Here is a 144,179-nt window from a genome sequence, read left to right as displayed (position 1 = left end):
AAGTGCTCTAGTTAGGAAATAACTGTACCTGTGAAAAACAAAATGGCCCTCATATTGCTCATTTTCAGCCAATCCTTAGGTATACCACCCAGCTGAGAAACAACCCTGGGCAGGTCATGGTGGCATCATTTTAAAGCCAAATCAGTCCCCCCATCTGGCCGTCTGTGCAGCTATAACATTTGTTATGGGCACAGGGGTTGCAGAGTGGTCAGCCAGGCTTGGGGGAAAGAGGGAGCCTAGGGAGTGATAAAACACCTAGTAGTCAGACAAGAAACATAGAACCCCAGATCTGGGCTTGCTGCAAGTGCCAGCCACCACCCTGACTCGGTCGAGGAGGCACTGCTCCTCCTGCTTGTCCTTGGCCAAGCAGAAGAGATCTGCTACAACACCTGCCCAGTGTTGTAACAGCACTCACCACCCTATACAGCAAAGGAGGTAATTAAAAGGCAGAGCTTTTTCCACTCATGGTTCAGCAGGGCAGTGAACCAGCGTAACCCTTGCAACCCAAAGAATGCTCCAGCTTGATGCAGTAGCTGGCTTTCTTCGAGCCCTGTGAGGAGGGGAGGTGAGGCTGGCATGCAGCCGTATTGGTAATTCACCTCCCTCCCACTCAGGCTGGCTCAGAAAAAACTTCTCAGGCATCTTTCTCTGTGCATTCGGAAGGCAGTCAGGCTGGCTTTCCCCTGGAGGGGACAGGAGAGGGAGGGAGAGAGTTACAGATTGGCAAAAGGCGTGTTACACCTCCGACAGCCTATAGATGTATGGGAAGCAAGGTTGGCAAAAGGCAGCCTTAAATGTCCCTGCTGCCAGCTAATGGTGTCCAGTCATGTGGGTTAGTCTAACAAAGACAGATAGAAATGGATTAGCTGTGCTAGAGCAAATGTCTTATTGGCAAGTAACCATTTGTAACCTACTGTGCTCTTCCACCCAGAATTTTCCTACTGAATTTCCCGACAAACCACTGTCCTAGCACCACCTAGTGTCCGGACGTAAACTGCAGAATACAGTCAGCAGGGATGGGAAGAAGCAAGAGTTCGGAGGATTTGTTTGTTTGTTTGTTTGTTTGCTTGTTTGTTTTTGTTTTTTTTTTGGTTGGTTGGTTGTTGTAGGTTTTTTTTTTTTAATTTATTTGCTTTTGTTGGGCTTTTTGTTTGTTTGTTTGGGTATAATTTTTTGTTTGGTTGGTTGGTTGGTTTGGTTTGGTTTTTAGGTTACCATAGACTCCTATAGCAGTTCAGAAAAATCTGAAGTTGCAACAGCTAGATTATTACTTTTATTTCCAAATCCTGCCATTTTCTTAGCAAGATAGTCTTCTTTCAGATGTCTGACATCTCTCTGCATAGAAAAAGGCTGTAAGCGGGAACTGCATTTTTCAATGGGGACACTGAAATCCTCACTTTCAGTAGAAGTGTCTCTTGGCCAAATGAATGAGCACACAGAAGTATCATGAAGAGACTTCATGAAACATGCAGGTTCTTAAATGGAGGTGCTTAAAATTCTGCTGCTTATGGGCGCTGGCTCATTTCCAAGTGGATGGAGCAATGGAGAACAGTGTGTGCTGCAAAGAGCTGCAAAATGAGACCATAGTGTGACTGGCAGCATGAGCTGGCATGCAAAGCTACAGAAATTATTGCAAAGTGTCCTATTTCTTGTGAAGTCAGAAGCACAGCAAGAATGCTGGCACTCCCAATGCCAGTCTCCAAGCACTGTGTGTATCATCAGAAGTTATTGCCAAACCCAAGTTTATTCAAGTTACAAAGCCAGGAATGTGCATTTTTAACCCTTCTGTTGTACTGCATGTAAGGGGTTAAGTCTTGCTGTTTGTAACGTAAAACTCTGTGGAGCAGACTAATTATCATACATACAAAATTAGTAAAATCTGACAGTCACATGTCTCCTGGGACAGACAGCCCAAGAGAATAAGATAACAATGAAGAAAAATATATTCTTTAGGGAAAACTTTCCCAAATATTTAATAGTTGTCTACGTTGTGCCTTTCCCTTCATATCTAAAATTAGTCCCAGACAAGAAGAATACTTTTGATCCATGTATCTCAAAGTCCATTGTGTGTATATGGCAACACCACAGCTGTCTGCTTATCCTCTCAGCTGTGGACAGTCCTCACGTGGAGTTGCGTTAAAGCCAGGAAGACCCTCAGTACATCCCTAGTCTGTGCTCTGAGGGTTTCTTCACCTTCTAGAGGTCTTTCCAGCAGTGTTCACCTTCATGTCTCAAGGGAAGCCCTGCTGGCTGCCCAAACCTGTTCATTCTCACCACTTTGCCCAGAGCTCACTTTTCCCCAGTCCCTGTCCTGCAGAGCGGGGGCAATGCGTCACTTAAGAAACAAGCCCAGCTTGCCAAATATTTGAAGGCCACATTTTAAATGATTGCTGCTATAAATTGGAGGAGTGGAATCTGAAGAAGCAGAATTAACTTCTGAAAGTACCCCTCTTTGCTACCTTGGAGAGGAAGAGAAGTAGCCGCATGAATAATATATACGTGCCTTTATGAAGAGATGGGATTTCTGATGTGCAGATACCCTAACCCCAGCAGGCTGACATGAATGCACTCCACCTGAGGTTTGTCACTGTACAAGTGAGATTGTTAAGGTTTTGGGTGAGGATTTTTCATAGCAGATGTTTTTCTTCACTTACCATTTGTTTTAATTATTCCTGATGTTTTGCCTATCAAATTGCAGGCTTCTTCAAAGAAAAAGGAATAAGCAGTTGTCATAACAACAAAGCTCTTCATTACCACAGGAACCTTTGACAGCTTTATTTAAAACATTAAAAAAAAATTAAAAGAAAAATCCAACCAATTATTTTTATCAGTCTGATTCATGTTCTTCTTAAACAGATTACAGTGTGTTCTCTAGCAGCTACACTATGAAGGAAGTGTGGCATGAATATTTATTATAATGTAAACTTCAGGAAAAAAATAAAAATGTGAGTTTGTTGTCTATGAGCTTTCTGTGGCTATAGCTCACCTTGAGTTCTCATTAGAGTGCATGAAGCATAATTTAAAGGTGCATTTTTTCTTTTTTTTTCCTAAGACATGAAGCAAAATGGTTACTGTATGGAATAAAAATACTGAGATAGCCATTTATATGTTCCATTCAATTACATCTTCTCCTTTTCAAGCCAAAAGCACGTTAAGATCCTGAAGATAGAGGAGGAGTGATCTGTTTGCTAAGGGGATGTGGCCCTTTGCAAAGTTTAGAACCCAATCCTGATTCTAATCTTTATCTTTCTGAAGATGAAGGAGAGGGGGAAAAAGATGACAACCTCCTGCTCTGCCATCTTGCATAAGAGAAAGCTGTGGGGAGGTGCCCCTTACTGCTTCCCCAGGCTACCAAGAGGAGAGCAGTCGACTGCAAGGTGCAACCTGCTGGGCAGGAAGAGGGGGCTGCCCTAGGGAGAACAGACTGACTGGCCAAAGGAGAGCAGCAGTGAAAGCATCCTTGTATTTTCTCCACACAAGAGAGGCAAATAGCTCCCACTGCCTCCTGTTTGACTTGCGGACTTGTAGTTGAAAGATACTTTTCTTGATTTCACATTCTAATTTTTAGTATGAAATAAAGGCTAAATGCCTTTCATCTGTTCAAGGCATTTTTAGTATCCTTAGCAAAAGGATTTTTCTACAACAAAGTGAAGGATAATACTGGAATTGTTACTCATATCCCTTAAAATAAGTTACATTTGTCCTCACTTTGAACAGAGGTGTTTCTTGCTGGGCGTAATCAACAACTTAATTCTTTCTCTAAGCCAAGGAAAGAATGAATATCTGCAGAGACCTATCATTCTGTCTTCCATAAAAGAGTTTAAAAAGCAGCTGTTGCATTTATCTTAAGATGATAGCTGCAAATTGCCTTGTCTCACAGGCACTTCTTCTGCAGATGTCCGTAATTCCTCTGTCACGATGATGACCAAGAAAAAGCAGGGAAAATCCCAAACAGGTAAGGCCGGACTCCCTTCCCATAAGAACGGATCACTTAACCCCAGTAATGTGTTGGGATCATCATGTCCAACATTTTTTGGACTGAGATATTTTTACTTAATTTTTAACAAGGACTAGCTATACACAGAAGAATTAATTTTATTCCTGAGAAAAGGTGATGGCAGGTGCTTGGTGTATTAGTTTCCTTGCAGCCTACTTCATCTACCCACAAGTTGGGTTTGACGGCTTCACTCTGATGGGAAATACGTCTGTGACTCTCCTGTTACATGAAATGGTGTAGGGAGTTATTATTTAATTATGACAACTACACACATACAAGACATTGCATTAGGAAACACATATACACCATCTGCTAGATACCATGATTTAGCTGTAGGCGTACAAGAGCAGAGTCTTATGAGCATTAGCTCTATTCTAGGAGACTATAAATGCAGGTCTCCTTGCACAGCACTGCCAAGGGAGGCATTCAGGGAGAGAACATTCCTCGATGATATAGTCATTACTGTTTCAGAAAGATGTTAATTTTTACAATAAATAAGTTTAATCCTTTTATGCAGATCGTTTTAGAAAATAAACAGGCCATTTTTATGAGCTACTTAGAGCTGGGGCTGAGATGGGATTTGCAGTAAGATCCTGCATACACTATAAATTGTAAGCAATTTTTAATTCCTGGGGAACTACTGCGGATCATTAGTTGTTGTTGTTTTTTAAATAACGTATAGATGCAACATTTCTGTGTGTTTCAAAGCATTTAAAAAACAGAAATATTGCCTGGTAGCACTAAACTGCTGATTATGAAGGAAAGAAGATGATGGTAATCTATGCACTCTGTGTTTTTAACACACAATCTTTTTTTGAGTGTTTCTAGAGAACTTGAAAGGAAAATATAGAGTGCTGGAGATAGCAGGGCAGACCCTGACCACTGGCCTTGGAAGCATGAGTTTCCCTTGGGTTTCAGGCTGATCTCTGTGCAAGTCACCTCTCTAACTTCAGCTGAGGCTAGAAAATGGCTGGCCAGCTCTGGTACCTTTAACTGCTGACCCCACTTGTGCAAAGAATGCAATAAGACAGCTTTGGACTCAGAAGAATATTGCTGTCCTGTCTTAAGGGGGCTCTGAATAGTAATGTATCATGAATGCATGATTCTGATATGAACTGGTGATTAATGTTTGCTGGAGAAATAGTGTGCCTGCTATCTTGAGAATAACAGAGATGTCTTTTTGATGAAGTATGAAAGAAATAAACAATATTAGTGGCCATAGAAAGTCCTTTAATGTCTTACGGAGCAAATCTTGAGAGGATACTGCTTTTGCAGTCTGGCCAGCCCTAAGATGAATGCATTTACATGACAGTCTCTGTTTTCACACTAGATATGATATCATTTCCTGGCCAGATAGTTTCACGGGTTTGGTGAGAGTCTATGAAGAAGCTGAATTGCTCCATCCCCAAAGAGTTGGGCTCTCGGGGGAGAAGTGGCCTGCTGTTTGGGCTGCTGCTGCTGAACTTACACCACGTGGGCTGAGCCCACTGATCTGCTGACCTGTGAGCCCCAACAAAGCTGTGTAGCCTGAGCCTCCATTCCTCTGTTGTAAATAAGCACATCTCATTTCCTTAGGAAATCTCATTTTCTCTTTAATGGTGAATACAAGGCTCAGGCACTGTGGAAAAGGGGCTCACACCACCCCTAACAGATGAGCCTGGGCTGCACGTAGCCATGTCATTGTGTCATTCCATCCCAGAAGCATCCTCACTTCAGCAGCTACAAGTTGATGCTTTCACTCCCTGTGGCATACAAGTTTCAGTAAGACTGTGCTCCTCTTCTCACTATCCACTGAGCCAAGCAGCTGTGCCTCACAAGTACAGGAAAAGCAAGAGAGTGTGTGGCTTTATTAGGGGAGCCTCAGGGAAATGCTGTGGCTCTGGCCTCTGCCCTTTCCCTCCAGGGGACGTGGTCCTGTGCTGCATCAGGCATCAGCCCTGGTTTGCCCGACCACTTCCAGATGCAATGATAACTAATGCAAACAGAAGCACCAACCAAGGAGCAGTGCTAACAACCTAAGTCATGAAACCAGTCCTTGAACAAACTGGCATTGAGCTGAAGCACTGTTGGTGCCTGCTGACCCATGAACATACCTGCTACGTGCTGAGTGAACAACGCTCCCTGCTCACCCCTGTGCGGAGTGGCCCAGGGTCCCTTCAAACCCTACAACAGTCCAAAACACTCACTTACTTTAAAACATCATCTTCTAAACTAATCCTACACTATGAAAAAGAACAAGCAGATGAAAATATCATTTGTTTTTGTTTTTGTTTTTGTTTTGTAAAGTAGGTAAAGGGGTTTTGTGGTTTTATTTTTAATGCATATTTTATAATGTAGATATAACCTAGGTGAGGAACAGAAAAAATGTTTTCATCATGAGGGGGACTGTAATTCCCAATTAAACAATGCATAATAAATGTTGGTATTGTTCAGTCGCCATGGAGGCCACCACTAACATCACACCCTGTGTAGGCCCCCAACACTCTTGTTTGTTTCTAAAGCGATCAGGTCACACCACTCAGTTCCCCCCAATTTATTTAAATCTGTTACTTTATTTCAAGTGCTAATTATCTCTCACAACAAACAGAGCCTTGTCAGCTGCAATTACTGGCATTACAATAGATTATCAACAGAAAAGTGTGTCTTGAAGCAAGAAGTGTTGCCTTGGTTACCAACCCAAAATGCTCCTGGATTGCATCTGTAGCCACAATTTCCTGATTATACCTGAAATATTTCATGAGCAAGGCCTCTCTTTTTCTCCTCTATTAGTACAGCATATCATGAGCCAAATTTCACCCTATGGAGTTCAGATTTAAATTAAGGGAAAGTGCAAGCATGGAGCTGGCAGTGGGCTCTTAAAGGCGAAAGAGAGGGTTTACATTTCGGATGAATGGGTGGGATGCATTTTGTGCTCAGTGGTGGCATATAAAGGAATAATTCATCTGTCTTCACAAGTGTTATGCCTGACTTGTAAATGAGAATAGGCTCTTGTCCAGTAAACCAAAGCAGGTGTGTTTATTAAGGCTGTTCTCCTATCTACCAAGCACTTTGATGCGCGTGAAGAGCTGGCACGAGCTAGGGAGCCTTGGACTGGATGTAAATGCAGTTTTCATGATAGCTGCGAGATCAGGATTTGATTTGACTTGGCAGAAGGATAAATGTCAGCTGTGAAGGAAGTGTGAGCTTCAAGTTCAGGCGAGAAGCTTGTAGGTTGGGTATGTCTCTCCTTCTGTGTCACACAGCCAAAAGTTAAAAGCCTTTGATTGCCTAAGAAATGTCTGCTTGTCTTTCATTCCATGTACGGTTGCTTAAAATAGGAGGGAATCAAAGCCAGTGGAGATACAATGCTTGAAACTTAGTGACCTTGTCATCTGAGCAAGACATAAGGACTGTTCAGGGAAGTGCATCAGCCTCTAAAGGGGAAAACAGAAAGACTGGGATACCTCAGTGGTACTTCCATGAAATATAGCCAAGTATAACTTAAACTGCAGTCCTATAAAGCATTATTTATTTGGACCCCAGCTTTTGACTCAACCTTTTATGGGCAGTTTTATCCTTGCGGGCTTTCCAGAAACCTCACACTCCATTTTTGTACACACACAGAAGCATCCTAGTCTTGAAACAAGCTGACCAGATTGTTGCCTAAACCTGATTCTGCCTAAGCCTAATCAAGATCTTCAAACAACATATTCATACATTTGCTCTCCCAGAGGAGTCTGAAAATTTTGCAGATAACAGCCAGATGGGGTAAAAAGTGGTGTAATCCTCTGCTTTCATTTAAGTTCTGTCTTAAATGGGAGCTTTTCTGCTCCTATACAGTGGTTCAGTGTTATAGTGCTTGGCCAGAATGTGGGAGTCCTGAGCTCATTACCTCCCTGCCTGAACCCCTTTCTGCCATTTCCATATGTGTGCCCTCATTGCCCAGTTGCATTTTCCAGCCTTTCTGCAGGAACTGTGCCACTATGCAGAAGAGAATCAGCAATGATTTGGGCTACAGTCAGTCTTGTAGTCAGGGGATTTATTGTGAAAAAGGGTATCCTTAGTTCCAGTCACAGCTTTCTGTATTTTGCCCTTGTAAAATCCACGTAATGTAAATACATCTAGTTCTAGCAGCATGCACTGGGACCAAAGGCTCCCCCTCTCAAAGGAACGCTCCCAATAATGCAAAGAGCCATGGTCCCTTTTGCTTATGCACACTCCTTCTCCTCTCTCTCCATACCAATTAGTACCGAACCTCTTTGGCTTTTCAGAAGAGGACTCTAGTGGAAGGCTGCTCCCCCTCACAACGGGCTGTGCTAGGGCACATGAGCACACCCGTACACACATGGTGTCAGCACTGGGCCATAGCCTGGTGGTTAGGGTAGGACATGTCAATCTGAGCCCCCTGCAGTTGAGAAAAATACTTGCACCTGGATGTGCTGGACCTTAGTTAAGTGCTGTAACACTGCTGATCCCACGGGCATGGAGGTTTTTGCAAGGTGAAATTGCACCCTTCTGGGTGCAGGGTTGGATTCAAAGCCAGTCAGACACAGCTATGAAAACCTGATAATACCTCAACTGGAGAGATAAAGTTCTGCCAGGAATAAAAAATCAGAGTGAAGGAGTGGGGACCAAACAGACCTGCACAGCCAGTATCCAGCATGGACACACCATCAAAAGAACATGACTGTTGGTAGCATTCATGGCATGTGTTTCTTTGGCTTAGTCAGGAAATGAAGGGTACTGCAGTATAGCTATAGCTCCTTCAAAGGTATGTTTTGGCTGCTTCAAAAATTAATTCATTAATTCTAAAAAAACAGAAGTTTAAATAAAAGTAGGCTTTAAGGTAAAGTAACTAGGAGTGAGGTGGAGAGCTCGAGAGACACAGCAGCACAGAGAGATCTGGGTGTAGAGAGAGGGATGGCTTTAAGGTTAGCTCATTATGCTCCTGCTACAATTAGATTCTGCCTGCTTTTTCCTAACTTAGGCTTCTTCAGTGTCGATGATAACACCCCCTCTGATATCCTAAATACACACTAGGGAAGTAATATAGATTAATTTATATCAGCCCTTGATATTTTATGTGCCTTATAGTGCTCCACAGCTCATGGGAGGAGGACAGCTGACCTCTGTGTGTGGTTTTCAGGACTGCTCACAGACGAAGTGGGCATAAGCAAGTTTGTGCCATTGTTTAGATGTGGTATTTGAGTGGCCTCTAATGCATTTTGTCTGCATGGAGCCAGCACTGGAATATGTCTAAAAGGCTCCCCTACTGAAGGGCAACAGGTTTTGACAACCACCAGTGCTCAGAGGAAGAGCAAATGTGTGATTAAGACCATTGTTATGGACATTTTTTCTTTCTTTTTTTTTTTTTTTTTTTTTTAACAAAGAGATTTGTCACATTGCAAAAATGTGAAGCTGCGTACAATAGGATGCTGACTGCAAAATATATTACAGTCATACTCTCATATTATTTAACAGTGTAACTACGGCTATTTACCAATCCTAGATTGCCAAATCATGGAGGAGAGCAAAACTATGTGAAAAACTTAGCACGTCTATAACAACAACAACAAAAAAGCCTTCTAGCTGAGGCTATGTTACTACATTTTGTATTAAGAAATAAAATGGTATTAAGAAATATATTTTGTATTGTTTACATTAGAGGCGAGTGGTTCTGAAACTGCATTTTTGTTCTTGATTTTTCCACATAACAGTGAATTTCAGTGAATTTTGAAGTTTCAACAAGAAATAGGGGTCAGTTTTCTTAGGCAAGCTGAACAAATCATTTCTGACAATTTAGTTAGGAGCAGCAATGTGGTCTTTTTGTAATCACACACCCAGCACCTAGAATAAGGTGTGCAAATAAATCTATTGTGTGCCTTTAAAATAAATGGATAAATAATCCCAGGTATATTGAAAAAACAATAATTCCAGAATAGGTTTTGTCTTCTGTCAACAATGGAAGCTTAAAGGAAAAAGAGAGAATCACCAGCAAAGTAAAAATAAGTGTAGTGTAATTGATAATTTTTCTGTCATAAACTAAAATTAACATAGCTTTGTGCTGGGGCAGAAAAAAAGAGAGCTAACTCTGCCCCAAAAATTTTACAAGAAAAAAAAAATGCAAGTAAAAATGCAGCCAGGTCTTTCTATTCTCTTGTTTTATGACCCTCCTCCGAACATCCTTTAATTCTGATCTTTACATGCAATGTTTGCTTCTGCGTTCCTTGCAAGCCCAGAATTCCTCAGGCCAGCTACAGGATCAGGGGGCACATGAGGACTATAGGACTGGGCCCCTGTTTTTTTCATATCAAATACATTCACTTGTCAGATGGGGAGCTCCTCCAGAATAGAAATAACTAATGATAGTGTGACTATTTGAAAGCCACATGGAGGGAGGGAGGGAAGAGATGCTATTCACTTCAGCAGTACAAATAAAGCAAGAGCTTTCTTTCTACAGGCATGTGTGGGAAGGGCAACAACAGAGCAATTACATGGTGGGTGGGAAAGGGGATTTTGTCACTTTGGCAGCACTGACAGACAGAAATAAACTGCTTCTAGGGGGATAGCAGGGTAAGAACTTGCACATCAAGAGCATAAGCAGAATAAGCAGAATTAAAATGGGCCCTTAAGGGGATTTATTGAGTTTTTTTTTTTTTTTTTTTTTTTTTTTTTAAGTGCCTAAGGCCCCTACTATTTCATTGTGTGCATGCCAAGAATCAGGAGAGGGGAGAGAGAGTGAGCAAATTGCATCCAAACTAGTAAGAAACAGTTTGACTGCAAGAACATGATTGTGGCCAGCTGTTCCAGATTGGGGAATGGCACATTCAGTGTGTAGGGCCTGGGATGTGAGGGAGTGAGTGAGGGAGTCACGGTCAAGAAGGCAGCATGGAAAAAGTCTTCCCCCATTCTCAGTTTTTAATAAAGGAAAATAAATTGAAAACTTCTCAAAGCAATAGTGACGTCCATCTCCTTTTTTTAAAAAAAAATATATATATATAAAACCAAACTGAAATAGCCTGAATGTAAATGCACGGCATCCAAGTTCCCTCTATCTGTGACAGACCTTTGTCAGCAGATATGATTGTAGTAGTCTTACTTTTTCTTGATTTTCCTTTAATTCAGTATTACTCATGAGGGCTGAAGGCAAAACCTGCTCCAGGTGGACTGGAAGAGGGGACCAAAGCATACTTGTTCTGTACCTACATCTGCAGAGCGCTGTTGATCTTCTGTGTGACTTAGTAATATTAACATGGGTTACAGGAACAATGGATGGCTGATATGCACTTTCTGATCACAGAGACGGTTTTGCCTCTTTTTCATTTCTTCTGTTAAAAGAAAACAACTAGGGATGTCTACCAGCATAAGTTGACATGGAGTTGCAGTGCAATCATTCTGAATTGGCAACAGCAGATGTAAACAAAATATAAGAAATATAATGCATAAAAAGCATAGAAATATGTTCACACACAAGTTCATTCCACCCATTTCTATCCCTTATGTTCATCTCAGAGGGAACCCCTGACACAGTGAATCCAGCAACTTTCCTCTCCTTTTCCTCTTGAGAAGAAGGGATGGATGGGATATCAGCCTTCTCTTTAATGTTGAACGCTGTGAAGGGCTGGGTAGTGGAGTTTCCCTTCACATGTAAAACTTGTACTGCTATTTCATGGACACCATATTTCAACCAAGTTTCCAACATCCAAGTTTGAGTGGATCAACATTTGGCAGGGCCGAGACCGGGCAACTCATTACACTCTTTGCTTTTAACAGCAGGCTGTGCTGCCATGGAGCACACCACAGCTGAAAAAGAATCAGCCTGCCTTCAGCAAGACAGCCTAGAGATTTTTTAGATGGCAGATGATTGGTGATGTCACATAAAATTGACAGCTTCTCAGACAAAAGGAAGAAGCTTGACTTAATGAGTGCCATAGGTGGGTGTATAAGCAAAGACTTTTCTAAGAATTATCATTACCTGGGAAAGGCAATTTTGAGCTGAATTGACATTCCAGTAATTAAGGGCCAAAGTAGAAAATCTTGGTCATTATAACTATTTAAATTTCCAAATTGCTTAGTTTAGAATTGCTTATGGTTGAACTGCTACTGACAGCTCCATCACTTTCTATTCTCAGTCAGCTTGATTGGCAAATTGATGAGGTCTGTACCGCGCATCCGCAGTTCCATCCCAGTACCAAAAATCACTACCTGAAGCAAAACAACGAGCACAAACTGGTCAGATCAAGTCACAATTCCAAATTTATATTCACTTCTTGATAGTGTATTTACATGTTGAAAGGGTCATTGGATGCCAGAGTCTTGAAAACAATGGTGCAGGGTGTTGTAGCATTTTGGTTATTTAAATTTACTTTATTGGGGTGTGTTTTATATCTGACTACTTGGAATTCTCACATAATACAATAAATCTTTTCCTCTGTGTAAACATGCTTGGGTGGACAATGCTTTTCAAATGGCTAATGCTATTTTGTGGTGGTAAAAACTTTTTTCAGTGAGATCGGTGGGAGAGACATCTGGAGGAGGTTGCATTATGTCTTGAAGCAACTTTCCTAATTTTGAATGTGAACTGATACTGCCAGTTGTTTTAATTTCCTTGTCATACCAAAGTCAAAAAAAAAAACAGGAGAGAGAAACCATATTTTTATTTTAACAATTTAGAAGACATTGTGCATTATTCTGCAAGGATGAAGGCACTGAATCTCTTAGCTTTAGCATGTTGGATTCTTTCCCCCCTCTGTAAAAACGTATTGACTTACCATGTACTTTGTTCTACCAACTTAGAGGCAGATTTTTTTTTAGTCCCTCTTCCTCTGTACTGTCACTTTTGATTCACAGTTGCTAAGCGTTGCAAAAGCTCACCAGAGGGACACTCTCATAGTGTGATTTGCAAACTTTGAAATAACACCCACCAGCAGAAGCACCATATGCTACGAAGTTGCACAATAAACTGACAGCAGTATTTCATTTATAATTTGAATTTCCAAAAATGTCAGCGTTTTTCACATCAACAAATGCTCTCAGCTTGCAGTGCATGACTCTCTCCTCTGAGTGGACATTAAATTATGTTAATTCTACTAAAATTTCTGCAGACTTTATTAATGACAACCACATTAAAATCAAATCATTTTTACTGTAGTTACATGTGGTTTAGAGACAAAATGGATCCGTGAATTTTCTGAATGTGCAGATAAGTCATTGGGTTTACACACTATACAAACATATATGTAATTTATGGTGCGTGGACTTTATGGCTCTCTGTAACACTGATAATCCAATGTACTCTTTTTGATAATAAAATTAAGTACCAAGGAATATTTTTTTAATCAATCAAATGCAAACTTCACATAAAACACAAGCTGTTCCCTTTGTGGTTAATTTTCATCCAGCTGCACTTAAGTACAACAGAGCCAGCAGAGAAAACTACTTGGCAACACTTCCTAATTAGGGGACGTTAATTACAGCTAAATACTATACAATTTCTATGTTATAAGAGTTCATCTAAATCAATGTTATTATGGTACTAAAGGAATTAATAATGATTTCATACTTAGAGGCTGTTGCCAAACTACCCATTAGTTCAGAGTTTAAAATGACTTTACAATGAAATCTCTAAATCTGCATTACACTGGAACATTCACAGACAATCACACTTGGCACTTCTATTATGTATTAATAACTGTGCCTGATGGCATCCCTTTGTCATGCTGGAGTGTTGATGGGGAGGGTGAGAGAAAGAGAGGAAAAGGCCCCAGGAGACAAGACATATATCCTTACAAACTGTGAAAGTGAGATCTCTCTCCAAGAACGGAGTTCGGTCCATTGGGAGATTTGATGCAGACTTCATGAGAGCACCAGCAGACCAAATACAAACACAAGCAGCTTTGCACACAAGCAGCTCAAATTCCAGATCTGCAATACCAAACTACGGGCACGTAGCGCTGTGCAGTGGGATTGCAGTTCCTAAATTCATTGAGGTATGCGGCTGGCTCCAAGGCCACCATTTCAGATGTGCCCCTCCATTTAGTGTGAAGAACTTATGGTGGTCATGCATGCTCAAATGTCCTTCAGGGGACACAGTCTTGCTTTAAATATAACACAGTGATTAGATCACTCTTTTTGCATCTTCCATTTCTAGCAGCATCTGTCTTGTTGAAATTATGATTTAGCATTTCTAAATCAATGCAAATTAGAAAAAAGATGGAACATAAGGCTACTATGCAGATGGAGAATTTTGCTCAGGTTAGTTCTTATTAAATAGGGATCCACAGGTGCCCACTGCTGTCAGAGCAGCCACTGCTCAGCAGCCCTGTCAGTAAAACTGGAAGAGAGATCAAGAGCAGCCTGTAATCACAGAGCAAACTAACACCTGGTCTGCACAGGGGTGTGGATGCTACTGAGTTACAAGCCTGCAGTGGCTCAGCGCAGACTTTACAGGGAGGAAGCTTGAATGGCTCAAAGACTTCTTTGTGCTCACTCAATTTGCAACAACTCTAGTTCCCTTAGCACAATTTGTACAACTTTGTGCTCTCTCCCTGTGCTGCAAGAGCTCATTGGTCTTCTCCCCATCCAGATTACTGCTACCCTGGAAAACACTGAGCTCTACACTTCATTTCCAGTGCCGTAAGGAACTTCCCTCTTAGTGTCTAGCTCCATTTTATCTCATTCTGCCCCTTTTATTCAGTGTGATGGAAGAGGTACAATGCATTCAAACAGATACCCTCATTCTGGCTTTACAACTTCATTGGTTTATTTCTTAGAAATGGACAGAGAAAGATTAGTGTTGTTGCAGGGAAAAGCTGCTCAATCCATATAGTTTAAAGTAAATCAGGATCAAAGCAGTTTATTGATTCATTAATGATATGTAATTAATTGGCAATCAGTGAACTATATATCCAGGGTCCATATCAGCAACACAACAGAGAAACTACAATGCAAGATTCTTACAAAATTAAACACTAAGAAATTCAAGAAAGGCCTTCTATAGGTAATCCCTCACAGTTTTAACCTCATTCCCTTCCCCTCAAATCCACAGTGATGTGTCCCCGGAGGGTGAGGAGGCACCCCACATCCCCACGTGTTGTGCCCCAAACTTTCAGTCCACTTGTGGCATGTGGCAGGGAGAGGAGGCAGCATAAACCCTGATGGAGGTGGGGATTCAGTGGGACCGACAAGGTTTCAGCTGCTGCTTTATAGCTTGCCTCTCTCACTCACAATGCCACTGCCATTCTTTGCAGCTGAGTACTGTGCATGCAAACAAAATCTTTTGCCTCTCAGTTACAGTTAATTCACTTTTTGTTTAAGACAGTGTATCTGTATTAATACTAAAATGATATTTTAATAAAACTTTTAGTAATGTTTACACTAGGAGTACACTAAGTACTGCATCTTTTGCGTTGACTTGCAAGAGGCTACTATTTTGATAAGAATACCTTTTGCTAAGAACTAGTCTTAAGGTTATTTTTCAAGTGTTATTCTAAATCTATGTTATAAAATGTTTATACGTGCACTTCGGAGCATGGTTATGGTATAGCTGTAAAAGAAGGAAAAAAAAAACAAACAACTGGTGTCTTTTTGCATACTTAAAATGTCAGAACCAATTTGCTGTTCTGTCACCCTCGGGCTGTGCAAAGCTAATCCTCGCAACCAGCCACACACCACTAAGTGCACGTATACGCACCAGCACTCAGTGCATTTCCCTAGTGCTCGCCTCCACACCTCACGCAGTCACAGGCTGTCCCAAGAAACTTGGAGCAAAGCAGAGTGGTTCTGTCACCTTAAGGATGTGAAAGGAGATGTTCCTGTGACAATAAAAGCATTCCTAAGTGCACCTCCAATCATAAATCATTTTCAAAATTGCTCCTGGCTTTTTAATTTCTTTCATTTGTAGGATTTATAGCACACTGACATGCTAGAATGTTTATTCTGTGGTCTGTCCATCACGTGGCACACCATTGGCACAACACCAGGCTTCAGCCTGCATTAATCTAAACCTCTGCAATGATCATTTGCGTTTTTAATAATGACTGATAATTGTATGTGTAACTCCTATAGTGATTAAAACTATCATCAGTGTAGGGTGCAGACTGTTTCAGCCTTTTTTCATGGCTATTTGCCATTCTTTTTAGTATTGCCATCACTGAAACAAAAAGCTTCTTGTTTGAAAATTATTTATGGAGTGATGCAGAGCTTTATAAGATTTTCATACACCACTCTGTGAGCTGGTATCCTTTTGGATTAGAGTGTACTCTCAATTTCAGCTCATGGATAAGAACTACTTGATTTCTTTTCATAGTTCTCAGCTCGAGAAATGTCCATGAATATGTATTGCATCTTTTGACATGCTCCTTCATGCTGGCTTTTGGGGAAAGCTGCGCAGAATCTCAGAAGTTAGAGACAGAGTGGACCCATTAGACCATCCACTCTGCCTGCATCCCTGTACAGGCTTGCACCTTTTCAGCGTAGTTGTCTCCTATTCAGCCAGGTCCCAGCCAAGGGGATTCTGCTGTTTCCTTGGTGGGCTGCCCAACTGCCTTGCCTTTCTATAGAAAGATTCATTGATACTCACTCGAAATTTTCTGTTTGTTATTTTTTCATGGTGCACCTGATATTATGCCAGAGTTTTGTATCCAACCGTTCTTCTCCTCTGTTAGAGTTCACATTTCACTTTTATTACAAATCTCCATCAGCATACTATTTTCTATCTGCAATCCTGTGACATGTAGGGGCACTAGTCACAAACCACAACATTGCAGCAAGTGATTTGCAAAAACAGCAAAAAATCAATCACTGCCTCAATGAGTTAATTGCTCAGATGAATTAGATTTACATAATGCACAACAAGCAACACAGAAAAAATATTAAGTTTTCAAAGACAAAGCATTTCCAAGTTACAAAACACTAGCATGAAGGTTGCCAATGCCATTGTATCTCAACCTCTGTAAATGCCATTTTCAGTGACAACGTTGTTCTTTGGTCTGTCTGTCTGTTGCTCCTGCAGCCATTCCTAAAATGAAATTCACAGACAGGAGATTAGGTCTGTGAATAATTTTCTTTTGGTCTCAGTATTGCTCCTTTCCTGACATGGCACTGTGTCTCTGATGGGCTCACTCTCCATCTTCTTGCCTGGATCACCTCGCTCTTGTTCAGCTGCCACTTCTCATTTCTCATTTTCTGAGGCATTTCCCCCCCCACGTCTTTTTTTCTGCTTTCCCTGCTTACACTTTCTCTCACTGTTTCCTTTATTTCCCATTAGCTCTAACCTACATTGGGCTTACTGTGCCAATGTCTTTCTCTTCCTTTAGTCTAGCTTTTGGCTGCCATTTGAGTTTTGCTGCTTCCACACTGCATTACTCCTGTTAGCACTACATACTCTACAAATGCAGCAGAAGGCAGGTGGTGAAGACAGGGGCCCTTGTCTGCTTTGCCATGGTTCATGTTCTGAAGCATGGGAATTTAACAGTGTTAAATCATCAAAATTTCTAGGTGTGGGCTGCAAACCCCCAACCTACTCCACTTTCTTATTCAGCTATATTTTCTGATTCTTTTTCTTAGAAGAAAGCTCAGCTGAGGAAGATAATCTACCTAGAAAACTGCAGGCCATACAACTAGCTTGCCAATGTCACAACTGGAGCATAATGGAGAAAATAACATTTATGATTCTTAGCGTAGCCTCTGCCTATAATAAATGTAGTTTCTAAGGATTCAAAGCACTACTTGTGTTTTGTTCATGCGCTTCACCACACTTTTCTGAAAACATACCCTATTGACCAATTGTGGCGTGTTCAAACATCCTAGCAGCAATTAACTTACTCATCTGCCTCACCTGTCACATGCGTGTCTAAAAATCTGCCTTAGCATCTCTGAGTTTCTGAATGTTGTCAGCAAAACCCAGAGCACTGAGGTATTCTAAGGAGCTGTACATTTTTGTTCTCTGTGTTGCACTAGTTTTACACCCCATTGAGTTCAGGAGAGCAGTACAACAGGAAATTAGGCCCGAGGTACGTATACAGGTTTAAATCCACTTGTGTTCTAAAGCACTGTAACACACTGCTCTACAGCCCTCTAATGGAGGAAATGACAGAGACGCTCAGGAAAATGAAACAGAATTAATGCTTAACAAAGAAATCTGCCCTGGAGGAGGTAACTTGGAAAACACACATTCATTTAAGAGTGGAGGGATATTTTCTTGTAGGTGAAGTGACTTTTGTTTATTTATTACTTTGAACAGAAGGTAATATGTTTTCAGTGAGTCGCAGGGGTGGGCGATGAATTCCACGAGATCAGCAGAAAGAGCACAGGTGAAACCTCCTGGAGGCTTCAGTGCCATTGTCCAAGGCCTGCCTGGGGGAAGTCACTGCTACTGGGGACATTTCTCCAGGTGTCTCAGAGACAGTCTCACTGAGGCCGTGGGCAGAGGTGACACAGTCACTGTGTCCAGTGAGCAGCCTGAGAAACCTAGCAGTCCTCTCTGAACGCTTTCAGAGCGTTGCAACTCACTTTCAGAGTTGTAACTCACTAATACAATCTGATTTGATGGCAGTCCAACACAAGACATTTAGCAAGCAGAGGACTCTCAAGCATTGCTAACGTACCTGTTAAATCCTGACAGGCTGGGGGGAGTTGTTTCAGGTTAGGTCTCTGTAAGGACAAGTTGCTCCTGCTCATCAGCGTTTCTCATCAGAGGGCTCTGTTTTGGGACCTTCCCTGGCATTTTCAGAACAAGCCCAATAAAAATTTTGGAACTTAGGAAAACAGCTCTGCCTTCAGTCTGCTGGAGATACCTTTTAGGATGCCCTCTACTTCTGTCTCAGCTGCCTCCTCATTAGCTTAAGTATCTGAAAGAAATAGGAGTTGTGGGAATTTGTACAAGATAATAGTAGGGAAAAATAATGATATTTTTCTCAAACACTGTAGGAATTTGCCCTCTCTGGATGCCATTGAATTGTTCAAGTATGTTGGAGACTCATATTGGAATGGTAGCCAAAGATACAAAGATATCTGTCATCAAAGATATCTGTCATTTCTGAATAGTCAAGAGACTCGTCCTGCAAGCTGAGGCATTAGTCATAGCTTGCAGGGCTTCTTTTTTTTTTTTTTTTTTTTTTTCCCTTTTCAAACCTCCATCCCACACTAAGGAATAAAGGAGCAAACTATCTAAAGATTATCCTCATTTCATTAGCAATCTGAACAAGAAAAACTACCCATGCTAGCACGCCAAGAAATATAGTGGCTCCCAGTCCAAGTTCAGCACATCTTCAAGGTGTTTATTGAGCTTCTTGAGCTTTAAACAGGTGTAGGCTGGGTCAATTTTCAGACCACAAACTTTAAGGAGCCCTTACGAAACATGATTAGTAGAGTAGACTTGGTATGGCACTATTTTACAGGGTGGCACTTGTATTTTCATGGATACTTGTCATCTGCAAGGACCAGTGTGGTCTGGCAGCCACATGGGGAAAAACATTTGTGTAGATGATGTTCCCTGCTCCGCTGTCATCAAACAGTGAAACAGCTGTTTAAAAGGGTTGAAGAAACTAGAACAAAGTCCCTGGTGCCTAGATCTATAGTTAGAGGGGCATTACTGGATAATGTGATCCTACCAGATTGTAAGGTTTGTTTTTTCAAAACATTAGAGGACTTCTCAACCCTGAAGGGACTGAAAGGAGGATAAAGAGGAAGAAACTACCTGGATATGCAGCACCACAGATTTAAAGCTCTAAGTCCCAGAGCTCAGCACATGCAGTGCATCTGTGTAACATCCCTGCTGCTTCTGGGCTTCACCCTGAGAATTGCTCAAGCACTGCGTACCACCAAACATCCCCCCTGCGCTCACATTAGGCTTCTCTTTATGTTCAGAGGGAAACAACAAAAGTTCCCCTTTTCCTTGACAGCTCTTTCACTTTCCGCCTAATGAAGGTGGAATATAAAACGTTGAAGGAAAAAGCAGTTTTTCCCCTGCCGTAGAATTTCCTTTTCAGTTATTTTTAATCTGACATCTGTTTTAACATGCACTCATACACTACATTTATTTTAATTTTTTTCCTTCCTTGTGTTTTATTATTTACCTCCTGTACCAAAGAGATCACAAAAGATTACACTTCCTTGAAGCAGTAACAGTGGTAGCGACGATCTCTCTTCTTGTGACTTTTCTTTTCACCCGTTTTCCCTTTGTCTACATCTTGGTGTCACTGCCCTCCCAGAGGCCTTGTTACAGTCGCTACCAGATGGGGCGATGGCATTCATGTTTTTTGGAATTGGACAGATTTGTGCTAACTAGAACACAAAGCCTTTCTTGTTCAGAGCCCAGATAGTCACTCTTTGTTCTAGTTTCACTCAGGCCTTTCAGTACATGAGAGCAAGAAACCCCACTCTGCCTCAGATGATGCCTGTGCTTTGAAGAAAGCCCAAGATTGCTGAACGCTGCAGAGAGCAGCCAATGCTGAGACGTGGCAGCCTTTAGCCAGAGCTGTGATGTGACACTGAATGTTTAATTTCCCTTGGAAATGAAGGTAACATCCTTAATCAACTTATGTGTTATTAAATTAAATGACAAAGAATATACATTCTCTGGCTTATCCTCAGAAACTGGTTGCTCAGCTCTGAACATGGCAAAAAAGTATTCTCAATGGACCAGTAATTGCTACAGACAGATTTAGCACCTCCCAGTCCTGCAGCCAGGCTGGTAACCCTTGGGGCATCTTCTTGGTCAGTAAGACCCTAGGCTGGCTTGTCCAGCCAGCAGGCACAGCCTTGTCAGACACCTCCTGAGGCGCATCTACTCTCTGGGCTACAACAGCAACCGGAAGTTGTGGGATCACCAACCCAGCCTTGGCCATGACCTTTGCTGAGACATGGGAAGTAACCTGGTTTGTTGGTTTGCTCATTTGGTTGATGGTTACAACTAGTAAATAGGTGATAACTCATGTAAGTCTTTGCATACAAATTTCATGCTATTAAGTGAAATGGAAAAATGAGCTTATCAAGCTTTCCCAATTTTCTGGGCAAAGCATCATTCATTTGGGGGTTTGGCTTTATATAACACCGTAATGTAGAGAAATGACACCTCTACTAGCAGAGCATGAAAAACTCCTTTGTCTAGTCCTCCCACAGAGATAGCAAGACTTACAAAAAAAAGTGTAATCAGTTTCAGTATCAGTTCCTTGGTTTGTTAACGTCCATTAAAAGTCCTTTGTTTTCATTTTGTCTAAGGAAGTAGTTCCAAACTGATGCTTTTCAGTTCAGTGTTTTCTAATGTCCCCTATGAACTGGGAGATCTGTTATGCTTCAAGAAAGCTCTGCTTCCAGAACACATTTTCTGCAATTTCCAAGAATTAGCAATCCACAAGATGTCCCTAGTGCTCAAACCAGAGCCACTTAAAATTACTAGACATAATAGGAATGGTTAGAGCATCTTGTGGGCACTCCTTGTATCAATGTTAAATTTTATTAAAGGATATTAAAATAACTGTGTCACACTTTCTGTTGCTATGTTGTTATTGTAGGTCTCACAGAAAGTGAAGGAGCTGTAACCTGTACAGAATATATGAAGGGTCTTCACAATATAGTTGTATGGAACCTGATGGTCACCTATCACTTACTTTCTCTACCCTTTAAGGATGTGCAAGGACTGTAACCTTTTTTGATGTTTCTTTCTTTCTTTCCAAGTCTTACCACCCCTCAACTTACAGTTGAGGCTCTCTAGGATTCTAATAAAAATGGTCAATTGGTAATTTCAGTTATGATGTCTTTGCATATTATAAATACTTTTATCCTTGGTTGCCCTATTAAATAAGAACTGACCAGATGGACATTTCCCTGTCATTTTCTCCTGGGTAGGTTACATCTAATTAAAAGCAATTCCCTCCCTCTACTCCTACTGCACACTTTATATATCATCCAGATGTCAGCACTGGTAATTTCAGCAGAAGCACACCAAGATTTGGATAAAAGTTGCTGTTTCTATTTTTTTCCCCCAGAGGAGGCAGGGAGCCAAAGTTCCAACTGAGCAAAATAAAATTAAAAGTAGATCAGCTTTTTCTGTCTCAGTAGCATGTGCTGAAGTATATAATGTATGTTCTCTGCTTCAGAAAGGAAATGAAAGAATGAACTTATACTACCAATGAAATAAAGATATCAAAGTATTACTTGCCCCAGCTGATATGCATGCTTCACATATAATTACTATTTAATATCTTTGTTTCCTACAAACAAGAAAAAAAGCTTACCCTTTCTCCCAATTCCCTCTTCTTGTAAATAAGTTGATGCAGAATATTCTAGATTTGCAGTTTCTACTTGACTTTCTTCTTGAATTTATTCTCTTCTTTGCAAAGTGAAGTAGTTAACAAAACGAAGCTATTTAAAAACCTAAATGAATAAATGTTATAAAAATAATTAGTACACTAGACTGACTCGCACAAAACATATGTTATACTCTGAAATATATTTAGATGGGAGTGCATAATTGCCCGTTCCTTTTCTAATGGCCTGAAGCAGAGTGCTAAATCTGAACTTTTCTTGAAGTCTATTCAGCCATGGTGAACTGCCCCCGCCCTGGTTACTGATTCAGGTCCCCACCACCTTTCACATGCTTTGTGCAGCAGATACAACCAGCTGCAGTAGTCCAGATAAAGTCTCAATTCTTCTCTGACAAAGGGAAATAAATAGCAGCAAACAGGCAGCCACAATGGGAAAGACGTAAGAGACAGCAGTGGAATTGCTGGTCAGGGCGAAGGGCAGCATTGCAAGTATGAGCCCAGAAGACCACATGGAGAGCATTTCCAGATCCCCGTGGGCGTAGGCATATGTCCTGCTGCCAGCCTCTGACATGAGCATCTCTTTCATGGGGTCAGCACTAGAATGAGCACCAATGATCCTGCATGGCCCTGCCCAGCCTCTCCCCACCTGCACACCCACAGGCTCAGAAGCCAGGCTAAGATCGGCACAGCCATCAGGTACGTTGCAGGAGTGCTGGTCTGCAGCCCTGCCTCTGCCTCCTGGGTAGACTTTGGACCTGTGCTGCTGGACCCTGTAACACTGAGGCATCTGCTTATTCCTCAGGAAAACAAAAACACGAAAAAAAAGACACCCTAAACCCACCCAGAATTGTCTTTATTGGAATATGCTTACAGATTCTGCTACCCCCACCCCAAAAATAAATCACTGGTTTCAACATAAATGATGCTTAAACAACTTTGCTAGGAATCCAGCTTCTTCTAGAATACTCGATGGCTTGAAGCTGCACAGTATTTCAAATTGTTGTGTTTGTAACAAAAAAAGGAAGCAAACATCGGACTTCCAGAAAGCCAAACCTCTCCATGTGCAGAAGGAACCTCTTCCCACTGAAGCAAACCAACAGCAACAGTCCATGTGCACATCAAAACAGAGAGGGAAAGGTAGGTGAAGGGGTGCATCAACAAAAATACAAATTCTCCTATCAATTTTGTTAATCAACTGGTAGGTCCCATGAAAACAGTAAGGATGTCTCCAGAGATACATTAAATAGGAGGCATGGTTGGACCTTCTTCAATTTTAAGAAACATTAGTCCTTCCTCTAGAAACTAAATCATATCTACAGAATAGTTTGTATGTTAACATTAAATGTCTAAAAGACAACCAACTACAAAAAAAGTGAACTTTGCAAGTGAGGTGACTCTTTCTATGACAGAAGCATTGAAGTACAGTCTAAACATTGACATGACTGGAACTAAACAGCAGCAAAAGCCCTGCGACATGGCTGGGAGGGCATGGCAGAGGGCCACTCTGGCAGGCAGCTGATGGGAGGTGACTTCATACAATAGACTCCACATTCCTGGAAGTTCAGCAGTAGAGTTTTACTCTAAACACGCCAACAGGCACTGGAATTTTTCCTTCAAGAAACTTTTGGGGAGATCAGAAGGCAAATCCTGTAGCAAAGGAAGGCAACTTTCCCTGAAAACAAATGTGAGAACAGCCACAGCTCAGTCTACTGAGCCCTCATTTGCTGCGTTGAGACCTAAAGCAGAAAAAAATTGAGAGAGCCTTGGGTGAACTACTTACTGGGAAATGAAGGCCTATTTTTAGTACTAAGCACAGCATATAGGATTATGATTTCTGTATATGTTGCTTCTCTGTTCTTTTTTCCTGCTCAGTTTTCCTATCTGTCCAATGTGTTTTATAGAGCAGTAGCGACTCAGGTGGTTTAACCAGATAAATAACTGAATTATTATCTTTATGAAGTCAAGATCTCTTTGTAATAAATGTACCTCGTAGCTTGATTTACAGCAAAATCCTCCTCCTCTTACTTCCCTGATGAGACCTACTTAAGTCAGTGAGACTAGTCATGATGATAAGATAATTAAGTTTTTAGTACAACTCTGGTTAGTGAGCAGAATGCAGCTCTGAAGTAATGAATCTGCTAGCTCCGGTCTGATATTCAAAAGGTGTTGATAATTTAGATATTACTCTTAATATGCTCTGAGAAAAGTATTCTTTCATTAAAGCTGTAAACCTTGTATAGGCCACAATTCTTTTAAATTAAAGAAATGCTTTCAGAATGGCAAAGTTGAAGTTCAGACAGCATAGCAGTGACACCTGCAAACTGACAGTCAAACCCCCCTACATTAAAATGCAAAGATTTGCATGAATGTGTTTAAAAATGACAGGAGAGAGGAATGGGAGCTTCTAAGCAAGTTAGACTAAATTTTTTAAGAGTGAAATGCCTAAAAATAGGCCCCTGAATGCATAGTTAGGCACCTATATAGAGGCTGCTTGATTTTCAGTTGTTCTGATCACCCAGAGCTCCCATTAACTTCAGGAGCAACTGTGGATACTCAGCTGTTCTAGAAATCAAGCCACCTTTATTCAAGGGTCTAAATATGGATGTCTGTGCCCAGGTTTGGGGGAAAAGAATAAAAAATAAAAGAAAAAGGGTTTTGCTACCAAGATTTTATAGAAGAAAAAAATAACCAAGTTTCATTTTCTCAGGTTACAATGCTTGAAATTGAATCAACATAACAATTAATAGTGCCACATATCTGTGCAGAAGATTTAGTCAGAGGTGAATGGAAAGCTGTTCCAAGATCTGTAGCTCTTAATTAGCAATCTGAAACATTTGTTAGATATTTCATATTCTGAGACTGCAAAGTGTTACCAGGCCACCTAAATCTTTTTCATAGTATTTCAGTGTTGCCATTAATAAGCTTTTCAGGCCTGAGTAAGACTTTGCAAGATTAACTTTGCAAATCTGTAAGTATTAACTATTTAACTGTTTCTGAATTACCATTTTTTCTACTTTTGGATCAAGTACAACCAGCAGACTTAAGCATATTTTTAAATAGTATAAAATATGAAGAAGGGAGAATTAGGCCTTTAATTCTATCAAATGCACTCGCTTGTCAGAAGACTTCTGAATGCTGTTTTTTTAAAGACCTCTTTTAAAAAGTAATCCTGAGTTGATTTTGCATTTAAGCCATTGCCAGGTCATGCTGAAGTGCATAAGAGCCAGTCACATGGTGGAAAATCTGCAAGAAGAAAGAAAATTCATGATGGAATTACATACGACTATAAATTTCCAAGTGCCATGGAAGTAATAAATTAAAGGCATGTCAGATGAAGATGACGGATATTTGTTTGTGTGTGCGTGTGTATGTGTTCATAAAATATGATGTAGTATACCTTCATATACTTGTTTATAGGATCTGAACTAAGGGCTCTTGCTGCCTTGCTTGGAAAAAAAAAAAAAAAAGTAAAAACTCCTGTTTTTAAATAAGCTTTCAAAAACAGACAAGTAGAAGACAATGCTTTACTCTCATTGTAATTTGACTTTGATGATTTTAGTATTATTTTAATATTCAAAGTATTCAAAATTGTTTATGATTTCATATGGTTCATTTCATTCTCTTTACTGTACTGCCTTAGGGCAGGAGGTTTCTCCATTTTCTGTGTTTTGCTTTTGTATATATTTCTTTTAGTGAATATAATGAATGGCACATTTTATGATACATGTTTTTAGATGGCAGAGTATAGCAGAGCTTTGGTCAGGTTTGGGGTCTTCGTGCAATCCCTGGCAGACGAAAGGATGCCACCCTTAAGAAATCAGAACAAGCTGTGTCATGTACACTTGCTGTCTTCTAAGACCCAGCAGCGATGGCAGTGGCAACACAAAAGCTCACGCTGCTTTGTCATAACCAGGGACATGATTTTAGGTCAAGTAAGAGGCAGAGACAGTCTGACAGTGAAGCAAGCCAATATTATCCTCATTGCATGAGGGAACCTGGAGGTTTCAAAAGTCTCACAAATATTCACCCAGCATCCTTCAGCTGTTATACTTTTCTTAAGACATATCAGTATTTCAGTTGCTAGGAAAGATGGGCAGGGGACTTATTTCTCCTTCACCCTCCTTACACAGCTCTGTTCTCCCACCAGCAGCAACAGCACAAGGGCTCCCAAACCATTTTTCTGGTTAGAGCTATTATCACCTCATCTCCTGGGCTTAATAAGCAGGAGAGTGAAGTTCAGCAGCCCTAATGGTTTAGTCATTCCTATGAAGCTATGTCATTTCAATTATGTTGTATTCTTCGGGGTAGATCTCCTACTCCAGTGAGACAGGTCCCAGGGCAGATAGGTCAGAAACTTTCATTCCTACTGGGAACTACACATTGTCAGTGAACTATTGGGAACTACACTATTTGTCTGCCAGGAAACACAGTGATCTGCCTGAACAAAAATAAAAGCAATTACAAAAATGAGGCTTTGTAGGAAACAATTGCTTTTTCTTCCCCAGGAAATATCAATATGTTAAAACTTCTCTATCAGCAGTACCATACGCAGAATGAGACGTGACTTTCTCCACAGCACAGAAATACACTGTGAACAGTTTTGGCAGTGACACAAAGGGTCTGTACAGTATTCTGAGAGCCAGCTGAACTGGCAACAGACAGGAGTGCAGGTGAATGCACTACCATGTATTTGCAAAAGACTCTACATGTGTACAAACTGATCCGCTTTGCCTGCTGCATTGTGAGACTGGCCCAGACAATTGTCAGGGCCTGGAATACCAGATTCCCAGGGGCCAGCAGTGACAGGACAAATTTAAACCAATACTGGGCTGGAAGTGAACTTGTCATTAATAATGCATTAGATATGTGTTCTGTAATCTTCTAAACAGCATCTAAAAGCATATTCCCTAAAAACAGTAAGCTGGCATGTTTAGAAAGATAACACTTTCTCTTCAACAATCTGAAAATTGTTAACAACTAACCTGTTTTTCAATATCTTCCAACAAACTACTAGCACCCAGGCGAAAGAGCTCTGGCTTTAGCCACTCCACTCCTAGTTCGTCCTTCACCAGCATAAGCCAAGTAATAGCTTCTTTTGCCGTCCGAATACCCCCAGCAGGTTTAAATCCAACCTTTATAAAGAAAAAAGAAATGCAATATACATTTTCATTCATCACAGCCCCAGATGAGCAATCAGCATTTGTACACCTGCAGTCTAAATGTGCCTGTGGTGTATATAGCACACACTGTTCAGAAAGTATTTGACTGCAAACAGCGCTAGGTCTGGACTAGTGCTGAGAGCCATCAGGCCTCAGTCCTCACTGTGAAATAATTTTTGGCCTGAGGAGGAGCAAGTGAGGGAGTAATACTTTTGACATCTCTACACTTTCTCAGGAGCTGGGTTTGAGAGAGCTTTGCCCATAACACATACTAGGACAAGGAATGTACGCAGAACCAGGGATATCTGCGTATCACCTACTGCCCGCGTTGCAATCTAATTCCAAATAAATAACACAAAATATACATGCAGTAATGTAACACCAATGATGCTGAAATCAGGCATGTGATGCAGCTGACTTGTGTGGAGAGCAGCGAGAGAGAGCTGTACTTTATAAAAAGCCTGTGTGCCACAGTTATGCATGATCGGGCTGTAAATTCAAACTTATTTGGAGCTTTTTCACTAAAATTTTCCAAATTTCAATTAAATTAGGTCTGTCTTTACCAGAAATTGAAATTGTTTTACAGGAACTGCAAAACTTCTCTCCCACCACACAATGGCTAAGGTTTCAGACACTTGATGAGAGAAGTGTCATACTTGGTCAGGTGAACTGCCATATATGAAAAACCTATCTTTTAGGTTAAGCATGCCTTGAAATCCAATATCCCATGAACCAACGCTGAGCTGATCAGATGTGCACCCCTAACGCCAATTTTTGTTATGTGCTATCTACACACATCTCATTCTAAGACAGAGCTTGTGATGCACAGTTACCAAAAGCCTGGTCAAAAATTTTGTTGCTTGCATTAGCTCAAATGTTGGCAAACAGCAGGTTATTTATTTATTTATTTTATTTTATGAAAAATAAGAATTGGAAAGAAGTGTTTCTTCATTAAGGAAGGAAATCTGAATATATACGGTAGCACATAGTGATGCTTTCTACATTTCCCTCTGCCTCACATCTTTACCTTGGGTAGTCCTTCACTTTAGCTGCCTTCTGTAAGAATTATTGTTCTGATTACTGTATATACATTCCTAAAACCTCACTGCATTGACGACTTCTTTGTACCTTATAGATATGACAGTAGAATTGAAAAGTATCTGTCATTTTAAATATGTTTGGCAATTTTTATAGCAATTTCAGGACAAACAAACATAGAATAAATCCTTCTCTAACACTGAAACATTGTGATAACAGCATATTTCCAATAAGATTATAAAGAACTATAACAGGAAAGGCTTGATAAATCCAAAACACAAAGACTGTGTTTTTGTGGATGGATGGATGCATGCATAAATGTATAAATACATCTGTTAACATTAGATTTCCAAAAGGAATTTAAACCACAGAAACTGGAAAAACATCTTCTAGACAATAAATTAAAATAGCGGGACTGTGTTTTCCCTCAGGAAGAGAAATCCTAATCAAATTCAAATTTAGATTTCTTTCTAGAAATATTACAGCTCTTTGAGGTAATCTGTGGGAAAAACAAGTAAAATACAGTTAATAAGGCAATTAAAGACACCAAGCAAAATTCCTTTCCCTTTTAGCAATTTCTGAAAGCTCTTTTATTTGAAAAAAAAAGAAAAAAAAAAAAGCTGACAAAGAAAAGCCTGTCTTCTCCTCCCATTTACCATCTTTCCAAATGGGGCATCTGACTGCCATAAAAACGCAAAAAGGAAGGGCGGTTATTTAATTCAAGAGTGGTATAAAGTCCAGCTACCACTTCCCTGCTGTTTCACAGTATTTCATTATTTTGCTTAATAAGTTCATCTCCTCAAGAATTTTCTCTTCACCTTATATTATTAAAAGTAATAAGTTTTTCTGGATTGGGGGTTTTCCAAACAGAAAAACCAATTTATGTATGTCCTTCAATAATGACAGGAAAAGATTATTTCCCATTATATTGCACACTTTTCATATCACCACCGCAGCTTATCATTCAATAAATGTTACTCTGCAACTTGTTCCTTTCCTCGAAGAAGTTTAATTTCTGTATTAACCTGTTTTTCCCAGCCAACGCCTTGCTAGAAAGCATCCCTACAGCAGCAAAATTAGTTTGTTAAAGATACCATTTAGAAATCTCTTGTCACTGATAGTATTGTCTTCAGTTAATAAAGCACGTGAAGTCAGTTTACATCTAATTCTCTGACATACACAGACATAAGCACTCATTCTTAATAACTCATTTTATATCATGAATACATCCTTTTAAAGCAAAAGGTGAATTCAATATTTATATCCAATTATTATATGTACAAAACTTTGCAGATGCGGCAGAGCCAACCACAGCTCCTGTAAGCAGCACCTGTGCTGAGGCGAGTCACCTGGCCCAAGGGATCTGCCTCAGGTTGGCAGCAATGATGCTCCTGAAGAAGCAAGACTATCTGAGATGCTGGAGTTGTTGCATGGCAGAGAGAGGTGCAGGCTGGGGAAGGTAGGGGTGAAGACAGCCTAAGGATCCAAGCTGGCCTCATCTAGACAGCTACAGAGAGCAGATGGACACACATCTATCCTGCTGTCACCTGGTTCCTCAAGATCCAACAGCCCCTGAATCTATCTCAGAGCTATCTCTCTATCCCACTGGTCATCCCATGTCCTAACATCACACCTCAAAACGCCATCTGCAGAAGGGGCAGAAGGGTAAGCTGGAGAGGACAGAAAGTGACCCAGAAGTGGGGAGAGGGCCTTAGCTAAAGATACAGTCTCCTTCCCCGAGGCCTCAGGTGATGACAAAGCCTACTGCAGAACATCTGCACCAGATCTAACTGGGGACCTGTTGTGGTTTAACCCGGCTGGCAGCTAAACACCACACAGCCGTTCGCTCACCCTCCCCCCTCCCTCTCTGGGATGGGGGAGAGAAACGGGAAAGTGAAGCCTGTGAGTTGAGATAAAGACAGTTTATTAAGATAGAAAATAATAATGATAATAATAATAATAATATGTACAAACAAGTGATGCACAATGCAATTGCTCACCACCCGCTGACCGATGCCCAGCCCAACCCCGAGCAGCCGGCCCCCCACCCCGGCTAGCCACCCCTATACATTGTTCAGCATGACGCCAGATGGTATGGAATACCCCTTTGGCCAGTTTGGGTCAGCTGTCCTGGGTCTGTCCCCTCCCAGCTCTTGCTGCACCCCCAGCCTGCCCGCTGGCAGGACAGAGTGAGAAGCTGAAAAGTCCTTGGCTTAGTATAAGCACTGCTCTGCAGCAATTAAAACATCAGCATGTTATCAGCACTCTTCTCATCCTAATCCAAAACATAGCACCCTACCAGCTACTAGGAGGGAAAATAACTGTCCTAACTGAAACCAGGACAGGACCTCACTTGTCTGAGGATATGGGAGGCAAGAACTGGCTTAAGCCTTCCTAAAGAACCTCCTCTTTTCTCCCTGCTCCTCACTGCCACTGACCTCCCTTGACAGTGACCTGAGGGATAAATGGTGTAATGCTCTCAGCTGCTGTCCTGCTTTCCCTCCACCTCATACAACAGGATCCAATTGGATCTGCCTTCTTGTTGCTTTGGAAAGCCTCTCTGGCTTCCAAGAAAAGAAAAGATCAGAATTTACTCTTTAGGTTGCCAGAACAAAGTCAGAAAGTAGATCTGCACACATTGGATGGACTCTCAGTGGCTATACATTTGTATAGCTCCAATGAAGTTTACAGGAGCATGCCAATCACTGCCAGCTTGAGATTTATTGAGATGGTCATTTAAATGTCTTAAATGGTGAAACAAAACTCAAAACCAAATGCAACACAGGATATATCAAGACTGCGTGAGCTTTTAGAGAATTAACTGATGGTTAATCAAGGGAGGAAAGGCAAAGGTGTCTTTTTTTTTTTTTTTTTTTTAATTATTAGCAAATGGAAAGAGGAATACAACAGAGAAGTCCCACTGCCCATTACCTACTGCTCTATAGGCACGGAAGATAATATATGCAGATTTATATATTCTGCATTTTGAAGGTGTTCCAGTCTTATTTCCTTCTGAGTAAACCTGTTTGGTCTATCTTTAGAAAGGTCACAAGAATTTACCTTGTTGCCGGTTTGCCAGTAGAATTCTTTAATGGCTCGCATCATGACTACTCCAACTGGAAAGGTTGCATTTTCCACTTCCTTTCCTGTAGATGTCTTTATAAAATCAGAACCTTAAAGGAAGTAAAAAGCTTTGTGATAGTTTTAGAATAAGCCACTGTGCACATATGTAGTTCATGCCCTCCAAGAATGTCCTCATACTTCACTGCAATTATGAAGTATCCCTTTACACGTCCCTTTGGTGTCGATATTAACCTTGCACCAGCTGAGGCTGGAACAGGAAGGTGAGTTACCCATCCAGATTCTGAGCAACTCAGACTTCCCAGGGTCTACATGAACACCTCAGCTTTTAATTCTTTGCTCTAGCTATCGCACTAATAATCTCTTCAGGACAATCCAATATATTATATGTTCCTGTATGCACATTCAATATATACCTGTGTTACATCTGATACACACACAAAAAAGAAAGCTATCAGATTAACCACAATAAAGCAAATGATTTCCTCTACACAAATGTTTTGTATAAATCAACATTTTAATACTTCCACAAGGATCTTTCTGAATAAAAACAATTTTCATCAGATTTTTAAGTTCAGTTTGCATCCATTTAGTCTCATATTTGACAGTCTAGTATCATATCTCCTGCAGCTGTTTAAAGTGGAAGGAAAGAAAGCCCATGTGTGTTTATGAAACCAGCTGTGTAATACTGTAAATAGGGGGAAAAGTCCTTTCTTAACGCATTTTACAATTATAACATTGCAAATTACTATACTTAAAGCCATTGTCTGATATAATACAGTAACAAGGTCAAAAAATCTTATTTAAAGAAGGAGAGTTAGCATTGGCTTATTTTTTTCTCACTTTTATACAATATTCCTCACTGTCTTTCCTGAATACTTGTGTTCTTGTACGTTTTTGCTGTTCTGGTTTGGCTTAAAATGAATCCAGGAGGACAGTATTACGAAAAGCTAAGAAACTAAGAACAACATCAAAAAAATACCTTGCAGTGTCTGCACAGTGTACTGTGGGATCATTAATTATCAAAAGTAATTGGGAGGAGAAGAGGGCTAATTCAAACACAGCGTAGTAGTGCATCATCCACTTAAGTCAATTGGAACTGCATCTGCTTCCACTTCAGATTTGGCTTAGGGTCCATTTTGTCTCTTAATATGAATGATGATGCCTCTGTGACATCCCCTAGAGTAAGCAAGGGAACTTTCACTACTGGTTGAAAGTAAGGAGTTGCCTAGACTACATTTTTGATGGTGTCCTGAGGCATGCTCCAGAGACTTTTCTGTCTGATGAAGGCTGGCACATGGCTAGGTTTCAGCCTGCTGGGAAGTTGAGACAAAGCCAGGCATGCTTCAGTGTCCTGTAGTTTAAACATAATTGAACTGTATCACTAACTTTGTCTCCTCTAAGACCATGGCTCTCTCTGTAGACTTCCTGCCTAGGCATTGGTGTTTAAGTTGTACCACCCTATGAAATTTCCCATTCTAAATAGAAACGACTACTCAGGAAACAAGTTCTAACTCCAGCAAAGTTGCAGTTTGAAAAAGAGACAATTAAGAGTTGATTGAGCTTTGCAAAGAACTGTGCACATATGAGAGATAGTTGAGTTATATATTTCAGAGCTACTCCCTTTCAGAGAGACAGTATGGACATCTGATAGTCATGTTAAAACAAATAATATTGGAAGTGAAACTTTAACAATGCTAAATCATATTTTTAATTTCCCTTTTAAAATGTAGCACTTAAAGTCCTTCAGCGCAATACTTTCAATTTTTTCTAGTATAAGGTAAGTCAAAGCTTTTATAAGTCTTATAATTACAAGTCTCTATGGTACAGTTTCATTAAAAACTTTCATTAAACAACAGCTGCCCTTGTATATGGTCTTCTAATCAATTTGGTCAAACAGAATGACTTCTAATCAGCTGTTGATAAAAATAGAAGATGAAATTTTAATTCTAATAGATTAACCACAAACTCAAGATAGTCTTCAAAATCCATCTAGCTCTATTCTCCAGTGGATTTAACGACTATTCAGCAACTCATTACTAAATAGAACAAGATGAACATTTTCCAGTTCATTAAAGAAATGTACTATGTATTTTTGCATTGTCCTCATGATTCGTTACAGGGAGTCTTAATTACAAGATAATGGATAATGGTTATTAAATGCAGACTCCAGTAATGAAGCTCTATTCATTTGCAAGCCTCAGAGACTGCAAAGAGGGGAAAATAAAATTACTAGCTTCAAAAGATTAACGGATCAAATTATTATTCAATTTTGAAAATCTCATTCAGACTTCATAGAAACAAGAAGAGATTAAAAACTAGTATTAGTACAAAAGTAGTGCATTTATATATTTATTTTTAAATAATATCTTAAGGCTATTACCAGAATAATCAGCTTTAGATGTGATTATTAGACAAACATACAGCCAATTTAGTAGCATCCTCTAACAATGAAAACAATACATTTTTATTTCCCGAACAAATTCTATTTATGATACAAGAGCTTCCTTGCAGGACTCCAGGCAGCCTCTCGTAGAACTTGGAAGATGCACGCTAGCAGAGAGCACCACAATGTAACATATTATTAGCGTGTAGATTTCAGTAATGAAAAGGGGGATTTAAAAATCAACCACTGCCATAAAAAGCAGCTCATTAAGTAGAATTTATGCCAGCCTTGAAATAATAAAAAGTGTTTCATCAATTCCATTTCTTATTAATGTTTTCAAAAACAAGTCTAAGGAATGAAGTTCAGCAGGAGTATCATCTGGAAATTTAGGTGATGATTTAGAAACCAAAATTTATCATGCATCTTCTCACCTTCCTATGAACGTGTACATGCAAATATCGAGGCTGACATTAAAATACATCCTGGGTCGCATTCCCTTTCCTTAGGGTAGGTTACCTCATTCAGCAAAAAATTAAGTCAAACTTACAAAATGAGTCTGTCAGTGTAGACTTGTAGACCAGTGAGCCTGGAAAAGGCCACACTTTTTACTCTTTTCCAGTGTGCAACCACAATAACACATTACCTTTCAAGTCTGTGAGTCAGGCATGACTCATTGAATCACTAAAGAGTTCAGACATCAAAGCCCTTTGAAATACAGCAGCATTAGATGCCTGTTTCAGCTTGGCTTGCTGCAAACCCAGTAACTCACCTGCATGGGATGCTTTACAGCACCAAGGCCCAGCAAGCATTGCCTTCATTTAACTGGAGACAGAAATCTGTATAAACCAGAAGAAATGTGACCACTGCCAGTCTGTACAGAGAAACCAAGTTCTCTGCACAGTTGAGAGCCAGGCCACTTGGGTTGTGATCACATGCCTTGTCACATCAGCTAGAGTATTTTTTTTAAGATATTAAAACGCTCTTCTTTTGCTCTCTCACCCTACACACACACCTCAGCCACTGCACTTGACCAAAGGCCATTTAAAACAAGCCAGCTGAATTTGCACATGCTAAATTAAAAGCTGTGCCTTCATAGCTTGTTGCCTGAATCTACACCTAGAGATTAAGAGATTAAGATGAAGCCCAATAAATCTATCTATCCTAGATACTCATATGGCCCTATTTACTGTGGTACCTGAGTGTAGTGCTGAGGCATACAGAAGAGGAGTGACTTGCCCAAGGCCTCTCAGCAACCATTTGGCAGGGCAGGAATTGAATGTCCTGGTCTCCTGAAGGCCAGAATAGAGCTGGCACAACTGGCCTATCCCACTGCTATTCCCTCTGTCATCTCAAAACACCACAAAGCTTCCCAGTCCACATAAAAATGAAGCACAGCACAAGAACCAGAGAATGTTATTTAGATTAGAGCATCCAGGAAACGAATTATGGTTCCATAATTAAGCAATAAGCAATAATAAGCAGTATAGCAATCACAACCTTTTGGTCGTGAAGTGCTTCAAATGCCCTTGGGGAATGATTATCTCCTGATAACTACAGACTCTGTGTTGTTGCCTTACTCTTAATGAAGAGCAAAGATACGTCTGGCAGTTCTAAACAATAGTTCAGAGACAGGCGCTTGCAGAGGGATAATTATGCCATACTACCTTGTACGTACTTGCAAAGAGCAGAAATGTATCTTGGTTGCTGCAACTCAGATATAACAATATATGGCAGCACAGGGTGAACACATGCCCACAAGACTTCTATGGGGTAGCGGCAGAGAGTCATGCTGTTGAGGGGACCTACGTAAGCCCCTGCTGTTTGTACTGACAAGGTAGCAATAATAAAATAATACATTATCAAACATGCATAAAGTTGCATAAGCAAGCCATCTTTTTATTTGTATGAGTACCTAAAATAAGGGTCTTTAGATTCACACGTGATTAGCCCAACTAAGGGTTACCAGGTTATCAACTCCCTGAAAATAAGAGGCAGGTCAAGATACAAAAGGCTAATGAAGTAGCTAATTCTTGTTAGCTGAGGCATTGTAATAGTCCCCCTACATGTCCTACAACCCCAGCTGCAAGATAAAAGACATTTCCTGCTAGCTTAACTTTGCTATCGAAGAAAAGAGAATACACAGCTGTGACAACTCACTTGAGCAGGAGCTCACTGAGTAGCTTGAACTCCATCACACATGGCGACACTGCCAGACCACTTATTTAGGTACCTATGCATGTTTTCATACACTGGTGTCTACGCTACTATTTTTGAAATTGCTGTCTTATAACTTGGTTTGTTGTGACTTTTTCCGTTTTCCCGTTGTTTTCTGAAAAGTATCTGTATGAGGAAAAAAAAGAATTGCATCATGGGGCTCGATGTTTAATGTCTGCTTATAAATAAGACAACCTTTCTAATGACCCATCCTAGCATCTCAGCTTGGTTTTCAAGACTAGAAATGGATGCTTCCTTTCTCGTACACCATCTCCGGTAATAGGCGATCTGCAGGCCAAATGATGCCCTTAGGAGCACTTACGCATGCACATGAAGGGACAAATTATTAAGTCCATACTTATGCAAAATTCCCTGTAGATGATCTCTGAAAGAATTCAGCATTGCTGAATTATGCATAGCTTGCTAATGCACTATTATAGTGTCTACCACAGGTCTCCATAGGATACTATTACTTAATTAGTATTAGTTTCTTGTGTGTTCATTTAAAATGTGTATCTTGAGAAGGTTCAAAAGAAAGATCCACAGCACCTTCTGTCACTCTGCTATATAGTATTGACTTTTGTTGTTTTTAGAGCATTTTTTCCAATCCAATTCCTATTGTACATGGTGAAAGAGAAAAATAATTAACTGACATGTGACACGCTCCAATCTCAAAGGCCACAGCTAGGATTCTTGTCAATGGTGGCTCTTGGCTTTGGCTTCAAACCACACTAAAACATATGAAAAATATGCTCCCATATTGCCAGGCTGGGAGATGGCATGGGTGCAGGAGCAGTGCAGGCAGTTGTGCACCACTGCATCAGTCATTCCTTGTCCTCTCCAAAGAAGCAGCAGCAGGACATTTTCTCAAGAGCAACTACTGGGACCACATGGAAGCTTAAGGAATCCCTATATTGTTTTCTGCTTGTTAAATTTCATACTCCTTTACTGAGATTTTCATTTATACTTATTCAAAAATGTGTACCGTGCATTACACTCCAGGGCTTTACAGTAATGACCTATATTAACCTTATTTTGTTTTGCAGATGGCAATACTGAAATTGGTTAAGCAGTTTGCCTAATGACACGTGACGAGCTAAAGGTAGAAAGAATAAAGAAATCAATACATCCCAGCACCTAATGGTAACTTTGCAACTATCACTGAGAAAAAATATACATTTCCTCTCAGCTTATCCAGTCAAAATGCTGTTATCCTTTACAGACAACAGTGTGGTTTGCCACTTGCCTCTGGTTTTGAGCAAGACACAAAATACCAAAATACTTGAAGAGACAAAGAACGACAAAAAACCTCCCACCCCCCAAAAAAAATCCCCCAAATAAAATAATTCACAAACTACACTGCACAGCTGGCAACAAGATGTTGTTACTGATGAGGGTAGGCATAGCACTGCATAAAACCCTGTGGAAGTGCACTGCAGCGCAAGAGAACACAGAGCAGCAGACCCGCTCCCTCTCATTGCCACCATCATCTTCACTGTTATGCAGAGGTGACCTACAAAAAAGGCAGTCACATCTTTCAACACCTCATTCCCACTCTTTGCTGCAAGGATAGCAAAGGGTGAGCTGCAGAATTCAGCCAAACATCCAAAAGTCATAAATTGCATAAAAAAGCTAAAGGTTATAAAATAACACTTTGTCTTTGTACGAGGACATTGATGTAGCCAGGGGCTATGAGGGGGAAGGTGACCTTTCCATGCTCTGGCAGAGTGTTAGTATCACACATTCAGCAGCTACAGGTACGATGGGTGTTTGAGAAGGAACCATTGCATTCATTCTCATCACTTTACTCATGACACACTGGTTGCTGCTAAAACAAGTTGCTGTTCCATTACAAAGCCGCATAAAGGTTCGCCTCTCTTTTCAGATGAGATGCAGGTACTCAGGTTTTCAACACCCAGCTATGTGCTTGTACTGAGCTGAGTCGAAAAAAAAATGTTGTGGGAGAAGCTAGATTTGATTTGAAAATCTCACCCATTGAGCTTCCTCTACAAATATTGAATTGTATTGCATCATTTACTTGTTCACACTTAAAATAATCTAAACAACATTAAACTATCCTAAATTGTGATATAATTAAAACAGTAATGTTCTAGGGCAGGCTTTTTCCCTGCTGGCATTCCTGGCTTTGGATCAATACATCTTAGTCTCTCAAAATGTTGTCTAGTACATGACATAATAAAAATTGTGGCTAAAGCCCTGATATATCTACCAGTAATAGCACAATGACTTGGAAGTAAATAATAAATATTCATGACTATTTGGAATCACAGCACTACATGGCATATCGCATACTGTATTTTAGCAGCCAGATTTAGCTTTGTGCTTTTTAATGTTGATAGCAACTCTGAAACAAATATGTTAACATTAAAAGTCAGGTACGCTTACATATTGTCTATTAGCTTGTAACAAAATTACTCAAATTGAAAAAGAGCTGCTTAAAATCCATTTGGAGATACTCCATACTGAACAAAAGCAACTGGAAAATTAGTCTACTTTATCAAGATTAGAAGGTGCTATGAATTTTAAAGATTTTTTTTTTTAAAAAAAAAAACACACACAGAGCCAAAATCATGACACTTCAATGTCATTTTGAGTGTTTTGCAACACTTTCTGATAAAAGCAGTTTAAGATTCTGTTCCGAGTCTAACCCAGAGGAAGGTGCAATTGATTTTTGAGATTTAAAAGTCATGTCTTAATGCCACAGTCAGAATCTGTCCAGCATTCAGTTCTCCAGTTCAGCCACCTCTTTGTCATGCAGAGGACAAACAGCCAGCATCAGGGGCTCATCCATACCGTCTCCTACATATAAGGAGGCAGCTAGCACAGGCAGAGGCTTCTGTAGAGCTTTTTCTGCACTGGGGAGATTTCCAGTATCAAAGGAACTTCCCAAGAGCATTTTGGGGCCAATGTCCTCCCTTTGGATTTGTGTGAAAAACACAAAGTGCTGGGTCTCACCAGTCTCCAGTTTGTAATGTCTTTGTTTCCTCCTGGCTTTAAAAAATGACATAGAATAGGTTACTTACAGGCTTAAATAGCAAGTTGAAACTTTCCCTTTCAGTAATCATGTGATTACTAGGAAAATGTTATGCACTTGGCTTAGTTTTTATGACACTTGAAAGTCTTCAATACCATAAATTTATGAACATGTAGACTCTGCCACCACAGCAGGTGTTGTTCTCCTTCTGATGCAACAAATATCAAAAGAGGAACACGCTGGAAGGACTTAGTTACCAATAATGTAGTGTATTCCAAGGCAGAATTGTTAAAATGGCAAGTGTCACCAGCTATTATTTCTTTCTCAATTACTATTATTTTTATATTACATTTAATATAAGGAAGTTGCTACCCCTCAGAGTGCTTCGTTCTTCTTTTCCCATGTTGATAATTTGATATCCAGCAAAACTGCAAAAACCCAGATGTGTAGGCCACAGCGTGTAGGGGGAGTTTCCAGTTGCTAACGGAATTTTTCACCACTGTGAAGAGGGCTGTCAGTTTTGGTATTCGGGGTGGCCTGAATATCAAAAAGCTTGCCACCCTAAAAAACAACAACAACAAAACTGACTGTGCAGCCACACTCTGAGCAGGAAGCACCTCTCTGTTGGGGAAAAGAAATACAAGCTTCTGTTTTTGTTTTGTTTTGTTTTATAAGAAGTCTTCTTTCCCCTCCCCCACCTCCTCCCTCAGCTGTATTATTAATGATGCTTACATTGCAAAATTACAATTTTATTTCAAAGAGATGCTTTATGAAGGCATGTTGGTGATAAATTGTCAGACTTTTTTGGCATAAGGATCTACTGAGAGCTACTTTAAAAAAAAACTAAGAAAATCCAGAGAACCCGTAAGCACCATCAGAAATGGGCAGCAAGTTATAAAAAGGTATTTAACATGCTGGAGCACTGTTTTTCTCCCTCCCAGTGAGCATCTAAAACCAAAAGTACCAAAAATCTGGTTAAATAACTGACTGGTTTTTGGTTAAAAATAATTGGAACTGATACAGAAATGTGCATTTGGTTAGTCCAATGTCAAAATGAAGATATTTTAACCTTCAAATCCATGTGCTAATGTTTTACTTTTTATTTTCCAAAACCTACACTAAAAATAAGTTATCATTTTGTATATTGTCATTTCATCCCTCTTACTGAAATACTGGGAATTAAAGAAATCATGTATCAAACTCTCTTTGTGCTACATGTACGTATACTCACAGGTATTATTGGAGAGTTATTAAATGTCACTATTAATTGAGACACGAAATTTAATGTCTTTCTTACAGAAAAAAAAAAAAAAAAAAAAAAAACTGCTTAAAGTTTGTATCTTTGCATGGAAATCTTTTAGAGCCTTACTTTGTTACCAATAGCTTCTTCATCCATGCTTACCAAAAATGTACTGTCTCCCCTCCCCATATGAGCTTGGTCCTAAGCACGCTCAGTTTAGATCACACATAAGATAACAGCAAACAAAGCTACCCATGGCTGAACCCCAAAGAAACAGTTATTTGACTTGGTAGACTCTAACCCAGTAAACTCAAAGCCTTGCAGGATCAATGTTTTCAATTATGACTTCTAACGATATCTAAATTGGTATTAATGTTCTTTGCAGTGACTCAAATTATTCTGTCAAGAGTGGGATCATGAGACATGCTACCATGTTTTTTGTTTCCATACCTAAAAGAAAACTACAGAAGTTTAAACATGATCTGTACTTTTTTTAATAGCAGGTGCTTTTAGTTAAGTAAATTTGGACCATGCTATGAAACTAAAATTCAGGATGTCTAACAACCTGCCACTTGGCTCTTCTCTCCATCATCTTTGTAGAGATGTACATAGTTCCATAAAGCAGCTACTTTTCAAAGTTACTGAATGACAACTGAAGTCACAAGGAATAATGTGTGCTCAGAATTTCTCTGCATCAAATCAGATATACGTATATTTATATATTTACATTGAAAAGCACTGGTCTGAAGCTCAGCATAGCAGTGCTGCATGTATCTTGTCCATCAACTAACCACAATATCCTCTTATGCTTTAAGGCACCCAGACATTAACCCAAAGCAGAAATCGATTGTCTCCATTTAACTACATATCTTTTCAAACTTCCTATGACAGAAATGACTGCGTTAAAATAAAAAAAAAAAAGGCTACTAGTAACACAAGGCTCTTGTTAACCAGCAAGTTCAGGTGGGTCCGTGTGTACAGAGATCAGAAGAAGCTGCTGCTGCTGCATGCTGTTTGCTTCTTCAATGTGAATTTATAAAGGAACGTGGAAAGTGCAATATCAAGTAAATTATCAAGAATTAAAAGGATTAAATTCCCAGGAACCAATGAAGTCAAAGAAAAATGGAATATGGATTCAGCCCTAAAAAGATAAAATTATTTAACAACTTATTAAAACAGTTCATCATTGTAATTACAATCCAAGTGCCTACAAGAAAGTTGCACAAGAAAGGTAATTAGTTATGAGGAGACTTTTAAAAGCCATTTATTGTCAATTTGGGAGAGAATCAGTATGAAAGAGTTGGTAGTAAAAAGAAATTGTTTGTTTATTCATAAAACTTATTTTGGTCTAGCAAACCTCTCAGAATCCCTAACATCTGCTCAATGGCAGCTGTAAGTAACATTAGGAACTCTCAGCCAATTTATAACTTTCCTTTTTATTAAAAAATAAACAGGTCTTTTTAAATTATTCACAAGTAAATTAACATAAAAATCAGTGCTGTAGCAACTCACATTTTGTGGAAAGGCGTCTGCAAGCTTTGTATAATCATGATGATCTAAACCTTTCTACGTTTCACTGACTACTTTAGTCTTTATGTGATGTCCCACCTAATTTAGCAAATGAAAATGTAGAAAACCTACAAGCCGTATCAGTCACAGCTATGAATAATACAGAACGCATCACTGATGCCTCAAATGCTGTATTAGCTGCCTCCTTCCAACTTGAACAGATTCTAGTCTTACCTTCCCTTTGCCTTCCACCATTTGAAACCTTCTCTCATGCAGTCTCAGCTCCTCTCTTCCGTTTTTCATGAAACAGACCTTAGACAATAACCTCAACTGGCACAACTGTTTGCTGAATTATTGCCAAGCAGGGAAATGCAGCAGTGTTAGTAATTAATAATTCTTTGTAATGAAAATCCGTAGCATTTCTATACATACATTGCTAAGTGCTCTGCATGTTCCTGTGTTTCACTGCAAAAATGCCCAGGAACCCTGTCATCCCTCAAGATTTCTCTGTACCCAATACACACACACTTTAAAAAAAAATACAAAAAAATACAAAAAAAAAAAGGCTTTCTTGAACATTTCAGCAGAAAAATACATTGCTTCCTTCCTAGGTTTCTCTCATGTATTCAGTTCTTACTTCCTAACAGGAGCAACTCTGCAAATGAACTCATCAAGTAGTTCAAAAGCATGGAGTAGCTATGTTTATTTTACCAGGATTTTTAGGTTTTGCTTTTAAGTAGCAAACCAGCATTTCTGCAGTACACTCTGGAGACAGTTAGTTTACAGCTAAGTGAGATGTAATTCTAACCCAGGCACTGGAAATCACTGGAAATGGCATAGATACAACAGCACAGAGTCCATCCAGCTGAAGGTCCCCAAGGAGTTTGCCTTGAGGCTGCAACTGTGCTACAGCTGTAACTGAGAAAACTGCTCTGAAGCTAAATCTGGTTACAGCCAGAGAAGCTGCAAACAGTATCTGATTACAACAAGAATATAACCAGTTAGCTATCAACAGCTTGTGCACGGTGTCTTGTTACCAGAGCACCACACGAAAATGCTACCCTTCTCCTCTTGTTGGGGACTAGAGGTCACGAGAAACTTGGCACCCCCTTCCATCACACCTCACCAAGCTGCTTTCTCATCATGGGGCTTGGGTTCATTTCAACGCTGCATTTATGTGTAAGGGTTTGCATTTTCTTTGAGCTCTCTACATGTCCATTTTCCAGGACCAGTGGGAAGAAGGCTTTTGAAGATGCATGATTCATAATTTTGTTTTGCATAATTTAAGTCTAATGTGCTGCATGGAATATGGAACATTGCCATTTGTTTCCTTTCTGGTCCTTTAGAGATAAATTAACAAATCTTGATAAATGACAAATTTTTACCTCTGCAATGTTTGGGATAAACTGATAAATTGGACATTGGATTGGCAGTATAGCTGCAAAGGTGACAGAAGGAAGACTTTTTGTTTATAAAAACACCCTGGCATGTTCAAGGAGGAAGTTTTTCTACTTTTCTAATTTCAGTTTTACTGAGAACTCAACTTGAGAAACCAGCTGCAGTTGTACACTCTATAGCACAAATGCTAGAGGGGAGAAACATCAAAGGTGCAACAGACGATCAGATGTCAGATCCCTGTTGACTTGCCATGAAGACTATGGACTTTACTATCATCTTTGTCTTTGAAAATTTCCCTCAAAAGCAAGGCTTTTACAGGAAGATGCTGCAGTTCAGTAACAAAATAGGCATGGTCAAAAACTAGAAACTGACTTATATGAGAGATGATAAAAATTAAAAACTATCATTTCAAAAAAAAAAATAATAAAGGAATACAAAGTAAATAAACAAAACAGAAACGTTTCCCAGAGGTTGAAATTCCAAAGTATCACATCAAAGAAAGTACATGGTTTGCACTCTGGTAACAAGAATTAAAGGAACATAGAAAACACAGGAGACAGACTAAATAATCAAAGTACCTACCAAGAAAGTCCAGGTCCCTTCATAACTCACCAAAAATACTGCAAGCAAACACAGGGGCAAGCTGGGAAAAGCCATGAAGTGCTCTTTCCAAACACCAGTGAAATAAGCACATTCCCGAAGAATATTGTTATATGCTATTGTCATTTTCTGATATAAACATTTTCCTTTGAAAAAAGATTGAGAAACCCTACTAAGATGACCTTTTGAATTCCAGTTAAAAGCTTATAAGGAAGGGAAGCTGTTAAATATAAGCTTAAATATTTGCAATTCAATAATCAATCCTGTTTAGCTCAGCAAGGAACATGTTTGTAGTGACACACAATGCAGCAGTTAGCTTGGGTATTCAGCCTGTTCCTCTGAACTTAATGAAGTAACAGCTGGAAATACAGTGTCAGCACTATTAAAATGTGATCTGTTAAAAGTTAGTTAGTGTCTTTATACTGATCTCAGTATTTTTAAGATCCACTTTATTGGTAAGGAAACTATCCATAATCTCCTTAGGACTAATTTGTTTCATATGACTAATTTTTGTCCCATTTTAATATCTCCGTATGGAACTCACTTGTGTTTTGTGTCCACCTCTTGGTACGCTGCTTTGTTTTTCACTGCATTCCTGTTCCTTATGAGTAAATAGGGTTGTTCAAATGAGTATCTAGAGAGTTTCAAAATGGCCTCTTGATGTTCAAGATCACATATTCCTGGTGTATTTTTCCATTCAACATCTTTCTGTTTAGAAGTCTAATTTCACATTCTGCTATCATGGGCACATGCTTCAAAATAATTTCAGATCAGATAGGCCAGATCACAAGGCCATGCCACCTTAAAAGCAACACAAAAATCCTAGGACCTATAACTGTAAAAGCATGCTGAGTTTATTTCCACATCTATATTAAGTTGCTGTTAAGGGACTGAATATTCTAACTGGTGTTCCTACTTGCAATCTCTTAAAAGATACTTTAATATTTCATAAGACAATTTTGTATAATTGATAGATATGGTAAATTAAATATTTATTTCTATTTTTCACTTGTTTAGTAGAATTTAACACCTGCTCCTAACACAATAAAAAAACAACCTGAAATATCAGAGAAATAAATAGTACCCTGTACATCTATTGATTTTACATAATATTTCCATGTTTTAAAATTACATTCTCTCAAACCATTACCTTCAATACCAGAGCTTCACAGATGCAAAGTTTTTTGCTATGAAGCTGTGTTATTTTGATGGCATGTTTGACTAGAACTATTCACTGTGCAACGATTTCTGAGTCTGGAGCGATATGAAACTTCAAAAGTTTTAACTCAAATTCTAACAAATTATTTAACATAGAAACAAGGTTTCATTCATGGGGAAAATTAACGCAACAGGGGTGCTTTCTCACCTCTCTGCATCAGTTGTTGTAAATTGAAAGTATACCATTTAGATATTCCTTAATTAACATGCTCTGCAAAGATCTCGACTATCAGCAAAAGAAAAACACTGTTCACGCGTTTAGGATAGTTTGTTAATAGAAGGCTGACCCCTCCCAGCAGTATGTCACACTGGCAGTACATGCCTACTCACTGTAATCTATTTCACACCAGTTTCAGAGGTTGAAGCACAAAGAACAGCCAGTTTCTTATAAGTCAAGTAGCAGAAATCTCTGCAGACTAGGGTTCAAACCCTTAAAATACACCACAGGACAGTGGAAGCCCACAGCACCTGTCCATGCTTTGAAGACCTGTGTTGAAGAAAGCATAACTTGTTGTATAATCCTCAGTGATCCCGCTGTCTCTCTTCTCTAAGATCCAGTGACAACTCCTGGGGAGATACCAGACTCCTTCTCCCCTACACTTTCTTGCAGGGGCATGTTGCTCTTTGCTCGTTGCTCGAAGGGAGAGCACCAAAGCATAATAAAACAGACATACAGGAGGCATGGCAACCCTACTCCGTTTAGAAGAATGTTTTGTGTGGAGTGCTGTGAAAACAGCTGAAGGGAGGTGACCTGACCTCCCTGCTGCTACAGACAGTGCCAGTCAGTTGTGCAGTGTACGGTACCATCACCCTCAAGTACCATGGCAAGCTATGCCGGCTCCTGCCTCCACTGTCACTCCCAGGACTGGCTCTGATAGTCAGAAGCTCTCTCCAGAAAATTTCCAAAATTTCTCGTGCTCAAACTTCCCCATTTCAGTTGTGACCAACGGTATTCCATCTTCATGCACAAACAAAGGAAAAATTCTGCCTTCTAATGAGAGGAATATGTTTCTGCTTCTGTCGTAATTTACTAGATGTCACAGAGGTCCTACGAAATGCTCAATGTCAATTTTATGCATGGAAAAAACAGAAAAGTTAACTGAGTTGTCAAAGGTGATGGCAAGCTAGGAATCATTCTGCTATTTCAAACAATCCTACCCATCTTCTGGTTTCCTGACCTAACCGTATTATTCTGTTGAGAGGTGCTTGGAAATAGCACAGTTTCTCTTTGTAAGTGGGGAATGGGTGGCGGGAAAGTAAAGTAGCATTGTGGATAACACAAAATAAAACAAACAGGTATATAAAGAGCATGATGTCAACTGTTTTTGCATCAGTATGTCTTCTTTGACTTGAATAGAGACTTTATATTGCTATTTTTGATTACAAAACACCATTAATAGAATAGGCCTTTCACAAAATTAGCAAACTGAGTCACCAGGCATCCTGGTATGGCAAATAAAAACAACCCCACACAACCATCTCCCCAGGGTATGGCTGTATAGACAAATATGTGTTTCAGTAAGCACGTAAGTAAATGCATAACAAAACATGGCATTGCATGCATATCTCGGTTTCTACCTTAAGCTAGAAACAAATGAGGCTTTACTGTATGTACTTTACTATACCGTATACAACTCTGTTGTCCCCTCAGAGATCCTATGTACTTCAACATTTCTGTTTCTCTTGCATTACTTCTGTCCTTTGCTTACCCATACAGTATTCTGCTGCTCTTTTGACTTTACTGAGAAGATTTTCTATTAGAGCCCACCCAAGTGTTTCTTAACCATTCCTTCATTTCTGATTCCCTATATATACATAATTGAGTTCCAGACAGATTCTTAAGTCTCATTTTGCATTCCTTCCAGATCTGCTTTATTCAAAACCAATACTGTTTTTGTGTTACTACTCTTTGTGTGGACCCTCATCAGTAATCCAGACCTGAGGATATTGTGATTGCATTGTTAGAACTTTTCAACTCCAAGCTTATCTATCACGCCTACATTATTTCTAGTGATTAGCTGCACTATCACTGTTAAGCTTGTAGGCAATTACATCGTTTAAGGGAGCATCCTTGTACTGCCTTTCTGAACATGCAGCTATCTGCATTTTTATACTACCGGCTTTTTTCTTCTCTTTTCTCCAGAATAAATCGAGTCACTTGTTCCTGTACAGATCTTTTTTATACAGATTATATTTAAACACTTTCCATGTTGCCAAGAACATCTTTTGATCTAACTGCTAATCCAAAACCTTTTTTATTCTATAACAACATTCAAACTTTTGAGGCAGACTGTGTTACTCTGCACTGCTCTGTATCTTGTTTTTTTCCACAGCATGTTTTATGCTCGTTCCTTGCACTGAACTTTTGGTGATGTTAACCAGAGCTGTGAACATGCAGAACGACTGCAGACTATGCAGAATGTGAGACATCTGCTTCAGTAAACAGACGGTAAAGTTATCAACAACCTTAGTGTTAATTACTGTCCCAATGAGTCTCTTACAGCAGCCATACTGCGACCATTTCTACATTCCAAGGCAGTAACCAAGGCTGTACTCCTAAATGTACCTGCAACACTGCATCTTCACAACGCAACGTGCTGAAGCAGTTCCAACTCTGCAAGTTCATATTTATCTAAAAATTCTGAAGGAACGGGCAGATCTTTGGACAAACGAGGTACTGTTTGCATATGTTCAGACAGAAGACAGCCAATGCAAACATCATATTATGCACTCAGTAAATTGAAAGAAATTCAGACGTGCCCGTGCCCATGCTAGATCTAATCTGTACCACCAGAAGATCACAGTCAAAGCATATTGGGATTATTCTCTACCATTTGATAACACAGGTGGAAGAACTCTCTCTACACTGTGCTTTGTTCTCTGAAGACAAGCAGTCAATGCAAGAACACATTGCATTTCAACATCTACCTTTTCCTTCCAGCCAAGCCAGAACAGCAAGTAATCCATCTTGCACCTTGGACTCACTCAGAGTCCTGCTTTCTTGGAAGGAGAGAGGAATCACCACCAGACTGTGACAGAGAAAGCCTTAGTCACCAGTCAGGCAATCAGTCCTCTTCCCGTATATTCAGAAGAGTAAGGACTTACTAGTTTCCCCCCGGCCCTACACCAGTAAATCTAAACACCATCAGTCACCCTGGAAAGCACTCAAAGCCAGTTCACTTCTCTAGAAAGGAATTTACAGGGCAAAGTGTGCCTTTTACCAATACACAGCAAACTCAATACAGCTGAGATGAGACACAGACTGAAATCTTGTTTCCTATCTGCTACCCACCCTCCTGCCCTGCTTTGCCTTTCATTTGCTCTAGGCTCTAATAACTACCTTGTTAGTATCAAATTACAGCTGAAGCTGTGGACACATAAGTAAATCAAACTTGTCTTTAAGCATAATGCAGCTCAAATGCTACTGAATAGGACCCTCAACTTTTGGTATGTGCATGGGATTAAAGCTAGGAACTCACAACTGATCACAGCTTGACTTTTGACTTGTCTGTTATGATCTAAGTCTCATAATTTACAGAGCTACTGTGCGATTTATTCTGCTAATGTCTGTGCGTACTTTGAAGATGCAAAGTGCTATCTAAGTGCTAAGTATTATCACTTATTCAGTAGTCTTGTTTCCTACATTAGTAGCATCTGCATGAAGCATGCCTAGCTTATCAATCAATTTTTGTTAGTTTGGTCTCCTCTCTTCTTCTTTACTTCTCACGAAACATTTGCTTGGTAGAACCTTTGCTTTGGACCATGGCAGTCCATGTCCAGCAGTAGGAAATACATTCCTAACACTTAGAAGGCTGCTAGCATGTTTAAAGTCATACCATCTAACCTGGCTCCAAACAAATCTTTGCAAGATAGCATTCAAAATAGCAACAGTTATTGGTACCTCAGAATTTGCATTCACATTACTCATGCTAAAAATGTGTCTGCAGCAATATTAACTACATTATAAATATCTTATTTAGAGCTGGGCTAAAAGCTTTGTGTAGCTAGGCAGTATTCTGCAATGTTCCACACCACTTTTCTTGGACTCTCCCTTTAATCATTAAAGTGTTACAACTTTCCTTAATTCAGGACTAGCCTTTTGTGCAGTGGGATAGTCTTCAGGATTTTTGAGGAAACCTCTTCAAGCAGTACTCCTGTGGCCTGAGTTTTCTTAGGAGAAACCCTTGTGTCACTACTCTCCTTTTAGAGACAAAGATTGAGTTTGACAGTCCTCAGCCAGTCTCTCCCTGGATCTAAGCAAGGCCAGCCTATTTGTGAAACCAATTTATGAAAATGAGTGTGTATTAAGTGGAACCACTGCAATAAGGTAGGTTGAAGCCTGGCAGGACTTATAGTGGGTTCTCCTAAGAACTGCAAAGCACATTGTTTTTTCACCGTTTAGCTTTATTATTTCTGCTCACTTTGGAAATAATAGTATCAAAGAATCTACCATTTTCTGTGGGCAGATTCCATGTGTTTTAATTTTCTTCTTCTAAAAAAGCTTGCCTCAACCATCTTTTGATACTTTTTTACTGGCTTCTTTGTGCTAGAGAATCTAGACATTTAGTTTCTTTTAGCACTAATTCATTCCCTTTCTAAATTCAAATTTTATAAGACTCGATATCTCCACTTATTTGACTAACTGCTTAATGACCTACAAAAAATTATTTCAAACCCGTATGTTTAGTAGAGCTGCAGAAGAGTATACATCACTCCTTCCTGATCTTTACATAGGTACTTGTTTAGTTGTTTATAATAAAAACAAATATTTTTCATATGTCACTGTTGTATTTCCATCAGCTTCCCAAAGAATGAGGTAAAGGGAGATGTACTGTGGAGACCAGCTCTGACAGCTAAAAACAACAGAGGTAGTTTTCACTTTTAGTGCAATGTATATTTACTTAGTTACTTCCTCCACTTCTCCTCCATTTGTGTATCTTAATTAATACAGAGTCTTATATAGAACAATCAATTTTTTGTAATTAGGTAATTTGGTTAAAACATGGTTTTCCAAAATACAAACCTTATATATAACTGAAATATGCAATTAAGTCATCCACATCTTTACTGAACCTTTCCCTTCCCACTGCAAACTTATCATCTTCCCCCTCCTTGTTTGACTTATTTGGCAGTCTGTGTTTGTGTATTTAAAAAAGAAAAGGCCTCTGCAATAATAAAACTGTGTACAAGACCTGTTTTTTCTTTTCTTTTCTCTCTCTTTTTTTTTTTTTTAAAGGCACCAAGGTGAAGAAACATGGTGTAGATCCCACTAGTACTGGGGAGCCAGGCACTCCCATTTGTATTCCTCAGAATTGTTTCTTCCAAGAGGCTCCAAAGATGCAGATTTGAGTGTTTTCTGTAGAAATGGACCTGACTCACACAAGTGTACACAAGACATTTAAAACCACTGATTAGTTTGCTCTGCTCAGTGTCTGGAAACTTTCTGGTAGAATTGAAGTTGCAGTGAGCTACCCTTGGGAAGCTCATGCACTCAGACTCACAATCAACACCTCAAGAAGCTCAAAAAGTGGCAGCGGACATTACACAAAATGACCCAAAAAATCCCTGATTCATTGCTGAGAATTGATCTCAGTCAGCTTTCTGAAAACAACGTGCTCCTTTGGTAGTCACACAGAGCCACGGATGTGCAGTCCTTACCTTCTCCATTACCTCCTCCTTAGCACTGCAAGAATTATTCTTGCCAGCTGACTCACTGTTCTTAGAGGGCTGTCAGCCTCTTCCAGCTCAGCACTTGGGAATAGATACTTAAATATTCCAAAAGAATTTTTAGTATGTCAGTCAAGTTGGTAAAGGGTTGGTTAGAAGAATTTAAGAGAACTGGGTGCCTGTTTCCATTCTGATGTCCTTCTCCCTATGCACTGCGCTAGAGAAGGAAGAAAAAGTAGACATGGTACTTCACAGATATGGTTTCAGACACAGGAGGAGCCTAAGAGAGGCAAATGATTGTATTTGCTTCAAATAGAGGCAGGTTATTATTGCATTCACTGTGAAGCCACACTTTTTTCCCCAAAAGTTCTGCCAGGTGCAAGCATTAGAAACCTGTACACAGACAAAGCATGTTTTCTCCAGCTGAACCCTGCCATCAGTGCACTGTTGGGATCTGCATGTCTCGCTGGGCTCAGGTTCTCACTGAGGTGCGGTGAATGGTTTCCACCAAGTCCTGCAAGGACTGTGCTTTAGAGTACAGCTTCAGATGTGGCCTATGCTATCACTTTTGAATACAGACATGTGCAGGCACACTGTCCCAGACTGAGCATGGCCCTTAGTCTTATCTTAAAATCCCAGCATTATCTTAAAAACCCTAGTGGAGGGGCACACCTTTTACCTTTTGCCATACCTTTTCAAGTCAGTTATAGAATCATCTGTGCAGCTGGCTTCTCCTCCAGTGGCTGAACCCCCACTTGCTAGCTGCATCAGACTAAATATAACATGCTGTTCCTCCCAGCACACTCTCATCATTCCTTAAGCCAGCATAAGGAAGCCTGTATACAAATTTTGAAAAGTTACTCGGGAGAGGAGACATCTGCATTGCATTCCCTGCTCCGTTAATTGCTTTGTGCAAAGCAGAACACCTTTATCAGGAGGGACTGAAAACCTTAATGGCAAATACACTGTAAAATTCACCTTTTGTGTGTGAGAACAACCACGGAGTGCCCAGGTGCCAGACATCCCAGGGAAGCTTTTTAATGATGGAGCTAGTGCTAAATCAGCACTGTGACACTTTCCTGTCCCCAGCCTTCTGAGTCTCACAAATTAGACAGATGGGGAAAAAATATGTATTTTAATACATATTGCAACACAGATCAGTGCTTCAGGACCTAGGTGAGAGTGTGCATGCCCAGCAACAGTAATGTAAATATCAGTACAGCTAGGATTTTGTGCTCCCTACATGATAGACTTATTATGTGCTGCACAGTGAAAATAGCTTAAGGATTACAAGCCATGTCCTCAGCTGCACAGATACAACTGCATGCAAGGCAGGGTAGTAAACCAAATTATTGAGGGGGTGGCAACTGGGAAAACAAACAAACAAAAAACCAAAGCTAGTTACCACTTTCTGAAGTATTTTGTATCAGTATTACTTTGATAACTCAGTTTACTGTGCAGCATGACGAACACTTCTAACACCATAGCTGAAGGAGCAGCAAATTTGGGGGCAAGTACGGGAACAAGTAGCCAGAGGTAGCAAGAACTTCTAAAGTAAGTTCTGCGTTTGAATCCAATATACTACATAACTAATTTCTCCACATAAAATTAATCACTGGCTTCAGGGTTATCAGAGGTGTTCTTTTTCATTCATTCAAATGAAAGTTCCCAGGACCTGCCATAACCACTAGATCAGCTGCATTTTTCCTTTCTTTATTTCCTTCAGATCATAACAGCAGCTATAAAAATATATGGACACTAAAGCTAGAACCTAAACCTACCATGCCAAATTACTTTCTCCACAAAATATTACACATATGCATATCAAACAAACTTAATCTGGAATTTGAGTTTCTCAGCAGTTCTGACAAGTCAGAATCTGAAAATCTGGCCTTCAATACATGTGTGTAGAACAAAAATACATTCTTTTTTTTTTTTTGTACTTACAAAGAAAAAGCAAGAGACTGAAATAAGAAAATTACTGCAAATGCTATACAGATAAGTATCTTATAAAATGAATAACTATGCAAGGAAAATCATTAACAACAGGGCCATCTGCTGTATTTCAAAAAAATTACACCAGCAAAAATTCTGAAAACATTCTAATGCTTTACAACCTGAATTCATCAGTACTGTATGTTACATAAATGTGATGATAATTATTAGCATATCAGTTTAAGTGACAGGAAATGTATTTCTTATATCTCTCCCAATTAAAAGCAGTATTTTCTAGCATAATACTGATACTCTGTACCTAAAGATACTAATTGACATAGCAGTATAAAATGCATGCCATTCCATTTGGAGGAAATAAGCATAATGTTGTGGAAGGAGGCAGTGAGGTCAGCAGCAAGTTGAATATTTATTTAAATACTGGAAAAACACTCAGATGACTTTTCTTGCTCTAAAATAAGAATAAATCCTAGGTCTGAAGAGCTTACAGCAGGAAAAAAAAAAAAAAACAGTGCAAAAAAAGAGGGAAAATTTAGTTAGAAGATGGACTAACCCAGTAGTTCTTAGTACTTCTTTACATTTCTCTCTGTCATTATTCATGAGGTACCCTCTTTCAAATATGGTGGAAGAAGCAGGTGTCCAAAATGGCATCCAAAGAATGTTTTGTATCTTATAGACTGTATTAAACCACAGTCCTGAAATCTTGTTTAAACTAGGGAAAATTGTACCAGCACTGGTCCAAAGTTGCAGAGGAACATACTGCTGTAAATCCAGGCTCAAATGGGTGCTTTGTTACATTCAGAGTCTGCAATGGCTATAGCAATGCAAAATAGTAATGCCTACAACATATAAACTCCAGCCCTATAAACTCCATCCTGCTCATGGGAATGTGTTTCTTAGCTGAAAGGTTCAGGATAAAAGACAGGCATGCTCCTAAACATCAATACAGATGTAATTTAGTTTTCAAAGACAGGTAAGACTGAACACCAATTAATGGTCAGTAGTGAGTGCCCCAATCTTGAGTGGTCCGGTTATAACCTAGCACATTCCCACACGTGCTATAGCACGTGGTGTTCTTTCCCTTGCTGCATTTCCAGCATTGTTGGGTACCAAAATCATACTCACACAGAGGTAGTTAGAAGTGATCACAAAGCGGAAGGGGAGTTTTCAGTGCAATCTTCACAGAGAAATTCCCACTGCATTTAAAATAGGTTCACAAGCCACCTGCCTACCACCCTACATCTGTATGCTCACCAAAACTACCTGGAAAATCTACCTCAAATGTATGTGCCCTTATTAAACATCCCACAGATCAGACATTTGATAACGTTATTTTTCCTACAAATCTTGTCATTTAGCATTTTTAAGTGTGATTTAACATTTCATGCAGTTTTAGTAGGTTATACAAAACAAGTGACACTTCATTACTACACCTGCAACTTCAGTAATTGCTGCATAATAGTTTTTGCCGACTATAGGCAAAACTAAACTTTCACGACTAGAATTTTTTAGGCTTCATGAATAATATAGCAAAGACATTCTTAGCTTAAAAAGAAGAACACACATATATTTACCTGCCATCATAGCTATCATGCTGGCTTTGTAGACATTAGCAAGGGACCCCAGTTCACCTGTCGCTAGGATTGTTTTCATGTGAGCTTCTCCACAGGCCTCACGGCACTGGCGGATCTCCTCATAGAGACCTGTGGATAAAAGCATTTGAAAATGATCAAAGTTGGCTGACAGACATTTTCAAGTATGGCTGCAATTTCCACTTCTGGATTAATTTCCAATCTTATAATTACTCATAGCACTCAAGAACTTAAGTTTTCTAAGTTCAATAAATTATATGACTGGAGGTAATTAACAATGCCACAGTTTCAGACTTAACTTAATAGCTATTAATGTCGTTTCTCTCAAAACTAAGAATGTGCACAGTATGCCAAACACTCATGAATACATCAGGAGAGAAAAAAAAATATGATGATATTCAAGATTGATTTTAAAACAGCTTTTTCAGCAATAAATTTGGTACTAAACTGAATCAGTACTCAGGGACAGTTATGCTTTCCTGTGCACATCATGACACCACGCTCCGTCCCCTTCAGCCATCCATACCAAAGGGCTCAGCCTACAAGACAACAAAGGTGTGACTGAGTTGTCTAATTAGGGACCTTGGTGCCACTTGAGGTGCCTGACCTATCCCCCTGGCTTCCAGCAGCTGCTTCTGGAGGCACCACATCTGCATTAGGTCCTGTTGTACCTCCTAGTACCATGGGGCAGTCTAAGAGTCTGTCAGGGAGCTAGGTGCCTGTGTTTAGGTTTCCAAATCCCACAGAAGCTTCTTGAAAATATGAGTTTCCTGAAAATAGGCAGCCTAATCAACACAGGCTGCTAACACCCCTGGTGAGGAGAGCCTGAGGCCTGAGATAGCACCTTCACGGATCAGTGACTGCACAGCTTGGTGCTCATGAACCAGCTCAGGTCACTGCACTGCCCGGGGGTGACCGAGGACATGGACTTACTGCATTTTTTCAGAAAGGCTAGAACTCACACACCTGGTCAGGAAATGCAATGTGGGGAGACCAGGAAAATCCTACCACCCTTTGTACCAAAATTCAACTGTGCTCCCCACAAAACAGTAAACACAGTAAGATTAAAGGAGCTAGATGTAATTGAAATGTAACTGCTGGAAGCTGATCACTTGGGGATGATTAGTATTAGTGGTGGGGAGAAGCAGCTTTTACAGTGTACAGTCAACACTTCCAGAATCTGAATTAGAAAAAAAAATATATATATATATATATATATATATATATATATATATATATAAAATAAGCAAACAGAAGCAAACAGGATCCTTTGTAAGAGTGTGCTTTACACAAACTGTACTTAATCTTCAAACACTCAAAATCGAAAAGTTAATTTATAGAAGGTAAAAACATGGCTTTTAAAAAATCCGTCTTGCTAAAAAATGTGCAGGACCATTTTTTTTTCAGCAATGCTGGCTTTTCCCCTCAGTCCTCAAGCAAGACCTGTAGACATACAGGAGGATGAGCCAGCCTGCTGCATGGCTGGACCTCCCCTCTACCCGTGATGCTGCTGAATGCTATTGATGCTGCTGGCACACCAGGCAGCCATGGCTGGGATCACTGCGGTGGTCCTCTGAGACACGGTACACACATTAGTAGACAACTGGCTAATGCACTTAGCAAGTCCCTTTATAGACACCAGGTTTCACCTTGTTTCTCACTGTGTACCAAAGGTGTGAATTAATCAGTACTAGCATGCAGTCTAACATGTTTTATTGATCAATTGATGATACTCCAGAAACCTTCTACATCAAATCAAGTCTCAGAAAGGAAATACAAAGAACCTGTGCTATTTTCTTGTGCATTTGATAACACTGCTCATGTTAGATCCAAATGCAGTCTCTTTTTGTGGAATGACTCTTTCCCAAAGCCCTCGGAAAGCCAGAAAAAGCAGCTTTCATGTTCTAGTTACGGTAACAACAAGAAAAGACTCAAGTTTTCTCTACCTTTAAGAAACACTGCCAAAAATGTCAAAATAAAATCAACAAAATGTACATTTAGGTTGTATTCCATGAAAAGGAATTATATCCCCCTAACTGTTTTTCGCTGAAGTTAGTACTGCAGCTACTAAACTCTCCCTATTGTTGGAAGGTACTTTTATATGCAATTAGTGCCAAGATCATTTGAAGAGTCTCACTATCTGACAGCATGCTTCAACCCACAGTCGGGAACAACTAAGGATCTTCAATCATCTGTGTCTATCAGGTTAGATGAGGTGGTGGAACAGTAGGCATGTTTTAATGGAGCAGGTGTGTAGGTAATAAATACTGTTCTTTATTCACAGCCCAATTATTGCAAAAAATATCTGGCACTCATAGGACATTCCCAGCCTTACTGTAAAAGCACAAATAGAAATGCAACTACCTCTGAGAGAAAGAAAATTAAGCAGACTGAGAACCCTAGTCCCAGGTCAAAGAGTGACCACTTTGATATGAAACAAGTGCAAGAACTCCTACTCTTTTCAAAAATATAAAGAAGTTTCAGTACTCAGTCAGATTTAAATCAAAAGACTGATAACTTGATCATCCTGAAATTTCCCATCAAACGTCTGAAGTGCAGTTGGAGTTAGTCACGCTTGAATATGCACTCAGTGTTTTATGAAGTCCTGGGCTGCCTCTAGGAGAAGTCGAGGCTGCCAAAAACAAACCATGTAAGTACTCTGTTCCTTCAAGCTCATCAGTGCCAGGTGAAGCACTGGACACTGGTTCTTGGAATATCTCTGACCTGTGCAGAACACCAGTAGTAGCTGGCACAGCAGATGGAGCTGCTCTGTAGTGTCAGTAGTGTCTGCAGTACCGTCAGAAAGCTTTTAGGATAAATCCCTGTCACAGAAAACCATGCAGGCATATATACTCAACTGTGAGCTAAGACCATCATCAAAAGGTTGCAAATGATTCTTCCTGTGACAGTTAAAAACAGTGAAAAAGAATAATCAAGAGCTCTCAAACCAAATGGTCAATACCGTGTAGTATCTTGAGTATGGTATTAACACCATCCATATTAAATGAAGTCTAAGTCTTAACGAGGAAAAACAAAACAACCAAAAAATAAACAAAAACCAAAACCAAACACACACACACACACACACAAAGAAAGCAAACCAAAACCAAAACAAAAAACCACGCACAAAGGAAGTCAACTTATATGGATAATACTTAGGGTCAGATGATCACTGATGCAGTGTATAATACCTCTGCTGATTTAGCAGTTAAAATACATGACAAGAATATTTCTACTTTGCACCTATTTATTTAACATACCTTACTGTTTTTATGAACTTTAGATCTGCTTTTATTATATTAATTTATACAATTTGGATTAAAAAAAAACAAAACAGACTTGATAGGAAAGAAAAAATAATTTCATAGCTCTGGTTTTAATTCTGCTGTTAGAGAAGACAACAGTTGGAAGTTGCTTTCTTTTTTTGTGTGTGTGTGAGTTTTCCTCTATTTCCAACCATTAAGTAAAAGCATTCTATTGATATTTAGCAGCTATTAAGTACACCAGAGAAAATGTGCCTCTCCATTCATGTCTTTCAAGCAAGCACCCTTACCAATTAATGTTGGCTATAACCTGCCTCAGATTATCTATACGGTCTTTCACTTTGGTCTAATACAGTTGTTCTAAAATCACATAATAAAGGGAATAATCCGTATCTCCAACACAGAACATGAAAATGTTAAAAGGAAGAAAAAAACAGCTTAAATTTTTATGAAACAGCTCTTGTCCAAAAATGTGGTAATAAAAGCACTTATTTTTTTCTTTTTAATTCATCTTATTTGTTGTTTTCAACTAGTCAGTCACGTTGACTGATGTTAAGGGTAGAAACTGAGATAAGATGGGAAGATGTTTCAATTTCTGTTAGACCAAAGATCAAGGTAATCATGTTAGGAAACTGGAAAATGAGCTGGAATCCCTTCTGTCTTGCACATTAATGGCAGGTTTGTTAACAAAATGACAAGCACAAGGCTATCAGCACAACACGACTCTATCAGTTCTGCTCTCAGCCACATATGTGCAACTCCAGGCTCCAGTGATTCACATGAAACTGAAAACAGGATTTGGCTTCAAGAGTCTGAACTGCTGCTGACAATGTAAGAAAGAAATTGCACAAATAGACTTTGAGGTCCCAAATCAGCTTACAAATCTAGAAAATAGTAAATCCAACTATAGTATTTCAGAACAACATGTGCAATCCTTTTCAAGCCTCTGGATCAGGCAGTGCATTTTCTCTGTGCAGTTTATAGAGTATACAGCACAGAATGTGTCCCCAGTTTCTGAACAAAGCCTCTGAACTCATGATTAAATAGTTATTAGCAAGGATTGAAAGGCAACCTTCAGAAAGAGGTTATATCTATCTATTTCATGGATGCAGCCATGCTAAACTTCTTAAAGTACACTTCTTTTGTTCCCTTTTTTGTACAAAACTTTGATTGACAGAGAGCAAATATAAACTACTATCAATGGTTAGCAAGAATTTGGAAGCCACTGACACTTGTGGTATGTCCAGTTGTTAGCCAAAAACTGTGGAACTAGAAGTAACATTGGGGCAACTCAGCTTCAGGAAGTACAGCAACTCCAACATATGTATGGAGTATATATCCAGTTTCTTTCAGTAATTTGTTGGTCAGCTTCATCACACTTAACATACAGCCTCCACATCCTGTGCTTAAAGATACTATCTAAATTCAGATTTTTAATCTTAATTCATACTTTGTCGAGTGATACAAGACAACGGTTGAGTAAACTGTTGTAAAATATTATTGCTCTAAAAGCTAATAGCTTGTAAAATGTATATACATATAAGCTCATAAACTTAAATCTCATTTAAGGTTATTTTCCAACCTAAATTAGCTGCCCAATAAAGCTGTTTTCATGTTCAGCACCATTAAAAACCTCTTAACAACTACCTCATAAAGAACAGACCTAAAAAATATGTCCTGAATGTCATAAAGAGCCCCAATAATAATAATAACTGCTTTAAAATAAGTGATATAATTGAATGTACACTAAAATATTTAATAGCCACACAAGCTTTTGAAACAAATCACAAAGCAGCACTATTCTATCATGGTTACCCCAATTATGGCACAGATTAGAACAGCAAGTAGAAATATATGAACAGTAAAATAAAGCACTCTACCAGGTGAGTATTTTTGTCAATAGTACCTGAATTTTCAAAGAACAACAACATGAGAAAATAACCATAACAATATACTAACTAGTGTTTTAAGGATAAGCAAACATTTTTTCCATTTATCTGCAAGGCAGCTAGAGTTTATGAAGTACCTTGAACCCAATCATAGTTACTGTACTAGACATTCTTTTTCAATTTTACATACTAAATGGATCCAGCTTAAAAGAGATTTCTTCATCCCTTCTTCTAGCTTCCTGAAATGTATTTTATAGCATATCACACCTAACCATTAGACAGAGCTGGAAAGCAGCATGTTCACATAAGTAGTGTGTACCTGCTGAAAATAAATTCTTCACTCAGAGGGTGGTGAGGCATATGAACAGGCTGCCCAGAGAAGCTGTGGCTGCCCCATCCCCAGAAGTGTTCAAGGCCAGGCTGGATGGGGCTTTGGTCAATCTGGTCTGCTGGGAGGTGTCCCACTGTGGCAGGGAGGTTGGAATGAGACCATCTTTAATGTTCCTTCCAACCCAAACCGTTCTGTGACTTTATGAGAGCTAGACAGAAAGAACACTGAATTCCCACCACCACCAAAATCAGAGCTCCAGCTGGAATAATTTTTTGGATGGCTAAGTTAAATATTAGAATTTTTTCCTCTTCTAGCTTCATTATCTGGATGGCAAATACATTCTGTTCCCGAGGTAGCTTTTTCAAGACAATGTAAATAAGTGCCATACACAGATTCATGTTCATAAACAAACTTTCAGAAAACATTTGGAAATAATTTCAGTTTTGCTCTCAGTAAAAGAAAAGTAAACTAACCATTGCAAAAAAATGGATGGCTTTCAAGCTTGTCATGACTTCATCTATGGATAAAAGATGAAACACACCAAATCAAAAGTCAACTCTAATTTACTTATTTACTAAAACTGGTAGCTTTATACTAGGTTCATCATTCTTATGTCTGCGTATTCCTCCCTAGTAATTTATGATTACCGAAAACAATTCATTGTCCATACAGGGAAAAAAAAAAAAACAACAAACAAACAACAAAAAAAAAAAACCTAACAACATATATCTAGTCCATTTCAATCAGTGATACAAACTTTCTGAATCTAGCCTTGTATTTCTCCTCTGAGTTCTTATAATCCTGGACTACGTAATCTACAGCCTGAGTTTGCAACTGACTGCATACACTAACTTTCTTACCTCTGCTCAGTGTAACTTGCACTTAGTAGCAGTTAGTACAACAAAGTCTGAAGCGTGGTGACCACAGTTATGTCAGAAAGACAGTGGCAGACTTTGTCAGTGTGACGGTTTTACTCGAGTGGGCAGCCGAGCTCCACCACAATCTCTCTCTCACTCCTCCCCTCCTCAAAGAGGAAGGGGGAGAAAAGACAACACAAAGAGCTCGAGGTTTGAGATGAGAATGATTTAATTAAAGGGAAGGGGAATAGGGAGAAAAATAAACAAAAGAAACAAAAGAAACAACAAGGCCGCGCGGAAGCACAGAGAGAAAGGAAAAAAAAAAGAGTTATTCTCTACTTCCCATCAACGAGCGATGTTCGGCCACGTCCCGGGAAGCAGGGCCTCAAAACACGTACCGGTTGTTCAGGAGAGACCCTCCCCCATGAGAGGCCCCCTTTTATTGCTGAGCGTGACATCAGGTGTTATGGAATATCCCTTTGGTTGGTTTAGGTCAGCTGCCCTGATGATGTCCCCTCCCCATCAATTGCCCACCCCCAGCCTGCTGGCTCCTGGGGGCTATGAGGGAGTCCTGATGTTGTGCCAGCACTATGCAGCAATAGACACAACACTGGAGTGATACCAGTGCTGTTCCAGCTACGAGTGCAGAGCACAGCACTGTGTGGGCTGCTGCAGGGAAAGGTGACTCCATCCCAGACAGACCCAACACAGTCAGACATAAATTCAAGTTGATGTCCAAGTCCAGTCTTGTAGTCTCTTTTCAGTCTTGGTAAAATATCATTGACTCGAGTCATTTTGTACCTACTCCATAAGCATCCCCACTGGAGGGGCAACATGCTTTGTAACTCCAAGTATGGATCACTACAAGATATAGGCACAGCGCAGGAAGATGAGCATACAACCTTCCTGCTAGCTGACACAGAATTTGAACCATCATTATGTCTTACTTAAAACTGCTCAGTCACCTAGTCTCCATCTTCCAGCAGTTCCTGAGGCTGCATCTGAAATTAAAATAGGTGCTCTGAAAGAAACAAATGACTGTGACAATGCCTCTCCTCAAGAAGCCAAACATTTGTAAAGCTACATGTATTTATGGGAAAAGGGATAGAGATGATAGATGATAAAGGTCAACATGTTAGGGTGAGTGGAAACCAGGATATCAGTCTTGAAGACACAGACAGAGAAACTTGCTTTTTTGTTCAATTCTAACTGCTAGTTGAAAGAAGACCAAAATCAGAAAATACCTGTTACCATGATGACTGCATTTCCTTAACCAAACCCATGTACCACATGTCCTTTATGGAGTCTTCCAATCACACAGGCTATTACAGTAGTGCATTATACAACTAAATGGAAAATTCATTCCAAGACAATGATGTGTTTACCTTCACACTGAGATTAGTTGTAGAAGCATTGTCAGCACTTAAGGCGAACCATTCACAGTACATTAAGGACGCAATGAGAGCAAAAACCATATTCAGCATTATTGTTCTAACTAATTAGTTGTAGTCTACAGAACAGGAATATCAAAAATAATATTAACAGTCAATATGTACCCTCAACTTTCAGGGAAAACAACTAAAATACGTATTTTTGGTCACATATTGAAATATGTATATTTAATAAGATATTTAGACTCTCAGCCCTGGGGGGGGGGTTAACAAAACAGTTCAAGGACTATAGCATTCACTTTTTTTTTTCCATTTCACTTGCTATTTTTTTTTATTCCTACATGCAAAATCCTCAAAGGTGTAGAAGCAATGGACCTGAATTTTCAAAACATGAGGTCATTCTGAATATCCAACCTGACAAAACTTGTAACAGCATTCTTTTCAAAAAATCTGACCATTTGTCATAACTTAGTTATGCTGGTTTTATTCAGCTTGGTGCCCTGGATTATCAGCAACTCTTTGGGGAGGGACCAAATTATTCAAGGACTGATGTGGAAACTGGGAGAAGAGACAAAGAAAGAGCTTGCACACACACACACACATTTATGTTCCTTGCCTAAGGAGACTTACTTTCCCATTGGCCACTCAGCACCAGGCTCCTGCTAATGACGATGTCGATCTCTCTGGCACCATATTGCACAGCTAGCTTTATTTCAGCCAGTTTGGTTTCTAGAGGAGTTTGTCCAGATGGAAACCCAGCAGCCACTAGCAAGGAGGGAGATGCAGGCAGGGAGAAGAAAGTTTCATAAATTTAACATAAAATTTGCACTAAAGAATACAACAAAGAATTTGAAAGCTATTATATATTTAATTTTAAATCCCTATCACAATTCAAAAATCTAAAGGCAGCTCATCTTACTGTCTCCAAACACAATAAGCATTATTTCTTCCCTCAAGGACCAATGTCCATCAAGATACTACAACAACTTCTTGCAAAAAAGGTCTCTTTCACATGCCTTAAATTTTTCCAAAATAACCTACACAAGCACAGTATCTATGACCTCCAGGAGAATTGAAGAAACAAGGAGAGAACTCATACATGAAGCAATACATACTTTTAAAATTCTCTCCAATTTTTATAAGAAGCATTTCAGGTTAACTCCCTGTAATACATTTAACAGCTAAATCACAATATGCTAAAAACTTTTTAACATGGCCTACTTTGAATTTCCTTTATGATATTTAAGTACAAAAGCTAAAGTAACTTTGGAAATGCAAAAAATAATGGCTGTCAAAGAATCTCTGAGACATATAAATACATGTTTTATTTATTTTTCCCTATGCAATGAAAAAATGAAAAGAAAGCATAGAAAACATGGACATAAACACCTGATAAACGTCAAAGTTAACCCCTGCTTTGAGCAGGAGGCTGGACTGGATGACATCCAGAGCTCCCTTCCCACATATGTAATTCTGTGATATTATTTCTTGCTTATTGCAGATTCAGGACTTGTCTCTCATGTAGTGACTGGAGAAGAACTGGTGCTATTGGATTTATGAGTACAAGTCCTGAACCTGCAGGCTGCTCAGCAAGCAATAACCCTTGCCTCTTCACACAGCTTCACTGAACTCAGCTTGTAGGATTACACTTAAAAGACAAAAAAAAATGATGGGGAAAACAAAGCAAATTAGACAACCCAAGACTTGTATTAGAACTCCAAAAAATATTACTGTAGTTCTATTATTATTAGAAGTTACTTATTGTCTACTGATTCTTTGTCCAGCACACCATCTCAATTTCATTTCTTCAGGTGAGGGGAACACTGTTATGGAACAAGCTGCCCAGAGAAGCTGTGGACATGCCATCCCTGGAAGTTCAAGACCAGGTTGGCTGGGGCTTTGAGCAACCTGGTCTAGTGGGAGGTGTCCCTGCCCATGACAGGGGGCTTGGAACCAGGTGATCTTTAAGGTTCCTTCCAAGCCAAACCATTCTGTGATTCTGTGATTCTGTATCTTAAAGACCTCTCTGACAAACTTCCAGCAAAACAGACTTGGCATTCCTGATATGCTTGAAGTTGAAACAAAACAAAAGATAAACAACTACCAGAAGCAAATCCTTCTCTCCGTTCCTTTCCTTCCACCTGCTACCTTTTTACCTTACTCTCTGAAGGAAAAGCAAGTCCAAACTTCCAGATTTTCTACATATTTTATAGCATAGAAAGATTTAATTTTTGATTTTAAAATAAAACTTACCTGAAGCTACTGGTATGTTGCAGCCAGCAGCCTTTAGGGAATTAACAGCATCAGTGACCCTTGCAGGATATACACAAACCGCTGCAACAGTAATACCTGCAAGAGACACAGTTCACTTCTTCGTATGTGCATTTCCACCTTCTCTAGTGCAATCCATATAACAAGCACATGTGTATTGTTTCCACCTCTCACTTTTTTATTTTCACGAGGACCTTAAGCATCTACACTAGGGATGTCTGTTTTATTGTTCAAGCAGTTCAGGTGATTCTGCATATCGTTACCACACTCATGTTTCTTCACCTGACCCTGGGGATAAGTTTGCATTAGCAGGAGTTCAAGCTACAAGATTTTTATTGATAGATTCATTGTTTAATGACATACAGTAACGACATTCTCAGTCAGTAGGATACTGTGAGAGAAACTGCTGCCAGGTTCTGTTCTTACCTGTAGAGCCAGACTGAGCCCAGCAGCAACTGAGCAGTCTTTATGTTAATGCAGCTCTACTGCATTTCTAGTTAAAATGCTATTCTGTCAAAGTCTCAGATAATTGGTCTTGTATTTAATATTTCAGCCATCTGAAGAGTCCATAAATCTAGAAAGAAAGACTACCTTTGATATTTCACATGCACGGCTAGAAACCAGACATCTGATCTCCCCCTTTGGTTTTACATGTCGGTGGACTCCAGTTGGTGGACAAATGCCCACATAAAACAACTGAAATATTTCAATAGTAGAAGCATGCCGTATATGTCACCAAGTTTGTTCTTTTTGTTAGATCATCATAAGGCCAACACAGCAGGACAAAAGTCAAAAGGCATTCGCTGACACACCAGTGAATGTATCTGGAAAAATTCAGAAGCGCTGCTCAGATTTAAAGAGGCTTTATATTGAGTCTTAATTTGTTCTGAATTTGTATTGAGTTCAGTCTTGGATGTAACATTTGAACTTCAGATAGAGCTTGCTTGAGTAATGTCAGTGAAAGTTTTACCTCTACTTTGTAAGGGCTGTCTTCTTTCCTTTCAACTGTGTTGACTTAGCTGGGAACTTTTTAAGTGTGTGTATACATGATACACACACAACCACATACACTCACTAAAGGACTGATTCCTTAAAGCAGACTGGGCTGCAAAGATGTCTCCTATCATAATTACTCAAACAAGTGGGTAACAGATAATACTTTCTGAAGGAGAAATAACATGCTTACAAGTGTGGAATGCATCTTTTGCAACAGGCAGAGTAGCAGACTTGCAGACTTGGTAGTAACACAGAGCAACATCATCTAAGCGTGAAATCCAAAGTCACATGAACATCCCTCCTTCTCCAGTTTAGAAAGGACATCAGCAGATTAATGAAATACTCAATTAGTTACACCTTAATGCATTAAAACACATACACTGAAGTTACACCACTTACAGCTTCAAAATCAAATTTGCTCATTATGTACCATAACTTACAGTGTTTCCCTGACTCCATGCTTTACTGAAAACTGAAAAAATATTGAGGAAACAGAAAATTTTTCTACAAACCAAACAGAACAAAAATTATCATACCTTTATCATGCATATCCATGGCTTTCAGCAGATCTTCTCTGATGGGATGCTTAGCTTTGAAACACATTCTGTGAACATTTGAAGGAGTGTCATCACCTGAAAGAGTGGTAAGGTCTATACATGTGACAGCTTTCAGCAGCCAAGCAGCCTGCAAAGAGAGCGAAGGAAGGAATACAAGTATCTCAGTTTATGCTTTCAACGCCAAACTGACTTAAAGGATCCAGGAATCCAAAGCCTAGCTCTCACTCTAAGAATCAGGAAACGTATGGCATATAATATGGAGGATGTGCAAAGAATGGTTTATGACAGACAGGGATGGCAGAAATTTGCATGTCTTAAGCAATATCTAATAGTGCAGAAAGAATTTGGAATCAAAAGTCAGCTTTTTTGGTGCAAACGCTAACTACCTAATAGGACTCTAAGAATCAGACAACATTTTTAGCTGGACAAAAAACATCTAATTTCAAATTTAATTCTCTAAAACAAGGATAAAACTATCACCTATGTGAACAACCTTACTGTTTCAGTATGTTCCATGCTATGCAGTATGCCTGTATCTTTAAAGCTGGTATGCATGGTAAATTATACATATGCTTAAAAAGGAGCACAGGTTTGAAACACAAATAACCAGATGAGTGTACATGTCAGCAATTTGTACACTTGCACATTTTTATGTCTGTTCTGCTGTGAGACTGAAACATGGAAGCAATGAGAGGTAAGAACTCATGCTTCTTAAAACAGGACCTATACTCCAGATGTTTCCACTTTCTGTTATGTGAATCTGAGATAAAAAAAAATAAAATGTAATTATCTGGTAAAAAAACAACAACAACAACAAAACACAGCATAAGAGCTAAATTACAGGGCTATAGCAGCATTTAGGTGAAAATGCTACAGAACATTAAAAGACTTATTGATCAGAGCACCGAACAAAAGCACAACCAAAAAAATTTCAAGCTTTGTTGTTGAACAAAAATTGAACTTGAAACATTTTGAAGTATTTGTTAAAGGTCTTCCAGTAAATTCTCATTTACAGTAATGGCTTCACTAAAAGTAGACTGGTTGTTGTTCAACAGGGGGAGAGGTTGCAGTAGCAAAATCTATACAGCAGTATCACGGGCAATGCCTCCCTAACCATTCTGTTCTATGACATGATTTGTCAATATCTGCAGCAAAACTTCTTGCTTCTGCATGTAGGTTACTCTGCAAATCTTAAGAGGCAGACCAGCCTACAGACCTGTGCCACTTTGCTAATGGGAATCTCCTTTCTAAACCTGTAGTAAGTATTACGCCAAAAGCTGCTTTGGGACTGAGTAATGAACTGTTACTGGCTTCCGTTACTTGCTTGACTGCTTGTTTCTAACTGATTTCTACTTTCACCCTATAATACTTTAGAAATGTTTTTCACTTTAAATGGTTTAATACATCTCTTACTTGGATGCTTTCATCCTTCATTCAAAGGATTTTTTGTCTCATCTATCATGACATAAATCACAAAGTCATCAAGACAGGTGTAGCAAGGGAGTTCCATGAACAGGTACGAACTTCATTTTTAAAGGGATTTTTAAAATGTGTATTTTAAAACACAGTATCTGAAGATAGCCAAGGTTACACAATACCTTCAGGATCTTCTCACTGACAGTATAATGGTCAAACCCAGAGACACTGAATTGCTAAGGTTAGTATCAAGTAGGAAACTCAGGAAATGCTGAGCTAATCTCCATTTTTTATCAGCTGATATCCATCTTTTTATTTACTCATTACATTCAGACCGCAGACTTCCAGGTTCATCTAACAGGCAGGAAGTTACTTGCTAGCAATTTATAGTAGGATCTTACGTAGTTCCCTCAAATTGTCACTGAACCATGGTCTACAAGAAGATTTGTGCTCATCCTGAAGGTAGCTTTGGCCAACCCAGAATGGCTGCCTGACACACTAAGCTCAGAATGTCAACCATTCTGAGGAATTTTTTGAAAAAAAAAACAAAACGTATAATTGATTCTTGCTTTGTTTTAATGAGTGGCATTATTAATATTTCTCCTTGTTTACCTCCTTCCTCCTGCTCCCAGTTTATCAGTCACTGTCACAAGAAAGCAATGTGTTCAGGGTGCAGAGGAGAGGAATGACACTTCTGCTTGCAGCACAGTTGTTTGGTGAACCTGGAATCAGCTTGTCCTTTGGACACTAGTTACAACCCCATAGCTGAGAGCTTGCTGGGAGCTCTGGGTTTACTCCACAGCATTTCTCAGCCCTTGCCTTTGGCTGAACACTGCCAAAGTGCTTACGGCACTCCTGCATCCAACTCTGCCTGCCAGAGCTGTCGCTGAGGCAGCAGAAGCCAGCATGTGGCCATGCCTTACTTGCTCTACTTGGCAGCATTTGCTTACCTTACTGAACTGACAGCTTTGCATTTTGATTCTCATCTATGAATTGAAGAAGCCAAAACGTGCACCAGGTCAGTATCTGTCATTTCTGCCAGCAGGGCAGCAGAGGTTGATGGTAACTGCCAAGCCCCTCTAAATGTGTGTTCAGTGAATACAAGACAGCCTTGTAGAAAAGTTAATTTGCACCAGTGGCTTTACAAGTTGCTTACGTGCATGAATCTATTTTATAGTAAGATGGACAATAACTGATTGTTTACCGTATCTCAGCGGTTGAGAAGTCAGCCCCTTTAACGTACATGGCATCTTTTCTTCTTTCTCTCCCTGCCTTCCACCCCTCTCCTTCCCCCCCCATCCCCATCCCCATCCCAAGTCCCATAGCCAGTCAGGATTTTTTTTAGGCAAGAAATAGTTAAGCAAAGAAATCACACATGTTGGGCATGTTTAAGTAAACAACAATCATCCAGGTAGGTCAAACTTGACAGGGACCACGACCATATCTTACAGCTTTAAAATTAAAAAATAAGAAGGCTGTGCGCAAAGAAGTCTGTCTGGGAAACAGAATAAATGTGGTGGGATAGTAATATACAATTTAATCCACTCATGAATAAAGATGACTGAAATTCATTTGCAGTTTTGCCACTCGTGAGTTATAAGGTTTTTAACTTGTTTGGATAAACGCGTCACCTTATTCCGTCCCATCATCATCAAATACAAATTATTAAAATAAGACATGGACAAGCACATCTTTTAAGTTTACATGCATCTTGAGCAAAATTCAATATTGTAGCCTAGAGAGGGAGAGTGACTGCTTTAAAAATACAGGAACAGAATGCATAAGAAGAGCACTTACTTGCCAATTACCTTTCACAGTTCTCCATTTCTGAATTTGTTCTGTATGCCTTACAACTGCAGGTTGATTCACATACACTTTTGATATCCAGCCAAGTTCTAGGGTGGGAGGAAAAAAAAAAAAAAGTCTCTCATCTATTTCTGTGTTATTTAATGTACTGTGTGGGAATTTGATGAAAGTTGTATCTTTGTATGGGTCCTCTGAAGAAACACACTTCTCTCACTGTCCAAAATATCATACTACCATTAACTTCTGTCAGGGGATGATCTGCAAACTGGATGTTTCACACAGCATGTTTCGTTTGCCATTAAAACTTAATTAGCTTAAAGCTGGTGAGAGATGCTATATTTCCAGTCCTGAACTGTTAAGTTTATTACACATATAGTAGACAAAAACACACTGAACAGTGTTCTACCGTTGCTTGCTGATTTACTTCTTGGTTCCAGAATACAGTAACATCTATTCAATCCTTTGTTTGTTTGCCTGCAACCAGGATTCAATGTGTGTGTGTGCGTGTGTGCATGCGCACGCGTGTGTACATGTGTGTGTACATGGACCTTCGATTACAGGATCTCTGTCCCACATGGCACCAAAACCTCTGGACAGACTTCTCTGTAATGATGCATTTTGGTTGTTTTTGTCTAGAGCTACTTTTACTGAATTTGCTACGAGGGCCTGGCTAGCTGCAAGTCTCCAAACACACCGAATTCCTGGGCAGCACATCTATCTGCCTGGAAGCTGCTGAGATGTGTGCCTGCCTTAGAAGTGCTCACCTTGCCAAGCACCCCAGGGGACTTGTTTCCCCATCTTCCATCTGTGAATTTCTTCAGATGCCCACTGCAGACAGTCTGGCTCACAATATCAATGAGTTTCAGAATCCATAAATAATAACCAAGTCACAGAAAAGTGGATGCACAACATTTACATAATAATGAAACTGTCCAAAACCAGAAACACTAAAAAATGGTTACCTCTTAATGAAGGGTAACTGATAATGGAGAATTGATAGTTCAGGCCCTTGTATCTTGAAATTTCTGCTTAGTATGATAAACTAGACGTGCAAATTTGAATGTTAATAAACAAACTCAAATCCTGCTCATAGAAGGATACAGGTAAAGGAAAATAGAACATCTTTAAAATCTCTCATATCCCAAAACATAATTAATTCTTCTAAATATTATTCATATAGCAAATCCATGAACATACTTTGAAGACAATATTAACGATCATCAACCACTAATCATCAACAGATCACCCCCATCAGTGACAATCATCAACTACCATCATCAGTTAAGGACTGTATATGGACACTTGTACAGATATTAAGAGATAATAATTCTGAGTAATCGATTAATTATTAAACAATCAATTAATTTATTAAGTGTTTCTCATCTCTGGGAGTATTCTTTCTTGCTGTATTAAAGTTGCATTTTAAAAAAAGCAGATAGTCAAAATCATTAATTTCATACAGAAATATTGTCCCAAGTTTTTTTCTTCCTAGTTTTTAGTTTTAGTAACATATAAAATTGCAGGACTAATACAACAGCTAAAGTATGTTTAAACACAAGCTTGTTTTCCTAATGGGACTTACAGAAAACTTTGAAGAAACCAATTTACGGTAGAGATGACTCAGTGCAAATGCAGGACAAAGGCATGAAACAATTGAACTAAGCCTTGTTCTATAAGCCACCTCACAACTGCTTTTCTATTACCACCTATAAGTAATAATATAAGCCGTACCTGCAGGCAGGGTCAAAATGTTAGCCAAAGCAGAGGAAGTAAACAAAGGAAGGAATTTTAGGATTTCTAGTATCAGAGTCATTGTATGGTGAAAAAAAGAGGAGGTAGCAAAGTTGCAAACCATTGTAACAACAAATCCTCATTAATTCTCTCAATTTGAAAAGCCACCGGCTAATTCATGGTCTCAAATGCAAGCAGCTCATCTGACATGTAGAAAGCAGCTGAGAAGAGCTATAGCTATAATACCTATGGCTAGATCTTTCCTTCTTTTTGAATTTCAATAAATGTAAACCACATAAACACAGACAGCTGAAATATAAGCTACATCTTCTGCAGTTGCTTTAAGGTCAAGTCTCCCGGGTGATCAGCAGAGAACATAAATCTCTTCCCATGGGGCCACCATAGGCAATACTTAACAAAGCCCATTGGAAAATAAATGAATACATAGACAAATAAAGGAAACACAAACTCTGTGTAGTGATTCTCCTACTGTGTGCCAAGTGTTCAGGTGGAATCATTTAATCATAATACAATTTGTCACGCTAACTTTTGAACTCTACTGGGTATACGGTGATCTTTCATTTCCTTTGGAAAATATGACAAAGTCAAAGAAGCCAGTTTACACGAGGAACTCAGCTTCTAACACTAATAAGGACCCAGAAGCTTCAGTTAAACTACTCTAACCCATTCTTTCTACCTTACGGAAGACAGCCAAGAAATCAGACTTAGTCTATAAAAGCTGCCTTCTACAGAAGAGTTTGGAAGAATATGAAGACAGCATCCACGTTGTCAGATACGGAAAATTTTCAACATCTTGGCTACTGGGGCATAAACCTGAATTTAAGTGTTAGAACAGCAATTGCCTCCATGGGGAAGTTAACACTTTGTTACTTATTCTTTGGACAGGATTTAATCTGATACATCTTGTGCTGGACTTCTAGAGACATACTGTTACTATATCTGGCCCTACCTGACCTTTGGGCATAGCTTCTCAGAAGGTCTAAGCCATCAGTGCAGGAAATGGAGCCCTGTACATTAGATTAGGTTAAAGGAAATAATCGAGGGTAATGCTGTTTGGGTGGTGATGGGAGAAGTAATGTTTAAGAAATTCACAATCAATGCGAGAAAATAGGTGGAGGAATAGTGGAAGTGAAATAAGTCACTAATTTGTTAACTCATATTCACCCATTGCTGCTTTTAAAGGAGTGGGTACCTGAAAGATGACATGCTTATCCTTATGGTCCATTAAAACAAAACAAAACAAAAAAACAAACAAAAAAAAATATCTGTTCAGAACCCAAAGGCCCTACATGTAAAATTTAGTTTTACCTGGTCTCCTCAGAGTGGTAAATTACATGAGAAAGTCACCATGTGCCAGCTCATCAGCAATATGCACCCTCTTGGTTCTTTGCAGTACAATGAAAGGCACTGGCTTAAATCCTTTGGTCTCACTATGCAATACAATACATTTTACCTTCTGTTTTTAATATCTCAAGACCAGTCATGAAGGTAGCTGACACAGGGCAACTCCATCTAATTTTTGTGTCTGAGATTTTCGCTTCCTTGAAGGACCACAAAATTTGGATCTCTGAGTCTTTTTTGAATATGGGATATTGAACTGTGCACAGCTTAAAAAAAAATAAATTAAAAAGCTTAAAAAAAGAATATCAGAACTCCATGCAAAGCATTAGGCAACTTACAAAGAGAAATAAAAATGCTGTAATAAAAAGAATGCATGGCAAAGAAGGACAAAGGTTCTGGTAATATGCAGCAGCAGATGGAGACTCCTATCTGACACAGATCTTTTATTCAAGCCCACTTCTCCATTAATTAAAGCAGTGGGCAACTGAAAACAAGTATGTCTCAGTGTAATTGTCTCTAAATAGACTTTCAAAGTTTGCCATGCGAGACCTCACTAGATTTTAAATATAAGTGTCTCTATTCAGAAAAATCACTTACAACGCCAGTTTTTTTTTTTCAATTTTAAAAAATAAATAAATAAATAAAATAAAACCATTATTTGAAATAGAACTGACCGCCTTTGGATTCCGCCCCTCCTCCACTTCCCCAAGCTTTATGATTTAGTATCTGGCTAAGGAAAACTGTATTTAATTAGGCTCATTAACCTTGCAGTGTGAACACGTCTTTTTTTTTTTTTTTTTAAATAAGTCATCTGCTAGTCATCTGCACAGTCATGTGGCTTCAGGGATAAAAGTAATTAAAGCAGTTACACTATAGCTAATTAGCCAATATTCTGTAATCACTCTTCAAGTTTACTTTTTCCTCTGAAGACATTTGAAAAAATCATATTCAACATCTTAACAGGAAATTCATCTCCTCCCTTTGAAGAACATGACTCCAAAAATACCAAGCATTTCCTCAGAAAACAATAAATAAAACCACTTCATTAGTATAATTACATAAATATCTAAGATACCTAACACATTCCTCATGAGAAAAAAAAAAAAAAAAAAAAAAAAAAAAAGAGACGAAGCTTTTCAGAAGCTTTGGAAAATGTGTAGCTGTTACCCCTTCAGATGGCGAAACAGAAAGCTAAAGAATGCCCGAGGCTGTAGTTTCACAAGCATTTCAAAGCAGTACTGTCCCCTAAAGAAGCTGCCCCCCCAACTGTTTATTTCCTTTTCTGTGCCAGAAACAGCATGTGTGCTCCTGCTCTTACCATGAACACATGATAAAATGGGTAAGGGAAGTGATGAAAGCTATTATTTCTGGAGAAGCTAATGTGAAACTGTGTCCTGAACCTTCAGTGGAGAAATGAGGTATTCAGTTGAACATGGGCTGAATCCAGCTGGCCATGCATAGTCTAGGAAAAACACTGAAGAGAGAGAAAAAACTCCAGGATCAGGTTATGCTACACAACAGTTTTGTTACCAAGTAAGCTGTTTAGAGCTTGGGGGTTACTCAGCTTCTTTGACATAGAAGCTGCAATCACTTTCCCATATAAACTCTTGCCAGAGACCTCTTTTATTCTCAGATGGGTCCTTCTTATATGGGAGAAGTTTAGCCTGCAAGTCGTCAGCATTCAGGTACACAAAGGAGGACACCAAGGCATGAGCTCTGAACTAGAATTAAGCTCTACTGGCTCACGACATTGGTAAGATCACATATTCTTGGCTATGGATCAGATGAAATGGCTCACAGCATCCTCCAAAGCACTTTGAAAACTGCTGATGAGCCTTTTCTCAGAAGGCTGGCTGCTCCACGAGCTGCAGAACAGTGGGAGCTTGCTTTCCTGCAAATCTCAGTCTTCTGCTTCCACCCTGCCTATGGAGACCTCTCCTTACCCCAGTAGCCCAGCTGTCCTGTTATGGTCATTATTACTATGGAGTAAGACAGGACATTGTTACTTGGATAAAGTCCTTGGAAAAAGCAAAAAAAAAAAAAAAAAAAAAAAAAGATGTGTAATGAGAAGCCACATAATTGCTGAGCTGTGCCTGCCTTTCCCTCAGAGCAACTACTTTGGCCATTCTGCCCAGTGACTTAGTTACTTAGGAGACATCTATCCTTCTTTCAAATTACTGCTGTCTAGCAGATTCAAAAGTTGTTAGGAAACAGTGAAGGAACCGAACCACGGTACAGGCTAAAACCAGCTATTAATATATTAGAACTGAATTATGCTGTCTTGAAAAGGTATGCAATGCTTCATTATCTAAATGCCACTTATCAACAGGCTAGCTCTCATATGTAAATGGCTCAGAAATACCAACTATAATTAAAAATAACAATCTGAACATAACGGATGTATTTCTGGCTCTTCATCTAGAGGGGCTGAGCAACATGGTTGGATTTTGTTTTTTAAATAGTCCAAGAACATACTTGGCAAAACAAGTGTAATTAATTATTCATTACTCAAAGAATATATAGATATATGTATACATACACACACACACACACACACACAACAAATAATAATCAGAGAATGATTTGGGCTGAGTGGTCTCTATCATCCATTCTTCAATCCAACCTCTTGCTCACAGTAAGGCCAGATCTGAGCTTAGACCATGTTTCTCAGGACTTTATCCAGCTGTGTCTTGAGAGCCCCCAAGGATGGAGACTTCCCGGCCTCTGGGCAACCTGCCCCACTGCTTGGCTGTCCTGCATGAAGTTTTTCTTCATATCCAGTCTGAACTTCTCTGTCTCAGGACAAGTCTGTTGTCTCGCTTCATCTCATCACGCAATGCCAAGAAGAGCCTGGCTCTGCTTTCTTGATGTCCTCCCAGAAGGGATGAGCAGGCTGCTGTTAGTACCCCTGAAGCCACCTCCTCACCAGTCTGACTCAACCCAGCTCCTGCAGCATGTCCTCACAGGGCAGGTGCTCCTGGCCCCAGATGTCTTGGTAGACCTCTGCTGAACTTGTGCCAGCTTGTCAATTTAGTGATGTCTACAAACTCATCTCCTCTAGGTTGCTGAAAAAAGGTTAAACAAGATGGCACCAGGCAAAACCCCTTTATCACTCTACCTGGTACCAGCCTCAAAGTAGGTAATGGTCAATTGGTCATACACTTCTCAACTGAACCATCCAAACAGGTTTTTACCCATTCAGATACCTACCTACCCAAAAGCCCCAACTTGGATACAGTAATTTTGCAAGAGACAGCATCAAAAGCCTTGATAAAGTTGAAATAAATGACATCCACACTGTTATGTTGACAACCCTTGTCAACATAATCAATCATTTTACTACAGAAGGCAATTAGGTTGGTCAACCATGACTCACCCCTTATAATACAATAAATTGTAAAACTAGTTTTTTCAACTGGCAATCAGTTCTGCTGTTGACCTGCCAAGTGACCTTGGGTCATTGTTCAGGTCACTCCCCCATCCAACCTCCCTAATGAGCTGCCTGAAGAAAGATTTCTACCTATGCACAAGTTCAGGATGCACAAGATGCATTATCTGCTGAGCTTTAAACATCCTAGTTGTCATTTTCTGCCTCTACCCAAGGTTATGGGACAGCTGACTTTCTATCTTTCTCTATGACTTCCAAAGCTGCTGCATCAAAATTACATCTGCAGGGAACAAAAAAAAACATGTGGCAAATGCCTGCATCCCTGCAGTTAAACCAAAGGAGTACTCTACTTAGCTTACACTACAAAGCAAATGCTCATTTACGTTTCTATTTTGTTCTGAAGTGGCATTAAAAAGTTGCATCTGATGCTTTTCTGAAAAGTGATAAAGTACAAAGCACCTGGTCCATTATATTCAAGTGCCCTTAAGAGAAGAACAGGAGAGGCAGATTCCTTTCAGCCCTTGTAGTTATCACGATGTACCTGAATAAAAAAGAATGGTTCTGCAGAAAGTCCCTGTGGAATGACAAACTTGTAAAATTTCTTATCCACCTTCTTTATATGATTGTCTCACTGAAAATATATCAAAAGTGCCAGTACATTAGACTAGTGACCTTCTGACTAGTTCATTCAAATCTGTGTCTATCTGTTTCAGATGTACCTGTTCTTTTTAACAAGTAAACTCCTACTTCTTCTGAGGAACAGTGATATGAAGAAAGAAAGGATTAATTAAAGGTTCTTACAAAAAATGTATTTATTTTACTGGAAAGAAGTCACATCGGGAAGCATTATATGCAATGATTTAAGAACAGTTTAGTTTGCCATTCATGAATAAATAAGATACTCTCTAATGGTGGCATCCAAAACACACTTCATAAATAATGACATTAGGTATTGAACAAAGAAATAACAGAAGCACAGAAAAGGATTCAAATGAAATAAAGTATTTTTAAAGTAAAAGATACTTTACCACTAGGTGTCCCTATTAGCAAACACTTATAATGTTACAGAGAGCTCTGTGAGATATGGAGCAAATAATTTGAATTACTGTTAAAGCTGCTGTTGCAAGCAGGCAAAATCTTCAATAGCTAACATGTAAAGTCACAGAAGCGGTGTGCATAGCTAGCAACCATGAAAGATAAAGGCAAGGGCTTAACATACCCCTTTTGACTATTGTTACCAGAGAAAGTACAGCACTTAAAATATGATACAGCAACTTACTTAAGATAATAGCACTAAAGTATTTCAGATGTTTATTTACTTGGAGTCTGAATGGCAGGAAGATTTTCTCCCTTCTCCCTTAAAGTGCCAGCATAAGTCAGAAAGCAGTTAAACACCTCCTGCAGGGTATACCCTGCACCTCTAACCTAGGTCATTTTGACCACAGCTGATTTAAATAAATCACTGGGAGGGGATGGCAACAAGTACCTGTGGATAAATTGGGTGCAGTGCAACTGGAATAGGCAATGTGGTGCAGCCCTGAGGATATTCATCCCACTGTGTTCTCCCTTAATCTTGCATACAAGTTAACCCTATCTCTTGGGCAGTAGAGTTACAGGAAGAGAAAATTACAAAAAAATCGGTGGAAAGATTAAAAAACTCTAAGATTATTTTAGTGGGTGCATAAACTAAAGAATATGCTTTGCTGGTCAGTTGTACACTGAGTACTTTTTCTTTTCCTTTCACTATGGTTGTACAGCAAGATCCAGACAAAAGTTAATGAGGTCACCTGTCTCTACCAGTGATTTTATACTTGGCAGCATTGCCTTCCTTATGACTACTCCTCTCTATTGGATGACAACTGTTTGATAGAACTAAACTGACTTCAGATTCAAGTTTATGGTGTTCCTGCACATGCAGGTAATTAACTGTAAGACTAAATTTACTGTAAGAAGTACAACACATGTCTAGTTTGCAATAGCTGGAGCGCATGTGCAAAATCGCATGCTGACTTTTTTTTTTGTAACAGAGACGAAAGTTTTGCCACTGCAATATTAACACATTTGTGTCAGCAAAAAAGATCATGTTCAGATGATTATACTTGAAAGAAACTTAACCAAGGATAAGCACATCAGAGAGCAACATCACAGCTCACTTTTAGGAGCTACACGTCAGTCATTGCAGAGAACAAAAACAGAGTTAGCTTCAATTTGTCCACAGGTTAATCTTCAAACTGCATATTAACTCTGTAAAAATGCCTGCCCTTTTGCTAGAGAGAGGAGTACAACCACATGACCCTATGCTGCATAGCCTCCTGCACTCTGCTCGTGCTGATTGAGATCTCCTGTTCCTCCACTTCCATAACACAACCCTGTATCTCCTCCACCTAATTTATATCTCCTGCCACTGACCAAGTTATCATACCCCTCCAGGTGGGCTGTAAAGGGGCCAGTCACCTCAACTCACTCCACCACTGCAATCATGTTTGGCTGTGTGGAGAAGTCAGAGAGCCATGGCCACTTCTCCTTTCCCAAGGAGATGTATTCAGCAGTGAGCAGAATACAAGTTCCAACCGGGGAGTGGCAGTGAAAGCCATTATTGGAGGATCTCTGCCTTATCTGGGGTACCGCCACCTTTCTGGATCGAAGATCACCTACAAACATCAGGAAGAGCCTGATCAGTCTCCAGAGAGCAAGTAACAAATACGGAAAGGCAAAGTCCCAGGTTTCAAATCAAAACCGAATTAATCAAAAGTGCTTTGAAACTCTTGAAGGAGAGGAAGAGAGAAGGAAGCACAACAACAAAAGAGGTTTCACTCAGAGCCTGGAAGGGGCACGGGAGGGGACCCGGCCCGACTGCATGACGTCTCCATGTGTCTCGCGAGCTTTGCTCTGCTCTGAGCCCCTCCAGGCAGGCAGGGTGCTGCGCGAGGGCAACCACGACCACCTTTCTGAACACTTGGAACTCGCTGCGTTTGAAACAAGCGCGCTCGGAAAGCCTGACTGGCACCAGGCGCACAGCCCAGCTGCTCCACACTCCTCCACCACGGGGCCACGCTTCCCTCTGGGGGGAGCCCCGGCCGCAGCCCTCCCGCAGCTCCCGAGACACGAAGGGAGGCAGCCGTGGCGAGAGGCAGCCCCACGGAGCCCGCAGCCTCGCAGGGTGACTCCCGCTGGGGAGGCCCGAGGCCGGGCTGCCGCCCCCCCGCGTTGTCTCTCCCCAGCCCTGCCCGCGGGCCCGGACCCTTACCCAGCTCGGTGCCCGGATTTCTGGCCGCCATCCCCCACGCTACCGGCGGCTTCCCAGCCCGCCTGAGGCCTCCCCGGTCCCGCCCCGCACCGGCAGGAAGCGGCGGGGACACCGGGCGGGCGCCTCCGGGCCGCGCTGTGAGGCGGTGTGCAGAGGTGGAAATCCTGACTGCCCCCCATTTTTGCAGAGGTGCAGGCAGATGCTGGCACGCTGACCCCGGTACCCAGGGCGCCAGCACGGAGCCCACCCTCTCTCAGGCAAGCCCCCACCCGGGACACCGAGACCACTGCCCCTTTGCTTTGTGTTATCTGCACACCGGCCCGGCAGCCCCCCCCACGAGTCCGGCCAGCTTCACTTTCCTCCGAGTTCAAAGGGAAGTTCATGCCCCTCCAACACTTCGTGAACATGCTCTATATAAACTCACCAACCTCGTAAAGCTTTCTATTAACACCTGGCAAAATGAAAATCTAGAAAGACAGCCAAAGACAACGCCATGAGCTTTATGTTTTTTCCCTAAAGTTGAAACAATGCAAATGCAGGAAAAAGAAGTATAAAGCATTGTCAATATTGAGACATATTGCAACTTTAGCCATACTCATTCACTGCTAGCAAAGAAACCATGAACAACAGCATCTTGTAAAGTTCTGAAGGGTCACAGCTCTTAGATTTGAGAACGCTATTCCAGAGTTCCCTCTGAAGTGCTGAACAGCCTATTTGAAACACAGCACAAAGACCACTCTCTAAGTTCCACTACAGCACGGATAGAGAGCTCCTTATTTTAAACGCACTTTTCAACTGGTAAAGTAAGCTTCTAGGTTAAAGCATGAGATTTGGAATCATCATAAGCCTTAACAGAATTAGAGATGACTAAAGCGAACTATTAGCTGCAAAGCAGGGGAGTACTCACTTTTAAGATAAAATTTCAATAAATATTTCAAAATTATTTTTGGAGTTGTCACTGAACTAACACACCTTTAATTATACCATCATTTACTAAGAAACCAAGACTCATTTTATCATTCTTTATTATCCTCCATATTACTGTTTCCACCTCCCCCACAGTAGAGTTGGGGCTGGAAGCGACCTCTGGAGACTTATTGAATCATAAGCCCCTGCATGAGTAGGCAAATCCAGTTGGGTTTTCAATGTCTTCAAGAATGAAGCCTCTACAGCTTTCTCAGTGTTTGACTGTCTTCGCTCTGAAAGAGTATTTTCTTTGTTTATATAGAACTACCACTGTTCCAGTTTATATCCAAGTTTTCAAATGTTAAGCTTCAATTTTATTTTAACATTTCTTCTAGTCTTACTGCTACTCCTTTAGGCAAGGCAAAACTCCAGAAGAATAGTAAGAACAAGTCCGAATAAGAAAATACAAGAACACACCCAAATGTATCTACATAACATTTCTCCTTTCCACACAGACCATGTTTTGTAAACCTTTCAATGTAACATTAAAGGAAGTGACAAGTGGAAGAATGGCAATATTTTCTTTAATGAAGAAAATATGATTTTGACCTGGAGAGAATAACTTTTTAATCCAGTTTAGAGGACTAAACCCAGGCTTTATACAGACTCATAGCCAACCTCTGAAATTTCTGTGTACAACCAAGTATTTCAGGCATCACATTTAGTTTAGTAGTTTTCAATGCTTTTGATTTTAGAGACTCACTTTTACATTCAAACTTCAAAGAATAAAATGACACAAGGCTTACATGTCAAGAACTTGCTACTCTCTGTACCAAACACTAAAACATTCTTATTGCTTTCCCTCTGTATAGTACAAAAAACAGATGCCAGAAAGGATTACACAATTGACTTGGCTGCTTTTCTATTCCATGAACCCAAGGCTAAAGAGTAAGATAGGAGTTTTGAGAGGCATTTTATTTAGACAACTGAAAACAGTTTAACATTCAGAAGCAGTGTACAATGAAACAAAAACCCAACCAAATACTTTTAGTACATTAATCCCCCTTCTTTTCAACTGAAACCAAATCTTTCAATTTTCAAGAAAAAAAAAAAAAGGTAAAAGCCATTATATTTCTTCTCCATAATAAAGAAAACACACTACAATGAGTCTAATTGAAATTGGAGAGACTGGATCTTGGTTTGCACACTTCTTTCGGAAGACAGTAGGCAGTTATGCTAAAAAGACAGCAAAACTCTACTACTTGTCTTCTTTTTTTGGATACTCAGTTCTCTTACAGACAACACCTAGCCACTTCCACCGCATTCTCATCAATTACTGCCCATCTTTGCCTTATGTAGAGAGTGCACTCTGGAAGGCTGCTGTTTATCACTGCTCACTTGATTTAGTCTTGTATGTCCATATGTTGCAAAACAGTTAAGATAATCATGCCTTAACTTCAGGAGTTGAGCTGTACACCGTATCTGAGTTTTCAGAGGCAACTTCTTCTGCAATGAAACAAAGAGGTTGTTATTTAATTTCACCTTACCTATATAAACCAAAGAAATGCTGCAGCACCTGTTTTAAAGACCAGTTTGGGTTGTTTTCCCATTTCACCTGATTAAGTTATTCTACCACATCTGTTCAGTCTGCAGGCTAACACAGCTCTAGTCACCAGCCTGACACTTATAGTCATTTTCAGAAAAATGCACTTAAAGATCTTCTGAGGAGTTAAAACATGACAGAAGGTACTTGGAGAAAACTAACTCTCCCATCCTAAAGAACTCTACCATCTTGACTCATCTTTTAACACATAGCTAAGTGGAACTTGGAAGTTCAGTGTATTACCTATTTCCTCCTCTGCAGTTCCTGGAAGAGTAGTCCTTGCTTTTGCTGCTTCTGCATTCTCCTCTTCTGCAGGGAGAAGAAAAAACAGTTAATACCTTCACTTCCCCGACCCACACAAATATAAAAAATAATAATAATCCACTTTAGTGTTGAGGAGAAAGAGCTGGGTAAGCAATTCCAAGAATTGTTACTTGCTTGCAGTTTTCTAGAGAACCGAAGTGCAATATAAAATAAGCCTATTATATACACTTCCTTCTAGAGATTTTTATCCTCAAGTATTTAGAAAATTACTTCATATCTCTTGTTCTTTAACATCAAAATACGAGACCATTTGCTTAATTAGACACAAAGGTTTTATATTCATCAAGCTTACAGATTTGAAATTAATCGATTACATGACAGCTACAAATGCAAAACCTTAAAACCAACCAACTTGAGGGGCTATGAAGACCCTCAAGTGATAGTACAGATACTGTACAAAATTCAGATGTTGTATACCACTTGTGATATTACTGCTAGGTATTACCTAAGAATTGAGTATGAAACAGCTAAATTTTACCACAAAAACACACACACTTACCAGGAACTACACACTTCCAAAGACCATAGGTTTTCCCTACTGTTGTCTGCCACAGCCTTAGCGTACCATCTTCTGAACCACTGGCATATAACTCTCCATCAGGACTAAATCTCACACAGTGAATTGGACCGAAGTGTCCTTTGTAAGATTCTGGAAGAACATAATTTCAAATATCATACAACAGCAGAAGTTAACTGGTACAAACTGATCAGAAAAAAAAAACATAAGTATCGATGGGGGCAATTTCCCAGTATTTTATTCTGATACAAAACAAAGTTTAGAATAACTGGTAACTCAGTGATTTCTAATTTAGAGAATATTAATGTTATACTAAGCACAAGAAAACAGGTGCTTAATTCAAATTCAAGGCAAAAGTACAAAGACAGTAGCATAGAGCACACAACTCTCTTCCTTCAATCACTCACTGTGCATACATCTAATTTTATATGAGGATGGGATTAACAAAGTTAAAAATACACTTAAAAACCTGTATTTGGCCAACACTAAGAAGAACACAAACATATTACATTTTTCACACAACCAAGTAGCTGTGACTCATTTGACATAATGAATGCCATAGTAGGACATTTAAGTTAACATACAGCAGTATGGAATGACTCAACTTTTTTTTTGTCCCCAATAGGTATAAAGAGCTGTTTAATGAAGGTTTTATTTAGATCTAGAACAATAACATTAGATACGCTAGATGTACTGAGAAAATACCTCTTAACTGACTACATACCTTTTCATTGTCTTGCACAGCATGCTACGCTAAGACCTCATATAACAGTCTCATCTGTTAGCCACCATCATTAATCTAATACTTACGTTAGAACTCATTTTTCTATTACAGAAGGCAAACATACCTAATTCTTCTCCTGTGTTATAGTCATATTTATAGAGTTTAAAATCTTCACCGCCTGCAACCAAACATTCTTTCTCTGGGTGAAGTGATGCAGAATTGATTGTAGCAGGTGCCTCAAATGATTTAATCTGCTCTAGACTGAGGGAGAATTTTTGTTTTATAAAAAGGTCCTGAAAGCAAAGAAACTGATTCTACAAATCACAACTGCTTTTAAGAAAAACAGAAGACACCCACACAGTTTCTAAAACAAGTTTTAGTACCTGCAAGTCAAGTCCATCAACTTAAGAAACAACTAGTTCATATAAACAACTAGAATAAGTAAAATAAAAGGCTCACAGATTCAGAACTATTTACTGAAATATGCTTAAAAGTGTAACTTGCTTTCTTACGATGTCACAGAAGTTGTATAAATGACTAGTTCCCTGAAAAGCACACTGAATTGAAGCCTGGACGAAACTCTTATTTAATGACAATTACAGTTAGTTTGAACTATGAAAATGGCAGTGAACCTTTACAGCCTAGCATCTCACAGGAAGTTAGGGATCACTATTTTAGAAAAGAATAGCTGTTTCACACTTTCTCTGACAAGATGGCAAGCAAAGATATCCACTCACATCAGTTCTGCCACTTTCATATCTTGGCCCTGTAGTAGTTTTACCCACAATCAAACCCATTACTCAGCCTGTGAGAATTCTTTGTTTTGGACTCACGTTTCTGCACTATGAAAAGCAATAGTCTTCCCATAGGTTATCACAAGTATCTGTCCTTCTGGAACATACTCCATGCTGCTCACTGACATTGCAACATTTAGTGCCTTCACTTCAGTCATAGTACTCCGGTCCCAGAGGCTTAAAAGGAAACAAAAACACAAGACAGACTTTCAGATTACTTCAGCAAATCAAACACCTTTTATCCCCATCCACAGCAAGCTGTTTTTTTTTTTGTTTTGTTTTGTTTTGTTTTTTTTTAAAAAAAAAAAAAACAAACAAACAAACAAACAATACACCTAATAAAGAACGCCTGTGGTTTGATTCCACAGGCACTTTGGATTTTCAGTGGCATTCTTATCATTGCTTTGCCTAGCTTTACATAGGTGAGAATTAAGGCATGGTTGCATTAAAACACCGCTACTTTTGAAACTTCATGCAACGGTAAATGGTACACATATCATTAAACCACTCAAGGGTTCTCTTAAGAGACTAAAAACCTTGTTTATACTTCCGAAAAATATAGCTTTCTAGAAGCAAGGATTGAATATTTCATTCTACCTTTTTAACTCAGAACACAGAGAGGTACTAATAGCAGTTTACGCAAAGAACAGACTCATTTAATATAATCTAGAATTTAAGCTAGGCATGCCAGAGCTATCTAAACAGAAACCAAATTAAATTGTGACATAAAAGAAACTTCATAAATTGACTGACATTTCTATTTCTAAAATCCAGAGAAGAAAAAAAAATAGACCAGATGCTTGCCTATCTTGAACACGAGGAAGGCAGGGCACTTATAGAAAAAGATGGAGAGCAGCTTTTTGCTCCGACAGAAAATGACAGGACAAGATGGAATAGTTTTAAACCAAAAGAGAGAAGATATAGATTAGAGGTTAAGAAGAAATTCTTCACTCAAAGGGTAGTGAAGCACTGGCATGGATTGCCTGGAGAAGCTGTGGATGCCCCCATCCCTGGAGGCATTCAAGGCCAGATTGGATAAGGACCCAAGCAACCTGATCTAGTGGGTGGGACCCCTGCCTATGGCAGGGGGGTAAGAGTTGGATGATCTTTGAGATCCCTTCCAACCCAAGCCATTCTAAGGTATGAAAACTGAAAAGCACTGGAGCCAACCAGGAGACTACAGTTAGACTGTACCTGTGACTTCAACCCTCCCCTCCTTCTTTCCACAAAGCCAGATTATTTCTCTATGTGATTGATATAAGAATGGTAAGACGACTAGGCATGAGATGACATTGGTCACATTAACTAGAAAGCTGAAAATGCAGCAAGGTGCATCTCCCATTTAGACAGCAAAGTTTAAGGAAGGGTCTTTGTCATTTCCTCACCCCCGCAGCCAGGTTTGTCTACGTTTCCATACATCTACCAATCCGGCATTCCAATATAAAGGAAACAAAGCATTTAACCATGACTGGGGAGCCATCTTAAAGACACAAAAGCCTTCACAACTTATCAGCACAGCAGGGAATGAAAGCTACCATTTATCTGTCTATCAACAGAGCACTGTTTCCAAATAGGCTTCCCAGACTTCTATCCCAAACCCTGGCTAGTTCACACCTTGTGAATCTTTCAAGGCTTGAAAGAAAAGGCAGCAATACCTCAGCACGTATTCACAAGACCCCATCTATAAATGATTATTTTCTACAATTATGAAAGACAAATTCAATCTACTATTCAGTTGTCAAAGACCACCTCTTACTATTAGTGAGGACATGTTCATGGAGTAAATCAGAATTATTTGGATAATTACATCTCCAAGAGCATAAAAGTATTTAATTAGGCTACAACCTAGGATCAAATAATCTGTGTTACTGATATCCTTTACCAGAAGGCATAATGATCCTCTGACAGACCTTATGATAATAAACAAGCTTCTTTAAAAACTAGAAGTTATTTTTTCTTACCGAACAGTTTTATCATCAGCTGAAAGAATCTGTTTGTCATCACTGCTCCATAAAGCCTTTTTAATGCCAGAAGTATGCCCACTGACAACATCAGGTTCTTAAAATAAAATAGAGTATTTTAGTACACGTAAGAACCAAAAATGATACCTTGCAGCACTTTCGGAGCTCCAGTAATCTACGAGCTCCTATTTACCAGAAACTGTAGAATTACTTTGAACACCTCTGACTTTATTTATCTTATTCCAGGAACAGGAAAAATACAAGATGTTAAGTTTAAACTATCTGATTGTCTGAACTTAAAAAGCTTCCCCAGTTTAACACCACTGCTATCTAGCTTTTTGTCAATCTTCAGTAGGTCAGCGTTGATATGCATTTAAACATATGGAGACTTTTGCATTCAGGTGACTGAATTTAATTACCTACTCCCAATAAGTCTGTGTTGAACTGAAACATCCTTGAAGCCCACTATATATAACCTCTACTTCACTTGTAAAAGGATAAATTTAAAGATACAGATTATCTTAGTATGTCAAAGTGTTAAAGACACCATTTTGTAAAACAACCCTCAACTTTGTCTTTTGTGATCCTATGAATTTCAGAACTTGTGTTTAATTAAAAAAAAAAAGTTTTAAATGAAGACTTACCTGCTTCTGGTTTGCTCAAATCATAGATGCGCAACAATTTATCTTGTCCACCTGTTAACAGATAATTGCTATCCTGAAACAGAAGTTATATAGTGTCAACTCTGTTCTGAATTGAAATACCAGCCTTCATCCACGAGTCTTAAAATAAGCATTATTTCTCTCAGACAGCATTTAAAACATTTATTAAATTTAAGCTTTGATCTTACAAACTAGAAGCTGTATGCTAGATTACTTGCCTGTTAAAATACACATGTAAACAGAAGAAAAGTAACTAATACCAAAACATACCCAAGAACTTACCTCCCTGGTGAGTAAGCTATAAAACTTTTTCATACCTGTGTAAAATCCACGCTTTTGACTATGTGTTTGTGAGCCAACGTGATTAGTTCGTCTCCTGACACAGCATCCCATACTTTGCTAAATGACAAGAGAAACATTTACATTTCAGTAGCACCAGGATAAATCCGCTTGGACAGTCAAATTACCTTCTCTTTCCTATCCTATCTACTCTTTCCTGACGCTATTTCCACCCCCCTTCTTTTTAAAAATAATAAACACTACATTCTAATGAATTACAATACAGTCAGTAAGTATACCTCATTGTGTTATTACTAAAGCTTTTTTTTTTTTTCTTCTTCTTTTTACTATACCACCATTTTCCTTTACCACCTTCTTCAGGATAACGCAGAGTAATTAGCATTTTATTTTAAGACAAACAAATGCAGTTCTCTGCAACTTTTATAGACTGGCCTCTATTAACTGTCAAATATATCAATATAGACTGCAAACAGTCCAAACAAACAAAAAAAAAAATCACTAGTGTCTTTGCACGTGTCTTTGAAATAAAAAGTGCTTAACTAGTAGACACAAAAATCACTCTTTCTGGCATAACTACAGTGCTAAAGTTTAGAATTGAACAGAAACGTTATTCTAGCAAAGCAGTACAGTAATTAAGCATATTTGTCAAAAAGCGATCATAGTTCAGCATGACAGAATTAGCTATAGCTGCTTGCTAGCAGCTAAAATTCTTGCTTTTAATTTAGCTAGCCATATGTAAGCTAATAGTTTAATAAAAAGCAACAACAAATGAATCAGTAACTTACTAGTTATATGTCGCAAAAATGTACTACTGCCTGAAATGAAAATACAGACTTTAAAAGCACTTAAGCACTTACGCTGTAAAATCTGCTGCTGCTGTAGCTGCTTTTGTGGCATCCTTGTTCAAAGTAGCACCCCAAACAGCACCTTTATGGCCAAGAAATGTGCCAATCCAGTCTCCTGTGTCACCCTGACGTAGCATAGGCTTACCATCTTCACAAAAACAAAATCATTATTCAGGTAACATGATAAAAATGAAGCTGTTTTAAGAAAAGATTCCCTTGCATAAAGCAGAATGAAACTGCCAATGGACTGGTCTCCCTTACTGGCAGCACACTTACCTTATTAAACTATTCTTTGTAAAATGGTTTAGCTGAAGAACTTAAGTATACAGCTGCACCTCCCGCATGTACCTAAAAATTTATGGATATTGGAATACTATTCCAGATGAGTTATAAGTTTTCTTCTGGTTTTGTTTCTACAGTAGAAGGGTGATGGGTAGGACTGCCCAAGTTTTCATCAGGCAGAGCAGTTCCTTTGATTTTGGAACAATATTTTCAAACAAACAGTATGCAAAAAGGAGTATTTTGTTTATAACCAAAGGCATTTAAAATGTATCCAGAGATGTTGTAAAAATAAAATAGGCTTGGAAAACCTGTCTTATGATTATTTTTTCCAGGAGGCTATCAAAATATTATTCACACGTGAATCAATAAGCATGACTATGAAGCACTCCAAGGTAGAGAGGAACATCCTTTTAAACTCATGAATACATCCAGATTGACGTCTACATGTAGGAAGTGAAAATGCCTCTCACAAATGAGCAGAAGAGAGTTCTCATGGGGAAGGAGGTGGACATCACTGCTCTGTTTCCAGGAAGGCAGCTGCCTTGGCTGAAAGGGAGCAGACTTCAAAGGCTGCAGGATAGGCGCACATGCAGTAGAAATAGGTAGTTTCAGACCAGTATTTTCGAGTCTTTCCTTTCCTCCCCTCCCCACCCTCCATAACCAAACGAAGGGGGGCTCGGGCACCCCGCAGGCTACGTTTACAGCCGAACCCCAGGCTGGCCTCCCGCCTCGCCCCCCTCCTCCCCTTCTCCCCCTCGCAGGGAGGCGGTGGGGCCTGGCGGGGCCTGCGAGCAGCGGGGCAGCGGCCCCCCGCACCCCAGGGCCGAGCAGCGTGCCCAGGGGGCTCCGTCCCCCTCCGGGGGGCTCCGTCCCCGCCGCCCTCGCTCACCCTTGCAGGCGCTGATGAGGAAGTAGCCGTAGGGGGTGACGCCGCTGAAGGCCAGGTCCACCACGGGCCGCGTGTGCCCTGAGCACGTCAGCGGGGTCTGCCTCATGGCCATGGCGGCGGGCCCGCAGCGGGCGGCTGAGGAGGAGGAGGCGGCAGCGGGGAGGGTGCAGGCAGCGGGGGAGCCGCGGGAGGGAGGCGGCGGCAGCGGCGGGGCGCGGGTCCCCTCGGGCCGGCCACGGAGCGGCGGCCGCAGTAGTGGTGGTGGCGGTGGTGCTGCTGCTGCTGCTGGCGGCGGCGGCGGCGACGAGGGAAATGACGCCACGGAAGCTCCGTGGGGCCGGAAATGGCGGTGGGGGCCGCTAGGGGGAGCGGTTGACCTGGCGGCTGGCGCCGGGCCCGCTGCGGTTGTTGGAAAGGGTGATCCTTGCTCGTCCCTGGTGTGGGAGGAGGGGTCCCTGTGGGTTTGCTGTGGGGTGGTTGGGGGTTGTTGAAACCGGGGGTACCCCGAGGTGTGGTGTCCCCACACATACCTGCATTCCCTTTCCAGTCGGTACTCGGTGTCTCCAGGGGTGCTCCTCAGCTCCTTGCAGGCTCCAATACCAACAGTGAACCAATGTTGCTAAAAGCAGGCGCAAACCAAAGTTTGGGGTGACTGCACGCACCCACTGTTGCTCTGTTGAAGCACAGGCACCGTTTTCCCTTCTCTATCCTCTTGGTTGTACCCATTTGTCACCCCAGACTGCTTACAGCCACAGGCTACCCCAACAACCTTTTCCAGATTTCAGAGATATTCAAGTTTTTTTTCTTTCTTTCTTTCTTTTTTTTTTTTTTTTTTTTTTTTTTTTTTTCCTTTGTGATATCACCATCTCGCTGTGCTTTGATGCAGGCCTGTAGCTGAATCTAGCCAATCTCCAGCTACAGCTTATAGCTGTGGGCAATTCCAACACATCTCTGAAAGATTTTAAAGTAGCATTGAATGTTATATTTAAATGGAACTCCCAAAATGTGTTTTTCTTTATAAGACTCATTGTGACCAAAGAACTTTCTGTCTTTTATCCCATCCTTAGGAGTATCTTTGGAGATTAATGTATGAATATTTTTGATTAAAGTCACTAAAACTTCAAAACTTCCATACAATTTTATTATACAGCAACATTTCCAAAATGTCAAGGTATATTAGCATGCTAAACTTCACATATATGTTCTCTGTCTGTCCTATTCCTTGCCATGTCTTTTTTCTTCGTAACTGGACTGCTCTGGTCCTCAGTAGGGCCATTTCTCAACAAAAGGTACATTTATGGGAATGGGTCAGAGACTAGGGGAAAAGATGGTAGGTGGAGATCCCTTATCTAAGCTTATATTTTAAACAGAACTAAGCAAAATATTTGTTACTTTAGCATTTTTCAAAGGCTAATGTAAATGCAAAATTCCACCACCTAGTTAGCAAAGCTGCTTGGGTTTGTGTTTTAAAACACTGGTCTGGTAGCTGATGATACAAAGTTTTTGAGTGGAAAAATAAAAAGCTAAAGGTTGGTAAAAAGAAAAGCTTAACATTGAATTTAAGTTACCTACTTAAAATTCAGCATTGAGGATGTTGAGCTGTGGTTAGGAAAGTTTAGTTTTAGTGATTTCATAGCTTTGATTGATTTCGTCTTCTACAAAATTGGAATGCAATTTTCCACCTTCACAAAGCAACAGTATGACATCTTCTTAGGGAGCTGTAAAATTTATAACAAGCAGACAAAGGCAAAAATATTTCCAATTTGCTGAAAAGTAGATGTAAGTCAGAAAAGGAGAAAAACATGGATATGAAACCTGTAAAATCTACTAGGCCTAGCAAAACTGTACATGCATTCCTAAAAACATTAAATAGGTTAATATTTATTTTTGAAGGAAGTTATTCATATGCTGCAGGAATATAAAAATTTTAGTAAGAAATATGATCGGCATCCGTAAGCCAGACCCCTAGAAGGGGACTTTGACATCTAACATGGGGTCACAGCAGACATTTTGCTGCTGTGTTTCATCCCAAGGAAATTTATTTTACTGGGTGGAAACCTGTGTACAGTTATCAGCTAGTGCCCAGTTTTATAAAAGTTATAAATCTGCTGGGAAATGGGCTTAGTATATGCATGTAGTGGTCCCATGTCTGGTTCCAGCATTAGGTACGTTCCTGATGATTCCTAGTGAGATCTGGACGCTTCCCCCTTGGCCCCAGCCACCATCCCTCTGGCCTCATTTCCCACCTACCAGCTCCCCTGGGCTGAATCAGAACACAGCAGCCTAAAACTGATTTTTACCTTATGCTCTGAGGATATTTTGATTCCTATGTACAGTAAATGTCCAGCCGCATGGCTGGACAAGAGCAATACTCTAAATATATCAAGTGTAGAAATTTCATTCTCTCTTGTTCTTTAGAGTTAAGATTTCACAGTAATATAGAAGCCTATCACTTCTTAAGCTGTAATTCTGCAAAGCACGAGCACTTTGCAGAAACATGATTAAGGACATAAGGAAGTAAAGCTGAAAATAAAATCATCTACATATTTTATTAAGTCAAATCTTTAATACCAAGATAGAAGATAGTCATTGAAAGTCTCTGAAGTTTGTCCGAGGCCTAACTCAGGGTATAACTTGCATAATTCAGCAAGCTAATTTGTTTAGCAGCAGTCTCAGACTTTTTGCCTCCTATATTCCATATTCTGCATCTCTAGCCCAACTCCAATGACATTGCTAACACAGTATTTCTTAAACTGAGCATCAGGAGGGGAAATAATACCATGGAGCGTGTTTGGGGTTGAGGAAGGAGAAACACTTTGCCATGGAGCCACTGCACATTGACTGAGAAGTGTGTTCAGGAGGAAGCATTTCAAACAGAAATAAGCAATGATGGGAAGGGGAAGGGCCAAACATATGCAGAGCAGGAGCAAAGGAGCTGCTGAACTGATCCGCCACTGTCAGGGGCTCTTGCTGAGGAGTAGAGAGAGTTGTAATGCAGTATCTTCTGTCAGGTGTGCTTCCTTTGCTTGTGTTCAGAGCTGTAGTCTTCCTTCCTTCACTGGAGCCTGACAGCCTTTGGCTCTACCTGCACCTCTGGCATTACCCCTGCTCCTTTGTAATATCCTCATTTAAATATGTTTATTCCCCACACTTTGAGAATCTTTGATTTAGAAACACAATCATTCTGTGCACTCAGGCCAGGCTTCCTTTAACATAGAGATTGTTAGAAAAGCTGGAAACTGTAAAACAGGCTCTCAGGTTTTCAAGAGAAAATGAGGGAAACAGCAGGAAAGGTGGAAAAACCAGCTATTTACAAGTTTAGCCTAGCCAGTTGGAAATAAAAGTAGGGTTTTTGTTTGTTTGTTTGTTTGTTTTGTTTTAGCCAAGGTGATTATATGTCAGACTCCAGTAAAATAAGCAAGAAATTTCATTAAAAACTATTTATTCAAAGTTTGTTATTTATCCATTTCGTATCCAAATAACTGTCTTATAGTGTTAAATATTCGTCAACCCCAACTTGTCAGGAAGTAATCAGGGCCTTGTAATCATACAGAGAAATTTTGCCCCATTAGTGCACAGAATAACAAGGATGCCAACACAAGTTACAAAGCACCTGGGCAAGACTCTTTTACTTACCGTTTCTAATTCAGAGTATCTGCTTGATTAAACAAGATCTTTCCACAGCCGGTGATTGAATTTTCTCAGAAATTGTTGCTGAACATGAATAAAGCTATCCTAGTGAAAGGTCATGATTCTAGTTCTGTGATTAAAGTAAATCAAGCAGAGATTGAATTAAGTAGAGGGTGTTTAGTATACATATTTACATTTCCAAAGACTCCTTTCCTCTTGTGTTAGATTACATTGTTGGAAATACCTCCTTATGCCACTAAGTGGAGCTCCTTGCATATTTATTGGCACGTTAACTCTAGCTGATAGCTTCTACTCTGAGGTGACTTTTTGATGGTTACTTCAGCTTGCTTGCACGTCAGCTTTGTGGACATAGCGCTACAGAATTTACTAGATGCTTCTCTGAAATGAATTGGATCAACAGATGAATGGAAATCTACTGATGCCACAAGACACAGCAACAGCGCAGCCCCTTTGTGAGGAAACTTTGAATCTGAGTTATACTAATGACTTGCAGATTTGAAACATTCAGTGTAATGTTGATGCTCTGTACCTCTGTTAAGTATTCCTTTGGAGAAATGTACCCTACTAATTTGTACAGCTAATTTAGGAAAAAAAAAATATAAAAAAAATATAAAAAATATAAAAAAAATCATAAAATATAAAAAAAATCATAGCTGTTTGCTGAAGGATGATGCATTGCAGATGTTGTCAGATATGCATATATGTGAGAGCAGTTGCAGAGCATGTGGCTGTGTTTTCACCGGGCGACTAATTACAAGCAGGAGCCAGATTTGAGCAGTCAATTATCACTAAGTAACTGGATGAAAAATGTAATCATATTTCACAAATAATATAAAAGTGTGCATCAAGTCAAAGAATACTTTCTAGATGAGCCTTTCACAGCAGGTGACTGTACTATTTGTCATTTTGTGAAACATATTTTAACATAGATCTTGCAAATATTAGGGCTGGAGCACACAAACTTTTTTTGATGTGCATGGCAGTATGGTTTAAGTGTGTGAACAGAGGCAAAGGGGATTAGACAGGGAAATGAGCTGTAGAAAAATTTGGAAGAGTATGAAGAGGAATTTGAGGGAGCAGCAAGAAATAGATAAGTGTTTTAGTGGGAGAAATGTAGCACACTGAAGTTGGATGAAAGGGGAGATAAGAGATATAGCTCAGTGTCCAATTGCCTCATAGTGGGATTTGTACCTTTTTACTTCTGCCTTTTACAGGTGAGGTTAAATGTAAGATCATTTCTTTAATCACCACCTGAGTGTTAGAAAATCAAAAGGATTTACTCTTCTGAGAATAATTTTGCTCCTAACTTTTGCTGCATGCAAGTTAAACCCTAGGGATCCTTTCCATCTGACTGGATGACAGGGATCAGGGATGTTCAGAGCATGCACCAACAACAGAGTGATGAAGCCAATCAGAAATATTAAAAATTGTTTTATCTTTCATGTAATAGCTTCTCTGATCCTCAGTCTTCAGGTCTTCTGTCTTTTGAAAGGAGAAAGATGACAGTACTTGGCAGATAGAGAGGATAGCAATAGGAAGAAGAAACTACAAAGTTTAAATAGCCAGTGTTTTCACTGAAAAGCTGAGCCAAGGCGAAACCAACGGGGAAACAGCTGAAGTAATTATTATTACAAAAACAAATCCAAGGAAAACAAATGCTTCCCCAAATTCAGTACTAGCCAAATGTTCCCAAAATACAGAGTTGCTAAAGTTAATCCTCAGAGAAGAAAGTGATGTACAGTAAGTACACACATATTTGGGGTTTAGGCCGGAAGACATGGAGTAAAGACATAATTGAAGAAACCTGGAAAACATCAACATAAGAAACTCACCTAAAGCAGAATATACAGTGTGCATGTGTTCCAAATTCCTGCACTGGAATTGATTGTGTTAAGTCAATTCATTTAACAGTATAGAATTTTACAGTAAATCAGTGCATGTGATGTGCATTTTTAAAAGGAACAAGGATCAACGAGCAGCCTTATAGCAGCTCGTACACAGCTCGGTGTGATGAAAGGGGACAGATTATCTTGCAGTGTTAATAAGGCAGATGGGAAGGAGAAATGGAGAGGTAGAGAGATATACACGTCTCTTCCCATGTTCAGAGTTAGTGTAACCAATATTAAGTGAAACAGCTAAGGTAGAGGTGTCATGGTTATAGGTTATGGCTGAAGTAAGCCATTTCTATTTCCTTTCTCAGCCACCAGCTTTTCTTTCTGGACAGTTCAAAGCATGACTGAATTTTAAAGGAGGAAAAATAGTTAGGAATAACATAATATTCTTTTCCTACCTCTTTTCAAGTCTCATATTGGAACTGCTTGATAATTCAGGCTACCTAAATAAATATTTACTTCTGAAAAAATAAAACAAAACAAAACAAAACTACCAGCAACAATAACAACAAACTCATGTATTTCAATTCACCATGAAAGTGTATTGGATTATAAAGGCTACTCCAACATAAAATTAAAATTGTCTGGCAGTTCACTTACTTTTCAGGAAACAAAAAGTAAGTTTTACTTTGGTTTCAGTTTAGCAAAATTCATGTTTTCTAAGTATCATCACATATGTAATACCTCTCTCTGAGCTTACCATACTAAAAGAAGCAGTAATATATATATGTAATATATATATATATATATATATATATATATATTTCAGGAATGAGCTTTAGTTAATTTATAATTGTAAGCTGCTTTGTTGTTTTCACTTGGAATGTATTCTTCACAGTAGAAGATATTTATAGTTATTGTTCTAAGAAAATAAAGCAATTTAAACATCAACATGTAAAAATCAATAATAGCAGACAGTCTTAGTCCTACACTCCTGGGAGTAGGAGTGTCCAGAGAGGTGGTGGAATCTCCAGTTTTGGAGAAACTAGAGATTTTTTGAGAACCTCAAAACTTGACTGAACAAGTCCCTGAGCAACCTGATCTACACTGTCCCCGCTTTGAGTAAAAGGTTGGACAAGGTTACCCCTGGAGTTTCTCTTCAGCCTATGTGATTTTATTTCATTTTCTATTTCCTTTGAATGATGATTTTTTATTTCTTCACTAGATGTATTTGCTCTCAGCTTTTGAAGATGAGTTAGAGCAGCTTTCAACATTGTCTTCATGTTTAAGGCAAAACACTGTCTGAAAGGGCTGACAGGTGTCACCTATATATACTTTATATTCAAGCATTGACCTGATTCCTCAGAAGCACATCCTGCTCCTCTGCTAAATTTTACAAGTCCTTCACCTTCATGCACAAGATGTCATCTAACTTATGCTTTCTATGCATTAGTGAATCTATGTATCACACAGTGCTGACTGATGCAGGGTGGCTATTAATCACTATCAAATTGAATCATTCAACAGATTCATACACCTGCTTCCTTTAGTCACACAACCAGACATGGCAGGGAGTAGATCAGTGACACTCTTTAAGTGACCTCCTTACATTACAATAATGCCAAGCTGGTGCAATGAATGCTTCCAGCAATGTCAAGAGCTAGAGAAAACATAAAGAACACAGTGAAATTTATTTTGATAACTCCTGGTAGCTGTCAAGACCTTGACAGGGCAGGAGGTACAGAATTAAATTTATATTCGCTTGTAGTGTATGTATTTTTATTTATTTATTTATTTATTTTTCCAGAGATACAAGCTTTGCTGAATCCAACAGAAAAGAAAGAAGCTAAACCTCGGGCAGGATTTTTTGATAATCCTTTACTAATCACTTTTTGAACAATCAGACAGATTTTCTTTAGATTCCATTTAGATTCCACAGTCAGGTTGTTATACCATTAATATTAGTGGTACAGGACAAAGAAGCAAAATGCTGTAACCTCTGATAAAGTTTAGTTTGTAACTTGACTGTAAGCCTCTTCGCCAGGCAACATGACATTTTCTCATTTATCAGAACAGCATTTATTGTGCACAGCAGAGAACTAGAACACAGCAATAGTTTTTTGCTACTCCTTGTACAATAAATTAATTTTGGAAAAAAACAACAACAAAAAAAAACAAAAACAAACAAACAAAAAACAGCTTTGTTTGTTTGCTTGTTTTAAAGTACTATGTATTAGTCTCTCTTTCACACCAGAAAAATGGGTGAAATTGAAGATGGATGGTAGTAAGAAAAGGATAAGAGAGAGTACTCATATGTCATACATACTCATGTTATTTAGAATACTTACTAGATAAAATTTCTTTGCACAGCAAATTCATACATTTATCTCTGCCCTAAGGGCATAAAAGAAAAACAACTTTTAAACAATTATTGTTGCTGTTCTGAGATTTAAAAACATGTCCCATTTCAAAACAGTTTAAAGCTACATTTGTCTCTGGACTGAATCCACCAATGTCATCAGTATTAGATCATGGATTCATTTGGCTCATGGTATTATGCTTGGAGTAACTACAGTTGTGGAGTTTTGTTTTCTTGCCAGGATCAAAATTTGAAAGAAATTAATAGCATTGATGGTGGAAGAAAATGGCAGTGCTTTTACAACTATGAGACATGCCAGGGAGATTTGCAAAGGTTTCAGTTTTACTGAGATTTGGGAAACAAATATCATTGTCTTGAGGTGCATAACATATAACTCCAAGGAACTGAAAATATGTAACAGTGGAGTGAGTCAAAAGGAAAGGAGGTACCATGACAGTTCTTGAATAGAACTTTACTTCTGAGGCTTATGCAAGTAATTGGAAATTCATAAGTGCAGTGAAGATATTTGCCAGTTGTGTTTCTGTGCAAATTTCAGGTTTGGCGTTGCATGTCATGCAATGCAAAATACAGACTAGGACTCCAAAGAGTCTAATTATTATTTCTTTCTTTTTGTTTCTTGATGGTGACACAGGAACAGCTTGATGAGTTGAAGGGAGGTGTTAGTTATCTCACAGACATGTCCAAGCTAGTCTGTACTAGGCATGGATCATCTACAATTACTCCAGGATGCTAAAAACAAGACTCTTAATTATATGTGGATGCCTATGTGACACAGGTTTCATATAACATTTAATCTGGATGAAATAGTTTTATATGGAAGAGAAGCTTAGATTTAGGCTAGAAGTGGCTGGCTGTCACACTGGATAAAAATGGAGAGAAAAATAAATCTTTAGAAACCCATGCATACTCATTCCAGGTAAAACCATCATCTTTGCTTATACAGTCAGAGGCCCACCAGCTAACTGAGCGTGAACCAGAAGGAAATCATAAGTTACCAAGACATTTAGATACCTTCAGAGACATCAATGGCCTTTGAAGAAACCTCAAAATCTAACTCCAAGGCAATAACTATAGAATCGTGGACTCTATAGAAACTGAGTATTTGGTTCTGAACAACAAGGCATGTCATAGAAGATCATTGTAGGAATATCTAAGCAAACGGAAGTATCCAGTTATGTATCAGCAGTTACAGTAATATTCTCTAGTTCTACTTGTCATTTTTTCCCCCGCTTTTATGTCTAAATCCTTGACTTCAATTTTTATTTATTATTATTATTATTATTATTATTGGTAAGGCTGTGATTGAGTTTACAGACTTGGGTTGCTCCATCTTTGAAGAGAGAGTAAAATCAGAGAGAAGTATATTCAGGCATCTTACAGAGCCATTCCCTGGGATAGATGGGGCAATAGATGACTGGGGTTTACTAGAGTATAGAGCAGCAGTGAAGGAATATCATCAAATACAAGCTTCTGGGAAGTTTCTCATTTTCCTTCTAAGAAAATTCTCATTTGTCACTTGCCAAGAAGAAATATCTTAGAAGGAGCTTGTCATTTTATGTAGATGAAATGGAACCAGTAACAACACTCTACAGTTCCTGCAACCTCCTTGAACGTTCTGACCGCCCAAGGGGTGATAGCTACCCCTATATTACAGACAAAACCCCTGATCACACTAGCAGATCTGAGGACTTCAGCTAGTATCTTTACATGAATAATAAAAGAACACTAAAAGTAGTTCATATGAATATAGTAATATAACCTGTAACATGCATCTAGTATCTTACCTATTCAAGGTGCGTTACAAATAACCATATGTGAATTAAGACCTGGGAACAGAATTTAGAGATTAACAACTGGTAACACACAGGAATAATATGAGTAATTTAACTTATCTTACTCTAACCTCTCAGTGTATCAGCCAATCAAGAATATTTTTCCATTAAAAATCTGCCCTGCACCTGGGAATGTGCTGTTACTACAGTTGGCAAGAGCTACAGAGATTTCCATCTGTGGATCATTAATCAAGTCTGTGACAACTTGAAAGACCAAAAGCTGCTAGTTTGTCATCTTAAAAAAAAAAAAAAAAAAGCGTCAGAAAGCTCTGTGTGACGGCATCACTCAAGAGGCCAGGGACCAATTAATCCTATAATCTGAACAACTTTTCTTCTCCTTGTGAGAATTAAAGTACATTGGTGGTAGAGTAGTAAGACATGGAAAAGTAGTAAATTATAAATTAATACATTAATTTCATTCTACTGAAAAACAGATTTCTTCCACATATTCCATTAAACAACTGTCAGTTCACCATCTTATCTGTCAGATCGCCAGCACTTATAGGCATTGCTGACTGTAGATGAGTGTGAATTGGCTGTCTGGAAGCAGAATATTTTGTTTGTTTTGATAACTGATATAACCCTTAACCTCCTGAAGGCTTTCAAGCTTCTGCCTTGTGTCTTATATCCAGGTTTTGGCACCTGTCTCTGCTTTCTCTGTTACCTGTCTCTTCTGTCTCTTATAAGTTCATCCACTGAAGCCACGGCTGATTTGATGAACATTGTTTTCCATATTGTTTTACAAATATTTCACTAATTAAATTTATTTATTCCCTTCACCTGGTTTTGACCAGTGAACTTGAGGACAATGAAGAAGAGTCCAGATAGAAGCTGCTTTTGTGATCATGAGTTGCGTGGTCTTAGGAGTGCTACCTGCTTGTTCCAATCTATTTGAGAAACCCAGAATTGAAGTACTTGAAGGGATATGAGTGTGAGGGAAAACATAGTTACTGAATGTTTATTCTGATCTGTAATGTGAATAAGGAGATAAAAACAAACATACCACTTTCATACACTCTCGATCTGACCACAAATGGTATGGAAAACAGTGAGAGAAAGCACGTAAGTATCAATAATAAAATTAATTAATGTATTCATTCTTTTTGGTGAGAATCTTTACACTTCTGGAACAAAAAAAAAATGCTGTACTTTTATCTCAACAGATATTACTGAAAATAGCTTGAATTCCACATTCAGTTACCACATAACTTGGCATTAAGTTCATAGTTATAAAAGTTTTTACAATTATGTCCCTACTTGTATAATTCCCTAAACCAAAATCCGAACTGCCATCCCTAGACTTTTAAGTCTATATAAGGATTGTTTTCATAAAACAAGCTAATATGAGTCTAAAATTACTTTTAAAATATTTTCCAGGAAACTAATTTTAGCTTTTTAAAACCATCTTCAGTAGAAACTTTAGATAAAATATTTTTGCTTAGAGATCTGGGTTCATTGAACTCTCACAAAGTCTTAACATATGCCTGAGCCAAAAAAACATGGAACAACAGTTCACACAAACTCCTAAGAGCCAGATCTGCTGACTCTGGTGGAGAACAAATGTTTTAAAATTCATTTCAGTTTATTTTATGAAGATAATCTGAGCAGTACCAACTAGCTCATTCCACGAGCATCTTTTCTCTGCTTCTCCCAGGACAAAATGATAACATAGGAGTCAAAGACTTGCAGCATCACAGTATAATGGCCTATGATTCTTCACTGTAGCAACAGATCTGCAGGAGAGCAAATGTTTGCTTTATAGTATGGAAAAGGCTGTTGGAAAATAACAGAAATGCCCATATTTTTTCTTTAGCCATAGTATTCTAGAGAACCCTGTAATGCCCTATCTCTAATGTAAATGTACAGTACTTCATTTAACATACTTCTTTTATTTATTTTGCCTTAGTAATCAGCTGCAGCCTTTCAGAGGATAATAAAATTAGTTTTTATTCCCACACACATACAATGCTATCTACTATGACCAATTTACTTTTTTTTTTTTTTTTTTTTTTTTTTAAGAGAGAAGCTAAAAAAGAGAAATAAACAAGAGCACCCTTGTTCGAATAAATACTAGCCTGTCTGTATGGAATAACAATTACATGTTGAAGCTAGAGCAGATGTATGGGTGTGAATCACATAAGGGTAGGTTGGGGAATTATAATCAGCTAAACAGACCCAGGAATCAATCAGCAATGGGATTTTTTCTATGGTCAAACAGCAGATTTTTCTAACAGTATTATGAGGCAAGACATGGAAAGTGATGTTCAACCCATATTTTGCTGAAAGTCAATGTGGAAGTTCCCCAGGAGTAGGACGTGTTTCTGTGGTACATAAATGCAAAATGAAATGAGCGGTGAGGCTAGCATTGGCAGCCACCATTAAGACTGCTGAAGAAAAGGTTCCAGACCTCTTATTTAATACTCTGCAAGAACAACTCTATAGCTAAGACTAGTGGTGTGGATGTGTATCCTCCTTTAAAGGGTAAGGTCAGCTTCTATTTTGCAAATTAGCTCATCATGCAATCTAATGGTATGTTGTTATTCCCATTTGTGATGTTCCGTTGGTACTTTCCTACACAAAATAGTCTCAAAGCACTATTTTAAACAAATATCCTATTTACCTACTTCATCATTTCTGCATTATCATTCAGAAATTTTAATTCAATGAGTTCAATGTCTTTCCCAGTAGTGTGTTTCTTAGCCATTTTTTGCGTTGCTTGTAAAACAGTTTTGCCTGAGCCATCAACATATGCACACTTCCAAAGGAAGTTAAACATAAAAAGTTACGCTGCAAATTTTGTCTACCATCAGATCCTTTGCTTTCTCCTATTTGTTTTGTATTTCATATGTTGCTATATATCTTAATTAGACTATTGGAAATGAACAAAGACGTGTAAGCTAGGGTTTCAAAAGCATCCTCCAAAAAATTGTAAGAAACATCTTCCATCAGCTTCAAGAAATAAACAACTATGCTGTTTAAGCTCATTCTTTGCTGTCAACCACAACCTAGGAGGACTGAGTAGAACGTGCAATTAGTAGTGATTACACAACATTACTTGTGACTTCGAACTGTTACTATGGAACTAAACTGGGTGGCATTTATTTAGTGATTTTTTTTCACTTCTCCAATATGTCTGCTAAGTAAGAAAAATAATTCTAGCTAGGTGCTCTGTGGGCAGTCTCAGCTGACAATTCAAGACATAAAGGCAGAGGAACAGAACCAAGGACATTGTTAGGGGTCTGCAGGGGATGTGTCTTGCAGCTGTTGCTTCTGCTGCTCTTCTACCCACTCCATGTGGAGAGAAGGCAGTGATGCTTGTTGTCTCATCACAAATGCATTCATCTACCAAAAGGAAGAGGAGATATTATATTGTATTAATTATATTATCTATTCAGTTCATAATTTAAGAAGATTTATCCACTATTATCCTCTCCACAGAAACTCCATGTGCATTAACTGATTCCCAAGAAGCATGCAGTAAGTCCTGGCAGTTAAATGTTTCCTAGCCCCTGCCTTAAAATAATCCAACATAATTTGGAAAATATATGATATTCCAGATTTTTAAACAATTTACAAAAGAAATACAAGTGTTTTCCAATAAGTATGGGAATGGTTATGTAACTTAAACCCAGTGATCAAAAAAATCAAGCCTTTCAATTTCTAGTGATAGCTAACATGAGACCAGACGTTTTTCCAGTCACACCAGTGAGGGTTTGCACAGTGATTTTAGAGAAAGTAAATTGAGCACTTCATTCTTTTTCCAAAATCTTTATTAAGTGGACTTAAATGCCATGGAAGATTTAGTAAATTGAAGAAAAGATGGTGCATTAAAAAGCAGAAAAAAAACCTACTGGTTTATCATTCTGCTTTAAAGACATAAGAAGATGCCTGAGACTTTTTTGTTGTTGTTGCAGTAAGACACCATCAGAGTATATACCATCTCATCTACAGAACTTTTAGTGCAGAAATTAGAGATCTTTTCTTCCAGAAGTCTGAGAAAGTCATCTTGTGAATGTATAAGCGTGGAAATAATTACAATGCAACACACCAGGGTGAGGAGGCATGGTCATTGAATCCATAGTTGATGCAAGGACCATAAGACAACTGAAGATGTCATAACAGTTTTACACAACCAGAGCATGCATTTTCAATTTCTATCTAGGTTTTCTCCTTCAATTTTTAGAAGAAACTGAAGACACACAGTGTCTCTATTGCATTTATTATTATTATTTTTATTTATTTTCAAATCTAGGTTAATTAGTGACACTTCTTTAAGTAAATCTCCTTGTGTTTTATCCTGTTGTGCTAACTGTGTAATCCAACCACAGCAGTGACATCTGGGATGGCAATCTATCCTGTTTTAACAGACAACAGCAGCCAAGTAAGAGCGTCACTCCTGGGTGACAGGGGATTCCCACTTCTGTGAATTGATTTTAGACACACACAGCCTCTCACAAGCTTTGGGCTGAAAAACCTGGCTACTTGCAAAACTAGCTAGGCACGTCTTCTGATGCTTATCTGAGGCTTATCAATGGAAATTATGAGTTTTCCTTAGAGAAATAAGACCACCATGGATTTTATGGAAGTAGAAGGATACTCAGAATAACAATGGGTATTGGAAGCCTCCCCACTTATCGTGCACTTTTCATCCTCATATTTTTAGACAAAAATACTTGTCAAGAAGTAGTAAGGCCTAGAAACATCCCTATTCCTAGACGAACTGGGTATCAGTACAATACAGAAAAGCTAACAAAGAAAGGGCAAGGCTTTCCTGTGGTACTAGATAGAAACTGTACATGAATATTCCATCTTTTGACAGAATTTTGATGGCATGTCTGGCCATCAGATGCAGAAAACCTGTTTTCATTACAAAGTGAAACAGGAACAATGCACAATTTAGCCATTCACTACTACAGGGAGTCAGTCATTCCCTATCAACAGTGTCATGAGATAAGTAAGTAGCAACAAGTCCTGCTCTGCTAAATTGGACAAAAATTTGCTTCAATAAATATGATACTACTTGGAAAAAATTGTGTGTTGTCAGTCATATATCAGGCATAATTACTTGGATATATAGTTTTCTGCAGGAGAATTCATCATCAAAAATTTCAGTGTATCAAGAAGAATCAATGTTTCAATGACAAACCAGTTTTTCAGATCATTGGTGTGCTGTGCCAAAATAAGAGTAGCTGCCTCCCAGAGCTGGCCCAAGTAGCTAGTATATATTTTCTTCCTTCCACCCAGATGTTAATGTGATCAGAAGTATCAGCCTATTCATTAGGTCATAGGCAGCATGGCAAGAACTCATCCTTAAACTTGATCCAATTCCCTGCATCCTGTCAGAAGAGATGCTGACTACAGTAGCCCATTAACTACAGAGGTTGTCCAGAGGTAAAGACAACACCAGGGCTTCTGCTGCCAAAGAATGCAGCTGTCTGGTTTTCAGGGGGGCTGAGAGCTGCAGCTATTCTATATTGTTCTGCACTGATCTTTGTTAGCTTCTGGTCTGCCAAGTTGAGGGTCAGATCTTAATCTTTAATGCCATCACCAAGTTTTAATCTTTAATATTGGCAGGACATTGCAATCTACACTGCATCAGAGAGTCCAATACAGAGTATGGTAAGATTTAAAAAAAGTAAAAAAAGACAGAGGGTCTTCGCTACAGAGTAATCTCTTCAAGGAGATCACACACTCAGCACTCCTGAACTATAAAACCACTTGTAATGCTCTTTTCAACTTTACGTGTCTTCCCTGCATTTGGCAGAATCTTTACGGTACAAAATCATATATTTTGTATCAGATATGTGGAACTGTGAAAAAGGGGTTACTGAGATTTATTTTCAGTTGAGAATGAACTCAATCACTGAAAAGTGACTTGCACAAAAAAAATATTTTCACGCTCATTTTAGGATCCTAATGACATCCTGGGCTTCCACTTAAGAATCTGACAATTGAAAAGCAGTTTGGCTTGTCCTCAGACTTGAGCAATTTCAGATACACTTCCAGACCTATCTTGAGAAAGATTTTTCCCCTAGGACTGTGTAGATTCAACTTATAAAGTTAATATTTACCAACAAAGAAAGATTTATGTCACGTATTCATCTCCCTTCAGAAATAGCCTCTTCTGCCCTCCACATATCCAGATGGGGATAATCCCCTGCAGCTGCTGATTCATGGTGAGGTTGCTCAAGCAAAATTTTTATGCAAGAGTTACATTTGCAACAGTGTGCCTATAGTTGTGTGAAGGGACTCTTGCAGAAAACTAAATTTATGTTTAATTTATAAGCAATCAGCTGTGTTCTAAGTAGTGATGCAATGCGAGAAATCAGGTAACAACTTGAAGATCACCTGACTATACAACAGCCTACAGGTAGCTCTATTTTATTACTAAGAAGGAAGAGAAACAAGGAAATATTAAGAAAAATACCACACAGACACAAGACAGACAACAACCAACCCCAGAAATCATGACGTATTTATTTTGCATTTAGTGGTCTGTCTTCTAGTAGACTAATAAGAGGTTAGTCTCTTAGTCTGTTGATATTTGTATGATAGTTTAGGACAGAAAGCAAAGACTGCTTTTTTCTTCCAATGGTAATTGCTTTCATACTCACCCTCCTCTTTGGTGAGCAACAGTGAAATAACTGATTGTTGCAGATTAATTTTCAAACTTTCAGTAGTCTATGTTTTGACTTGATACTTCAGTTCTTGAAGTAGCTCAAACTTCACTTTTATAAAGTTACTAGGTCTCACAGAGAGAAAAATAAATAAATAAAAACCCAAGTGCACCTTACGGGCTTGAAGTTAAAGGAAAACTAAAAAATATTTTCATATAATATTTCACAAGTATTCTGCATTATTTGTTATGTTTACGACTAGCAATTTTGATGAAAATTCTGTTCTAGAAGTTAATTATTTCTGGGATAATATTTTATAATTTAAATATAAAATAGTCCACCCTCAAAAACATTTCAAAGATTCCAGTTCTGTGATTCACTTGTGAAGCAAGTTATTTTCAATGTTTCCCATGATCTCAGTGTCATGGGATTTTTATTCTCTTGGAGCCATGATGACACAAATAACATTAACAATAACAAATGATTTATCCACTTAGAAATTATGATAAGAAAGAAACTCGCTACCTCTGATAATTTGTAGGTAGGCATCTTTTTGTAAGGTAGCATCTTTTACTACCTGCTGCCAATACAAACCCAGCCACCATCAGTTGTGAAAGGCTGCACGGGCTGAACTAGATGTCAGGGGAACTGCATCACATTTACACCTTTTTCTTATCTGGTGTGCACACTCTAGGCAAATGTTGGACAGTGTTTTGCAGCAGACTTGCTATTAGTCTCTCAGCAATTCCATACATATAGAAAGAGAAATCCCTGTCCCTTTGGCATGTTTCCCTTACTTCAGGTGAAGTCTCTGTCCATTCTGTTTCTGTTTTGTCGTTAAATTAAGAACGTGGGTTTCTTAGAACACCCCATACTACATTATGATAGCAAAATAAATACATCTGGAAGGAACCGCAAAGGCAATACCAGTGCCTGCCCTCCTATCCCAGTGTTTTGCACTGCTGACCTAAGCCCTAGTCTCAGTTTGCCCCGTCCAGCAGCTGTAAGAAGTTGCTCTGGCGAGGCATGCTGAGTGTGCCCCAGCCCTGCAGAGCCCCTCAAGGTCACTGTGAACCTCCAGTTTTTTATTTGGAAACTAAAAATACCGCTGTTGTGCACAAGCTTCTGTTTCAATGTTATCTTGCTGGAATTCAGTGTTAAGTGCCCCTGACAGGCAGATCACACACTGTACTTGGGAGGCACAGGCTTTTGCTGCATTCAGTTAAGTTCTTACTGTATCTCAAGTGATAAAGATGGAAATAAAGATGAATAGCTGTCCTGTGTTGAAAGAGGAGTATCTAGGAAATGTGGTGATAGTCATACTATGTTGTTGCAAAGGATGCTATGAATTAGTAGTAGAATATAAACCCAAAATTTGTCATAGTATGTACCTGAAATAAAGTCACCAGCCCAGATATGAATTTTGCATGTGGTCTTTTAATTTATTTTTATAGTAGGAATAAATATTTAATAATAAATATTTAATATATATCATAACTGTCTTTCTATTTCCTACTGTAGAATGAGACAGAATTGTCTCTTTCATTAAGCTTTAACTGTGATTAAATTATTTTTGTAATACACTGTTAGGTACTAGGTAATAACAAAATAGAATTTTTTATTTTATTTCTAATCTACATTTATTGCAAATCAGTTTTTGCCTAGCCAAAGGAATACACCTCTATATTAGCTATATAGGCTGTTTTTGTTATTTTGAAACATTTCTGTATTTTTTCTTGTTTTTAGAATGTATCTAAATGAAGTTCTAATACTTGTGATGGGGTTCTTATTTTTTCCAGAAACATTTTAGGTCGAACAACTCAATTTAAATAATATGGTGTAAGGTATCTCTAGTTTGGATTCATCATTTTATTTTAGAGACTGTTCTGATCTCTACATGGTTGAGGATAATAAATTCTGTTACAAAAATGTGAAAAAAAAAAAAAAAAAAACTAAAATTGATAAGGATATATCTTTACACATTTATTTCAAGAGAGGTCCACTTCAAGTCATTTCAAATAACAAGGAATAAGTCAGATTTCTTCTAATATTGTTTTGTTTTTGTTTTCACTCTCACAAACATTAGATGCAAAAATGGTATCTTCTCTCTGGCAGCTGTTGCTTTTCTGCCAAGGTCAGCTCTGCAAGCTAACTTTGTACTTTTCACATGGCTGTTTTGTGCTTCAGTGATTTCTCTGGTGTATTAAAAACAAACAGGCTCTTCTCCAATGTCAAATGATCATGCCTTCTCATTATTTCCCTGCTTCCACTTTAACCCATACAACTGTTAAAGCCCCAGGAAGATGCCCCCATCCCCTCATCCTACCCCATCCTTAATCTGCCTGCTCTCCAGCTGCTTGACTGCTGAACTGAGCAAGAGCCGAAGGTCTGTCTGGGGAGGCAGGGATTAGGCTGTAATAAGAGGAAACTACTGATAAGCAGAAACTATTATGGATCCAAGAGCAGCAATGAGTAAGGTCAAGGATGTACATGAATTTGTTCCTCAGAAAAGCCATGTGCTTACAAATTGGTAGAAGTTGATGATTGCAGTTGTTATAGGAGAGTGTTGTGTTGTGTTTTGTTTTGTTCAGGGCCTACAATGGACTGTCTGTTCTATTGTAACTATGATATTTTTTCTTTTTTTTTTTTCCCTGTCTTAGGTGTAGGACCAAATATTGAATATAAGTTTTTCAAAATGAAGTGGGAGCCAAATGTACCACACAATTGCAAAAATTGAAGGTTCTTAATTCTGTTAAATCTTCACAGTTTTAGCTACTTCATCCTCAGGGTTATGAGCATTGTGGTCTGGGCTGTGGTCTGGAGTGGGCTTTGGTTTAAGTGTTCTTTGAGAAACAGATCTAGTGATCAACACCTGTATACTGACAGATAGTACGAATGGGACATATATACTGACAGTACAAATGTTGTTTCTATGCATATAACGTTCCATAAAGAGCCAACTGGAAAAGCTTGATACTTTCTGGCTTTATAACACTGTAAGATAAATAAATTCTTTTCTGTTTTATATCTCTAACTTAATGATAAACTTCCTATTGTAATACGTGCAGATGTGGCAGCATGGGCCTGGAATCTGCAAGATGCTAGAGCAACACTTGGGCAAATGAAATGCTGGCTGTTGGCAGAAAGAGGATCTTCATATGAGTCCAAGAGATGACTCAGTGATAGAAAAGGCAATTTTAAGTTACCCCTTGTCGCGACTTATAAAAATATACCTGGGAGCCAACTTTTTCTGTTTCCAAGTATCAATACAGGACTCAAAACATAAACCAAACCAAACCAAACCAAACAAAGGAAAACAAAATGAGAACTACCAAAACAAGCAAAAAAAACAACAAGGGGGGGGGGGCCCCCCGCCAAAAAAAATAATAAAAAAAAAAACACAAAAACAAACACAAAACTACAAAAATAAAGAAAAATGAGTCTCAAGAAAGTGAAATAAAGCATATTAAAATTCAGTCAACTTAATGAGAAATCAAGTGCAATTTATTTGGCATATTTCCAATTTAACACAAACTATAATACCATGTTATAAGTTGTTAGCTGTGATTCCTATAAAGAGTTTATTGCTCTCCTCCTGGGGCCCAGGAGGAGACCCATACCTCATTTTTGTCCAATGTGGTAAAAACTACATACAAGTGAGAAAAAAATTAAAATGCAGGTCATTAAAAATCATATTCCTCTAGCATAAAATAATAAATCATCTGAAGAGAAAGCTCTGCTGTAATATCTCTCAAGATTTAAAATCCTTAAAGATAGAAATTGATGACTGGAATAAGGATAAGGTCAATATAACATCATAAACTCAATGAAATATATCAATGAGGATGAAATACATAGCAAATCACTTGCTGACAGATGGTGATAGGCAACTGTGAGCTATTTATTTCCAATGTACTGTGAGCTCAACAGTCAAAACCATCAATTTTGCCATCAATTGTTCAAGTTCTGTTCCATTTTATTCCAATTCCTAGCTCATAAAGTATTATTTAATAGCAAAAATGAAATTTTCCTAATATAAAAACAAAATGTTATGAAAATATGTTGATAGGAGAAAAAAAATCCTGTTTACAGATTGGTCTACTACTGAAGAGACCTTGATTCTGTTTGAAGTTACTCAGAAAAAAATAATATTTTTTCACTAGGATAAATATGCTTTGAGCAATTCTCTGTTCCTATATCTAGCATCAATAATAATAATAATAATTCATATTCAGAGAATAAAGTTTTTTTCTATAAAATGAAATTAATTCTTTGTTATTTTATAAAAATACACTAACAGTACTGCATTAAAATTATGCAGTCCTGCAATGAACCCTAACTCGTTAATATAAGCTTGTGAGCATTTGAATGGGGATATATGGTAAGCCATATTTCATACACTGCAGAGTTCTTAAATCTGGTGATTTTAAAAGAAAAGGGATTTCATTTATTTAGGGACTGCAAAAGAAATCTTGGATCATAAAGCTGTTTGGATCATAAAGCTGTTGGGACATGATGAGAGATGAGGGAGTAGCCAGGGAGAAGGCCTCTCAAGTTAATGTTGCTAGTCTAAAGAAGCAGCATGTGGATGAGGGAGAAAAAGGTTGGATATGTAAGGGAATTCACCATATTTGTGTTTTACATCAATATGTTAACTAGGCCTTGGATGAGTATGTGAAATAAAATAAAAGCAGTAGAAGAACTGGAGGAGTTACAATTAAATGGACACAATAGTCTGTGAAACCCAAATCCAAAACAGTTTACACTGGTAGGAATCCTTTTAGCTCCCAAAGACTAGGATACATTCTATTTGAGAACTTGCTCCTTACACTGCTGGGCTTTTTATTAAGATTATAGGATAACTATAATAATAATAGGCCATTTAAATAATAATCATAATATACTATTAACAAGGATGTTTCATATACTGTCTTTCTCCTTTTTTTTTTTTTTTTTTTTTTTTCTTGCTCCCAGGCTTTGCAGACATTACCATATTATTGTTGTTATTCTATAGAATAGAAATGCTTCAAAGCACTAGAAGCATGATTATGCAGTGGATAGAATAAATCAATGAACATGGATTGACCCTACTCCGGGGAGCTTAAAATCAAATGCAGAATAAAAAACAACAACTGAATTTAATGTACAAATGCTTGAAAAAAATGTGAAAACATGAGATAGCTCTAGGGCATTAGAGCTGGGGACAAAGCTGGGGACTGACTAGGCCACGGAACAGCTCTGCAATAAAGGACTTGGGTATCCTGGTAGACAGCCAGATTTGAGCATGCATCAGCAGTGTGCACTGGAGAAATGAAGACTAAGCACATACTAGGCTGTAGTAACAAGAAGATAGCTACAGATCAAGGAAAGTGATTGCGCTTCTCCAATAGTGCTTGTGAAACCATTATCTAGAGCAGTGAATCTGGTCTGGCCTCTGAGTAAAAGAGTAATATGGACAAACTGAAATGAGTCCAGCGAAAGGTCATGAAGATAACTTATTTGAGTGATACGATGTATAAACAGGATCTGAGAAAACTTCAGCCCTAAGAACAAAAAGCTTACAGGAGATCTTTTTGCTGTCTATAACTACGCAACAAAAGCACATGGAGGAGACGAGGTCAGACTTTGCTCAGAGGTGCACAAGAGAAGGATATGAAGCAATGACCACAGATTGGAACTTGGAAAATTTGAAGTAGATAAAAGGAAAAAAAAAAAAAACAACTGTAAAGTTGGTTAACAATGGGACATGGAAAATGTGGAATTTACATTTCTTAGAGACACTAATTCAGCTGTATGAGTCCCTGAGCAACCTGATCTAACTTCGATGTTCACTTTGCTTTGAGCAGCAGATTGAACCAGATGACCTTTAGAGGTCCCTTCCAAATTGAATTATTCTCTGAATCTGTAATTTGCTGATTTTCATTTATATTGAAGCCTATTTTACACCAAGTCTTGAAGTTTTGTGGGGCTTTCAAGTAAGTATAAATAAATAAATAAAATATGCATATAAGTAAATGAAATGGTTAATCTATGTTGCTGAAGCAGGGTAAACAAGAATCAGGACCACCAAATCCCAGATTCATCCATGAGAGTCCATCATGTAGGGTCACTGCACTGGGCAAACTGCTGTGTAGAGGAAACAACCCACAGTCTGATCTGCAAAAGTTTGCATCTGCTTGAAAAGAGGAAAATTCACTCAGCTCATGTGTGAGTATATGCCAGTGCTGGTCACTCCAATATCCAACTGGAGTTCCCCCCACATGGAGAAGATTCACTCAAGCACAACATTTTCTTTAAAGCCTTCAGCTTTCTTGGCCAGTAGCTTCTCCAGAGAACTGAACAGGGAATTGCATAAAATCCCCTACATGTTCACTATGGCAAGCCTACCAATTACATGTGTTCAATTGCATGTGAGTGGAGAGTGTCTACAAGATTAGGTAATGTAACGTCTGCCTGCCTCTCCACCAAAGGAAAAGAAATAATCCTGTCAAACTGTCTCTACCTGCTCTTTCTGAGCAGGATGAAACACACACAAGCATTTTTCAGTTATCACTAAGCTTTTGTATTCCTTCAAAACAGAGGCAGCATCCTCCTCATAAATGAGGAAAGTTAACTGAAAATTGCTCTCAGCGTACAGAGCCTGACACTGGGGAGTATTGTCTCTCTGTGCTATAATGATTTGATTGGGGCTGCTGTCAGATGTTATATACTTTATGTTTGACTCAGTACTGAAAAATAGCCTTTGCCATTTGCCCTGTTCTCACAGACAGGGAAGCTCAATCCACTGTTCCTTATTTGTTTTGAATTGTTTCAGTCTTCATGCTGATAATTTAACAGCTTATAACTTAGATGAGGATAATGAGAATCTGTCTTAGGAATAATGCAGAGCAAAGGCACATGGAAGCATAATTAATTCTAGTTTCATAGTATTTTCTGTGTCCTGATTTATCTGTTTCAACAGTCACTGACTCTGTAAAGTTCAGTAGTAATTTTGCAGTGTATTTTGTGTGCTCCGATGTCCCATCAACTGAAAATATCCTTTTGGCTTCAGTGGACTTTAAATTCAGTTTTAACACAATTCTTATCTTGGGATTTCAGAGTGTTTTGTAATTACTGCTGAATAAGTCTTCATGGTGTCACTCTCTTCCCTGTAACAATTCACTTTATCCAGAGGGTAGGGTAGAGTTTGGAGGCAGAGAATAACAAAGAAATGCAGTACTAGCCATTCATCCTCTATGTGTGAAACTAGCCTCTCCTGTGGAATGGTTATTCCATTTGACTGGGGTATGCATATAATACATCTTAAAAAGACAGTTTATTTTTTAAATGCAGATACCACACCATTTTAAATTGTCATGGAGCATCTATTTTGAGGGAACTTTAGGAGAACTGTTAAAAAGAAATTGTTGTCATTTCCTACAGCTTACACAATATGGGAACATACCAAAAAAGGAGGCAGTGAAAGAATTTTTACAACTGTTATCAAAACAATTTAGGAATAACTTTCACTCTATGATAAAGACAAAAAGGTTGTTTGGACAGAAGTTTAGAGATACAAATATTTTAGCATTTCTACTTTCAAAAGAGTTTTGGGGTCATTACGGTTGAAGTCCCACTGAGTATCTCATTTGTGTTGGCTTCATTTTTGTTTTCAGACTGAAAAGGAAGAATGTTCCAGACATCCAAGGTTCACTTTCTTCACCTCTATTGGAAAAACAAAAACACACACACAAAAAAACCACACCACCCCCCAAGTTTTAAGTGCAAGGAAAAATGTGATAAACCTGCAATGGTGTTTTATTTATTTGTTTGTTTGTTTGTTTGTTTTTTGTTTGTTTTTCCCTCAGATCTCACAAATCCAAAAATACTTTGTGGGTTACAAATCCTTGAAATATGTTTCTGGTAGACCAGGTAAGCTAGCAGTGCATTGGGTAAATCTCTGTCATGTATTGCTGTCCTGTGTTTGTGAATCCGAAAGCTCTTTTGCTTCCCCCAGGGAGTCTTCAGAATTATCCATTCACTTATTTTCAGCAACTGTTTGTTTGTTGGATTAACTCAGTTCCCTCTCTTCTTATTTTTCTTATAGTCCAGAAATATTATCAAGAGTGTGTTCCCATTACTTGGTGTGCTCGCTTTAGTGTTTAAGAAATCTGTCTCTATCGTGTTCTAACAGTTTCAGTCATCCTCAGTTTTTCCTTTTGTTCCCATACAGCTGCACCAGGCACAAGCACAGCCTGATCAAGACCATTCAACCCCCCTTCTTTAAATTCAACAACAGTCTGGGTGTCTGCCCTTTTGGAGCAGTGAATTCTGCTGGCTCGGAGGAAGAAGAAATCCTTCTCTTGGCCAAATGATTGCTTATTCTTTTAACACAGGATGATGTAGAAAGGAAGAGTTGACATTATTTTTATTATTATTTTGTCTATTTTGGGAGGATACAGTGTCTCTTCTCAGCATGGTGGCCTGGTTGTGCTAGGCACTGTGTATATACATAAGTGAGGACAAGTCCCTGCCTTGAAAATCTCACCCTTTTCAAAACTGAAACTACAAAAGATGTGGGGGGAAAAAAAAAAAAAAAAGATTCTGTAAACAAGCAGGCTGATTACCATTGCGGGTAAGCTCAATTTCTTCCTTTGGCTCATTGAAAACACCCCTGTGAAGGGTCATGAGGGAAGGTGTCTCAGGTTTCTCCCACTCCAGATGTTGGTGGGGTGAAGAGGAGGGGATGCACCATGGTGCTAAGCTGCAACATGGGACCCCTTCTGCTGACATGTCCATCAGCTGCAGCCTGGAAGTATGGCTATTCTCCCCTGTACCCATTCCCCTCGGCACCCCCATGCACCTTATGTATGTGGTCATGGCAAGAGGGAGAGCCTCCACAGCTGCCTGGCAGAGGATTGGGACACCAGCTTCATCATGGGGACAGGGTCAGCTCTGCAGGCCTCATGCTCATGACATGACATTGATGGGTTTATCCAGGATGTGGTCTTTTGTTTTTGAATAGCCAAACTCTTTTTTTTTGAACATCTTGCACTAGAGGGGCCAAATGACCAGCATCTTACTGCCACTGGAAAGGATAAAAATGCTTCCGGCCCATGTGCCACTGTGCAGGTGGGTGTTGATGGGTACACTTGCTTATAAAGGGGTGAGCAAAGTGCTAGGAAGTCTCAGCAAAAATGAAAGGAAAAATAGAGAAAGAGGGCAGGACTGACAGAGTTGGCTTTAACATCATGTTACATGCAAAATCTTGTTATTGGCAAAGGGGAAAACAAGTCAAGAATTTTTAGTCTAATAAAATTCTTAACACTAATATACAATACAGAGTTAGTGGTTGTACCATTACAATACACTAATATTCATGATCCAAGTTATCTAATCAGTATAAAATGAGTCCTACTGAGAATACAGTTTAAAATATTATACAGAATAACAGTCTCACAAACCTCATTTTCCCATGTTACACTCCTTTCTGCTGCCTCTCTGAGACCAGTGGATAATGGCACCAGTCTTCCTTTTGGACAAAGCGGATGGCAGACTTGCAGCAAGACATCAGAGTCCCCATGGCCCTGGGAACACCACCAGAGCTTGCTGTACTTGCCCCACTTCCCCAGGGCTCCTCACTCTACCCATGGCCCAAGACCCCATGTCACACCCAGGGACTGTCCGCCCCTGACCCAAGGATGCTGCAGCAGGGTCAGATCCAGCTCCCCACAGCTCTGCCCATGTTCTGGCATGGTCTCAGCCTGTCCTTGTCCCCAGGAAGGTGTTCAGCCATCCTGGGGCAGTTTCTGACCTTGGTTCATTCACCACAAGTGTTTATCCCCTTCACGTCTCCAGCATCATTCTGTGCCTGTCTCTGGACTGCATCCTGTGTTCCTGCTTTTGAGTCTTCTGCTGTTCTCTTGTACCAGGGGTATACATTGTAACAGGGTTATAAATATGTCATAATACACAGGTTATCAGGTCGTTGCTATTATTTGTATAGAAATAGAGAAACCATATGATTATGCCATATGATTTTGCTCAGCTCTAGAGCTAAGCAAAAGTTAAGTGAATGAGGCAATAGCCACCTGGTCTAGAGAATTGCTCTTGCAGCTACATAAACTGAAAGAAAGTTCCAGGCAGGCCAAAACACATCTGATGTTCAACATGTCCTGAGGCCTTGGCATGTTTGAACAAAGCCAGTGGACTGTCCCAGTGATAGTGCTGGATTTCTGGGCTCGGAGACTACAGCTGGAGCACAGGGCTGGGCAGGAGAGATGGGCTCTTCTCGGGGTAGGAGGAAGAACTGGGATCTGGCAAACAGCCACCCTTCCAAAGCAAAGTATCCACTACCCGAAGGCACCCTGATGCCCAAGGGGACACAGGGGTGGAGCATGCAGTGGTATCTTCTCTGTTGTGACACCACTTCTGCAGTTACTGCTGAAAAAAATGAGTATGTTGTTGGCACGATGCAGTTAGAAGGATGATGCCCTCAGAGACCCCTCCAGAGGCCACCTCTGGCCAGAGGCAGTGACCTCCAGCTAGGAGACTTCCTGAGTACTTTTTCCATGCCCTAGCCATTTCTGCTCAATGTTTCCTCAGATGTGTGTAACAGCCAGTGGGACCAAATCCCCACTGTTGCATCTGTAGGAGAGAGAGGGTGCCAAACAATATAAGCTTTCTTAAACCCTTGGGATATTAACACATCTTTGCATTGTTTCTGCCCAGAAAAGTATGCATGTGGTGTTCGTCCTCAAAATCTCACATCCCCTCTTTACTAGGCAGGACAATTTTGGAGTGCAGAAGGTCCTTCAGATCTCTGGAAGGACATAAAAAGACACATACTATACCTTTGCTTATTTGTTTAGTAAAAAGGGAAAATATTTGCTTCTGAATATATATATCTGCAATCAACTTCCAAGGTAAGGAACCCTAAGAGATTTTAAGAAGGTAGTGGTGAAAAATAATTAATTAATTAAATAATAATAACAAGCAATTAGCATTAATTGAATCCTAAAATTTCTTGATGTGGAGAAGGCAGAACAGTATACAGGAGCAGTGATATTATTGTAAACTGTATGTGATGCTTTCCACTTATTAGAAATATGCACACTATGTCCTATAATGTTTGGGATCTTTTAGTGACTGTGGAGTCACTGTCCTCAACTCCTCCAATTTACTTAAAGGTGTCTGATAAGAAGAAACATCTCACAAGGAGTTCAAAGGTCTTTGAGGCAAGATCCTAAACAAAAAGGCCAGTGAAATCAGGAGTGGGCCTTGGGATAAATGTATGAGGCAACTGAAATAGAAAATTATTGTTGGCTTCTATAATATGGATTCAAAAATTGATTTAAAATGTCTGTTGACTGACACGTCATTTATATTCTCTTCTCTCAATGTTTCATCTGTTGTTTTGCAGTGCTTTCTGTAGTGTGCATAGAGCTTGGGTGATGTAACCCAAGTAATTGAACACTGCCTTTCTAAAGCATGTTTCTGTTTGGTTGTATTTACATTGTCCCTTTGTCTCATAGTATTGTATAGTGTGTTGTAAACTGTTAAGATGACACAGAAGTCCATCTCACAAACTTTGCAGGGTTGATTGCTTTTTCTAGACAGATTTTTATTCCATACCCAACAGCAGCCATCAAACTGTTTGCTCAGTGTCAGACTGCACAAAGGCCCTTAAAGCACATTTCTCCTTATGCTCCAGGGGGATTTCACAAAGCCTCCTAAGGTAGACGGCCTCCCCCCTTTCCCAGCATACCTGAGCAAACAGTTGTGACCACCTCAGTATGCAATTCACTAATGGCTGACTAATTATCATAATAAAGACAAGATTTAGACTCCTTTTTAATTATTACCCTTCCCTGACTTGACTTGTTATAAGCTCACAGAAGGTCTGCTTTGATTCGGTAGTGTGTGCTTCGAATGCTGGTATTATCACAGGGTTTGGGGTGCTTTAAGGCAAAATTGCAACTTGAAGTAATGCAGCTGCAGTTTTGCCACATCTCTCACAGACTTAAGAAATTGTGAATTTGAACATTACATGTGTTTATCCGAAGACTGTATAGAAATGAAACTGTCTCATGGGCACCTTCCTCCAGAAAGAAAAAGCTTGTTGAATGGATGCCTTTGTATAGGCAGCCTTTCCATCACATCGTAGCCTTCTCTGTTGTTAACTCCCAGGACTATGCCTGTGAAACTGAATTCAGAGACATTGTCTCACTTTTGTTTAAGGAACTTCAATGGATGGAGCACCATACTGGCAGATTGGGTCTGTGGGTCCCACCATAGCCCCACATCCATGTGCACTGGATGCAATTTGCCATTGCTACCTAACCTCTCCAGCATTGCCAGTGCAGACCAGAAATAGCAGGTCATTTTCATACACCCAAAATTCATGAAGTGCATGTATTCAAAACTATACATGTACACACATATACGCAGGGTTATTTCATATGCATTTATTGTTATTTTCATTTCTGGGATCCCAGGATCATTTGGTACCATCTTTTAAATTCTGTGCTTTTAAGTTTTAGTAAAAACACAACTTATCCAGGTTTCAGGATGTAACTGTGAAGATTTGCCGTATTAGCTAAGCCTTGGTGTCTCCTTCTGTCTCCTTCTGTACAACGAAGCTTGTGACTCCAGATTCATTAATGCCAGCAGACAGATGATTTTGAGGTCTGTGGCAAGAACTACATAACAAGAAATTGTAACCAGTATTATTAATTACTTCCCTCATCTAGTGAAACAATTATGAGATCAGAAGTAAGCAAGCATTTGCTGAAATGATGATTTTTTTTTCACATGTATGCAAATAGAGAACTTCAGATACCCTGCACATTCTGTAAGAGGGTCAAACAGCTGAACCAGGCCGTTCTGTCCTTAAAATCAGGAACTGTGACTACTATTTGAAAAGTTAAAATTAAGTGCAAGAACAGGAAAATTTAATGAAGAATAACAATACAGTTTCAAAGTAATTCTGGTTAATCTGTTGATTTTAGTGTTGTGGTAATGATATTTTATATATTTCTTAAAAGTTTAATTGTCTATAGCCCTGTGAATGCACCAAAACCTTTCTATTTGTTAGAAAAAAGTCTCTTCCTCTGACATTTCTGCTAGGAAATATGAAACCCGTGGGCCCCAAAGCCAAATAAAAATGTCAGCACCTTTTTTGTCAGCACCTCATGATTCTTAAAGAAGTGTCTTAATTTTAGGTGCATGATTCAAGAACTCTGGAGGCCTGGGATGAGTAGTGTAGTTAACATTGTTCCCTCTCATCCACCAGAGAAATGTATGTCCAAAACCTCAGAAGGAAAAACAAAGCCCAGAAACTTAGAGAAGTTTCAAGCAAAAAGAAATTCTGGCAAAACGGATGAAATAAACATTTTCAATTATATATTTTTCTTTCTCCCTGCCCCCTTTCTTTTCTCATGAATATAAAGTGTGAGGAAAATGTTATATCTGAGGTTTAATGCTCTACCTCTCTCTCAGTAAACATACAATTGTAATAAAAAACATCTGTCATGCTTCCCTATAAAGAACACAGCATAGATATAAAAAGATTGATTGTCTGCATCATATTTCATTTTTGTCTCACTGAGACAGGCATAAGGAGGCATCAGAATGCATAACAAGGTTTGAGTTCGTGTTGTAATCTGCAGTTTATTTGCTTAAATTCAATTAGAGTCTCATGCATCAAACACAGTGTAGCTCTTGAGAGGGGATAGAACAAAATCTAGCAATCACTTCCAAATGTGCTGAACTTTACCCACATGATGTCAGCAGCTTCTGGATATCTTTTCTTGTGCTTCAGGTTTCTCTCAGGACAGAATCCTTGACTTACAAACTAGAGTGCCAGCTAGCAACTAGAGACTGAGAAATGCACAAATTAAGGACTTGGGCCTGACTCTACTCCTTCTGAAGCAAATGGCAACACTCTCCATGCCTCCAGTGGGAGAAAGGTCCTCTACATTACTTCAGTGGTTGATTATGATCCATGAAGGACTGTATAGTAATGACTACCAGATAATTCATAATGTCCCAGGACCCTTGTCTTTCTGGAAGGCTTTTTATCATCACACATTCAACTTTAATCCCAGCCCTAAATTTACATGGGTTGTAATTGATGCATTAGTAACTGGAATGGCTGGATGGCAAGTTTGTAAGTCATAGGTTATGGCAGCTATGGGCTGAGGAGTTTGGGGGCTCAGATGTGATGATAAACAGCTGGTTTATTTATCCCAGTCAGCTTACTCAAATAATCTCCTCCACAGATGTAACAATAATTAGGGGGAAGGAATAGAAATCTGATGACCCTTGGCAGTTAGACTAAGGAGCAAATCAGGAAAGTGTATATTTAGAGAAGCAAGCACCAAATTAAGCACAACAGGAAACAGAACACCCAGGAGGCATAACTGCACAGCCTCTGACTTGGGAATGCAGGTACCACAAGGACCATGAGCAAATTATTTCACCTTCCATTTTTTCAAGATGTCTGGCCTGTCTGCAGTTCAGAGTAGTCCCTCGTATAACATGGACTGAGTGATTCACGACAACTCTTTGAGACATTCGTATCCATCACACTTGAAGTCTCCATGGAGCCCAGCGCAGTGACTACAGCCTGACAGACACCTTGTTATCCTCTGACATATTCTCTCCTATATCCTTGAGCTCTTCAGAAGAATCATTTCTCTTGTGGAAATGAGACTTTCAGGAATCCTTTGCGCTGTTTTGGCTCCATACCTGGGAAAAAGGCTCTGAGTCAGCCAGGAACAGTCCAGGGGCTTTCCCTGTGGTTCAAAAATATGTTTGCAGCTCTGTTTCTGTGAGGAGAGGGTTGCAGACCTGCTGGGCTCCTTGTTCCTTTGCAGGTTTAGGTCTTTTGGATAGTTCTCTCATCTGCTTTGCTTCATTTTGCTGAAGCAACCTTCCCAAGAAAGGTCATTAAAGAAAACACAAGTAACTCTGTAATTTAATATTAATCAACGAAGCACAAGCTCTACAATAAAGGAATGAACTAACTAGTTCTTAATGCCCATGGGGAGAGAGGAGGGCTTTTTATAATTTTATTTTACATTCCCTTTTCCTGGCAATAAATAAATAAAATAAAGCACCACTACAAATCAGAGTGTTTGCCCAAAGCTAATTTTTGGATAGCAGAACTTATGTTCCTAATTTATTTAGAAGTTTATAGAATCTTCCCAGCATGTTTAGACCAAACCAGCCTCACCAGTTTTGATGCTGTTATGTTACAGATAGATTTACTACTCCTATTTATAGACTCACTACAGCTCTAAAAATATTTTTATGGCACAAAGGATGACACATTTAAGCATAATATTTTAGAAACAGACACACCCCAAGGAAACTCCTGATCAGATTGTAGACAATTTTGGGACTAGAAGAATCTCTGTGCTTATTCTTATCTGCCCTGGCCTGTTCTAGACAGCACCATGGTTAGCCGTAATGCAAACAGTCTTCTATAGTTTTACCTAAGCAGCAAATATATAGTTTCACCATTTGGGATTTTTTTTTTTTTTTTTTTTTTTCCAGCAGCATAAAGAATGGAGGAACAAACACAGACAGCTAGCCAGTCTCTTTTGTTTCTCTCTCTTGCTGTGGATTACTCTGCGTTAAGCTCACATTTGTATGATCCTAAACCAGGAACAATTTGCTTGTTTCTCACTGTAGACTTGTGCCTTAAAATGAAGAGAAGAATCAGGCTTGCTTTGTGTGTTTCTCTCCTGAAAACTCTATGGTTACAGCAGGGTCTGTTTTCAACAACAGTGGAAATCCTGATATCCAGAGGTTAACATAAATCCCCAGGCTTTCTGAAGCCGGCACGTAGCATTTGAATACCTGCCCATCTATTTTCTGTACAGCCTGAATAATGTCCTTCCCCCTGCGTGAACACATTTGTTGTCCACACGCCTTCGGTTGAATGGACACACGCAAAGGAGTTGGCCACCTTTGGTGGTGGGGCGAGTGGCTGCAGGGCTGAATTTTGGGTGGGAAGGAGGTTCCCAGCCCTCTGTGGAAGCCATTCAGTCTGGGTAAGCCATTCTGCAGGTCCCCAGCTGGAAAGTATCTTTAGGCTCTTCTACAACAGGAGGAAATTTCTTGGTGAATTTTGTTTTTTCCCCAACCAGAAAAAATGCTCATGAAATGTCTTCTTCAGCCCCTGCATTACCATGTTCTGATTTCCTACCTGCAGTGTTATGAGTTTCATAATTATATCAAAACCTTTTAATAAATGCCCATGCCTCTTGCACACACCCTGGTGAACACATGATAAACCATGTGTTCTGGGTAGGTACAAAAGCCCAATTTATCCTTTCACAAATCTTTCTGTCTCCCATTTATTCTTCTGGTTTCCCTCTTCTCACTCTCATGTCCCACTTCCTTCCCAGTTTCCTGTTGATTTTTTTTTTCTGTTCCCTTTAAATATTTTCTTCCCAAATAAAAACAAGCAACCCACAGTGGTCTCCTGCATTTGTTTTCTGTCCTTTGCCAATGGGGTAAGCACGTTTCTGTGTAAATTGCTATTACTTACCTAGGGAGGCTGTGTGCGTTGATTGGTATCAATAGTTTGGAAATGTCATTTCAGATGTCAGTGCTCCTGTGACTGCTCATTCACACGAATGACCAAGGTGACCTCTCCATAACCTGATTTCTGAAGGTTTGAAGGTCTGTTGGAAACAGACTTCCTGTTATCAAGGTAAGTGGATGGTATCTACGCACTCATTCCCTGTTTAGGTGCATGAAAGCTGCTTCGATCCTCCCTCCCCACCCCCATCACTTCACAAAAGTTCTTTTCTCTCTTTCCTGCTTCCTGGAGAGCCCTCTGGACCAGAAAAAGTAGCAGGGAGAGAGACATCAGGAGAAGACCCAGTGTGACAAGGGGTTTTTCCAGTTCAGAGCTAGGAAAGGGACACTGGCTGAAGTGTTTTGCTTTTTCTCCTGTTTTTTTTGAAGCTGGGTTGAGGTGAACTCCCAAGCGACCGCGGGCTGAGGCCCCACCTCTCCTGCCTGATCTGCAGGCTCTGATTACTGTCTCTTGCCTGGTTCACAGGAGCCTGCAGCAAGGCTCACACCTGCATGCTCCCCACTGCCTTCGGATCTGAACCTGCCCAGGAGCCCGGCGAAATAACACAGTGTGCAGCACTCAGATCTTACTCTCAGGAAGATTTGCCAAACAGCCCCAGGTCAAGCATGAGCTAGCATCGCTGTAGAAGGGTACCAGCAACGAAACCACTGCAAACAGTAGCTGAGAAATATCTTCGTTTCTCCTTTTTGAGAAAGTGTTTTGGGAAAACCAGTGTCCTTGCTGGAGAAGCTGTTAGGGGCACGACTCTGGCAGCGATGGCTCTGACTTCACCTGCCTCTGCAAATGAGTCACAGAGTGTTATAAAAAGCAAGGACCTGCCAAGTCTCATTTCTTGGAACTGAGTGGAAATTGTAGAAAGCAGCTGCTCTTTCACTAGTTTATACTTTTCCTGTGTGAGTTTTTTGAGGAGGGCCTGCAATCAGAGAAACATTGCAGCATACAGGACCTATTGCTGTGTTTCAATAACTGTGTCTCAGTCCTGCAAATGGCTGTATGGATGGCTCAGAACTTCAAAGATTGCACTTCTTAATTTTGCTCTTTGTAAGGGATCTCAGAGAAGCCTGGAGGGAGACTTGGGAACATAACTAAACAGGTTTGTAAGCTTTGCAAGCCAGTTCCATCCTATCAAAAACCAGGAACTGAACCTCAAAAACTAGGTTAACTATTTTATATGCTACCTGAAGGGGGGGTCATTTTGTTTGTTTGATGCTGTTGAATAATGTGTTTTCCAGCTTTTCTATGGAGGCAAAAAAGATAGAAACTTACTTGAAAATGAAATCAGTGAAAACTGACATTCTCAGGGGCCAGCCTGACAATAGTGGTGGAAATGGCTCACTATAAAAATCATGAACGTGGCATAGCATCAGGGCTTTGGCTACCTGTCAGCACGCCATGAGTATCTGTGCATAGGACTATTCCCCATGCAGAGTGAAAGACACGTGCAAGTTGTCAGGGTCGGGAGGGATGTGGTGCCAGATGGAAACAACATAAACAGCTGGGAGATTTCATCTGTGATTTCCAGTGAGAACAGGAGACTTTATTGGTGTAGCTGACTTGTTCTACAGCCGGTTTAGATACACCTACATCTTCAGGGATTTAGCTTTGGAGTCTGGGTAGGTTTTCTGCGTTTTTTTTTTTTTTTTTTTTTTTTTTTTTTTTTTTTTCCGGTGAATGCTTCAGAATGCTTGAAGCAACTCACCCATTTCATCCCGGCTCCGGGGAGGTGCTCCAAGTAAGGTACCCCGGCGTTTTGCAACTGTCCTGCAAACCTCGACAGGGCGACAGAGGACCAGGGGCTGGGCGGGCAGCCGCGCACCGCCACCGCGGGGCTCCGCGCTGCCCTCCGCGGGCCCGCCCCGGCCGTGGGCTGGGACCGGGACCGGGAGTGGGGCTGGGGCTGTGACCGGGGCCGGGGCCGGGGCGGGGCGGCGGGCCGGCAGAGGGAGCTCGGCATCGCTCCGCTCCGCTCCGCTGCGCGGCTGCTCCCGCTGCCCGGCGCTTTCCCCGCGCCGCTCGGGCACTTTGTCCGCGCCTGCCGCCCCTGCCCGCGGCCGGCGGCGGCGGCGGCCGCGGGGAGACCCCCGGATCTCCCCCGGATCCCTCTTAGATCCCCCCACAGGCCGCTGCGTCGCCCCTTGCGGGAGGAAGGCGCCCGCGGAAGGTAAGGGTCTGGCAGGGAGGGGATTGCCTTACCCCCGGTGGCGGCGCCTCCACCCCTCTTTATTCCCCCCCCCTCCGCCCCCCCTACCCCCCCTTTATTCTGCCCCAACCCTATTTATTCTGGCCTCGTAACATGGCGAGCGAGGTGCGGGACTCTTGCCCCAGCCTCCTCCAGGTGCCGCTGGGGCTGCTGCTGCCGCCCGTCCTCCTCACTGGGAAAGTGCCCTCGAGTCCCCCGGGCGAGCTCAGGACAACGCTCTGGGAGCAGGGATCGGACCCTCGGCCGCAGCCCTTCCTCGCCGCCGTGCCCGCGCACCCGCGTACACCTGCGTGGGTCCCCGTGGAGATGCGCGCGGGCTCTTCCACCCCGGCGGTGTGCCACCTGCACGCACCTTGTCCCCCGGGGAGGGTCCCCGGCCGTGCCCCCGAGCTCCGCCACCTCCCTTCTCACCTCTCCCCAGGTGGCCAGCCTGGCTCTCCCCGCCGCTCGCCCATTTTTCCGGAGTATAAGGTGGTTTTTCCCGAGGTGACGTGTGTCAGTGGTGGGTGATGAGGAGCAGCTGTTGGGTGGGATAATCCTGCAGTGTGTGCTGGTGTGGCTTTGGTGTGCTGCCTTCTAGGCTGCTCAGCCCGTTCCCCCTCTCTATGTTAACTTTCCCTGGCATTCTTCCTTCTTCCACCCCTCACATCGCCATGGCGTGTACTTCTGTCCACATTGCACCAGTGCACTAAGGGTGACCCAAGCACATAGTGGAAAACAGGTTTATGGCATTTCAAAGGGTGATACACGGTGCTCCATACTCTCTATAACCTCTGTAGGGCTGGGTTATGTCCATCAACAACAGCAAGGGACTGCAGCCTCCATGAAACCCTAGCCTGAAGCTAGCTAGGAGCAGATAACAGAAGAAAAATGAGTGGATGAGTTTTTCTTAAGGGTATTTTTTTGCAAACAAACGCTCCCACCCCAAAGTTGTCTTTTGTCTTAGCTCATGGCTCTTGTGCCCCATGGGTTATAGACATGCAGCAGTATGACCTTTGGTGGCGTCTGTTTGTTTACTTCAAGTGAAGTACTGAAGATAAAAATATTACTGCTCTAGGTTGTGTCTGCTGAAATATTAACCAAATGATGGATCTCGGATTTCTTTGCAGTGCAGACCGTGTTTTAATACGGCTTCTCCTTCCTTTTGTCATTTAAAAAATGTTCCTCCACCCTTCCTATTGACCATCTTTCTTCTCTTTTGTGATTGTGAAATGTCTGTATGTCAGCTACAAAAATTGCTTACATGGAAGAACATAAATGTGACCATTTTTGTCATTAGCAACGGGAAATACAGAATCAGCACTGTATGAGCAGTCTTCTTCCCATGGAATACCAGTGGAAATGCAGCAACCAGAGCCCTTTGAGAAGAGGCCTCTCCTAGACCAGTCCTAAAATGAGTTCCTCGTTTTCTCCCAGTGACGGGGACTGTGAAGAGCTTACAGGGTTTCCAAGATGTGAGGGAGATGCAGCATATCTTGGCTCGATTTGTGGTTCACAGCAAGTGTAGTGCTATTAGCATACAGGTGTCTTCAGGTAACAAGATACTGTGCTCAAAGGTCTATGGGAGCAGACAGGGGCTGCTCTGGCTGGGGGAGGCTGTGAAAATATAACTGGCTTTGGACAATACTTGTATTGTCACATACTCATAGTAGCTGTGGTATTGAGTTACACGTTCTTTAAGCTCAGAATAAATGTTTTCGGTTGCACATAATTTTGAAGCACCCAGAGCATCTCATTAGGTGTAATTGGAGGGAGGTGACAACCCCATAAGGAAGTGAGTAGGTGCCTGGCTATATGCAGCAATAACACAGAGTCCAAGGTTGATCCTTTTGTTGTGAAGTGCACAGACGTAAAAAAATGCAAAAGCTTTCCACCTGGTGACAACTAAATTCATGAAATATGATTGATTTTCTTTCTGGTCATACTCTAGCTGTAAATGGCAAATCATTCACACTAACTGCTGTGTTTGTTCCCCCGTGCATGAAAGCTTATTAAAACCTAAACATCTTAAGTTGAGTAATTGGTGCCCTGAGGGTCAAAATAGATTGAGTATATATGAACTTTTCAGCTATAGCAGTGGCATGACAGAAGACTCGAAGTCCACACAATAAAGGCTGCACTAAGAAAGTGCTTGTTAACTTTGATTTCAGTGTCTAGCACCTCTCTCATACTCCTAATTGCTGCATCAGCCTGTCTTCTAGAATAGCGAATGACTGGTCTAAGGTGGGAGACTTCCATAAAGAAGCAGCTTTCAACCATGCCAGATGGAAAAATGGAAGCTTTTGGTCTGGGAACCCTCCAAAATCTGGAGCACAGTAGAACCTCTTCTTTCTTTGCTGCATGGCTGGTAGCCAGAAAGAAAAGACATTCAACATCTCAGAGCGTAGCTTATGGTACAGTGTGCACAGCCCAATCCTGTTACTTCCATTCAAAAAGAATTGGAAAGGTGCTTTGCTTGCACGTGTATTTTCCACATATGGATAGGATTGGTTCTCATATATCCTTTTAAACCAAGATTTCTTCTTGCTTTTTCATTTAACAGCGTCTGGCTCTGTGTCTCCTTTGTCTGTAGGCATTCAGGATTTTCATTATTCTAGTCCTGAGCTTGTGTCCCAAGGAGGCTAATCAACACCCTGTGACTGGATGGCTTTGAACTGATTTTGAAGCCTCTGTATTTATTTTGTGGTACAGAGAGCAGTCTGATGCCCGAAATACACCTTTTGCTGAAGCTAAGGCAATACTTACTGAGCACCTGCTAAAACTGTAAGTCACTAAAAATATTACTGGTAACTAAACTACCAGTGCAGATACAGATATAGAATATTCACACTGAGAGGAAAAAAAAAAAAAAAAAAGAGTAAGAGGCAAATTTGTTGTTTTCAGAGCTAGTTCTCTAGTTTTTCCAGTATTAAATGCTCTGCATTTGCAGAAACTAGAGTTCCTGCTTCCACTAAGGGTTGTGACTGCTGCCATTTTATCTCAACTCCAGAATTAAACTCTGCTTCATCTGTTTATTTATGCATCCAACGTATATGATTTTCTCATAGTTTTGTACATACCTTGATTTAACCCTGACACCTAGAAATTTCACTTTCCCATCTTGGGTATCGAGCTATATGATTGTTGCCATTTGAATTTTATTTCTGGTGGGAATTTCAGCTGTTACTATGGTCATGAGGGGCTGCTGGATTTCCCACTGTTATGCATGTACACAAACCCATGTATACAGTAAAGTTTAATCTCAGTCAGTGAGACTACTTGGATTTGCGCAGGTATTTACTAAACAAAGCTCTCAATTCACTGAAACAGGAAGATTAGACAAGTTGTCTTTTGTAGCATTTGGTACTTTAGTGATTCTATATCATTTTGCTTGTTCCCATGCAAGCTTACTCACAGGTTTCTTGCAAGATTCATGGGGATGTGGGAAGAAGCAACTTTCACTATTTTGTGATTTATTTATCTTTTTTGTTCCTCTCAATAGCACATTATGGACTTTGAGGAGGTAAAAAATTAGTCAGTTAAAAATACAGATATTGTTAGAATTAGCTTTTGAGGACCACTTTTCATTTTGAGCTATATCCACGAGCCCACATTCACTAACACATTGCTTTGATTTTATTCACTAATTTAACTTTCAGTAAAATTTCTCAATATAAGCCAGCTCAGGGTCTTGAATGCTACTAGTTGAACACATTCAACCCTTTCTTCCCTTCCCTATCTATGCCAGAATCTATGCAATTAAAGTTACTCATGCTGTGACTCTCTGCAGGAATGAGATCTGAAGTGGAAATAGCAAATTACAAATTACTTTGTTTGCATTTATTACCTCTGTCATTTTCTGAATAGACTCTAGCAACCTTATGCATTTTGCATGGACATAGTGAGCTGATGTCTCTAACTTCAAAGGTTTATCACTAGTAATTTGTGTGGAATTTGTACATCTTGCGTAAAGTTATGCATTTCTGTAGCATTTTCTATTGTGTAATGTTCTGATGCATAATGAGCATCTTCGTTACTAATGGTGTGACAGGGGATTCTAGTTGCATTTGTTTTTAACGCCAGATTGAGTGAAGCTTTTTGACCAGTGAAAGAAATTGCAATGTTCTCTAATAAAACTGTGGGTTGTGAAATGATGAAACTGTTGTTCTGGAATACTGTGAAACCTTTTATGTTTCCACAGAATATTTAGGAAATGTATTTTAAGATTGGTATTTGCTGAGTGAGTATAGGTGTTTTGGATGTTATAACTCCAAGTTTGCTTCGTATATATAACTTGTCCTTTTTTTTTCTTTCTTCTTTTCAAGAATGTGTTGATTTGATACAAGATAGATTTATCTTTTAATAACCCAAATTGTTACAATTTAGAGATTTTATGCATTTTATAGATTACCACTGCAGGTAAGGGAATATATGACTTCTTTTAAGTGTCCTGTGAGCACAGAGGAGCTGAGTTCAGCTGGCTTAACTGTAAAGCTGCCATGGCTGTTTGTTGGGGCAGGGGGATAGAATTTACTGTATCTCCTGAGTGTTTCAGACTTCACTTACTGCAGGACAATCATTGTAAGTCTTATGTCTGTAGCTTAGAATATATATATATATATTTATATATATCTGGAAAATAAAGGGATGACTCATGGGGATTTGTGTATTACTTCAATTTCTGTTCCGGCATGTAAAAGCATTTTCAAGATTTGACCAAGTAGAAAAGCAGGCACTAGGCTTGCTGCTTCTCCCAACAGTACTCCCTTATCCTCCCCCTCTTCTTCTAGAAATTGGCTCATGTGCAAAGATAAGCTGAAAGTCAGATGTTAGCAGTACTTTTTCACTCTTCATTAAAGTAGGTCCAGAGCCATTAGGAAAGGGAAACAATATGTAACATACCTCCCAAATTAGCTGCTTAAAACTTGATCTAAAAAACAGGAGAAATACATGAGATCAGAAAAGTGGGTTTGTTCTTTCATACTTGCAGATGCAAGGTGAGATACAAGATTATCCTGATTTTATCAATGTTTTCACTTTAGGTGGAATTTGGCATTTCTGTGATCTGTTCACTTAATGGTCCTAGTGTTTTGTCTTGCATGTGAAATACGAACCTTGGTTAATGAGCACTTTCATTATGGGGTGGTTGAAAGGGTTTAACATTAATTCTCTGAATAACTCTGAATGTTCTTCTTGTAAAGATGCAGAGCTCTTCTCATAGTTCTGATGTACTTTCTCTTCTTGCAGTGCCACTGCTTTTTTTTTTTTCTTTTTTTGCTTGCTTCCACAGTATGTTTTATGTGTCATCTTCTCTATTTCCTTAGTCAATAACCTCTTTGTTTCCAGTGTAAAATATAATTTGCAGTAATTAGTGTTGAGAAAGCATGCTTTTTCCAGTACATAAATAATATAACAGTGTTTCAGGGGGGTAGATATTTGATTGATACAGGCATTAGTAAGAGTTCAGTGCCTTTGAAAATCCCATTGTATATCATAAACTTGTACATTACAAATATTTTTTTATACCTATCATGGGAATTTAAGACTTTTGTTCAGATCATGAGACATTCATGTTCCTTTTTCAGTTCTTCAGTGTCACTGCATATGACAATAATATGGCAATAGCTATGCCATGGAATTGAATTACGTCGTGAGAAGTTTGTGATACCAAGTTGTAATAAAATACAGCCTGATGATCTTCCATGCTATTTTAAAAATGGAGAAGTCAGCCACTTATAGATAGACCTCTAAAGTAATGTACAGCTTTGCACAATGTGTCTTGAGATGCATGTGAGTGCATTATATTGCCTGCAGTTGGAGAAATAAATATACACGTGTGGTTCTCATTTAGAATTTGGTGGCAGGCTGTGTATTTAAATACATATTTTTCTACTTCAATTTTGGTGTCATCTCAGGCTTGTTTTTCCCATAGTGGAGTTGCTTATTCTCTTCTCCACTTCTATTGTTATTTATTGCTTTGCATTCCTTCCCATGCTGTGACAACCTTAGTGTAATGCTTCATCTCTTTTATTTCCTTCTCTTCCTGTATAAGGGATGAAGAATTGTCCAGGCATTAAGGCAGAGGACTGGGAGGTAGGAGGATCCTGTCTGTTCCTACTTCAGCTGCAAACTTCTTTATAGCTAACTGATGCACTCTGGGCTAAATGAACACTAACGGCCTCTTAGTGCTGTTTCACTCACAGACGACAGGACAGAGTGAGGAATCTGGACTTTGTACCTTACCGTCCATTAGGTAAATCACCTATATGACGAATGTCCTACCACCGATGAGAAACAAACACAGCTTCTCTGTTGTAGTCACTGTTTTTCTTCTGTTCCTGCTCCTGTGCTAAAGCAGTGACGCATTTTGAACTTTGCCTTCTGGTTTGGTCCATGTTCTCCCTGCTCAACTCAGCCCTTGCGTTAGCTCTTAAGGTTTTCCATTCTTGAGTGCTTGCTCGAACCATGTTTCTCCACCATCTTCCATATTGTGGTCCATCCTGCTCTTGAGTCTTGATACAACTTTAATCTCCTGTTTTATTTCTTCCTGCTTCTTTATTTATCCCATAAGTTTTCTCTACTCTTTTTGTTTTACTTTCATCTTCAGTTGTGTGTAGTGCTTCTTGTCCTCTTTGCATAATGCACTTCCCACCATTGGTTGCAACAAAGCTGTTCCTTTCTCACAAACCATTTCTTTTTCCCCATTTTGTCTATTTGTAGCATTAATCTGTATTTCAGTGTCTTCTGAAGTGCATTTCAGATTCATGGATATCAGTGGGATGGTTCATATTTGAAATTGCATGGATAATCAAGTCTTTGTAGGATATGGCTTTAAAAATAATGTATTCTCTAATGGTTTAATGCTGTATTTTGTCTAGGCAATAATTTTAAGCTCACTTCAAGCTGTTCTAGAGCTCAAGACCTGAATAGGAGGTATTAGTGTGTGTAGGCATTTTGTTTCTGTATGTGAGCGAGGTATCTAATATACACATGAAAAATCTGTTCAATTGATGTCTTACTGAATATGAATGGAAGACCTAATCAAAAATGCCTTCACTAAGCAGTAGCATTTATTCATTTCTACTTAGTATTTACAGCATTTCTCACTTTAATCTAAAAAGTTAAATATTGATGTGAAAGAAAGAAAACGTGTTTGTATGGTTTTTAAACAGTGAAAGTGCAGAACACAGCCCCAGAGGGCAAGTGTGTTGCTTTTGAGGCACAGTCTTGACGACGATTGATTGAAGTAGCGGTTTTGTGCAGTTTATCAATGGTTTTATTTTTCAGAGGGAGTTGGCCTTCCAAGCTGGGGGTTTGGCAGATGTGATGGTCCTACTGGCCTGTTTAGTCCAGCATTTCATGCTCTGCAGTGGCAAGCGGCTTTGAGCAGCTGTCAGCAGTGAAGCATGTCTTCCCTGGGAAAATGCTTTCTTTTTTTTTTTTTTTTTTTTTTTTTTTGGAGAAGGTGGATGTACAGTGCATGAAGATTTATGTCCCATCACATTCTTTGGGTATTCTAAGCAGTACTTTTATAACTCCAAAAGTTCTTTTCATCCATAGAGATGTCTACTCCCCTTTTTAATATCATCTCAAGATCTTGATGTTGGAGAGAGCTGTTTTGTCTCTTCCTCAGTTTTCCTATTTATAAAACTGAAAAAAAAAACTGTCTCTCTGGGAGGCTTAAATAGCAAATGTTTACACAGCCTTTTGAAGATGTAAAGCATTGTACAAATGCTAAGTATTATTATTATTACCACCAGCTGCTTCATGGTAATTGCAGTAATAAAAGTGTCAGTGCTCGTGGTTGTATTATCCTTACTCTAGCAGTGGATTGGTTTGCATCATTATTGGGATCCTGAGAGTTCTTCCGCTTCCATTGTACAATGCAGGAAATGAGACATTCAAAATATTTGACAAGGTAGCCCACCCTGAAGTTAGTGCATAAGGTGCCACTTCACATATTTCCTTTTTCAATCAAGTTTGCATTCCGGAACATATTTTTCATGAAATCTTGCAAGCTTTCCACATGCTCTGACGTCATCTGTTCACACTGTGTCTAGTGTTCCACTTGCAGGGGAGCAGGCTGAACAATGCAGACATTGAGGGCAGTTCGTGAAAGTGATGGTGCAGACTCTACTGAGGTACAACATGTGGGAGAGCTGAGGTGGGAGAAGCTGGGCTTCCAGCTATGAAATCTTTATGAAGGACTTATTTAAAAGGAAAAGTTTAAGTCCATAACTGGGAAAGAATGAAACATCTTCTGCAGCATGACAGTGTCTGCACGTCTCAGGGCTGACTTGGCGCTGGTCTATGCCGTGCAGTGTCTGAGCTGATTAGAAATGAGCCAGAAGCAGTTGTGTTCATGATGTTTATATGTAAAAGAAGAGATCTTTTAGATGTGATTAATAACTGGTAGTATAGGGAAAGAGATGTGGTATAAATCACAATTAACCTTTGGTGCTTTTTTTTTTTTTTTTTTTTTTTTTAGGTTTACTTTTGTAAAACATCCATGACTTAATGCTGAGCTATTTTTATTAATGTTCTTGTGCTTATCTCACATAACCAGCTTGTTAAAAGAGGATATGAACACTTTTTAAGCCTCTGACTTATAAATTGTGAGAAAGAGAAAAGAAGATTGATTCCAACAGGCTTGAAGGTAGATTCATTTTTCTTCTAGCCAGTAAAATGGAAAGGGGAATAATTAAACTGAAGCCATAGTGGGGCACAGTTTTAGCTGGATGGAAAATTATTAGATATTTCTCTAATATACAATTTAATTGTAAAACTTAAACGTAAAAGAAAACAAATGCAGGGGAATTCTGTTTGGTGAATTGATGGTACAATCTCCTAGTCATTTCTGCCTGAAGTAACAAGGATAAGAAAAAAATAGAATAATAACAAAGGAACACTGAGGGGGGATAATTATTTTGCTATCATATCCTGAAGATCTGAGGGGATTACTTGGTTGAGTTATAAGAAGCATCTTGTGCTGCTGGAATGCTGGGTAGGATTGGTAGTGATTGTACTTTGAAGAAAATGTCTCTGTTCTTTTTACTATAAACATTTGAGATAAGATGGAAAAGTTTGGAAGAACACAACACATTTTGTGAGTTCTTCCAGCGTTCTTAATTGCTGATTATGAGATTTCAATTTCATATTGTTTTTTACTTATTTTGGGTGATTTTTAGTGAGCTCCGCTTCACTAAGTTGGGCCACCAAACTGCCTGTAACAAATGATAATTTATTAGTCGTATATTAGTATCTAATACAGTGCTTATTTAAATTGCTAGGGATGTTTCCCAGTAGCTTCTGGATAAGTTGTAATTATGAAGACCTGGATGATTAAAGAGGTCACTTGAATCTGGATCATGGGCAGCATCACTTCCTAGTGGCTGCGCTACAAGGACTCTTAAGCCAGAAATGATGCAAAATAGGAAAATGATTTAGTCCTTTATGATTCTGTGTATGCAAATTTTCAGACAGCTCTGAACACCATTAAAAAGCAAGAAGAAAAGGCACTGGCCTTCTTCTATATTCTGTAAATTTATGGAAAACTTATTTCAGAAACATCCATAAACTGATTACTTCTGATAACTCCTTTTACAGAGAAACAGGAGCATAGGGGTAAGCCATGTAACCCTGCGTCCCCAAAGGAGTGCTAGATGCTGGCTGGCAGGTTCACAGGATTTTGGAGCATAATGCTTTAATTGTTCAAAATATTTTTGATGGTGAAGTGGAATTAAATTCAAAGTATTGTATTAAAGTTTTTCTCTCTTTATCATGTGAGACTGGTGATATTCGACTTTGAAGAGAAGTCTGAGTTTTTCTGAGGGCTGCAGGGAAGAGCAACTATTTTATGCCCCCTGCATACAGTAGTACAGCAGTTTGATAGGAATTTCTTTTTGTTATCCTAGACTGCAACATATAGCAGTATAATAGCTATCTTTTGAAGTATAGAAAATCTGCCTAAGGGGCCATCATTTTAAAGTCTAATATGAAATTCTGTTTTAATAAGGTTCATTCCTTGCACATTTTAAATGCAAGGAAACATGTATGTTGAAACCTCACTAATCCTTCATTTGCACAAAGTATTTGGCTCATTCCCTAACTGTCAAGGAATTAATGGTGTGCTTCAGTGAAATCTTGCATTACTAGAATGTGGTTGTAAGAGATTCTACACTGCATTTGATGGTGATTTTTGAATTATCTTAATAAATAAAATGAAATTGCCACTGTCAAAGCATATGAGCAAAGCAATCCAATTCTGATTGTTCGTGTACTCACACACTCACAAAATTAAATGATTTCCAGAGAACTTGCAGGGCGTCCATACAAATTGGGGAGCTTTTCTGTATTCTATTGTGCTTGTGACCATTCTGACCATTGTGACCATCAAACAATGGTGTAGCTGACATGCAGTCACTCTACTGATGAGGTGACAGCGCCTCTCTTCTGTACTTCCTCTTTTGGCCTTGTACTTGGAAATGAAGCAAAAAGGTAACACACATATTGGTGCATGTAATGAATTCAGATCCCTTCCTGAACCAGGACAGCATGACCTCTCGCAATTATTTTATGGTAACAGGCTTTGAATGAAGACGTTCAGAGGACTGCCTACAGCAGAGATGTCATGACAGTGTAGGCGTACCCAAGGGGATTTTAATTGTACTTCTCCAGTGCAGGAAACAGGCTACAGTTGCATGGGATGCTGTTGTCTCCATGCATCTTGGCTGAGGACAGAGATCCTTGCTGCCACAGCTAAACCATGTCTGGTATCTGAACCTGGGTGTGGTGTTTGCACCATAGACATACCTGCCATCAGTGTGCTTTTCTGCAGTCCTGCACCTGGTAATGCAGACTGTGTAGAAGATAGTACATACTGTTTACATTTCAGGCAGATGGAGTCAGTGGGATAAAATTACAATTTCAGAGTATCTACCTATTTCTGTTGTGTTAGCTTTTCCAGTTTGTAGCTAGTGACTGGAGTCTTGTTGTACTAGGCACTCAATTTCAAGAGAATTTTATTATTTAAACATAATGTCTATTTTTAAGTCATATAATCTATAAAACCTGTTTAAGGCCACAAAGGGTCATTACATCATTTAGTTTGACCTCTAGAGTATATGAAGGAGGAGAGTTTCCGCCCTTCTATTTCTGGTAGGAAAATATAAAACTAGATTTCCTGCCATTCCTTTTTGTCCATGATAGATACAATAATTTAAGCTGCCTGCCTCTGGCAAATATTGGCATTTTTCGCTAAGTACATTAGTGAATTTATAGCAGTTCTGTGTTTGCATTGTGTGAATGCCAGAATGCAGTGCTACCCCCTAGATACTGTTGTTTGTGTTTTTATATTTTTGGCACATAGGAGATGCAGTACAGATTTCCTCTCCTGCATATAGACCTTTCAGTCAAAACCTCGTAGTCTAAAAGCAGATGATCATGGAGCCTGTCCTTCTTTCTATTCATGCTTGACTGTATAAATTGTATAAGCTCAGATCACTTTCTGAACCACTATATACTTACGTGCATAATCATTTTTGGCTCACATGGCTGGGTAAGACATTTGGCTGGAAAAATGGCCTAAATTTTGGCCTAAAAATTTTCTAAGGCCTAAAAATTATTATAATTTTCTAATGGCCTAAAAATTTTCTAAGGGTTAAAGGCTATATTGCCCTGTGGGAAATATCTGTGGAAGTGTTGGAAATAAACAGGAACCTCACCACCTTGGCAAATTTGAGCAAGTCTGGGCCTTTCTACTTCCTAGACCATAGAGATGGTGTCGTACAGTGACTCAGAAGTCCAGATGCATGCTATCCTAGTGTTCCCAATAATGCCAGCAATAACGTTTTTTCTCCATAGTCATATCTTCTTTATGACTGATAGTGAAAAAGATTCGCCGATGTTACTTCAGGCAGTTTAGTAAATTGAATACATTATGACTGTGTGGGTATGTGTCACAACTGATGCAAGTCCTTCTTGGTCTTAAAACTTTCTTCAGAGAGTTTTACTGCAATGATTTCTCTAAGATGTAAAAAGTGAATAGCAATTTTAGATATGACCTTGCTCTTTACAAGCTCACAGCTTGTCTGCCCTGCATGGGACTCCAGCTTCCAGTAATGAGGAAATGTTCTGAGGCGGTGCTTTTGCCATGATGTCTTATAGAAATAATGGCGACTTCCAGATATTCCCCTTTTTTTCCCCTGTGGTAGCTGTATGTCATCAGGAATCAAGTTACTTAAAGTGATGCAGATCTCAAGCTTGGGGTTGTTTTTGTGGTAGAGAAATGGTTTTTCATTGGTGTTGGGATGGTGGTGCTGCACTGATTATAAACCATGCGTGATTAACATTCTTGGTCTAAATTTGGAGTTTTCACTCTGAACGCATTACCCCTCTAGAGCTTAGAGAAATGCAGTGAATCTTTGCTTTGGAAGGAAAAAAAAATGCAGGGCATTTACCCTCTCTTGCTTTTTCTCATTTATGCCTTTAAGACAGTTTGTATATAAATTCTGCACAGATAGTTTTTCAGTTTCATTCCAGTTTTACAACAGCTGCATGTATATATATTTTTTTCATCTAGAGCTAGTGTCTTTCCTAGGAAAACACATCTGGTTATGTAGATATGTCTTCAGCAGTTAATAATTTCCAGAAAATGATACAATTCATGTACTATGAATCTGATAAAGTGTAGGGTCTGGTGTACAGTAGTATTTAAATGTTTGTAGCTTGGCAAAAAGTCTCTCCCTCATTCTTTGGATGTATTGAGCAGAAATCTTTTGTTTCAAAACTTACCAAGAGTTTCCTAAGACCTACCTTGACCAATTTCAATGTATTCTTCAGTCCTGTTGCAAAAGTTAGCTGCTAAATCTTGGTGGTAGTGTTCACGAAGGAGTTGCCTTCAACTGAGGGGGAAGAGGGGTAATTCAGAATGAAAATCCTGATCTGTAAGTATTTGTTCCAATGATAGTAATGGGGTAACTAGTCTTTCTGCCTGCTGTTAAAATTAAATGCTTGTGAGATTAAGATTTAAAATATCAAATAGGAAAAAAAACCAAGAACAATACAAAAGCAATAACAAAACCCAATAAAATTCTAAATTATTTTATTTTTTATTAATAGAATCTTAGATCATATGTAAACAATGTAAAATATTCTGTCACTTTTTTTCCCCCTCTGTTTTCATTTTAGTGTGAGTAGTGACTTTTGTTTGAAATGTGTGCTATTTTAAATGAGCAGTATTTTTCATGAGAGTTGTGCTGGGCAACATCTTAACTTCAGATGCAAAAGCAAATAAACCAAGAAAAACTGTTTCTCAGAGATGAGAGTTTGAGGGAAGATCTAAAACTACATAATGGTCTACCTTGTTTCTCCTTAATATCCCTTCATGTTTTTTCTGCCATCCTCGGGTATTATTCTATTTTGTTGTTTAGTCACTGGGGTATAAACTACAAAGAAGTCTTAAAGCACTTTCCATCTTCAAACTGTATAGTGAAGAGAGGCTGAAAGTTTTGTAATGGTTCATGTAGGTTGATTCTGACTTTACTCTGTTCAGCTGTAGATTTCAGAGGAGAGGTGGAAATTCAGAAATTGATGTAGGTGTTAATTGACAAATAACATATTTCGTGCACTTCCTATATCCTGGTGAAATAATGTGAGAATTAACCTCTCTGTTTAGGGGCTGCTCATTTTGTAAGAAACTGAGATCGTTTGTGGGTAAGGTTGGCAACGTGAAATTTCTGAAGGTAATTAATGAGATACAGCAGGTTATTCTCAACGTTACTATTCAGTATTGCCACAAACCTGTTCTTCTATCCTATCCTATCCTATCCTATCCTATCCTATCCTATCCTATCCTATCCTATCCTATCCTATCCACTGTAAAGTTCTCTAACCTCTTTTCCATTGTAATCTGTCACAATTTCCAGTTGCTTGAGAAGCCAAAGAATCATCTGTCATGATTTCAGTATTGGCACCATAGATGTAGGTATACTAGATGTGGTGAGTGAAGAGTAAGAAACCAGAGCCGTTGACTGGGGAATGAGCAGTCTACATGACTGAGACTTAGGAGTGCCATCAAGGTCCTGTATCAAGAAGCCCTTGAATTGGCTTTCACTCAATTCTTTCTCCATCTAGACTTATCTGTTTAAAGGCTAGCAGTTAAGTGGAAAGTACATCACTGATGAATTTTCTTGCCTTTTTTTTTTTCTTTTTTTTTTTTTTTTTTTTCTCTCATGGCATCTACTGTATGGTTGGAACAGAAGATTTATCTCATATATATATATATATATTACAGTATGCAGAGGTTTTGGACTGGCTGAAGCCCCTGTTGTTAGCTACCAGACAATGAAAAAGGCAATGACTGTCCCACTGGCCTTGCAAATCAAATTCCCAGCCATGATATCAGGTGGGGCTGTGACAGCAGTAGCAAACAGAGGTCTGGTGTGAGGAATGTCAGTACTGACACTCAGGAAACTAGAGCTGGTGGTTTTTGTCCCTCTTCTGCAAAGCACTGGGATTCTTCTGTCATGTTTAGTTCAGCATGCTAAGTTTTGTGAAAACAATGAACTGGCGGATCTCCAGTAGCATGATTTTTATCTTGAATTAACAATAACTTGGCTTTCTTCACAAAGGCGAGTACTTATGTTTAAAACTAAAATTGCTTTCTCTTCTTGGGGATTCTAACATGTTTCCTAACATGTGAAATATACCTCCTCCCCACCCCCAACAATCTTACTGCTATCAGGCTCTTTGATCTGCCATGGATTTTAATGAGTCACTTAAAAACAGATATCTATTTTGGCAATTTGACTGTGATGCTGTCTCTGAAGTCAGCTACCATTTTGAGAATGACATCTGAGTCTGCCTATGTTTCTGCATGACTGGAAACCGTCACTACTCATTTAAACTTATTAGTGTTGGAAATGGATATGCTGGTTCATCTAACAAGGATGAAACTAGGCACTAGCATTCAAATTCAAATGTTGCTCCCACGTGTAAAGGAAGATGCATTTGTAGTCATGAGAGCTTGGACAATTGGGGGGTGAAAGCTGCACTGCAGCTCAAGGGGGTGTTGGATGATTTGCCTACAGGTCACTAGAAGAAGGTTGTGGCATTTTGGTCAATTAAAATTCTGTGGTTGATTATAAAAGTTTAATACGGTAATTCAGTGCTTCAGCTGAAGATTACACCATGGCAGATACTAAGTCTTGCTCTGAGGAGGAGTCATAAGTTGTGAATACTCATTTTGAGGGGGGAAAATGAATATTTGAGAAATGAGATTTTTGAGAGGGCAAAAGTAACTTTCTGACTAAAAGTTGAACCTCTGTTATAATTCTTGATTGTCCACTTGATTGTGCACTGAAGGCATGTGAAATGTTTTTCTTTTTTAAATACAAAACTGGAGAATGATGGCCACAACCCTCTATCTATCTTCAGAGGATCTGAAGTGCTCGGGACATACAAGCATTGCTGACACATAATCGCTTTTCTTATCTAAACAGGCTGTGAGCCAAAAGAGCAGAGAGACAAAAGGAGAACCTGGACGTCTGAGGTTGTAACTAGTGGCATAGCACTGCCACTGCTGTTCTCACAAGGCTGTACCATGCAAAACCATGTTTTAATTTATTCATTATTCTTCCAGTCTATTATGTCAAAATACATTCCCTGAGCAGAGAGAGTTTTTGTCTATTTAGGCACTCCTGTGGCTAAATACAAGCTTAGAGCTTGCTTGTACTAAGAGCATTTTGGCTGACAGTACCTTCACCATTTGAGACTAGTGGTGTACTAAAATGAACAACTAATGTTCCTGAAACTGTAGAAGTGACCTGGCAAAATGTGATTTTATATAGATATTTCCTTTCTTTCTTTTTCTCTTCTTTCCTCTCACTTAGCTGTAGATGAGTCTTAATTCTGACAGTGCCACATGGTTACAACACTGGTTAATGTCTTTGCAACCTGCAAAGAACATAGACTCTGAAATGTTTACCTAATCAGTCAGTAAAATAGAACTTAAATGACAATAATAACAAAATCCTGGTTTAACCTTTTCCTTTTTCCCTAAGGAGAGTTCAAACTGCAGCAGAAATACAACAATCTTGTCTGAAACTGATGGCTAATAGAGAATGCAAAGGTGACTGTCAGGTTGATGGTGAGAAGGACAAATTAAAAGCTACCAATGGATTTATTTAAGACTTCTTCTCAACAACACATTTATTTCTCTGTAATAGATGACTTGTGGCTGTCTGTTTAACTATCATGCTTTCTAAAGTAAGCTTACAGATCTGCTAACCTCTGATGCATCAACTTGGAGACTTTCCTCTCTTGACAGATAATACTATTGGGAGGAAAAGGAAGTTTTGCAACTCTTAAATTTCCTGAAGGGAAAAAAAAAAAAAATCACTGTTAAGATTTCTTTAAAATAAATTAAAAACAAGACCGAAAAACTCAGTGACTCACAGCTTACAGGAACATCAGCTTTTCTTTTCTCTGTGATGATAACTAGATAGATTTTTTTTCCCATTTTTCCCAAAGGAAGGCAAACTTGGCTAGCGCTTTTTTTTTTTATTATTATTTTTTATTTTATTTATTTATTTATTTTTACTGCTGCTGCACTTCAGTATTGAAACTGTATTTAAAATAATACTATGAATTTTCATCCATTGGTAACATGAGGATGCTTTGGAACAATTAATAAAATCAACATTAAAGGTTTGAACATTAAATAAAAGGAAATGTTGAGTCAGTTGAAAAATACATGAGGAATTTCCTAAAGGCACAGTATAAATAACAGAGGTAGACATTCACAGAAATGCTTCTAAAGAAAGACATTTTCATTGTAGCAAGCAGTCTGCAGCTCACTGATTGGGAAAAGAGTCAAAACAAAATTTGTTTCTGTAACACAGTAGCAAGGCTTTGGCTCAGATAAAAACTGCAATATTCCCTTATTAAAGCAGTAATGCTAACTAGAGAATGTGGGATCTCTTCCAAGTAAAGTCACGTTTCCTGTATGAATTAGTGACCTGATCTTAAAGAAGGATCTTGCCTGACCTGCCCTTGAGGTTGTATGGCATTGTGCATTACACATTTTTAAACTCTTTTACTAAATAACATTTTAAGAGTGTGCTTTCATCTGTTAGACTTGTGCTGTACGTAAAACTTTTAGTTCACAAGGACCATCTTGTTCTCCCTGATGACGTTTTTGACAACTTTTGGGATTTTCACTTTTGAATATCTGTTGCACATAGTGCTTTCTTTTGACCTTCAGGGAAACAAGAGTGTGTTTTTGATCTTAAACATAGTAATTTTTTTGTTTTGCTTTGTTTTTCAGGCACTTGAAATAATGATGTAGTTATTAGATAAATAACAGTAGTTATCCCGTCCATTTTGCGCTCACAACTGCAGTAATACAGAGCATCAGAAACCTGATTTGTCCTGGAGCCTGAAACAAAAGTTGCTATGGTAACTGGGCACTATACATCCCATTTGGGACTTGAGTTAGGTGTGCCTATTTCATTAAGTCTCCCAACTCCAATAAAAAGTCATGTTGGTATCTCTTAAGTATCTCTTCACTCTGTCTGCCCCCCTCACTGCATCCCATCTGCATGCGTCTTTGTCCTCTCTCCATGCTGTGACCAGGGGCGCTGCTCTGGCACCTCCCAGGTGCAGCAGACAGACATAAGCCGGTGTCCTGTGCCCAGCTGGGCCAACACTTCCTTCTGCAGCACCTTGTCCAGGGTGCCTCTGAAGGCTTTTTTGTCGCCCCTTTCCTGTGCTGAGAGCTGGTGAAAGGGAATATCTGTGTGCTTAAAGGAAAGGAGGAACCTTGGTGGGGTTGAAGTGTTAGGAACTGTTGTGTAGATGCTTTGGTGTTAGCTAGTAAGAATAGTTCCCTCCTCTTTCATTTTTATGCTCTTTTGCAAAGCTTTAATCAAAAGAGGCTTCTCTTTTAAGATGTAGGCATCTCCCACACGCAAGAATATGATGGCTGCTCTCTTTCTTCTCCCATGTAAGATGTTTTCTCTTACTTCGGGTGATGTTTTCACATTCACTCTGTGGTAGGGCTGTGGGCCAACCATGTCTGTGCCCCAAGCACTCAACAGAGTAGAGCAGAGGCCAGATCGCAGATGATGGGCTGGGTGCCTGTCTGAGCTTGCAGCTGTATTGAATTACTGTGGTGCCTTTTTTTTTTTTTTTTTTTTTTTTTAAACATTCTGGCTGAGGGGTTTATCACCATATGTATGTGAGATGTTTGTAGAGAGTCTTTCACATTGTAAAGAGTTGGTGTGAAAGAGAAGAGGGGCTGGGAGGGATAGCAATCTCAGTTGTTGATTGTAGGTGTACTTTGTGTGCAAAATGCCAGCCTGATATGTTTTGTAAAACTCTTTCTTAACACAGTCAGATCCTGTTAACTTGTTAAGTTCAACCTTTTCAGAATATATCATTATTTTTGTTTGTTGGGACATCTGTAAATATTTATCCAGTTCCAACTGGTAGCTTCCTATTACCTACTTCTCATCATCAGTTTATTTGCAGCATTGAGTGATGGCTGTGGTGCCTTTGGAGTAAAAAATAAAGATCAGATGGAGCTTTCTTGAACACAGACTTCCTTTTGGCCCTGCTTCTGGTGGGCTTTCCGTAACTTTTTGGTAAGTAAGAAGTTAGTTACTTTCCTAAGTCGGGGAGAAGAAAACTCTGTATCTTCCATATGCCAGGATATTTTGAGGTGATTCATCATCTTTTTTTTTTTTTTTTTCCTTTTTTATTTATTTTTTTAATCACAGATTATCACAGAAGCACAGAGGGGGATATGTTTCTCAACTAATACTGCCAGTTCTTCTTTGCCCTTGGAGGATATTCCCCTACAGATTTGGGGGGGTTATTTTTGTTTTGTTGTGTTTTTTTGTTTGAGCCAGTTTTAGTAAACAAGTTGAAGTTGCTCAAGGCTAGAGATACAAAGAAGTTCAGGGTGGTGACCTGAGGACTTGTGCTGAGACATGTTTGCAAACGAACTCTACTGCCAACATAGAAGCCATAGGTAACTTGTTCTCTGTAAGCCTGTGTGAATACAATTTCAAAAGACAGTGCTAATACTTACCTCCAGGTAAGGCAAATAGCTGGGGTGAAGGGGTTATTGTGCATGACCACAGTTCTTTTTTCCTTATTTTTATGATCTTTCATGGTTGAAGGTGGGGTAATATTTTGCATGGTTATAACTAGAAATCTGCTATTGATGCTTTGCATCTCAGTCCTGACTTGAATGCAAATAACCACTCAGTTAGGTAGAACAGGTATAGTTTATATCCCCAGGACACTGATTGAGAATAACTATGTAAAGCTGAAGATATTTCCCTTCCCTCATACAAATTTAGTTGGCAATATTTGCCCCCAGCCTGCTCCTTCTTTTGCAGTCTTGCATAATGTGGAACATAATGGGTTTTGTAAGAGCTTTCAAAGGGGAAAAGTATGATTTGCAGACTTTTTTTTTCTTTCCATTTTTTATTTTTTTTTCCTCTCTCCTGCTTTTAGGTACAAAATAAGCAGAGAGTTCCAGCATCTGCTGCTGTATCCCAGTGCTTGCAGTGGGAAGTACTCAGCTATGTCACATGGCTCAGGCTCAGGGAAGTTCTCTGCTTGGCTGTACAGGTTGTGGCAGAAGAATGGGGATTTCATTCTTGGTTTTGCAAGGAAATTCATAGTGAAAATAATACTGAAAACTATTCAGTCACAAAAGATTTTCAGATCTCTGAAAAATGATATGCCAAGTTAAAAGTTAGATTTAGGAACTGTATAAGCATTAATACATGCAGAATCTTTTATTTTCTTGCCTGGCTGGAGAACTGTAATTTTTCACAATGTAAAGAGGAATCCACATGTAGTCTGAGTAACACACAATCATGTTGCACTGGAACTTTCAAATAGGACTTCTAGGTTTGATGGGCTCTTCATTGTATCAGCATTGTACGGCTGTAGTGCAAACAAATTATAAGTACCTAGAAAAGTAGACTGAAAAATGTGCCAAACTTTTAATGCTGGGAATTATTATGTCTCTGAGTAAGACTTGTATGAAAAACATTTTTACTTCCCTCAGGAAAACAGGTGATTAAACATAATATTCTCATTTTCCTGTTCTTGCAGTATTTTTGCAGCGAGGTAATAATCATTTTATTTTATTTTTTTAATCCACCCATGCCCACATTATGTGGTTCTGAAAGCAGTCTTTATTTCTGGCAGTTGAATTTTGGGGATGAAACTTTACCATGCTACTGCTACTTACTGTAGGAGAAGGGAGGATGTATGTGTTTAAATTCCTAGTAGCATGTAGACAATGCTGTGATCAAAACTCTTCCTTCGTATCTTCAGGAGCCATCCCAGCATTACCGGTATCGGTATAATGAATGGTTAAAAAATGAGCCAAGTGACTTAAACTCCTATTTCTGTAAATACAGCATCTTCCTGGCCAGCTTTCCTGCGAGGATTTCTTCTGACATTGTT

The 144,179-nt window shown here is 39.3% G+C and overlaps 3 protein-coding genes and 1 long non-coding RNA gene across 6 annotated transcripts in view; 1 reads left to right on the top strand and 3 right to left on the bottom strand.

Annotated features, from left to right (window-relative positions):
* Positions 1-23,076: 23,076 nt before the first annotated feature.
* On the bottom strand, positions 23,077-78,931 carry DERA (deoxyribose-phosphate aldolase). The gene is made up of 9 exons (XM_035346974.1): positions 78,798-78,931; positions 69,061-69,158; positions 65,827-65,974; positions 64,277-64,372; positions 62,654-62,788; positions 54,275-54,403; positions 31,500-31,612; positions 27,225-27,374; positions 23,077-25,485 (listed from the first exon to the last, which is right to left on the bottom strand). The coding sequence occupies exons 1-9, from the start codon at positions 78,826-78,828 to the stop codon at positions 25,429-25,431; spliced, it is 957 nt and encodes a 318-aa protein (XP_035202865.1). The 5' UTR covers positions 78,829-78,931; the 3' UTR covers positions 23,077-25,428.
* A 1,339-nt stretch (positions 78,932-80,270) lies between these two features.
* On the bottom strand, positions 80,271-88,849 carry STRAP (serine/threonine kinase receptor associated protein). 2 transcript variants are annotated; one of them, XM_035346960.1, is made up of 10 exons: positions 88,605-88,849; positions 87,446-87,581; positions 86,606-86,687; positions 86,271-86,343; positions 85,627-85,723; positions 83,705-83,842; positions 82,996-83,132; positions 82,130-82,279; positions 81,550-81,615; positions 80,271-81,209 (listed from the first exon to the last, which is right to left on the bottom strand). In XM_035346960.1, the coding sequence occupies exons 1-10, from the start codon at positions 88,714-88,716 to the stop codon at positions 81,148-81,150; spliced, it is 1,053 nt and encodes a 350-aa protein (XP_035202851.1). In that variant the 5' UTR covers positions 88,717-88,849; the 3' UTR covers positions 80,271-81,147. The 2 variants fall into 2 exon arrangements, with proteins under 2 accessions (XP_035202851.1, XP_035202842.1); XM_035346951.1 differs by having other exon boundaries at positions 80,271-81,212; positions 88,605-88,847.
* Positions 88,850-117,371: 28,522 nt separating this feature from the next.
* Positions 117,372-121,956, bottom strand: LOC118178369. The gene is made up of 2 exons (XR_004756140.1): positions 121,457-121,956; positions 117,372-119,989 (listed from the first exon to the last, which is right to left on the bottom strand). It is a non-coding gene; the product is annotated as an uncharacterized LOC118178369 (long non-coding RNA).
* A 1,354-nt stretch (positions 121,957-123,310) lies between these two features.
* Positions 123,311-144,179, top strand: part of EPS8 (epidermal growth factor receptor pathway substrate 8) — a 131,666-nt gene continuing 110,797 nt past the window's right edge. The window contains exon 1 of one of the 2 annotated variants that reach the window (XM_035346804.1): positions 123,311-123,671. The gene's annotated coding sequence lies outside the window, so the exon portion shown is untranslated. The remainder of the gene's footprint in view (positions 123,672-144,179) is intronic. The other variant, XM_035346822.1, reaches the window with a different exon arrangement.

The sequence above is a fragment of the Oxyura jamaicensis genome, chromosome 1 (assembly GCF_011077185.1).
Source record: "Oxyura jamaicensis isolate SHBP4307 breed ruddy duck chromosome 1, BPBGC_Ojam_1.0, whole genome shotgun sequence".
NCBI classification, from domain to species: domain Eukaryota; kingdom Metazoa; phylum Chordata; class Aves; order Anseriformes; family Anatidae; genus Oxyura; species Oxyura jamaicensis.
The sequence above is the reverse complement of the archived record's forward strand: the minus strand, read 5'-3'. Positions and strand labels throughout refer to the sequence as shown.

Bases quoted from the DNA above. Each gene is read 5' to 3' on its own strand.
- DERA (XM_035346974.1), bottom strand. From the start codon at position 78,828: ATGGCGGCCAGAAATCCGGGCACCGAGCTGG. The intron at 54,404-62,653 runs GTAAGTCTCCTT...TTTTATCCACAG, and splicing joins GCTGAGTGGCCAATGGGAAA to GTCTCTATGAGGAGATCCGC. The intron at 27,375-31,499 runs GTAAATTCTTGT...TTCTTTATAAAG, and splicing joins ACTGGCAAACCGGCAACAAG to GTTGGATTTAAACCTGCTGG.
- STRAP (XM_035346951.1), bottom strand. From the start codon at position 88,716: ATGGCCATGAGGCAGACCCCGCTGACGTGCTCAGGGCACACGCGGCCC. The intron at 83,133-83,704 runs GTGAGTCCAAAA...ATTCTCCCTCAG, and splicing joins GCTTTTCATAGTGCAGAAAC to TCTAGAGCAGATTAAATCAT. The intron at 81,213-81,549 runs GTAATACACTGA...TTTGTTTCATTG, and splicing joins AACTGCAGAGGAGGAAATAG to CAGAAGAAGTTGCCTCTGAA.